The following is a 108,822-nucleotide window of genomic DNA, read 5'->3' on the forward strand; positions in this document are numbered from 1 at the left end:
CAAAAGCTTTGCAGAAGTCTATGTAGATTGCATCTATTGTTTTGCCTTGATCAAGATTTGTAGTCCATATGTTTTTACAGTGGTGAAGTTGTAAGTTACATGATAATTTTCCCCTGCTTAGGCAGGAAACCCTTCACCAATTCAGACAAATGGTTATCCAACATCTTCTTAAAAACTTCCAATGTTGGAGCATTCATAATTTCTGGAGGCAAGTTGTTCCACCGATTAATTGTTCTGCTGAGGAACTCTGGGAGTTGAAGTCCACAGGTTTTAAAGGGACCAAGGTTGGAGACCCCTGTTCTATAGCACGGCCTGAAGCCAAGCTGAGAAGCCCGAATCAGAGTTTTCTATCCTCCCTAAACTTCCAGCATCAGCTTCCCTACAGACCAGGAGTCTCCAACCTTGTGGACTTCAACTCCCAGAATTCCTCAGCCAGCTTTTGCCAAGGTTGGAGAGCCCTGCTTACAGACTATCAAGGAGAAGAGCCGTCACGCAGAAGACGACCGCTAGGGGCGATCGCGCGCAGAACTACCCCGAGGGCAGAAAGCGGAAGGAAAAGGACCAATGAAAGAAGAGAGGGGGGGCCTTCCGGAAATGCCTCTCACTTCCTGTTGTTTGCCGGAGCGGCTACTTTCTAGCCGGGAAGGAAATCGCCGAGCCAAGTCAGGATTCCCGGCCGTTCTCCCCATCTCCTGCGGGCCTTGCTGAGCAGACGATACGAGAGAAAGGCAGCGGCCTGGACTTCCGCCGGCCTTCTGGTTACTTCCGGTACGGTTGGGGTGTGTGTGTGGGGGGGGGAGAAGGACTCCCTTGTGTCCCTGAGTGGAGCACCTCAGGCGGGGTGGAGAGAAGGACGCCGTGCGAAAAGGGACGAGAGCGCCGGGCCTTTCCTTGGAGACCAAAAGGGCCTCTTGACAGGCTTGAGGGCCGCGCTGGGCCGGTGTGGTTCAGCTGAGGTGGGATGGAGCCAGAGGCGTTTTTTCCCCGGCTCGTTTAGTGACGGTTCAAAATGGCGGGGGAAAAAGTGACTCGTGACAATGTTTCACACTTACGACCGTTGCGGCAGTGTTGGAAAGAGGCTCCTTTCCTTACGCGGGACGTGCGGAGGAGCCACTCGGGGCTTTGAGCCAGAAGTCTCCTTGGTCCTCCTCCTTTCCTTCTCCATGGAATACAGGAACTCCTCGACTTACGACAGTTCGTCTAATGTTCAACGTTACATCTGCATTGTAAAAAAAAGTGACTCGTGACCGTTTTTCACACTTACGACCTTGATCACGTGATCAAAATTCAGCCACTCGGCAACTGACTCACATTTATGATGGTTGCGATGCCCTGGAGTCATTTGTGACCTTCTGGCTAGCAGAGTCAGCGGAGAAGCCAGAGTCACGTAAAAAAACAGGTTTACAACTTTTACGGCCACGGTTGAGCCCCAGATTTCTGTTGCTGAGGGAGACGTTTGTTAAGCGAGCTTTGCCCCCATTTTACAACCTTTCTTGCCACAGTCGTTAAGTGAATCATTGCAGCTGTTAAGTTAGTAACACGTTGGTGAAGTGAACCTGGCTTCCCCATTGACTTTGCTTGTCAAAAGGTCTCAAAATGATTTTGGGACGCTGTAACGGTCATAAGTATGAATCGGTGGACAAACATCTGAATTTTGAGCACGTGTGAAAAATGGTCACAAGTCACTTTTTTCAGTTGTAACTTTGATGTATGATGTAACTTTGAACGGTCACTAAATGTTGTAAGTGTTGTAAGTCAAGGACTGCCGGTACTAAGTTATCAATTGTACTGACTTACCAAGTTTGCCCTGTCAGGGTTCTGCGTGTACAGTGCTGCAATGGCACCTCACCCAGTTTTAAATACACGAGATACAAAAAATGAAAGAGTAGTGGGAATAAAATGGGTACGTTAGTTATAGGACCGGCTGTTAAAAAGGATTTAGTGATAACTTGGTTGCTCTATATTAAATTGTCTCATATCTTATTTTATATTTTGGAGAAAAAAAGGAGCTTCCTTTAAGCTTCTATTTTCATTTGTGGAAAGATTTCGCCCAGATTCTTCCATGGTTTAAATCTTTTCTTTCTTTGGATACGCATCATGCGATAAAAAGTAATTATTTCCGGATTGGAAAAATTTATTTATTTATTAGATTTTTATACCGCCCTTCTCCCGAAGGACTCAGGGCGGTTCACAGCCAAATAAAACAATAGAAAGTGTACAATGAAAAAAAAAAATCAAATATGTGACTTTATTTAAACATGAACAATTTTTTAAAAATTTTATAATCTAATAAAATTAGCTTACTAATTGGTACTCAGATCAAAAAGATCCATTGCATTTTATAATTGTACTTATAAATTCCCTCAGATATCTAATTGAAATATGATGTATTGAAAGACAAACCATTGCTGAGGAAGCAATGAATGAGCCAAGACCTGCTGGGACAGATCAGGAGCCAGGAGGAACAGAAAAAAACACTAGTGGAGTTCACCACCAACGTAAGGCAGAGCAGCTGAGATGGGGAGTGTCACAACATTACCAAAGGGAGACCTGTCACGGGATGCAGGAGCTCTGGGAAGCCCAGCTCCAGCAGTTCCTGAAATCTCTGCAGCCCATTTTAACAGGACGGGGAAACTCTGGGATGTCCGAGGCTTCTCCCTGGGAGGACACCAAAGAGTTTCTGGCCTCCTTTGAGCAAGTGGCCAAAGCTTGCCGATGGCCCCGGGACCGGTGGGCGGCCCATCTCCTGCCGGCCCTGAGCGGAGAAGCGGAAGAGGCCTTCCGAGGTCTGGAAGCCCGAGACCAGGAAAACTATGAGAAAGTGAAGGCCGCCATCTTGCGGGGGGAAGCCCTGAGAACGGAGAGGCAGCGGCAGCACTTTCGGCAGTTCTGCTGCCAAGTGGTAGAGGATCCCCGGAGGATCCACAGCCAACTCCAGGAGCTTTGCCGCCAGTGGCTGAAGCCGGAGAGACGCACCAAGGAGCAGATCCTGGAGCTGCTGATCCTGGAGCAGTTTCTGGCCAGCCTCCCACCAGAGCTCCGCAGTTGGATCCAAGCCAGGAGGCCGGAGTCGTGTTCCCAGGCGGTGGCCCTGGTGGAGGACTTCTTGATGAGTCAACAGGAGGCCAAAACCAGGACATCTCAGGTGGGTTTTAGTATCCAGATCCTCAGGTTTCTAACAGGTTGAATCACCTTCAGTTATTAATTGAAACCTGAGAGCACTGAATAATTTGAGATGTTATTTTTTTAAAGATTATTTTAAATAAGAATATGTCTGCAATGTCTCTGTTTGTACTCCCATCAGTATGGTGATAATTAGTTACAGCCTGCTCAATTCCATAATATTTTGAATAATGTTATATGTAAACAATTAATTTCGAGAATGGTTCAGTTACACTATGAGGGAAAAAATACAGGTATTCCTCGACTTACACCAGTTCGCTTAGTGACTGTTCAAAGTCACAGCTGTGTTACTAATTTAACAGCTGCAGTGATTCACAACTAATGTGGCAGGAAAAGTCGTAAAATGGGGCAAAACTCATAACAAATTTATCACTTAGCAACATAAATTTGGGGCTCAATTCTGCTCGTAACACACACACACACGTACACAAACACACACACTTTCTTTTATTATTTTTTTATGTGTCAAAGCATCAAAGCTTAAATGTTCCCAGAGCTGTGCAATGCAGTTCAAGGTTGCCTTTTCTGAATACTGAACAGAGATTGTGGGCAGAAATGATAAAGGGGTAGCTTTTGTCATTTATATAACCACATTCGTGAACAAGCCAAAATTAGTCACATATCATCCTAAGGCCCAGACTTTTCAGCTATGGAGGCTGAATTCTTAACAGCACAGGTAGTCCTCGATTTACAACTAAAACGGGGAGCAGAACATCCATTGCTAAGCAGTGCAGTCATTATGTGACTTGCACACAATTTTATGGGCATCTTTGCCACGGCCATTAAGTGACTTATGGTCGATAAGTGAATCTGGCTTCCCGCATTGACTTTCCTTGCCAGAAACCCCCCTTGGAAAAGTTGCAAATGGCGATCACATGACCCTGGGACCATCGCAAATACACGGTGGTCGCCAAGTGCCCAGATTTTGATCACATGACCAATAGAACTGCAACGGTTGCAGGTGTAAGGACCAATCGGAGGTCACTGTGTCTAACACTGTTGTAGCTTTGAGCAGTCATTAAATGAATGCTTGTAATTCAAGGACTACCTGTAAACCAGTGATCCAGAGTAGCTGTGGTGTCTTCCCTTGGACGATTCTCCAGATAACTCTCTTTAAGATTTCAGCTAGGGGGAGGACGAACCTGTTCTTCAGAAGCTGAGCTGGAGGATGAACCTGTTCTCCAGGAGCTGAGTTAATTGATGGCTCTGAGCAGCCTCTGGAAGGGATTTGCCTGAGGCTCCAGCTAGGGAAAGCATGCAGTTGCAGACTTCAATCAATCAATCAATCAATCAATCAATCAGACTAGAGCTGGAAGGGACCCTGGAGGTTTTCTAGCCCAGTCCCCTGCTCAAGCAGGAGATCCTATATACCATTTCAGACACATGACTGTCCAGTCTCATCTTAAAAACCTCCAGTGATGCAGCACCTACAAGCTGTTCCACTGGTTAATTGTCTTCACTGTTAGGAAGTTTCTCCTTAATTCCAGGTTGCTTCTTTCCTTGATTAATTTAATTTAATTTAATCAGCCTCTCGATTAAACTTGATTAGTTTAATGACCCCATGACTGTCAGGGAGGAGGAGGAGGACCTGCCTTTCATATCTGATCCAAGAACACATAAGGCAGAAAAAAGGCAGGAGCAGAAAAGCTCATCCAGACTACTCTTCTTGAGAAGGACTGTGCCGGAAGCTGGCTATTTAGCACTGCAGACAGAGGGAGGTGTTGCTGGAAAACAACGTGTTTGTTTCCTAGCTGTGTGTTGTCCAATTGTCTTGATTCCTGCCTCGCTTTGGATTGACACCATGCCTTGACTTTGATTGTCTTGGAAACTGTGGGCTTTTCTTGACTGGTTGTGGATTTAAGTTTGCCTGGCGGATTTATTCTGTTTGAGGAACTTCCAAGAGCTTTGAGGACTCTTATGCCATTGCTCTGGAGCAGTGGTTCTCAACCTTTATAGTACTTCGATCCCTTTAATACAATTCCCCACGATGTGGCGACCCCCAACTGTATCGCGGTGATAGGCTCAGCACGCCTCAGCAGAAGGGGGAAAAAAGCGGCAAACTGTTTTTTTGAATTTATCGCACCTGAAGCCAGATTAGGCTAGCGATTGGGAGTGATTGCAGCTGGCTTGAGAGGGAGACATCAGAGCAAAGATTTCTCTCTTTTTTAATTCATTGCGCCTGAAGCCGAATTCGGCTAGTATTTTGAAGAGCCTGCAGCTGGCTTGTGGAGTCAACCATTGGAGCACAATTCTTCGACTCGCAAGTATACTTCCCATATTTCCAATGGTCTTAGGCAACCCCTGGAAAATCGTCATTCGACCCCCAACGGGGTCGCGACCCACAGGTTGAGAACCGCTGCTCTGGAGGCTAACGTTGGTCTGCTCGTGGCTGGATTTTATTGGGACAGTTCTGGGGGTTTTTTTTTCGTGAAGGGAATTGCTGGGGAGTATTAATAAATTCACTACACCACAGTTAAGTGTGTGAGTGAGCAGGGCAGCACAGCAGCTAACAATCACATATTGAATAGGCAAAATTCAGCTGCGGGTGTTTGTAAGCTACCCAGGGTTATGGGGCGTAAGGTGGGCTACTATAGAGGACTTTTAAATAAATAAAAAGGGGTGTTAATACAGTAATTATTGGACTGCTGCACTTTGTCCCAAATATATCCTGGCACTGGTAGAAAGGACTTGGCAATCTCATCCTTATTATTAGACAGCTAGTTGACTTTTAAAGAGCCTGGTTTTTTTTTTTTTGTTTTTTAAAAAAGCTCCTGTGATCTCCTTTTTTGCTGAAAAATCAGAAACCGTGTTACCTTCTGAACTTCTCTCTCAAATTGCACCATTCTGTTTCCTGTTGCAAAGGTGCTTTTTCAGGAGGCAACTGGACTTTCGGGTTTTTCTTTGAAGACGTTTCGCTTCCCATCCAAGAAGCTTCTTCAGCTCTGACTGGATGGTGGGGAATGGAAGGATTTATACTCCTTGCAGACAGCTGGTCATTTGCATTCTTTTTAGGGAATCGTTGAGGCCACTTGGAGGTTTGTCTACATCCTCAGGGTTCATCTGAGTAGTGCAGATGGGTGTGGAGCCTCCATGGAACTGCTGAAAGGACTGTTACGAAGCTGTGATTTGTGTAGGATGTTTTCCGCCCTGTGTTTCTTCACTGTTGAAGACGGGCTCAGGCTGTTGGGGATGATTTTGGTTTTTGCATCTCAAACTGAAGTGCAAATGGTTCCTATTCTCTGTAAATCCTTTCATACTCTTGTCAGGGTAGTGATGATTTAAAGCTGACCAGCCCTTTAAGACTGAGGATGAGTCAGCAGGGTTATTGCCTTTTAAGAAGCTGCCTATATAAAAGAGGCCATTAGAGGGCGTATCTCTCTCCTCGCATATCACTCTCTCTCCTTGTGTATCTGCATTGTAGCACTCTGTGTAGAGGTGAAGAAGATTGATTGACTGCCTGGCTTTGCTTGGCACATGTATGTATATATACTGTATAGAACAATGATGGCTAACCTTTTTGCCATCATGTGCCAAAAGCGTGGGAGGGTTGCTCACATCCATAATTATATACACCATCAGTAATATAAACATTCCGGTCCCACTGGAAGTTGGCAAACGGGCCATTTCCGGCTTCTGGAGGGCCTCCAGGGTGGCCCTCTCCTAGAGAAGCTCTGGAGCCTGGGGAGAGCAAAAAACAGTCCTTCCAGTCCCACTGGAAGTTGGCAAACAGGCCGATACCAGCCTGGGAGGGCCTCCGGGGAGGTGGGGAAGGCTGTTTTTGCCCTCCCCAGGCTCCTAGAGAGGCTCTGTAGCCTGGGGAGAGCAAAAAACCAGTCTTCTCCCCCCCCCACTTGCAGGCCCTCCGGAGGCAGGAAACAGCATGTTTCCCTACTTCCGGGGGGGGGGGGGTCCGGAAGGCCCGAAAATCAGCCGGCCAAAGCATGCATGTGCGCCGGAGCTGAGCTTGCGTGCCTTCTGATATGGCTCCGCGTGCCACCTGTGGCACGCATGCCATAGGTTCGCCATCACGGGTATAGAGGCTTGTAGATAAACCACTGTTCGAAAAACCTCTGTGTACTGTATTCTGCTCCTGGATTGTCTCAAAATAGCAGTCACGCTGCGCACACTCTGACATAACTCCAGCACCATTTGAGTGCCACCAAGTGGCCTCAACAGCTCTCTAAAGAGAATGCAAATGACCAGCTGTCTGCAAGGAGTATAAATCCTTCCATTCTCCACCATCTGGTCAGAGCTGAAAAAGCTTCTCGGATGAGAAGCAAAATGTCTTCAAAGAAAAAAACCTGAAAGTCCAGTTGCCTCTTGAAAAAAAAGCACCTTTGGGACAACCCTGACCTGGGATGACTGAGAGTCCCCATGGACATTCTGTTTCCTGTTTCAGGGTCCATTAAAAGAAGAGCCGGTGGACTTCCTAGTAGCAGAGAACGAGGCCCTGAATGCCGCAAAGGGAGCAGCCTGTGATGAACCTGAGCCAGATGTGGATGCCAAATTGCTGGGTCAGAAATCAGAAGCTCTTAACTTTTCTTCTACTTTTCCTTTTGTGAGTTTTTATGGGTGACCCAATTTGGAATGGGCGGGGGAGGAGCCAGGGGCAAAATTCTTTCAACCTCTTCAACCTTGTGGAGGAGATAATTTGGGAGATGTTAGTCGATAGTCGAGGATCAGAAAAGTTGCACCAGCTGAGTTCTAGAAGAACTGAATGCACCCTAGGTTCTATCCTCGCACCTGGTCAGACCTGTAAAACTTTGGTAATGATGTATGTACCGTATTTTTCGGACTATAAGATGCACTTTTTTGTCTCCCAAAAGGGGGCGGAAATGTCTGTGCATCTTATAGACCAGGGGTCCCCAACCTTTTGGACCTCAGGGACCACCAAGTTCATAATTTTAAATCCTGCGGACCACTAATATGAATCCAGCACACCGCCTGGACTCCCAGTGACAGGATGGGGTCCTTCAGGCACTCTTCCCCCCTCCCCTCTCTCTCCCACTTTCTCATTCTCCCTTTCTCTCTCCCACTCATTTTCTCTCATTCGCTCTCATCTCTCTTTCCCCACCTCTCCCATTCTTTCTCTCTCTCTCTTTTTCATTCTGTCTCTTTCTCTCTCTCTCATTCTCTCTCTCTCTCCGATTTTCTCTCATCTCTTTCTCTCTCCACCCACTCTCTTTCTCTCTCGCCCCTCTCTCTCCCATTCTTTCTCTCTCTCTCTCTCTTTCTCCCCCCAGAGCTGTCGTAATCACACTCACAGGACTGGCCCATTGGTCATCCCGAAGCAGCTCCTCCACCAGAATGCACTGGCAAAAATACAAAGATTTCTCCACGGACCACCAAAATTTTCTTGCGGACCACCAGTGGTCCGTGGACCACCGGTTGGTGACCACTGTTATAGACCAAATATTGCTGAAGCCCCACCCACCCACCCGCCAGCCATTTTTTTTGTCTTTGCACGCCCTGTTTTGGGGGCTTTTTTCTGCCTTTTTCAGGACCTTTTTTGGCCATTTGGGGGGCTTTTTCAGCCTGTTTTCGGGGCTTTTTTCAGCCCGTTTTTTAGGCTTTTTTCTGCCCGTTTTTGGGGCTTTTTTTTTGGCCTGTTTTTAAAGAAAAAAACAGGCCGAAAAAGCCTTGAAAATGGCCTCAAAAAACTCTTGAAAGCGGCCCCCAAAACCCTAAAAAACGGGCCAGAAAAAGCCTCGAAAAAGGCCCGAAAAAAAGTAAGCCAAAAACTTTTGTTGTTGTTGTTTTCCTCTTCTAAATTTAGGTACATCTTATAGCCGGGTGCATTTTATAGTCCAAAAAATACGGTATGTATTTATCAATCCATTTTTTTAACCTCCCATCTCCTTCACAGAGGGGCTCTCTGTGAATCTTAGCAATAGCCAACTCTGTATCTATGCATGTCTTCATGGTCAGAATCTTTCTCAATATTTCATTCTTAGCTGGCCCGGTTCATCTTTCTGAAGGGTTTTCAGAAAGAGTGCAGGATCTAAGTTGATCGGTTAATCTTTGATATACAAAGAATTTTTGATCCTCGACTTAACGACCACAATTGAGCCCAAAATTTCCATTGCTAAGAAAGACAGTTGTTAAGTTGCCCCATTCTACGATCATCCTTGCCACTATTGTTAAATGAATCACTGCAGTCGTTGTGTTAGTAGCACAATAATTAAGTGAATCCGACTTCCTGTCGTGTCCCACTCCTCCGCTGACGGCCGGGTCAGGGAAATCCAAATCAGGCTGGCCTCTGCAGCTCTGCCCAAAGTCCTAGCAAAGTCCTCAGAGCAGGCAGGAGGCCAGGAAGTGACTTCAGCAATATAAGGTAGACTTTGCCTGACTCAGAGACTGCCAGAAAGCAGATCCTTTATATAGGCCATGGGGTGTGGCTCCATGACTCAGCACTCATTAAGGCCTGCCCCTCCCTTCCTTCTGTTGCCTCCGCCTATCCAGTCTTCTGATGCGAGGGTCACTCCAATCAGCTGTTGTTGGAAGTAAACTTTCCTCAGGCTCACATGCTGTGGAGGAGGGGGAGGGGTCTAGCTGCTCCGTTTGCCTGGGCATGGAGCCAGGGCTGGGACCGGGAGGTGCCCCCCTCCTCTGCAGCTTGTCTGGGCATGGAGCCAGGGCTGGGGCCGGGAGGCATACATTCCTCCGTGTTCGGGAGCAGGTAAGAAGGCCCCGGCTGCTCTGAGGGCGGGCAAGACACAACACTTCCCTGTTGCCACAAAGAAGAGGGAGTCGGGCTGTTCTCCAAAGCACCTGAGGGTAGAACAAGAAGCAACGGGTGGAAACTGATCAAAGAAAGAAGCAACTTAGAACTAAGGAGAAATTTCCTGACAGTTAGAACAATTAATAAGTGGAACGACTTGCCTTCAGAAGTTGTGAATGCTCCAACACTGGAAATTTTTAAGAAAATGTTGGATAACCATCTGACTGAGATGGTGTAGGGTTTCCTGCCTGGGCAGGGGGTTGGACTAGAAGGCCTCCAAGGTCCCTTCCAACTCTGTTGTTATGTTATGTTATGTTATGACTTTGCTTGTCAGAAGGTCACAAACGGGAATCACATGACCTCAGGATATTGCAAAGGTCATAAATACGAACCGCTTGCCAAGCGTCTGAATTTTGATCACGTGACCCTGGGGAGGCTGCAACGGTTGTGTGAAAACCGGTTGTCAACTTTTTCCAGTGATGATGTAACTTCGAACAGTCACTAAATGAATAGTTGTAAAGTTGAGGATTACCTATATACTAAGGGTACAGGCTAACTGCCCACTGCCATGAGTTCAATCCTAATCAACTGAAGGTTAACTCAGCCTTCCATCCTTCCGAGGTGGGTGAAATGAGAACCCATTGGGGGCAATAGGCTGACTCTGTAAACCACTTAGGACTGGAAAGCACTGTGAAGTGGTATATAAGTCTAAGTGATATTGCAACTTCACTACAAAGGGGGTTAATTGGTTAATTGGTTAGCTGCCTGATCAGAAAAGGCTAGTTAGGAACAAGAAAAACTAACCAACAAAGGATGGTAAACTTGCAAGATTCATTTTTCTCGCTAGGTAATGTATATATCCGAACTAGACTGTGTTGCTTCTCTGTGTCATATAATATATGTGGGTATGCACATAATTTTGTCTTTATTGTTTATTTTGTCATGTTTATGTAGCGTATTTAGGAGGCGGTGACCCTTTGAGAGCTGTACGCAATGAAATTTCATTTTATTTTTTGCAGATTAGTGTACATTCAAAGTGACAATAAAATTATTCTAAGTTCTCCTCAAAAGGGGTCTGTTAGCCCTGCAAGGTAGTCCAGATAAGAAGCAGATAACCATGAGTGTCAGCCCTGTCTTTATTGTAAGGTTACGTTAACAAAAGAAACATATTTCTTCCCTCCTTTCATTTTACTCTCTGGAAAACTAGGGAGGGTAGCTTCTGAAATGTTTCTCACCCCCGTTCTTCTCCTTCTCTGCGCTGAGATATCTTTTATCCGTGGGACTGCGGTTTTCTCTTCTTTCTCCCAAGGTTATTCACACATACAGTAGTGGCCAATTTTGGGGGAAATGGTGTTATTAGCTTTTATTAAAAGTGTATTTTCTAAAGCTAGATAATAACACTTTTTGGGGGAGTAGTGCCATAAAATTATATTATCAATGGAAAGATAATTTAATCAAGAATGTAATGCAATAACTTTTATGAAGGATTTGCTATTAGAATAGCAGTTATAAAGAAGAAAAGTGAAATGAGATACACAAAAATTATCACATAGAAAAAAACGAGACATACAAAAATTACTGTGTCAGTTAATATTTAGTTGGGTAACCTTTAGAATGAATTACGCCCTTACAACGTCTTCCCATGGAGTGATCCAAGTCTTTTAGTTCAGCAGCTGTTATAATGTGAAACCAAGATTGAATGATTGCTTCTATTAACTGCGTTTTATTGCTGGGTTGCTTCTGACTAACAAGTTTCTTTAGTCGGCTCCATAGATTTTCCATTGGGTGAAGGTCTGGGCTATTCCCAGGCCATTCCAGCAGTGGAATATGATTATCTTGAAACTCCAAAAAACAAAAGTGGTGTTATTAGCCATCAACCCTCAAAAATACACTTTTCCCAAAAGGTGTCCACAATTTTGGCCACTACTGTACCTTTATGGTTCCTCCTGAATCCTGAGCAACTTGAAGTTCTTCAGCAGAAATGTCCTTCTCCTGTCATTGATTTAGAAGCTCTTTCTCCTTAGAACTTTCCCCCTAGCCTCTTTTACAACATTTAAAAAAATAAATAAACAAATTCCCTATTTAAAAAAATCTCTTTTTTCGTTCTGCCTAGTCAATGGATTCAAACCTCCAGGTGTCTTGCTAACGCCTCCTAAAGAAGTGAGCCAGACTGATGGGAAAAAGGTATGTGCCGTGTTTATGGTGTACAGATAGTCCTCGACTTATGACCACATTTGAGTCCAAAATTACTGTCCCTGAGGGAGACAGTCGTTAAATGAGTTTTGTCCCATTTTACAACATTTTGCCACCATTGTTGACTAACAACTGCAGTTGTTAAGTTCGTAACATGGTGTTGTGTCTGCACCCCCCCGAGCTGGGCCTCCTGCCAGAAAGTGACTAGGAAAGTGAGGGGAAAGGGCCGTCAGGACTTACCTTGGGAGCACCGGCTTCCCAGGCTCAGCTCCAGGAGCCAGAGGCAGGCCAGGTGAAAGAGATAACGAGGCCTCCGTCCCCTGACTCTTCCCCCCCCCCCGCCACGCCTTCAGACCCAGCTGATGGCAATCAGGCTTGGTTGGACCCTAGGTTTTGTAGGTAGGAGAGGAGGGAACAACAGAAGCAGGGGTGGGGCAGGCCTAGGAAGTGCTGAGTCATGGAGCCACACCCCACAGGATATAAAGGCAGCAAGAACTGCTGTGCCTCTTCATAGCAGGCAAATCAACTGATTAACTAAGAGCTGAAGTTTGTTCCTGGGTGACTCATCGGCGTCGAGGGAGATAACAGAGACACTTGGCAGACGCTCGCTATTCTGCTTCCAGAGCTGATAGTGCCGGCTAATTAAGCCATCACTCGGACGGAGGCGAAGGAGGACATGGTTAATAAGTTAGTAACACGGTTGTTAAGTGAATCTGGCTTCCCCCATTGACTTTGCTTGTCAGAAAGTCGCAAAAGGAGATCACGTGACCCAGGGACACTGCAACTGTCATAAATATGTTAAGCGGCAACTGTAAGTGTGAAAAATAGTCACAAGTCACTTTTTTCAGTGCCCTTGTAATGTCGAACTGTCACTAAACGAACTGTTGTTAAGTCAAGGACTAGCAATAGCACTTAGACTTATATACCGCTTCACACTGCTTTACAACACTCTCTAAGTGGTTTTACAGAGTCAGCCTATTGCCCTCAACAATCTGAGTTATCTTACTCACCTCGGAAGGATGGAAGGCTGAGTCAAACCTGGTGAGATTTGAATTGCCGAATTGCAGGCAGCCGGCAGTCTGCAGAAATAGCCTGCAGTACTGTACTCTAATCACTGGGCCACCACGGCTCATATATATATAGACTACCTAAATATAGACAATTGTTTGTAGAGATCAGGGCAATTGTCTAGAGTAGGGGTGTCAAACACAAAGTGCTTAGATCTGGCCTGCGGGATCGTCCTGGAAATAGCAAAGGACCAGCCCGCAGTGCCTCTGCCAGCAAAAATGAAGCCCGTTTTTGCTAGCAGAGCGCTTGGGCCACCACAGGCGCCTCTGACACGAGTGACATTGAGCTGGCCATGCCCACCCCGTCTCCCCTGAGGTCAAACACAACCCTGATGCAGCCCTCAATGAAATCGAGTTTGACACCCCTGGTCCAGAGGAGAACAACATGTTCTGAGGAAGCCTGAAGTTTTGCCTTAACGCCATTTTTTTCAGTGGAATCTAAGAGGATGGTTAGTTTGTTAGCTGCACCATTGGCCTCAGGGAAGCGTGCGCATTGTTGCTGGCAGTCAAAATGCAAAGTATGAAAGGATTTGTTGTCTCTCTTGGTGTTTGCAGGACTCCAGGGATTTCAAGGAAACTGGAGGGTCTCTGCAAATCGTCAAGCAGGGCCTGACCCAACCAGGCCTACAACAGACAATGCTGTGGCAAGTCCTGCAGGAGGCCGACGACACCGCAAACAGAGATAATTTGGGTAAGACAGTCTTCTTCTTAGATGCAGTGCCTCCACCAAAGACAGGTATTCCTCGACTTACAACAGTTCATTGTCAGCGTTCCGAGTAACACATCCGCTGAAAGCAGAACTCCGAGGCAGGTATTCCTCCAAGAACATGTTTATTGGATACATCATATCGGCACAGCCGGTGAAAACTAACTCTAAACTCTAGGGCCTCTGTGGCTCAGACTGGTAAGACAGTCTGTTATTAACAGCAGCTGCTTGCAATTACTGCAGGTTCAAGTCCCACCAGGCCCAAGGTTGACTCAGCCTTCCATCCTTTATAAGGTAGGTAAAATGAGGACCCAGATTGTTGGGGGCAATAAGTTGACTTTGTATATAATATACAAATGGATGAAGACTATTGCTTAACACAATGTAAGCCGCCCTGAGTCTTCGGAGAAGGGCGGGATATAAATGCAAAAAAAAAAAGTCCCCCTGGGTTTTTGCCTAATTAAAAGAACACATGGTTCTCTCCCCAGCAGTGGTGGGTTTCTACTGGTTCGGCCCGGGTCGGGGGAGGCGGTAGTGACGATGGTGAGCTGAGAGCGAACCAGTTCTCTCTGACGGTTATGTTGGCCCTCCCTGTTGTGGTCCGCCAGCAGCCTGCGGAGCTGGCAACGGAGTCGGACAGCGATGAGGCTGAGGTGGGGCCGGGGCCATCAGGGAGTGAGGTGCGGACTCCAGAGACTGATAGTAGTGAGGTAGAGGAACAGGAGGAGCCTGTTCCTAATGCACGCATGAGAAGAGATGCCAGAAGGCAAGAGCAGCTCAAGCAAAGAAGACAACTCGGGAGTAGGGCCAAGAGATGATTGGCCCCTCCCATAAGGCTTAATAACAGACCAGCAACAATGTTTGGGCTCTTTGCTGGAAAACAATGTTGGTAGCTTCGTCTTCTTGCATTTATTTTTGTAACGGTGGCTTCTGAACGTTTGCCAAGAAAGGCCTTTGGCAATTTGCCTAATTGGACCAAGGTTGGTGATAGGACTGAGGAATTTGTTTTGGGAGGAATTTGCTTTAATTTAGTTGAACTACGCTGGGAATGAAGTAATTCTCAGCTATTTGAATAAAGTTTGTTTGTTTTTTACTGACTGAGTTTCCTACTACCTACTGGGGCCTGGGTCACAACACTCTCACCCGCCCTTGCATTACACATACCTTATATTTGGTCATTTTTAGCCTAGCTGAAAGGTGGTGGCAGAGCGGATTGCCGCTTCTCAGCTGTTCCGTAATACACTGCGCTTGCGCAGAGCGCAAATTTGGCGTGAGTGTGAGCGAAGCGCGTGCATGATGCGAACCGGTGGTAACACCGTTTAAAACCGACCACTGCTCCCCAGATGTCACCGGTCACATTGTCCAATGTAAGTAGCTGGCAGGCTGCTTGATCACTCCTCTCTTCCTCAAACTGCCACCTGTTACAATGACCTTGGTTTCCACAGGAAAGCCATCATGATTCAAAATTCAGATACTTGGCAACTGGTTTCTGTTTATGACGGTTGCAGTGTCCTGGGGTCATGGGATCCCCTTTTGTGACCACCTGACAAGCAAAGTCAATGGGGACTTTGGGTGGCTCAGGCTGTAAGACAATCTGTTATTAACAGCAGCTGCTTGCAATTACTGCAAGTTTGAGTCGCACCAGGCCCAAGGTTGACTCAGCCTTCTATCCTTTATAAGGTAGGTAAAATGAGGACCCAGATTTTTGGGGGGGCAATAAGTTGACTTTGTATATAAATATACAAATAGGATGAGACTATTGCCTTACACAATGTAAGCCGCCCTGAGTCTTCGGAGAAGGGCAGGATATAAATGTAAAAAAAATTTTAAAAAAAATGGAGAAGCCAGAGTCACTTTTAACAACCGTGTGACTAATTGAACAATTGCAGTGATTCACTTCACAAATATGGCAAGAGAAGTCATAAAATGGGGCAAAATTCACGTAACAGCTTTCTCACTTAGCAACATAAATGTTGGGCTCAATTGCGGTCGTACGTTGAGGACTACCTGTACTGCTTGTTTGCGGTTATTGTTGGTGTTTGTAAGTGTTGACAGCAAGCAAATTGAAACCTCAGCACCATATTTGTCCTTTAGCACAGTGTTCTCCAAGCTTTGCCGACCAGGGGGATGGGGGGAGAGGGGATGGTCCTCCATGAGTGGTGAGTGCATCTGTGCAGCTCCATTTGCACAAGCAGCGGGCATGCACACTTGTGCAAGTGAAGCTGCGCACGCACACGTTTTCAGTCCCATCCCCACCCCACTTCGGATAGGTTGCGGCCCAGGGGTTGGGACCCCCTGCTTTAGCAGCATGATTAACGTGCCTCTTTGTTTCCCCAGGGAATGAAATGGGAAATTACATCAAAGTTGAAATTTCTCAGGATGGAGAAACGGAAAGAGAAGATGCTTGCAGGATGGAGCCACAGACCAGCTACAACCACGTGCCTGTAAAAGGCAAGAGGCTGGGAGGAAGATCTGAGCCACAAGGAGCATCGCCACAAGGAGGAGCAGAAAAGGGATGTATTGAGCTGGCAGGAGTTCATCGGAAGAGGTACCAGAGAACTCCCCTTCTGCATTCCTTTCCTAGGGAGGGCGGTCATGGGGTCCCGAAACCCCCCTCGAGCAAACCCCCCTCCCTAAAGAAACCTCGCACCAGTCCGGAGCACAGCGTGGTGTGGAATCACTTTGAGTTGGATTCAGAGGACCCCTGCTACGGCATCTGCACTCATTGCAAGAGACGGATCAGCCGAGGCAAGAATTCAAAACGTTTTTCAACCTCGGGGCTGCTGAAACATCTGCAGCGGCATCACGCCAACTTTGTCCCGGCTGTCATTACCGCACCACAAACTGCGTTGCCGACTAGCAGAAAGGCGAAGGGACCAGTCCTGCCGCAGTGTTGGACGAAGAAGAAGTCGGCCGGTAAAAGGCAGGCCGGTCCAAAGCCTTCGGAAGTGACTCGTGCTGTTGATCAGATGGTGGCTTTGGACGACCAGCCCTTCCGCATGGTGGAGGATGCAGGTTTCCAGCACCTCCTGGAGTTGCTTGCCCCCAAATATAAAATCCCGTCTGGTGCCACCTTCAGCAGACAGATCGTGCCTTCCCTGTATCAGGCCTGCAGGGAGGAGGCCTTGGGGATGCTTCAAACCCCAGCACCTCCGGCCAGTGTGGACGTGAGCTCCGATGACTGAATGAGAGCCGGTTTTCTTCCTTCCTTTGATACACGGTTGCTCCTGTGAGCACTTGTAGGGGGCTTGTGTTGGTTGGTGGTATTTTAATTCACGATTTTAATTCACTGATTAAATCCATCACATCCCCGAAATTAAAGTAATAGGCAAATATATATACACAAGGTTATATATAAAAGGTTAGACCATAAAAAATGAACCAATTGCAGTGTCAGGACAGAAGAGTATTATTAATAAAAGAGCCATGGTGGCACAGTGGCTAGAATGCAGTATTGCAGGCAAACTCTGCCCACTGCCAGGAGTTCGACCCTGTCTGGTTGAAGGTGGACTTGGCCTTCCGTCCTTCCGAGGTTGATAAAATGAGGCCCCAGATTGTTGGGGGCGATATGCTGATTCTATAAACCACTTGCAGAGGGTTGTAAAAGCACTGTGAAGCAGTATATAAGTCTAATTGCTATTTGCTAATATGAATTAACCAATCAGTGGCGAACATAGAAGCTTACAAATCCCTAACTTTCTCCCGCTGTTTAACTAACTTCAGCATTCCGGGCAAACGGGTAACAAATCCCATTTGCCACTCCAATGGATAGATTCTTACCTCCTGTTCAGCAGAAGGCGGGGTGGGGGGAGGCATACGTATTAGAGATTTCCACATCACAGTTCAAAGGTAGAAAGGTGTAGCAAATATGGAAAACAGCAAAGCTACAGAAAAATTCTATAAAGTGGTCAGAAAAGAACCTATTGCCCATTTTATTTAAGAGGAAGGAAATGTATGAAATGCAGTAATCTGGTGCTATCGGCTTCCAGCTATCTAACTTAATACCTTGCACATCTGCGTTTTCTCACACAGACCCTTTCTAGAGGTCTCCAGAATACCCGTGTGATATTGCTTATGAGGTAAACAAATAAAACACATTTTTCCCAATTTATACACATTTTATACTAATTCCAAGATGGGGGAGGCGCGATGGCTCAGCAGTTTAAGATGCTCGGTAGCCTTGAAATGAATACCACCCCATATAGTCAGCTACGTCTAGCAGAGTAAAATCGTAAGGAGTCCTTTACTTACTTAGATGAAAAAGTTAATTTTCTTTAATTTAATTACCGCCTCCTTCTCTTGCCTTGAGATTTCTTCCTAGGAAGCAAAGAGTCATGTTCTTTGATTCCCCCTCCGCTTCTTGGCTGAGAAGGAAGTGATCTCTCAGCCCCTCGAGAGTTGACATTCTAGCCTTAACCAGAACTTGGAAGTGGCAAGAATGAAAATTGAGATAGTAAAGATGAATATAATCCTGAAGTGTAATATTGCACTAATTAAAAACATAACACAGATTCTGGTTGAACAGATGAACTAGTAAAATGAATGCTCATTCCCAAAGATATATAAACAAAACATTTATACATCTCTATTTACCCACTATCGAGATAAAAATTTTGGAAGAGTTTGGTAAAGAAAGTCCAAGTATCAACTGCCTAAAGCAAAAAGTACCGTATTTAAACTCAAACTGCTTAAAATCTTTTCTCAACTTTTGTCTACTTGTCTTTTTTTTCACACTCCACACTGTTTTGTAAAGATCAAGACAGGTCAGCTAAACTCTCCCATTTTCTTTTTAAGTGCTTGCCTTAGTTTAATTCAGGGATAGTCAGCCTTTTTATACCTACCGCCCACTTTTGTATCTCTGTTAGTAGTAAAATTTTCTAACCGCCCACCGGTTCCACAGTAATGTGCCATGTATCGTCGTCTGCGCATGCCTCTCGCGCATCGTGGATTGAATTTGGGGGGGGGCGGCTACCAGCTCTGCTTGTCTGTTACAGCTGGGTGGTGTGGGGGGAGATGCACAAGCTATTCTGGGACGAAGCTTTTTTGTTTGCGCCATATAGCGCCATTTAGTTTCACTTACGTAACGTGAACTGAATTTATACACGAGCAATACAAATATTATATTTTCAGAAATTTAAATTGTAATGGGGAATTTTATGAAAATCTAATTCCTCTTAAACTTCCTGCATTTAACTTCCTTATAGCCTTGATTTCTGGGTTCAAGCAGCTCTTAATGAATCCTTCCTGGAGTCAGATTGTGAGATTGGTGGGTAAGCAAATCTCAACCTTCAGCAATGATCTCTCTTCCGGTCTGCATCTTTAAGATGAAAGGGGGGGAAAAACCAACCCCAAATCCTTAAAGCAGGAGTTTGGTTCTGGCTACAACAACCCTTGATTCTTGTATCTTTGTTTTATTTAAATTTGTTTAGGTTTTCCTAACATAAAACAACTTGTAATTGCATAGTTGCCAACCTGTTCGAACATGAAGCAAGTAGTACCTGTATGAAAGACATAAATATCTCAGAATTTGACTTGCAGGATTTTAAGAGGCATATAAATAAATTAAGGCGTGATACAAATATGCCAGTGTCCCTGCATAGTAGAAGAAAAAACAATGTAATGCTGTAAATTAAGATGGGGACAAAGGCAATTAAGCAGCAGAAGTGGCCTACATTGGTTACGGTGTCCTAGGGCTGGGTAACATGGCTGCAGACATTGGAAAATATTGTTTATATACACAGTTGCCCCTTTTCCAATTTTGCATTAAAAAGCACATCAAAAATCTTGGACAAATGAGACTGTTCACCAAGAGGAGGTCTGTATTTTTAATGTGTATGGAAAAGTTTAGCAAGAATTTTGGCAGGTATCAGGATTCAGATTTGCTTGAGGAGTGCCCATAAAATTGTAGCCCTTTCCTTTCTGGATCCATAGTTCTGGATCCAAACCGGACCACTCAAATAAGCAAAGCCCCATCGGTAGGATAGCAGGCAGCACACACAAAATCAGGGCCCCTCTGGTCCATGGTAAAACCTTTACAGATTCGGTCCCTGGTGCCCAAAAGGTTGGGGTCCGTTACACTAAAGGGTTTCAGACAATAGGACAACATTGCCATTTCCTGATCCTGCCTGTTTTTTTTCTGAGATTGAATTGGTCCTCAAATTACTGTATATGGCCTCTGGTGGCTCAACAGGCTAATGCAGTCTGTTATTAACAGCAGCTGCTTGCAATTACTGCAGGTTCAAGTCCCACCAGGCCCAAGGTTGACTCAGCCTTCCATCCTTTATAAGGTAGGTAAAATGATGACCCAGATTGTTGGGGGCGATAAGTTGACTTTGTATATAATATACAAATGGATGAAGACTATTGCTTGACATAGTGTAAGCCGCCCTGAGTCTTCGGAGAAGGGCTGGATATAAATGCAAAAATAAATATTTGGGGGCAGTGTAGCTACATGGGCAAATAGGCCCTGTGTGTGACAGAATTTACAGTGGAATGTCATTGGGGTACAGCAGCCTAGATCACAAGGGCTTGCAGGGCCCTCTTTTTTTCTTTCTTTCAGATTCTGATTCTGATTCATGGATCACTCCAGTTTCATAGCTTGCCATTTTACTCTGGTTATATTCCCACATATTTTAATTCAGATAAAGACTTTGGATTTGCATAAACATTCAATGGCATTTGTCTACGGAGGTTCTCAGTCATCCAGGTCATGCTTGCCCCAAAGGTGCTATTTCAAGAGGCAACCGGACTTTCTCGTTATTCTTTGAAGATGTTTCGCTTCTCATCCAAGAAGCTTCTTCAGCTCTGGCTGGATGGTGGGGGAGCGGAAGGATTTATACAACTGGTCATTTGCATCCTTTTAGAGCAGCGGTTTCCAACCGGGGGTGTGTGAGACGATATTCCAAGGGTTGCGAAAACTTGGGTTTAGAAGTTTCAAAATTATAGCGTATACACATATATGCATATAATTATTTAATTTGTAAGGGTTGCTATAATATATCAGAAGCGTCCTAAGGGTGCAAGGTATAGAAAAGGTTGGTGTTGTGTCTTGTCCGCTCTCACCGCAGCCGGGGTCTGCTTATCTGCTCCCGAACACGGAGGAATGTATGCCTCCCGGCCCCAGCCCTGGCTCCATGCCCAGACAGGCTGAGGAGGGGGCACCTCCCGGTCCCAGCCCTGGCTCCATGCCCAAGCAGGCTGCAGAGGAGGGAGCACCCCCTGGCCCCAGCCCTGGCTCCATGCCCAGGCAAACGGAGCAGCTAGACCCCTCCCCCTCCTCCACAGCATGTGAGCCTGAGGAAAGTTTATTTCCAACAACAGCTGATTGGAGTGACCCTCGCATCAGAAGACTGGATAGGCGGAGGCAACAGAAGGAAGGGAGGGGCAGGCCTTAATGAGTGCTGAGTCATGGAGCCACACCCCATGGCCTATATAAAGGACCTGCTTTCTGGCATTCTCTGAGTCAGGCAAAGTATAAACATATCTTGCTGAAGTCACTTACTGGTCTCCTGCCTGCTCTGAGGACTTTGCTAGGACTTTGGGCAGAGCTGCAGAGGCACGCCTGATTCGGATTTCCCTGACCCGGCCGTCAGCGGAGGAGTGGGACACGACAGTTGGGAACCCTTGTTTTAGCGTCATTGAGGCCACCTGGAGGCCCTCAAATGATGCGGGAATATGAGTGGATTTACAGAGAAAAATTGCAGACTACAGGAATCATTTGCGCTTCAGTTTGAGATGCAGACACCACAGACTCATCCTACACCTGTCTTCAACAGTGAAGGTACACAGGGCGGAAACCTCTTGGCAGAAAGCACAGCTCCACAACACAGTCCTTCCAGCAGTTCCATGAAAGCTCCACACCCATTTGCGCTAAGGTGACCGCGAGGACACAGACAAACCTCCAAGTGGCCTCAACGACTCTAAAGAGAATGCAAATGACCAGCTGTCCGGAAGGAATAGAAATAAATCCAGTTTGGTTGGATCTGAAGCTGTGAAGAAAAAGTTCATAATAACTGGACTTATTGTGAACACAACTGAGCCGAATTTTTTTTATTGCTAAGTGTGATAGTTGTTGAGAGTTTTGCCCTTTTACGGCCAATCTTGTTAAGTGAATCACCGCAGTTGTTAGTCGCCCGGTTGTTAAGTGAATCTGGCTTCTCCATTGCCTTTGCTTGTCAGAAGGTTGCAAAAGGAGATCACACGACTCTGGGACGCTGCAACCATCGTAAATAGAGGAGTGTGGCCAAGCGTCTGAATTTTGATCATGTGACCCATGGGGATGCTGCGAGAGTTATGTGAACTTGGCCAAGTCACTTTTTTCAGCGCTGCCGTAACTTTGATCGGTCACTAATGAAGCTTTGTTAGTCAAGGACTACCTGTAGAATGCAGATAGGAACTTTGATCTCCCAAGATGAAGCAGGTTAAGGCAGACTAAAACATCAAGGCCATAACAGTTACAGCAATAGATTTTTAACAGAATAATAGAATAACAAGAGTTGGAAGGGACCTTGTAGGTCTTCTAGTCCAGGGGTCTCCAACCTTGGCAACTTTTAAGACTTGTGGACTTCAACTCCCAGAGTTCCTCAGCCAGCAAAGCTGGCTGAGGGATTCTGGGAGGTGGAGTCCACAAGTCTTAAAAGCTGCCAAGGTTGGAGACCCCTGATCTAGTCTAACCCCCCCCCAACCCCCCACCCAAGCAGGAGACTCTATACAATTTGAGGAGGGGCACCCGGAGGCTCCAGTTAGTTCAGAACGCGGCTGTGCGGGTGATAGAGGGAGCCCCTCGTGGCTCCAATTTGACACCTCCTGCGCAGACTGCACTGGCTACCTGTGGCCTTCCGGGTGCGCTTCAAGGTTTTGGTAACTATCTTCAAAGCGCTCCATGGCATAGGGCCGGGTTACTTACGGGACCGCCTGCTGCTACCGAATACCTCTCACCGACTCGTGCGCTCTCACAGAGAGGGATTCCTCAGGGTGCCGTCGGCCAGGGAGTGCCGGCTGGCAACGCCCAGGGGAAGGGCCTTTTCTGTGGGGGCTCCCACCCTCTGGAACGAGCTTCCCCCAGGACTCCGCCAACTTCCTGACCTTCGAACCTTTCGCCGCGAGCTTAAGACACATCTATTTATTTACGCAGGACTGGACTAGATTTTAAATTCGAATTGGTTTTAATGTGGATTTTATTATTTATATATTGTCATTTTTAATTATTCGGCCATTTGTAATAAGTTTTTTAATGGATGTTTTATGTTGTATTTATATGTATATTTTTATCTGGCTGTGAACCGCCCTGAGTCCTTAGGGAGATAGGGCGGTATACAAATACGAAAAATAAATAAATAAATAAATAAATTTCTGACAGGTGGCAGTCCAGTCTCTCTTCGAAAGCCTCCAGTGATGAAGCCCCCACCACTTCCGAAGGCAAAAGCTCTTCCATGGGTTGATTGCTCTCCCTGTCAGAAAGTTCCTCCTCACTTCTAGGTTGAATCTCTTCCTTGTTCAGTTTCCATCCATTATTCCTTCTCTGGCCTTCGGGTGCTTTGGAGAATTGCTTGACTCCCTCAAATATTGGAACATTCCTATCCTGTCTCCCCTGGTCCTTCTCTTCCCTAGACTAGCCATGCCCAGGTCCTGCAACCGCGTCCATCGCATGGATTTAGCTTCCAGCCCTCCTTGGGCCGAAAGACGCAAGCAGGTCAGGCTCGGTTCGAAGCGGCCTCTTTCGACCCTGCGATTTCCGCGTGGTCTCCCATCCCTCCGCGTGGCCTCCTCGGCAAGGGCGGGGCTGCCACGAAGGCGGCCGCGCGAGGCCTCCTCCTCCTCCTCCCTCGTCGCCGCTCCGCCCTCCGGCCCCCGCAGGAAGAAAAGAGGCGGAGGAGGCCGCGGGGAAGCCGCCACGCACGGCCAGAAGCGGCGGCGGGGGATAGAAGCAGCGGCAAAGGCCTCTTCCCTCCCTCCCTCCCTCCCTCCCTCCGCGGCCGGAGGGTCCCCGCGGCCTCGAGGCGTTTCCGGTACGGGGGTCGCGCGGCAGGAGCGTCACGTGACCGCGCGCGGGGACGCGCGTGGCGGGGTGGGGGAGGTGGTGGTGGGCCTCGCGCTGGGGAGGGAGGTGGGCCGTTGGTGGGCCTCGCGCGGGGAGGGAGGAGGGAGGAGGGAGGAGGAGGAGGAAGGGTGGAGGTGGCGGCGGGACCCCTCGCCCCGCTTCTCCTCAGGGGGGACTAAAGGCCTGGCGGGAAGCCGGATGGGGAGCCCCGTGGAGGGGGGGCCGCTTCAGGTCCCTGGGCGGAGGGGGGCTTCCCCGAAGTTTCGGCGCAGCTGTCACGGGGTGGGGGTGGGGGTGGGGGGGGAGACTCGCGATGCCCGCCTTCGCCCCGGCTCTCGGGGCACAGGCGGGGGTGTGTGTGTGTGTGTGTGTGTGTGTGAGTGTGAGGTGTGTGTGTGATGATGATGATGATGTCCCGACCCGCCTACGGGGCTTTGGCTGGCGGCCTCAGCCGACGCTCCCACGCCTTGAGCTGCTGCTACATGCAGTCCTCGGTTTACGGCCATTCATTTCGTGCCCTTTCCAAAGATAGCGTTGAATAAAGGGGGTTATGAGCTGCTGCTGCTGCTGCTGCATGCAGTCCTCGGCTTACGACCGTTCATTTAGTGACCTTTCCGAAGATAGCATTGAAAAAAGGGACTTACGAGCTGCTGCTGCTGCATGCAGTCCTTGGCTTACGACCGTTGATTTACTGACCCTTCCAAAGTTAGCATTGAAGAAAGGGACCTGTGAGCTGCTGCAGCATGCAGTCCTCGGGTTATGACCGTTCATTTACTGACCCTTCCAAAGATAGCATTGAAAAAAAGAACCTATGAGCTGCTGCAGCATGCAGTCCTCGGCTTACGACCATTCATTTAGTGACCCTTCCAAAGATAGCATTGAAAAAAAGAACCTATGAGCTGCTGCTACATACAGTCCTCGGCTTATGACCATTCATTTAGTGACCCTTCCAAAGATAGCATTGAAAAAAAGAACCTATGAGCTGCTGCTACATACAGTGCTCGGCTTATGACCATTCATTTAGTGACCCTTCCAAAGATAGCATTGAAAAAAAGAACCTATGAGCTGCTGTAGTCCTCGGCTTACGACCGTTGATTTACTGACCCTTCCAAAATTAGCATTGAAAAAAAGAGACTTATGAGCTCTTGCTACATGCACACCTTGGTTTATGGCCGTTCATTTAGTGACCCAAGTTAACATTGAAAAAAAAGACTGAAGTTGCTCCATACAGTCCTCAGCTTAACAACCGCTTATTTAGTGACCCGAGTTAACATTGAAAAAAGAGACTTATGAGCTGCTGCTACATGCAATCCTTGGTTTTACAACCATTCATTTAGTGACCCTTCCAAGTTAACATTGAAAAAAAAGATTTTTAAACTGCTCCGTGCCATCCTAAGCTTATGACCGTTTATTTAGTGACCCTTCCAAGCTAACATTGAAAAAAAGGGACTTAGGACTGTTTTTCGCACTCACGACCTTTGCAGCATTGCCCATGATCATGTGATCAAAATTCGGACACTTGCCAACTGCTTCACGTTTATGACCAGTTATTGTGTCCCAAAGGTCCTTGCGGGACCTCCTGATGAGCAAAGCCAATGGGGAAGCCAGATTCTCTTAACAACCAGGTTACTAACTTAACAACTGTGGTGATTCCCTTAACAACAGGGACAAGAAAAATGATAAAACGGGCTGAAATTCACGGTTTGCAATGTCCCGGGGGGGGGGTGTCACGTGATCCCCTTGTATATCCTTGTGATGAGCAAAATCAAGGGGAAAACCAGATTTGTTTAACAAGCGTGTTACTAAGTTAACAACTGCAGAGAAACCCTTAGCAACTGAGGCGAGAGAGTCATAAAATGGGGGCAAAACTCGCTTAGCAAAGGTCTCGCTTAGCAATAGGAATGTTGGGCTCGATTCTCGTCATAAGTCAAGGACTACCTATAATACCTGAACTGTCTCAGGACCGGGAGCTGTTCCACAGGCAGCTCTTTTCCCTTGGAGTGGCCAGTCCGGTCCGGCCTGGCAGGGGGCTGTGGGGGGGGGGGCGGTGTATGGTCCTTCTCTATGAGCCCCCACAGGAAACCAATATCCAGGTTGGCCAGTGGAAAAAGCCTCTGAGGGGATGGATCAACCTCTGGCTGAATGAAATTGAATGTTGCTTCTGCATTATCTGTGCCAGGAATTCCTGGGGTGAGATGGGCACAGATTTGGCCACTGAAAAAGCAAATAAATAAAAGCATCCGTAAATACAGGTAGTCCTCAACTTACAACAATTCATTTAGTGACCATTTGAAGTTACAATGGCACTGGAAAAAGTGACCTATGACCATTTTTCACACTTAACGACTGGTGCAGCATCCCTCACGGTCATCTGATTTACATTCAGATGCTCGACAATTGACTCATGTTTATGACAGTGGCAGTGTCCCCGGGATCATGCGATCAACTTTTTGCAACCTTCCGACTTAAGCAAAATCAATAGGGAAAAAGATTCACTTAACAACCATGTTGCTAATTTAACAACCGTTATGATTCACTTAAGAAATGTGGCAGGCAAAGTTATAAACGGGGCAAAATGGACTTAAGAAATTTCTCGCTTAGCAACATAAATTTTGGGCTCAACTGTGGTCAGTAAGGTGAGGATTACCTGTATATTTGTTCTTTGCTTTTGCAGAGATGGTTTGATTGAAGACTCCTGCCTCAGTTGTGCAAAGATTTGACCCAGAACTTTTTCAGTCAAGGGTGAGTCTTAACAGCCTCCCTTCCTTTTTTTGGGGGGGGGGGACCCATATAGAGAGACCCACAAAAATAGCCATTGAATGATATGATTGAAAAGCTTTTTTAAAAACCTATTTTTAAAAGAATTCCCTTTTTCTTCCTTCACGTCTTAAAAAAAAAAGGTTGTAATATCTGAATAGAAAATGTCAGGAATATTTCCTGTTACTGTTGAAATCCTTTTTTAGGCCTTTTACCTATAATGTGATCTGAAAGTCTTAATTCTGAATTTGGAAGGGTACGATCAGCTGTGAAAGCAATGAATGAGCCAAGAGCTGCTGGGACAGATCGGGAGCCAAAAGGAACAGAAAAAAACCCCGGTGCCACTCATCGCCAGCATAAGAAGGAGCGCCTGGGATGGGGAGCGTCACAACATTGCCGAAGGGAGACCTATCACGGGATGCAGGAGCTCTGGGAAGCCCAGCTCCAGCAGTTCCTGAAATCTCTGCAGCCCATTTTAACGGGACGGGGAAACTCTGGGATGTCCGAGGCTTCTCCCTGGGAGGACACCAAAGAGTTTCTGGCCTCCTTTGAGCAAGTGGCCAAAGCTTGCCGATGGCCCCGGGACCAGTGGGCGGCCCATCTCCTGCCGGCCCTGAGCGGAGAAGCGGAAGAGGCCTTCCGAGGTCTGGAAGCCCGAGACCAGGAAAACTATGAGAAAGTGAAGGCCGCCATCTTGCGGGGGGAAGCCCTGAGAACGGAGAGGCAGCGGCAGCACTTTCGGCAGTTCTGCTGCCAAGTGGTAGAGGATCCCCGGAGGATCCACAGCCAACTCCAGGAGCTTTGCCGCCAGTGGCTGAAGCCGGAGAGACGCACCAAGGAGCAGATCCTGGAGCTGCTGATCCTGGAGCAGTTCCTGGCCAGCCTCCCACCGGAGCTCCGGAGTTGGATCCAAGCCAGGAGGCCGGAGTCGTGTTCCCAGGCCGTGGCCCTGGTGGAGGACTTCTTAATGAGTCAACAGGAGGCCAAAACCAGGACATCTCAGGTGAGTTTTACTATCCAGATCCTCAAATTTATTTATTTAGCCAGTGTGATGTAGTGATTAAGGTGCTGGCCTAGAAACCAGGCACAAAAGCCAGCTGGATGATTTTGGGGCCAGTTACTCTCTCAGCTCAACCCACTTCATAGCAATGTTTTTGTGGAGAAAATAGGAGGAAGGTGGTGTATGTAAATTCGCCACTTTGGCTTACTTCTAAAGTAACAAAGGTGGGATAAAAATCAAATTAAGTATCAAATTTCTGCACCTCAATTTCTCCTCTAAGTGACTCTGGCCAATTCATAAACAATAGTATTATAAAACATGACTAAAAACAACAATGAAAACAAGGTTAAAATTTACAAGTGAAAAGTGGCAATCAGAGCGGAAAAATGTCAGAAAGCTCAAAGGTTAACAAGGCAGAGAGAGTGCTCTCAAGCCACCAACCACCCCCAGGATTGTGTAACATTTTTAGACAACCCCCCCATGCTAATTGGCAGAGCCAGCTCTTAACACTTCTCCAGAATACCAAAAATGAGGTCTTGTCTCTTCTCTAAAGTTTAGATGTTCCAGAGAGCAGAGAAAACTGCAGAGAAAACCATCTTCGTAGATCCTGGTAGTCAAAATTCATTACACAACGGGATTTGCAATACACTTACTCTGATTGTCTGGTGGGAGGGGTCCTTAGCAACTCTGTTCCTGTGCCATGAATGGCTCTAAAAGTGATAACCGGCACCTTGAATTGGACCTGGAAGCCAACTGGCACAGGTCATGCAGAGCTGGTATTGAATCATCCTCAACTATTAATTGAAAACCAATTTACAGTGATGAAATGCAGCTTTTCTTTTTAAGTTCATGGCCCGCTAGAACAGGGGTCTCCAACCTTGGTCCCTTTAAGACTTGTGGACTTCAACTCCCAGAGTTCCTCAGCCAGCTTTGCTTTGCTGGCTGAGGGACTCTGGGAGTTGAAGTCCACAAGTCTTAAAGGGATCAGGGTTGGAGACCTCTGCACCAGAATGTATTCACAGTGCCTAGAGAACCAGGTGCTGGCCTAGGGACCAAGAGACTCTGATTTCTAGGCCTGCTTTTAGTACGTGAAAGGGACAGGGTGACTTTAGGCCAGTCACTCTCTCACAGCCCTCCAATCTCACAGGGTTGTTGTTGTGAGGAAAATAGGAAGGAGTAGTATTAGGTGTGTTCACAGCCTTGAGCTGCATATTCAAAAGAGATAAATGTAATATTGAACTATACAATAACATGGTTACTATTAGCAGCAGTAAATTGTATTTTATATTTAAAATACAGTAAATTATATTTAAACTGTTAATTGTTACAAAGAGCCAATTACTTATTGGAATGCTCCTTTGGTCCTTTTAATTTCTGCCCAAGGTTTAGATCTGGTAGAGTTTAAATGCTCCAGATCTCGGCAGCAAAAGATTGATTGACATTTGATGAGACTTCACAAATGTGTTCCCCTTGTAGCTGGGTCAGCCCTGCGCAACAGCATTCTTCGTCTGGTCCAGAGAGTCCTGATCCTGCTGAGCCTTGGCAAAGCTTTAAAACTTAGTTCTTTTATCATGCCTTGGGGTAAGAGGCAGTGATTTGTTTCATTTAAATGATTCATGCGGCTCCCCAGCTGTGTACAAGGATTAAAACCAACCACAAGAAAAACAACAATCCACATGTCTGAGGTCAAAAGAAATCATTCCAATTATGGGGGGGGGGGAAACCCAAAAACAACTAGCAGAGTTTGCTCCATGGCCCCAACACCGGAGGCGGGTGGGAACAGCCTGGTCCTTCAAGCCTACTAGCAGGGCCATCTGAGCAGTGTTTCTCAACCTTGGGAGCTTTAAGACATGTGGGCTTCCACTCACAGAAATGCTGCCCAGCTGGGGAAGTCTGGGAGTTGAAGTCCACATGACTTAAAGTTGCCAAGTTAGGAAAAAACCTACTCTAGAGCAGGGGTCTCCAACCTTGGCAACTTTAAGCCTGGCGGACTTCAACTCCCAGAATTCCCCAGCCAGCTTTGCTGGCTGGGGGATTCTGGGAGTTGAAGTCCTCCAGGCTTAAAGTTACCAAAGTTGGAAACCCCTGCTCTAGAGCAGTGGTGGTATTCAGCCAGCTTGGGCTGGTTCTGGGAACCGGTAGTGGCGACCTGTGTGTGTGTGTGTGTGTGTGTGTGTGTGTGTGTGTGTGTGTGTGCCTGCCCTGCCCACCTGCCCTAGCGTTATGCCATCCTATTCAGCCACGTTTTCTAAACCGCATGCATGTGTGCAAGCCACGTGCGTGAGCAAAGTGTGCAAACCGCCCACCCGTGCTCACATTTTCGATGCACAGCAAACCGGTGGTTAAATTATGTGAAATCCACCTCTGCGAGAGATGCTGGTTCAGTGAAGGGATGTCATTCCTTCACTTCTATATTGTGTTGTAAATGTTGTACCTTGATGAATGTATCTTTTCTTTTATGTACACTGAGAGCATATGCACCAAGACAAATTCCTTGTGTGTCCAATCACACTTGGCCAATAAAATTCTATTCTATTCTATTCTATTCTATTCTATTCTATTCTATTCTATTCTATTCTATATTAGTCTTTTCAGTTTTTTTTATACTGAGATAAAGATGTGATCTTTTCCCAAATAGGTTGATTGTATGAAATTTCTATTGCTAAGTGAGACAGTTGTTAAATGAGTTTTGTCCCATTTTACGATCTTTCTTGCCCCAGTTGTTAAGTAGATCGCTGCAATTGTTAAGTTAGTAATCCGGTGGTTCAGAAGATCCACTTTCCCATTGACTGCTTGTCAGAAGGCAGCAAAGGGGGATCAAATGACCCCGGGACACTGCACTCGTCATAAATATGAATCGGTTGCCAAGCATCCGAATTTTAATCACATAACCGTGAGGATGCTGTAACGGTCGTGTGAAAAACAGTCACAAGTCTCTTTTTCATTGCCCCTGAAACTTAAGTCGCTAAACGAACTATTGTAAGTTTAGGACTAGCTGCATTGTTCTTTGATTTTTCTTTCCTGTATTTTTTAATTTTTTGCTACTTTTTAAAAATCCTAACATACAAACACCTGAAATTACTGTGCCATTTGATGCATCAAACAAACTGACAATGAAGTAAAAATATCGTGTTCTTTTACACGTTTCCTCAATTTGCTTCCCAAAGTAGCCTACAACGAAGACCTTTATTAAACATATTCTTAGCAGCCATTTTTAAACTATAGGTCTTCGATAATTTTCTCTCTAGACGTTTTCAGTTTATCAAATGCTTTGAAATAATGTGTTAACCTCTGCAGTGTAGGTTAAATCTGTCCCTTTGAATTTTGAGCAGAGGTGGTGGGTCCAAATGGTTAGGTGTAGCTTTTGTCAGTTGTGTAACTGGATTGTTGAACAGGTCTAATTCACTGGTTCCAAACAACCTCGTACGATAATAATTTTCCTAAGCACAGTGGCTGAGATCTTTTACCCTAAACCACATTTTCAGTTATTACCGGTACTATGTATAACTCCAAGCCAAAGGCAATATTTTTTTATTTATTTATAACATTTATATGCAGAGATGGTGAGTGTGCTCCAAATCATACGAAACATTTCTAACACATGTGTTAATGCCGGAGGTTGGCCTCTCCACTGAGTTTGGCTATCTGATATTGGAAGAACTGCTGGGGGCTCTCGTTTTTGGTAGAAAAATCAGAATACATTTTACCTGCCAAACCTCTTCCTCCCATTTTGAGATTATATTTCCCTGCTTCAGGGGCGTTTAAAGGAAAAACCCGTGGATTTCCTACCGGCAGTTGCAGAGATGGAGCCTCTAAATGCCACAAAGGGACCAATCTACGGTGAAACTGATCCAAATGTGGAGGCCAATTTGCTGGGTAAGAATTCATGGAATATTTAAATTTTCTTCTACATTTCCTTCTGTGGAGTTTATTTGGTTTGGTTTGGGTTTGGGTTTGGTTTGGTTTGGTTTGGTTTGGTTTGGTTTGGTTTGGTTTGGTTTGGTTTGGTTTGGCTGTGTGGTGGTGAGGGCAAAATTCCTTTAACCTCATTAGCCTTGTGGAGGAGATAATTTGGAAAACGTAGCTTGATGGTCAAGGATCAGGAAAGCTATAGCTGAGTTCTGGAAGAACTATATGCTATTCTTGCGCCAGTGTAGAACTTTGGTTTTTGGTGTATATCTTAATCACAGCCATCTTTGTATCTCTGTGAAAGAGATGGGTGGTTTCCAAATTTGATAAATATAGATAGTCCTCGACTTATAACAGTGTGTTTAGTAGCCGTTCAAAGTTACAATGGCCCTGAAAAAAAAGTGCTTTACGGCCATTTTTCACGCTTATGACCGTTGCAGCATCCCCATGGTCACGTGATTCATATTTGGATCACTGACTCACATTTACGACAGTGGCAGTGTCCCAGAGTCATACGATCCTGTTTTGCAACTTTCTTACAAGCAAAGTCAATAGGGAAACCAGATTCACTTAACAACCATATTAACTAATTTAACAACTGCAGTGATTGATTCACTTAACAAATGTGGCAAGAAAAGTTGTAAAATGGGGCAAAAGTCACTTAACAAATTTTGCACTTAACAACATACATTTTGACCTCAATTGTGGTCATAAGCTGAGGACTACCTGTAAATAGAAAATCTAAGCATGCCTTTATGATCTGAATCTTTGTGATCATAATCTGTCTCAACAGGGCTCAACAAAGACTATTAACAAAACACCTCCTTAGAAATAGGAGAGACAAAATTTCCTATTTTGAAATTCCATACTGAAATCTTTTATGTTCTTTGTAGGCAGTGGACCGAAATACCCAAGTCTCTCTCCTTTGCCGTTTCCTCCTGAAGGAGAAGAAGCAGGCCAGACTGGTGGGAAAGAGGTATGGGTCATCTTATATTTAGGGTGTACATGGATGGCTCATCAGGGCTACTACTGGTTAAAGAGAAGCAAGAATAGAATAGAATAGAATAGAATAGAATAGAATAGAATAGAATAGAATAGAATAGAATAGAATAGAATAGAATAGAATAGAATAGAATTCATTGGCCAAGTGTGATTGGACACGCTAGGAATGTGTCTTTGGTGCATATGCTCTCAGTGTTCATAAAAGAAAAGATACATTAATCAAGAATCATAAGGTACAACACGTAATGATAGTCATAGGGTACAAATAAGCAGTCAAATCATATTAGGAAACAGTTAATATAAATCGTAAGGATACCAGGAACAAAGCTAGTCATGCAGTCATAAGTGGGAGGAGATGGATGATAGGAACAATGAGAAGATTAATAGTAGTGTAAATTTAGTAAATAGTTTTGACAGTGTTGAGGGAATTATTTGTTTAGCAGAGTGATGGCGTTCAAGAAAAAACTGTTTTTGTGTCTAGTTGTTCTGGTATACAGTGCTCTATAGCATTGTTTTGAGGGTGGGAGTTGAAACAGTTTATGTCCAGGATGTGAGAACAGTGGTGGGTTGCTACTAGTTTGCCCCAGATTGGGCGAAATGGTAGTGGTGGCAGCAGGAGGCTCCGCCTGGATGCTTCTGCACATGTGCAGAAGTGCCGCGTGACCATGCACACGCCCACGAGCGAACCAGTAGCGACGGGATTTGGAACCCACTATTGTGTGAAGGGTCTGTAAATATTTTCACAGCCCTCTTTTTGACTCGTGCAGTATACAGGTCCTGAATGGAAGGCAGGTTGGTAGTAATTGTTTTTTCTGCAGTTCTAAGTATCCTCTGAAGTCTGTGTCTGTCTTGTTGGGTTGCAGAACCAAGATCCAATCTGGGTCCGTCACCGAGACCAGAGGTTTATTCTTAGCTTTCGGACTCGTGCACATCCTCTGGGAACTTTTCTCTACTGGAATATGTGCTTTGGGCTATTCTATGAGTTGTATTTATGTGGTGCCTTCCTACTGGTTGATTGGTGTGTTGATGGCTGGCGATTGGCTGTTGTTTATGCTGCCAGGCCCTAGGCTTCTAAGTATTTGATAAGCTAGTGGTAAATCAGCACTCCTGTTGACTGACAAGGGAGCCGTTTTCCAGGCTTCAATCATGTCCCTGGCTGTTTTTGCACCTGCTCGGCCAACAATCTTAATAGCTGCGGAATTGAATGCATTTCCTTGTTCATTGCAATGTGAGGCTAATAATGAAGTTGGGTCTCCTCACTTGATGGCTCCCTTGTGTTCTTGCAATCTAATGGTTAACTTCCTCCCTGACTGTCTTATATAGTCACAGTGCAGCCCATGCAGGAATCCGGTAGATTACATTAGAAGTGTCTCCCACCTCCAAGCGATCTTTGAAATGCATGATTTGTCCTCGTATGGTAGCCTCTGGGCGGCGTGCGATGGCCACATTGCAAGGCAATGTGCTTTAAGGAAACCTGCAGTTTTGCTTCAACACTGTTCCTTCTCTAGAATCTGATAGGAGAAGAGCTGTTAGTTTTGTTTAGTGTTCAGTGGACTTCAAGAAAAAGTAAACTATTCCCAGAAAATTTACTGAAGGAGGATTGTGGTCTCTTTCTCTTCGCAGGGATCCAAAGATGTCAAGGAACCTGGAGGGTCTCTGCAGATTGTGAAGCAGAGCATGACCCAGCCAGGCCAGCAGACTATGCTGTGGCACGTCCTGCAGGAGGAGGATGACTCAAATACGGATATTTTGGGTGAGAAAATGATCTTTTTGGCTCCAGAAACACAAGTTTGCAAATAGAATAACAGAGTTGGAAGGGACCGTGGAGGTCATCTAGTCCAACCCCCTGCTTAGGCAGGAAACCCTACACCACTTCAGAAAAAAATGGTTATCCAACATCTTCTTAAAAACTTCCAGTGTTAGAGCATTCACAACTTCTGGAGGCAAGTTGTTCCACTGATTAATTGTTCTAACTGTCAGGAAATTCCTCCATAGTTCTGAGTTGCTTCTCTCCTTGATTAGTTTCTACCCATTGCTTCTTGTCCTGCCCTCAAGTGTTTTGGAGAATGGCTTGACTCCTTCTTTGTGGCAACCCCTAATACATTGGAGTGAGCAATTTGTTAAGTGAGTTTTGCGCCATTTAAGACCTTTCTAGCCTCAGCTGTTAAGTGAATCACTGCACTTAGGAATGCAGCTGTTAAGTGGAATCTGGTTTCCCCATTGACTTTGCTTGTCAGAAGGTCGCAAAAGAAATTACATGACCCCGGGACACTGCAACGGTCATAGATATGAACCAGTTACCAAAAGAGTCAGAATTTTGATCACATGATCATGTAGATGTTGTAATGGTTGTAACTGAGGAAAATGGTCAGAAGTCACTTTTTTCAGTGTCCTTGTAACTTTGAACGGTCACTAAATGAACTGTTGTAAGTTGAATTCTACCTGTACCTGCAAAAGAGGCATGTGGTGGACATGAGAGGGAACTTCTACCCTGGCGTCCATGTCCCCTTCACTTATTATTGTGGTGTGATTTTTGTGCTTTGAGGCACGGGTCCCCAACCTTGGCAACTTTAAGCCTGGTGGACTTCAACTCCCAGAATTCCCCAGCCAGCTTTGCTGGCTGGGGTATTCTGGGAGTTGAAGTCCTCCAGGCTTAAAGTTGCCAAGGTTGGAGACCCTTGATTTGAGGAATAGCATCCAGTTGAAAGAGTGGCACTGCGTCCTCCAGAATGTTTCTGGAGGACATAAGGGTTCAGGAAATGTAGCCTTTGATGCTCAAATCTTTGTATAGTCATGGAGAAGGTTGGACGTTCCAGTGGTGGGTTGCTACCAGTTCGTCCCAGGTCAGGTGAATCGGTAGCGGCGGCAGCAGGAGGCTCCGCCCACCCAGCCAGATGTCTCTGCACATGTGTAGAAGCGTCACGCCTGTGTACCCACGAGCAAACCGGTAGCGAACGAAATTGAAACCCACTACTGGGACATTCCCGCATGCATATGATCAGTGCTGGGATTCAAATAATTTAACCACCGGTTCTTTGCCCTAATGACCAGCTGGATCTGCATTGATAGGGTGTGTGAAAGGCAGCATTTGGTGTCCCGCACCACCACCCCCAGGATCAAAAATGGACTATGGGGGACCACACTGCATCCACCCCGTACCCCATTTTGGGCCTAATAGGCCTCCTTGCAGCCTCCTGGGAGCGAAAACAGGCCGTGGGAGGCACGCCAACCCCTCCCCCCTGCACCCCATTTTGGGCCTAGGAGGCCTCCCTACACTTACCTGGGAGCCAAAAGGGGATGCGTGGGGACTCCTGGGAGGGGAGGGGAGGGGCCAGCCAGCAATTTAACTACCGGTTCTTTCAAACCGGCTGAATCCCACCACTGCATATGATGGGAAAGTTCAGTTCTTGGAGAAGGAGTGGCAGAATGCTGGGTGGAGTCAAAAGAGGAATCGGCCTAGAGTCTGTACGTAGCCACAAGGGACTAAATCCAACCCCTTTTAAATTCCATTGACCCTATCTAACCCCAAGATCTCGACTACTTTGGCCAACTCCCAGAGTGAGAAGTAGTGAGAAGGAAGGACTCCCTGGAGAAGAGCCTAATGCTGGGAAAGATTGAGGGCAAAAGAAGAAGGGGACGACAGAGAACGAGGTGGCTGGATGGAGTCACTGAAGCAGTCGGCATGAGTTTAAATGGACTCCAGAGGATGGTAGAGGACAGGAAGGCCTGGAGGAATGCTGTCCATGGGGTCGCGATGGGTCGGACACGACTTTGAAACTAACAACAGCAACAACCCCAAGATGGTGCTAATTGTCAGTTTAGCATAGGCATGATAAGTTGGTGTAATCAGAATTACTGGCCCCTTCACACCTGACAGTTCTCTTATTATTGATGGCTCAGAGCTTCTCCTTGAATCCTATAGAGCAGGAGTCTCCAACCTTGGTCACTTTAAGACTTGTGGACTTCAACTCCCAGAGTCCCTCAGCCAGCTTTGCTGGCTGAGGAACTCTGGGAGTTGAAGTCCACAAGTCTTAAAGTGACCAAGGTTGGAGACCCCTGCTATAGAGAAATTATTGTGCATAATCAATGGACATCTGGATCTGAAGGCTCCACTGTTTCTTCTCCTGTCCAAGGATGGCTGCTCCTTCACCCACCATTTTTTCCTCTTCACTAACTCCAGTGTGCAGAAACTCATTTCATTTCATTTCATTTCATTTCATTTTATTAGATTTTTATGCCGCCCTTCTCCCCAAGGACTCAGGGCGGTTCACAGCCAAATAAAACAGTAAAAAGTGCACAATAAAACAATAATTAAAAAACTTATTAAATATAAGGCCAAATTAAAATCCAAAGAGCCATCGCCCTTTGCAGTTTCTTCCACAAATAAATACAGATATGATCCAAAGGGTGTCTGGATTTCCATTGTCCTCTCCCTGGGCTCAGCCAGCTGGTTCCTGTCATCCAGGAGAGCATTTGGTCTGGCCAAGAGCTGGTCCATGGAGGTTTGGTGGGAATCTCAGCATCATTTGCCAAATGCCTTCAGAGGTTACGTTCTTGACTGAAGAGCTGAGGGGGAGCTGTTGGTGGAGACGTTGAATAGTCATCGCAGGCCCAAAGGATCATCTAGTTTTCTTCCCAGGGTGGATTTCTCTGTCTCTGTTTGGAAAGGCCATATTGTTCTTGGCGCAAAGGAGGCGATTGCAGGAATGCCATATGTCTCTCAGATCGAGCTGTTTTTGCCTCGGTACATCAAGTAATCGTTACTGGTGCCAGGTTCCTCTTTCTCAGAGGGAGCTTCAGAGGCATTCAGAGCCTGCCTCAAAACCAAGGAGAATTGAGCCATTTGATGGAGAAAATAAAGATTTCTTCCTACAGACGGCTGTCTTCCTAATCTTCCCCTAATGTGGGTTAATGAGAGTCTCAGGAAGAGACAAGGAAATTTTCCCCTGAGACATTTGAAGAAATTTGGTTGCCACAGTGTAAAAAAGATGTTGAGACTCTAGAAAGAGTACAGAGAAGAGCAACAAGGATGATTAGGGGACTGGAGGCTAAAACATGAAGAACGGTTGCAGGAACTGGGTATGTCTAGTTTAATAAAAAGAAGGACTAGGGGAGACATGATAGCAGTCTTCCAATATCTCAGGGGCTGCCACAAAGAAGAGGGAGTCGGGCTGTTCTCCAAAGCATCTGAGGGCAGGACCAGAAGCAACAGATGGAAACTAATCAGGGAGAGAAGCAACTTAGAACTAAGGAGAAATTTCCTGACAGTTAGAACAATTAATCAGTGGAACAACTTGCCACCAGAAGTTGTGAATGCTCCAACACTGGAAGTTTTTAACAATTTGTCTGAAATGATACAGGATTTCCTGCCTGAGCAGGGGGTTGGACTAGAAGACCTCCACGGTCCCTTCCAACTCTTTCTATGCTATTCTGAACAGACAGAGCAATTTCTTTTTCCTTCCTCTCTCTCTCCCTCCATCTTTCTTCTTATCCCTTTTCTCCTCCAGTTTTTTTCCTTCAGTTTCTAGTCTGGCCCACTCCAAACAACTTGATAGGGTTTCACAAAATGAAAGAAAAAAAGAAACGCAGTGAGAGCCAGTTTGATGTAGCCGTGAAGGCATCAGGTTAGAAACCAGGTGACTGTGAGTTCTGGTCCCACCTTAGGCACAAAGCCAGTTGGATGACCTGGGCCAGTCATTCTCTCTGAGCCCTATGAAGGAGGAGCCAATGACAAACCATTTCCGAAATCTTGCCAAGAAAACTGCAGGGACTTATCCAGGCAGTCACAGAAGTCAATACTGACTTACACACATCCTCACACACAAAACCCCACAAATTCATACAAACGACACCCAGCCCAGTCCCACACCAACTTGAGGTGCCCATCTAGCAGAAAGTGCTAACTTCATGTAACAAATTGGGATGGCCATTTCCGCCTGCCTATTTGCTTGTTTTTCAGTATCCTTTCTTTTCCTCAGATGCGAGCGAAACTCTGCAATTCCCATGTAATTTCAAGAAACATCTTACTGGGTTTCTAAAAAAAACCAAAACCCCAATTCATTAACTGATCACAGCAAAATAAAAATAGAGCGCTCAGAGGCCTGTAGTTTTTAAAACTTAGTCTGCATAAAAGACTTGAGATTAAGAGAGAGAGAGGGAGAGAGATGGACAGGGCAGGGAGAGAAATCACCCCCAACCTTTTGGGTACCAGGGAGGTTTTTTTCATGGACCGGAGGGGGCAGGGTTTCACGTGCTGCCTGCATCCTGTGGACGGGGCTTTGCCTGTTTGCATGGCCTGGTTTCTGGCAGGCCGCAGCCCGATTCCGATCCACGAATGAGGAGTTGGGGATCCCTGACCTAGAAGGGTTATGTTCTGACCTAGGCTTCCTTAAAAAGCATGAAGCAGAGTCTTGGTCCCAGCAAAACCCCTTTTATTTACACAATTGTGAATTCCTTTCATTCACAGTCAGCAAGGCTTGGCAAACAGTCTTTCAGAGGAATATTTATCAACACAGACCTTATCTTGCTTGAAAAGCTGCCAAATAACTAGTTTCCAAACGCAGGGCAAGGCAAAACTTGGCACAATCTCTCTTAAAGTCACGAACAGAACTTTCCACTCTTGAAATGACCGACCAACTGACCAAACTGTTTCCTGCAAAAACCCACTCCCGATTCGTTCCTCTTTTGTTTCCTATGGGAGGGGCCAATCACCTCCAAGGTGTGGCTTTACTCCCAAGTCGACCCTGCTTTCTGAATTGTTCTTGTCTTCTGGCAGCTCTGCGCATGCGCACACTAGGAACAGGCTCCAGCTGTTCCTCTGCCTCACTGCTGCCTAGCTCCCTTTCTACCTCCAATGCAGAGCCCTTGTCTGAGCTTTCCCCAGCCCCCAAGACTGTCCCAAGTTCCTCCCCAACCTCCTCACTGTCTGACTCTGCTGCCAACTCCACTGGCCACCAGCAGGCCACAACGGGTTAATAGGTTTATTATGTCCATGGAGATTCTCTAGGTCAGTGGTTCTCAATCTTTATAGTGCTGCGACCCCTTTAATACAATTTTTTTTTTGTTTACATTTATACCCCGCCCTTCTCCGAAGACTCAGGGCGGCTTACAATGTATAAGGCAATTCCCCACAATGTGGCGACCCCAACCGTAAAATTATTTTCGTTTTGAATTTATCACGCCTGAAGCAGTATTGGCTAGCGATCTGAACTGCTTGCGATTGCCTTGAGGATGGAGGCATTAAAGCGGAGACTCCTCCCCTATTAAGTTTATCGCACCTGAAGCCAGATTAGGCTAGCGATTGGGAGTGATTGCAGCTGGCTTGAGAGGGAGACATCAGAGCAAAGATTTCTCTCTTTTTTAATTCATCGCGCCTGAAGCCAAATTCGGCTAGCGATTTGAAGAGCCTGCAGCTGGCTTGTGGAGTCAACCATTGGAGCGCAATTCTTTGATTCGCAAATATAATTCCCATATTTCCGATGGTCTTAGGCGACCCCTGGCAAATCGTCATTCGACCCCCAACGGGGTCGCGACCCACAGGTTGAGAACCACTGCTCTAGGTCATGGTTATCTCAAAGGTGCTTTGAGTGAAAAGTCTTCAAAGAAAAACAAGAATGTCCAGTTCAGTGGTGGGATTTAAAATATAAGATATCTGATCCTACATATGGTAACAGCAGCAAGAATTGCGTTCGCACAATATTGGAAGGAACATAATTTACCACCAGAGGGATTGATTATCCAGAAAACATTTGAATGTGCCGAAATGAATAAACTAACCTTAGAATTAAAAGAAAAAGATGATTCAGAATATTATGTGGTTTGGGAAAAATGGTATAGGTGGATAGACAATGGAAACAAAAATAGGTAATAGTCATAAGGAAGTTGAGGGTGTATATAATGTAGATTTTACTTGAACTGTTAATCCAAAGTATATAAAGATGACACTATCTCTTTGACTATGTATTAGAATTATGGAAAAGAAAAACTACAATAAAAATTGTTTATAAAAATTTTTTATTATCGGTTCTGTGGATGTGGCTTGGTGGATGTGGCATTGCTTGGTGGGCGTGGCTTGGGCGTGGCAGAGGAAGGCTATTGTAAAAACTCCATTCCCACCCCACTTCAGGGGAAGGTTACTGCAAAATCCTCATTTCCTCCCGATCAGCTGGGACTCAGGAGACAGAGAATAGATGGAGGCGGGGCCAGTCAGAGGTGGTATTTACCAGTTCTCCGAATTTTCCGAATTTCCGCTACCGGTTCTCCAGAACCGGTCAGAACCTGCTGAAACCCACCTCTGGCCCAGTTGCCTCTTGCGAAAAGTACCTTTGGGTTAATAGGTTTGTTTCTTCCTGTGAAAAATGATTACCTTTTTGTTTCTTTAGGAGACGAAATGGGAAATTACATCAAGGTGGAGATTCCTCAGTGTGGAGAAGCTGAAACAGAGGATAACTCCAGGATGGGGCCACAGATCGGATACGACCAGGTGCCCGTCAAACATGAGAGGCTGGAAGGACGATCTGAATCACGAGAGACCCAGGATGGATCGCCAGTCGGGGCAGGAAAGGACTGTTTTGAGCTGGGAGAAGTTCATTGGAAGAGATACCAGAGAACGTCCCTTCCGAATTCCTCCCACTTTCCTAGAGAGGTTGGTCATGAGATCCCGGAAGTTTTCCCAAGCCACCCACCTCCCACAAAGAAGCCCCGGAGCGGTCCTGAGCACAGCGTGGTCTGGGACCACTTTGAGTTGGATTCGGAGGACCCCTGCTACGGCATCTGCACGCACTGCAAGAGACGGGTTAGCCGAGGCAAGAACTCAAAACATTTTTCAACATCTGGGTTGCTGAAACATCTGCAGAGGCATCACGGCAACATCGTTCTGGCTGCCATCGCCACGACGCAAGCCATGTTGCCGACTAGCAGTAAGTCGAATGGACCTGTTCTGATGCCCAATGCTTTGCCCCAGTGCTGGACGAAGCAGAAGTCACCCGGTAAAAGACAGGCCGGTCCAAAGCCATCGGAAGTGACCCGTGCTATTGCCCAGATGATGGCTTTGGATGACCAGCCCTTCAGCATGGTGGAAGAGGCAGGTTTCCAGCACCTCCTGAAGTTGCTTGCCCCCAACTATAAAATCCCATCCGGTACCACCTTCAGCAGACAGATCGTGCCTTCCCTGTATCAGGCCTGCAGGGAGGAGGCCTTGGGGATGTTTCAAACCCCAGCACCTCCGGCCAGTGTGAACTTGAGCTCCGATGAATGAATGAGAGCCGGTTTTCTTCCTTCCTTTGATACACGGTTGGTCCTGTGAGCATCTGTAGGTGGCCAGTGCTGGTCAGTGGTAGCGTAACCCATTTTAATTCACTGATTAAATCCATCCTACCCAGAAAACTGAAATAATTGACACGCATGTCAGCAAAACTTTAAAAAAAGCAATGAAAACACAGTGTGAAATAAACCATACAAAAATGGTTAAGCCGTTAGAAACGAATCCGTTACAGCACCAAAAATGAAGTCATGTGGACCAACTGGTGGCAAACACAGTAGAAGCATACCAAATCCTAACCACCTAACTCCTGCCCATATTCTGGGCAAACAGAGGTAACAAATCCCATCTGCTACTTCAATGGACAGATCAAGTATCTTCTATTCAATTGAGGCAAAAGCTCCCATCTCTTTTAAGAAGCTTCCTTACGGCAGAGTTCAAAAATGTAAAGAAAAATTGAGAATATTGGAGAAGTAGTGAGTGCCTAACTTAACACCTAAGACAGATGTCTCAAATTTCTCAGGCACCTTCTAGCACCTTCTGAGATGCCTTTCTGATATATCTTTAGTCAGAAACAATTGTCCAAATTAAATTATTCATCAGACTGTAATGCCAAATCATTTTTTTGATTTCCATTCTTCTTCATTGTCGTCTCTCATTGAGATTTCCAGACATTATTCATAACCGGGTATCCTAAATGTAGCCATCACATTTTGTCGTCTTCAAGGTAACTTCGTCCATTCCCCTGTGTTTGGTTTTCAAGCCTTCCTTACCCTAAAACATCGGAAGGTCTAAGAATTAAAATGGAACATGAAAATAATTCTGAAGCATAATGTTTTACTAAAAACAAAATAACCCTTAAGATTGGGTAATGGGTTGGCTGTAGCAAAGTAAATATCTTCTTAAGTGTTACAATTTAATATTGAAAGTTTATGTTTCTTATTAAAGGAGGGTTCTGAAGTGTTAACATTCAGAAAAATTTAGTGAAGAAAGTCAGAATCGTACAACTTGTTTGAAGCTTAGTAGATTTAATCTAAAACAATTGGAAACCTTTTCCAAACTTTCTCTAACTATCCTTTTTACTAGAAAAATATTCTTAGAATTTCTGCATTGTCTCATACACGAATCACCTAATTTTCACACCTTTTAATTAAGTTACTTATTTTAATTGTTCTGTACAATACTTATGATTTAAGCTTTAGGAAGTCCTTAATTAAATCTCTCTACATTTCAGTTTTTAGCATGGATTCTATTTTAACTCTTCATCTTTGAGGTGGAAAAAGAGAAATTCATCATGAATCCTTAATGTAAAAGTTCTGGCTATGGTAGGCTTGTTCCTCTTATATTTTAAAAAAATATATTTATATCTGTTAGAGATTTATAATATAAATAAGAACTTAAACTGTAGGATTTCATGATTTACAGATTTGCCAACCTATGCAGAAAACAATACAAATGTATGAACTATATTAAATACATCAGGTATTAACAATACAAATAAGCCTATACCCAAGTTCTTACACTTGCATAAAAAGAATTATAATTTAATGCTTTAAGTTAAAATATGAAAAATAAAACCCACAATTTAACATGCACTATGATTTTATGAGCCAAAATATAGAGAAGAAGTTAGGAACCTATAATGGCTCAGGTTTCGTTGAAAAGTGTCAATGAAACAATATTGCTAATGGGAATTTTTTGGATCGTTTTAAGAGAATTGCTATAAATCTTTATTTCTGAAACTAGCAATTTGAAGATGTGTGGACTCCAACTCCCAAAATTCCCCAGACAGCAGATGAAGTTCATACATGTTAAAGTTGCCTGAGAAACAGTGGTGTAAAAGTTATGTTGTAATAGCTTTTTACTGTTACTATTACAATAATACAACAGCTTTACACTTTCTCCCAAGAACCAACCTCCATGTTGCTCAGAAAGAGTTGCCTACGAAGTCAATGCAGGAATGCTTCAAGCTCTCCTTCTGAAATTCTGCTTGGAAAGTCGGTGGACTATGTACCAGTGCATCTCATATTTCTGTATTAAATAAAGAAGTATGGTATTATGTACTGGAGTGAAAGGCCGTTGGTTTCAGCCCTTAGTTTGTTCATTCATGCTGTGCGTGGGATTCTCCCAAATCTGTTTTCACTGGGCAAGATTCCTCATGGATTCCCCATGCTTTGCAGTCTCCGCACTTCTAGCTGCTTCCATTTGGAAATGTGCCAGATCCCTCCCTTAAGAATGATAATACAAATAATGCTGTGGTTCACTGCATTTTCTGATCTTTTTTCCTTGAGGTGAAAAAAAAATCACTCCTTGTTTCTCAGTTTGCTGTGTGTTCGGGGCCACCGTATAAGCAAGCCTGAATTCTTTTGTCTTTCACACCCTTCCAGAAGACGAAAGAAACGTACAATGAAGCTGCACAAAGTCACCTTGTAAGGGAAATGGGTGGCATAAAAAATTAATAAATAATAAATAAAAATGAAGGCATTTTCATGATGAAATGTCAACGCGGCCACCCTTCACAATGTGTATGCTTTCAGAATGCCTGTACAGATAGTTCTCAACTTACGACCACACTCAACTTATGCTAAGCAAGGCGGTTATCAAGTGATTTTATTCCCTTTCTTGCCATGGCTGATATACAAATCACTACAGTTGTTAAGGGAGCCCTGGCCGTTAAGTGAATCCAACTTCCTCCATTGTCTTTGTTTGTTGGAAACTGGCTGGGAAAGTTGCAAATGGTGACCTCGTGAACCCAGGACGCTACAGCTGTCGTAAATGATTAAAATAATTTCTCTTGAACCTGAAGGGTTTTTTTGAGAACCTGTCCTAGGCCATTTTTCCACTAATGTAGAGAGTAAGAAAGACGAACTTGATGGAATTAATCAAATCTTTATTACTGACAAACAAGGAAGATGGAACACAAACATTTTTTTAAAAAAAAACATAACTTACACAAAGACAAAAATATATTTTAAAAGCTTAAAATATATAAAAAATAAAAGTGTAAAGAATAGAAAAGATGTAAAAACAGAAAATATAAAAATATATAACCAAATATCACAATACTATATACATACATACATACATACATACATACATACATACATATATATATATATATATATATATATATATATATAGGTCTTTGGTTATTCGGGTTTTCTCCCGCATAAAATTGGAAGTGTCTTGACAACGTTTCGACGAAGTCTCATTCGTCATCTTCAGGCTTCAGCTTCGTGCTTCTGGGAGCAAGAAGCACGCTCCCAGAAGCACGAAGCTGAAGCCTGAAGATGACGTATGAGACTTCGTTGAAACGTCGCCAAGACACTTCCAATTTTACACGGGAGAAAACCCGAACAACCAAAGACATATATACATATATATATATATATATATAAAAGCGAACTACCACTCACGCATCACCACGAAATCTTGAGAACCGTAAACCTACAAACTTGAAATTTGCCACGTATTTTCCTCTTGGCTTCTAGGTGCTCGTTAAGAAAGGATTTTTCTAAATGACCATCAGATCATTAGTATTTCTTATATTATTATTAATACACTCTGATGCTAAGGAGTTGGACATTCTACTCCTCCTCCCCACCTGAAAAGAACTCTGTTCCAACTGTCACGTGGGCATGGCCAGTGCATGATTCATTCAGCCTGCAGGTTGGGAGTTTAGACATTCTATTCCCTCTCCCCACCTGAAAAACGCTCTGATGCTAAGTAGTTAGACTAAAGGAGAGAAGGGGATAAGGTAGGAGAGGCCTCTGTGGGGCAAGCCTGAGGGAGAGAAGGAGAAGAGAGGCCAATGGTAACTACTCATTAATTTTTAAGTTGTAAGTGTCGATTTATCAAGCCCAATCATAGTTTCGTAGCGGAGCACGAGTATCCAGCTAATATCTTATAATTTAAAGACGCTTCAGTTGTAAGTTAACAATATTTGTATTGTATTATGTGACTTCTCTCCAGGATGAGATTTGTAATGGGCATTTAAAATTGTCTTCAGCCTGAAGCATTTGCATCCTGATAACATTCATATAATATCTCCCCAGTGTAAATTCTTTCATGGTTTATTAAACTTCTTATGGTAACTTTTTCTCAGGAAGCAAACATACATTTTTTTCCAACATGAATTTTCAGATGAATATTCAAGGTTCCTCCTTCACTGAAGCATTTCCCACAGAGCAGGCCAAATTTTACGTGGTTTTCTCTACTCGTAAGTTACCTGGGGGGATCTTCAAAAACTGACTCAAATGTCCTGAAGGTGCTTTTTCCAAAAGCAACGAGTTTTTCTTGGTTTTTTTCTTTCTTTCTCTGAACCAAAGAAACTTCTTGGATGAGAAGTGAAACATTTTCTAAGAAAAAACCCCCAAGAATGTCCAGTTGCCTTTTGGAAAAAGCATCTTTGGGACAACCATGACCTGAATGTGACTCTCCATAGACACTGACTCAAAAGAGAACTTCTTTTATGAATAAAGGCAAATACACATGTCCCAGGATAATGATGTGAGATCACATCACATCACACGGTCAGTCACTAGGACCAGGGATTTATTCTTCTGATCTTTTGGACTCATGCTGGAGCCTGTCTTTAGGGAATTTCTCTCTTTCCACATAAAGGCACCACATAAACACAACTCGTAGAATAGCCCGAAGCACATATTTCAGTACAGAGAAATTCCTTGAAGATCGGCTCCAGCGTGAGTCCGAAAGCTTGGAAGAGTAGATCTCTGGTCTCAGTGACCGACCAAAATTTGATCTTGAAAGCTTTTTTGTACCGACTGAATGCACACAGTTCTTCAACTCTTCCCAGTTCATAAATGAGCCAATAGGGCTAATACAGGGGTGTCAAACTCAAGGCCCGGGGTCCAGATCCAGCCTGCGGGGTACTTAGATCTGTCCCACAGGGCCGGCCTGGAAACAGCGAAGGGCCCACCCACGTTGCATCTGCCAGTGAAAACGGAGCTCAGCAGAACCCTTGGACCACCACAGGCGCCCCCAATACAAGTGACGTTGAGCTGGCCATGCCCATCCTGGACCCCAGAGGTCAAACACAACCCTATGCAACATAGGTGGCTTTCAGCAGGTTCTGACCAGTTCTGGAGAACCGGTAGTGGAAATTTTGAGTAGTTCGGAGAACTGGTAGTAAAAATTCTGACTGGCCCCGCCCAGTGGTGAGATTCAGCCAGTTCGCACCACTTCGGGAGAACCGGTTGTTAACTTTCTGAGCAGTTTGGCAAACTGGTTGTTGGAAGAAATCATTAGGGCAGAGAACCAGTTGTTAAATTACATGAATCCCACCACTGGCCCCGCCCCATCTAATCTCTGCTTCCCAAGTCCCAGCTGATCGGGAGGAAATGGGAATTTTGCAGTATCCTTCCCCTGGAGTGGGGTGTGAATGGAGATTTTACAATATCCTTCCCCTGACATGCCCACCAAGCCACGCCCACCGAGCCATGCCACGCCCACCAAGCCACACCCACAGAACAGGTAGTAAAAAAATTTGAAACCCACCACTGCTGTGCAGCCCTCAATGAAATTGAGTTTGACACCCCTGGGTACAGAATCAAGATTAATAAACATAATGTACCGTATGTGTTTAAAACAATTCTTTGGGAGACCAAGCAAAAAATAGACAAAAGTTGGAGTAAAAGTTGGTTTTTCACTTTAAGTCTGAAAAGTGAACGTGGAATGAGACTCGGGTACTGAGACCTCACCTATTCTGGATCAGCGTCCCTCAACCTTGGCAGACTTCGACTTCAATTGTTCCAGTCTACCTATATTAAGAGCTTTTCAACCCTGGCACCTTGAGGATGTGTAGACTTCAACTCCCAGAATTCCTCAGCCAGCAGCATAGTCCATGCATCTTAAAAGTAACAGAGATTGAGAAAAGCTGCTCTTGAGAATACCAACCAAAGAGGGAGGGCCAACACTCAACTGGTCCTGAAACAGGACGAGGTCCCAGCATTCCCCGGATGGAGCTGGGAGAGGAATTCTGGGAAGAGGACTATCTGATCAAGTAGTAGGTTGTGGTCTACTTTGTCAAATGCCATTCTAGCATGGCGTTGGCTCTGTTCTGTTTCAGTTAGATTACTTGAGAAACCAAGAATTCATTAGCAACAGGGTTAATTCAGTAAATCACGGTTCGGCTCACAAGGTTGTATTGTATGAACAAAACAACCTTAAAAATCACAGCCTTAAATCATCTCAAAAGTTTTTTTTATAATTTCTTCGGAGGCTAATGCATAGTCAAGGCAGTGCTTAGACAACTTGAAGCATCTTTTTGGTGGCCAGTCTAATTTCTTAGCTAGTCTTCTGGGATATGGATTCTTGCTGTAGCTCTGTGGAAAAGATTCAGACCCAACTTTTGGCAAACTCAGATCCTCACACAAGAGATTTGTCCTTGTTGACTCACCAAGTTCTTGCAACACCCGTTTTGTTAATTGGGTAGTACAAAACATTCTGATCTCTCCCAGTTTTTGAACCGGGATTGGCTATTTTCATATTCAACCTTTCAATCGGTGTTTTCAAATTATGGGAAATCGTCATTATTCTGCTTGGCTGAGATGCTGCCCAGCTCATTCACAGGCAGGCTGTTTTCAACTCTGAGCTTCAGCTCTGAAGAATGATTAAGATCAGAACGCTTTGTGCTACTCAGTGCTCAAAATGGGTGTTGCAACGACTTGGCACCCGTTTCACAACCTTGGAACCTAAAGAAGTGTGGACTTCAACTCCCAGAATTCCCTAGCCAGCCTGGTTGTTGAAGCCTGGGAATTCTGGGAGTTGAAGTCCACACATCCTCAAGGTGCCAGGGTTGAAAAGCTCTTAATATAGGTAGACTGGAACAATTCAGAGACTGGTAACGGAAGATTACAGAAGAACTGGAAACAAATTCCCATCAAGAGTCAGAGTGGTGAGACGGCTTATATATTACAGCTTAGGTTTCCAGGTAAGTGTGAAAGAAGTTGGACAGTCACTTTTTTCCGTGCAGTTGTAACTTTGAACAGTCGTTAAGAGAACTGTTCTAAGTCAAGGACTATCTGTACAATTGCAGCAGGAGCAGGTTCCAAATCCCGTCACTACCGGTTTGTTTGTGCTTGTGCGTGCGACGGGTGGGCAGAGCCTCCTGCCGCAGCCGCTACCGGTTCGCCAGAGGTGGGTTTCAGCAGGTTCTGACCAGTTCTGGAGAACTGGTAGCAGAAATTTTGAATAGTTCAGAGAACCGGTAGTAAAAATTCTGACTGGCCCCGCCCCCATCTATTCTCTGCCTCTGGAGTCCCAGCTGATCAGGAGGAAATGGGGATTTTGCAGTAACCTTCCCCTGGAGTGGGGAGGGAATGGAGATGTCAGCTTTGGAAGCCATACTAGGCCGAAGGCTTCCATACGCTGCCACAATTCTCCTCTGTGGGAAAGGAGGGGAGGAGGGTGATGTCGTGTCCCACCCCCCACTCCGACGAACGAGTCAAGGAAGTCCGTGGCAAACTTGGCAACGAAACCTCTGCAGCTTGCCAAGTCCCTTCGAGGTTTATCAGGGCAGGCAGGAGTCCAAGTTGTGACTTCAGCGATAGGGTTCGGTATCAGCAAACTCAATAAGACTTTGCTTGACTCAAGGTTGGAATGCCACAAGCAGGTCCTTTATATAGGTTGTGGGGTGTTGCTCCATGACTCAGCATTTATCCAGGCCTGCCCCTCCCTTCCTTCTGCTGGTGTCGCCTCTCAGATCTCCAGAAGCGAGGATCCTCCCACTTTGAATTGTCTTCTGCTGTTTGGGAAAGGGAGGGGTCAGAAGGAGTAGGACGGCTGAGCCAAAGGAACACACGCTGTATGAGTGAGGTTTATCGGGCTTGTTTGTTCATGGGAGGGCCTGGCTAAGGAGAGAAGGGAGGACGAGTCACAACAGGTGGTAGTGCAAGGGATGATTAGACAAAACATTTTTTTCCTGCCGGTCAAGGTCAGGCTGGGTTCGCATCTGGAGAAGGAGTGGCTGGAGTGATGTTTCGACATGGGATGGTTGAGGATTGGAGCATGTGACCGGCAGAGGGGCCATGAGGGTGGAGATTTGGGGGGTTGCATTACTGAGAGACTAACCGGAATCCTTAGTTTCGGTTTTCCTCCAACTGTGCCAGTTTACCTATGCTAGTAAAAGAACTTTGAAAGATGTTGGGTTTCGGAGTCTTTTCTGCAGGAGGGGTTTTTTGGAACGTTGACAGGAGATTTTACAGGATCCTTCCCCCTGCTATGCCCAAGCCACACCCAGCAAGTCATGCCACACCCAACAAGCCACACCCACAGAACCAGTAGTAAAAAAAATTGAAACCCACTATACGGTTCGCCCAATCCAGTGTGAACCAGTAGCAACCCACTACTGAATTGCAGACCAAGTGCCTATCCAATCTCATCTTAAAAACCCTCCAGTGATGGAGCACCAGTGAAATCCAGCAGGTTCTGACAGGTTCTGGAGAACCGGTAGCAGAAATTTTGAGCAGTTCAGAGAACCGGTAGTGGAAATTTTGAGTAGGTCGGAGAACCGGCAAATACCACTTCTTTTTGGTCCCTGAGTGGGGAGGGAATAGGGATTTTGCAGTATCCTTCTCCTGCCACGCCCACCAAGCCACGTCCACAGAACCGGTAGTAAAAAAAATTTGGAGGGAGGCTTCCGGTGGCTCCGCTTCATTAATGGCGGGCTATTTCAGACCGCCAATTCTGTGTGATTCTGTAGAGCTGTTTAGACAGTGTTAATCTGCTGTCAGCAGCTTGTAAATCTCTACCCTCGGGCAAAGAGGGGGAGGTGAGCATTCGGGCTGAAGTAGAGCCCCCAAGGAAAGCCCCAGGAAGATTTCTGGTGGTTTGTTGGGAACGCTCCTTCTATAGCTCGAAAAAAGCTCCAGAATCCAGAACGCTTCTGCAAATGGCAGAACAAAACGCAGCGTCCATCTCCGTGACTGAAATGGATTACTGAAGGATTGCTAACACGGAAAGAGCTGAAAACAGGAGTGCTGGCATTTGATTGTAAGATTATTTTAACTCCCTGACAGAGAAGGTATTCGTATTAAAGAGTGGAGATGATGAAAGATGGCGTTTTGTGTATTGAAAGTGAAAGCTAAGCTAAGCGAAAGCTAAGGAAATGCTTATTACAATTGCTGGCGTGGAATCTTTAAGAAGAATATAACAAGATATTTTTTTTAAAATGGATTTTTTAAAAATCTCTTTTTTTATTATCTTTTTCTTACAGTGTTTAAGAAGAAAAGCTTATTGAAATTTATTTTTTTCTTTTTTTCCCTTTTTTTTCTTCTTCTTGCTATTACTTAGTTTAAAAATGGCCTTTAAGCAAAGAGATTTAACCACTTCTAAAATATTGGAAATTTCTTCACTTCAGGTACGGAAATTGAGAGAGGATATTAAAGAAAGTCTAAGGAATTTTTTACAGGAGTTTATGGAGGCTCATCTTTCAGAAATAGATCAAAAATTTAATGAAATGGAGAAAGAAATACTGGATTTTAAAGATATGGTGGAAGAGCAGAGGAGGGAGATGAAAAAATTAAAGGAATCAATTACCCCATTATTGTTATCTAGTACTCAGACAGAAGAAAGACTGGATGAACTTAACCAAATTAATTTAGATTTGCAAAGGAAAATAGATGAAGTTCAAATTAATTTGAATTTAGAAAATAAAATAGATGATATTCAGGTTAAGGTAGATAAGGCAGATGAAGAAAGGGTTATATTACAATATAAATTAATGGAATATGCTATAAGGGTAAGGGGTTTAAGAGAATGTAAAGAGGAAAATTTGAAAGAGATTTTTATTCAGGCCTTTGCTCAGATAGAGGGAGTGGAACCAGAAGATTTTGAAGTTAATATTGAAAAAATTTATCGTGTTAATTCTTGGTTGGCAAGGCAGAAGTGTTTACCGAGAGATGTGGTTATTTATTTTACAAATAAGAAGATTAGGTATGGAATTTTGCAAGCATTTTATAAAAATAAATTTCAAATATTAGGACAAGATATAATAATGATGAAGGAAATTCCTCCTAAAATGTTAAGAAAGAGAAAAGAATTTGCCTTTCTAGTGGTTGAGCTTAAGAAACATCAGATATATTTTAGATGGGAGGTTCCAGCTGGTTTAACAGCGAATTATAAAGGAAGAAAGTATTTTCTCAATACAGTTTGTAAAGCACGAGATTTCTACATTAATGTATTAAAGATTGGGAATTCTTTATTAATAGATGTTAAGTTGAATGGTGAATAGATGGTGGAAAATGTGTAAGATAGAAGAAGGGGAGGGAGAATGTTTAATTCTATTATATATGATTACGGTTAATTTTTGTAAATGGTTTATTTTGGATATAAATGTGTAATTTTAGGGGTATTATTTGATATATTTGAGGTATAAAGGAATAGGAAGATGGAATATTGTTTAACTTTGGAGGATAGATAGTAAAAGGCGAGCTGTATTCTAGAATTGGTCTAGCAAATGTTTTGTATGCTCTGGTTAGTAGTGTAGTAGTGTATAGAACAAATATAAATATATATAAAGGACACGGAAAGTTTGCTCCTCCCATTCAACGCGGATCAACTCCCGAGCGCAACGCGCGGCGATCCAGCAACCTGCGGGATCGCCTGATCCAACCCGATCTCATCCGGCCGCTTCCTCCTCGGCTCCTTCGCTTCGCAACGGGCCGGCGCGGAGGGCCGGCGGTGCCCAGGAGGGGGCGAGCCAGACCCCGGCAGTAAAAAAAGCCTCAGCGCGTCCGCCCCGGAACCCGAGGAAAACAAGGGCGAAGCGAAGCGTCGCGATCCGCCCGGAGAGGAGCCGAGCAGCGGATGCTTCCCGCAGCTCTTCCCCCTGGCAGGAGACTTCCGAGGCGGCCGGCGATCGTCCTCCCCGCCCAGCCCTGAACCGCCTGCTCGGAAGCCCGGAGGGCCAAGCCGGCTTCTCGATCGCTCGGTGTTGGCTGCGGCTGGAGAAGGAGGCACATCCCGGAGCCCTCTTGAGCCGGTGCCCGCGGGTCAGTGCTGGGCACCAGACAGGTTCGGGTTGGAGACTGGGGGCGGGATTGCCCATAAGCCACGGTCCGATCGCCTGTGGGGATGATGGGTTGGGGAGTGGTTGGAGCCTCTCTGCTCTTCTTCTCCCAAGATGTGGGGGGGGGCAGGTTTACAATCCTGCTCAGGTTGTCCCTGGGGGCTTTCCGGGCTGAGAGTGGAGGGTGGGGTGGTTCTGTTGGAAAGCTAAGCAGGACCCAGGTGGGTTTGGACTTGGATGGGAAGTCTGAGTTATAATAATAATAATAATAAAAGAGTTGGAAGGGACCTCGGAGGTCTTCTAGTCCAACTTCCCAGTTATATGCTGGGGAGTTGAGAGACCTCCTGGAAGAAACAAAAGTACAGGTAGTCCTTGACTTGCAGCGGTTCATTTAGTGACTGGTTCCAAAGTTACAACAAAAGTGACTTCTGACTGTTGTGGCCTTTGTAGTCTCCCCATGATCATTTGATCAAAATTCAGATGCAATTCATATTTATGAACCAGCTGAGTGCCAAGTTCCTTAAAGGATCTTCAGTTTATTTTATTATTTATTTATTGATTGATTTACATTTATATCCCGCCCTTCTCCGAAGACTCAGGGCGGCTTACAGTGTATAAGGCAATAGTCTCATTCTATTTGTATATTTACAAAGTCAACTCATTGCCCCCCCAACAATCTGGGTCCTCATTTTACCTACCTTATAAAGGATGGAAGGCTGAGTCAACCTCGGGCCGGGCTTGAACCTGCAGTAATTGCAGGCTACTGTGTTCTAATAACAGGCTACTAACAGCCTGAGCTATTACAGTGATCGAAGAGGGATCAGAACCTGGATCTCTGTGGTGCCTGTCTAACACTGTCACCCCTAGAACTACAGATGGCCCTTGACTTACAACAGTTCACTTAGTGACTGCCCGAAGTCGCAACAGCACTGAAAAATGTGACTTATGACCATTTTTTTGTACCCTATGACTATCATTAAGTGTTGTACCTTATGATTCTTGATGAACGTATCTTTTCTTTTATGTACGCTGAGAGCGTATGCACCAGGACAAATTCCTTGTGTGTCCAATCTTACTTGGCCAATTAAAAATTCTATTCTATTCTATTTTTCACTCTTATGACCATTTCAGACATCCCTGTGGTCATGTGATTTACATTCAGATTTTTGACGACTGACTCTTATTTAGGACGGTTACAGTGTTCCAGGGACATATGATCCCCTTTTACGACCTGGTGACAAGCCAAGTCGAGTGGGAAACCAGATTCGCTTAAAAACCGTGTGACTACTTTAACAACTGCAGTGATTCGCTTAACAAACGTGGCAATAAAAGCCGCAAAAACGGGGGGGTGGGGGATGGGACTCACTTCGCAAATTTCTCACAGCTACATAAATTTTGGGCTCAATTGCGGTCATAAGATGAGGACTACCTATATAATGATTGAGAGACTAAAATCCCATGAAATTGCAAATGGACAACTGTGCATATTCTATTTTCTCTTAGGTCTGCCCTGAAGTCTTCCATCGGGAATGAAAGCAATGAAGGAGGGCGTTTCGGTAGAGCCCAGATTGGAAGTGGGACCAGACGGATCTGGAAAAGCCACCATCCCTCTTATGTCGGAAGGCAGGATCAAGCCGCCGGGATGGGGAGCATCACGCAAGAACAAAGGGGAATCTCGCAAAGCGAGGCAACAGTGCTGGGAGGCCCAGTGGCAGGAGTTCCTCAGGACCCTCCAGCCCGGAAGAGGACAAAACCCCCTGATGATGTCAGAGGCTTCCCCCTGGGAAGACCCCAAGGCCTTCCTGGCCTCCTTCGAACAGGTGGCCACAGCCTGCCGGTGGCCCAGAGGAGAATGGACGGCCTGTCTGCGGCCAGCTCTGAGCGGAGGAGTGGAAGAGGCCTTCCGGACCCTGGACACCAGAGACCAAGAGGATTATGAGAAGGTCAAGGCGGCCATCTTGCGAGGGGAAGCCTTGAGGACGGAGATGCAACGCCAGCATTTTCGGCAGTTCTGCTGCCAGGAGGTGGGAGACCCCAGGAGGCTCTACGGACAGCTCCACCAGCTGTGTCTCCGGTGGTTGAGGCCGGAGAGACGCACCAAGGAGCAGATCCTGGAGCTGCTGATCTTGGAGCAGTTCCTGGCCAGTCTCCCACCTGATCTCCAGAGCTGGATTCAAGCCAGGAGGCCAGACACGTGTCCCCAGGCGGTGGCCCTGGTGGAGGACTTCCTTCGGAGTCAGGAACAGATCAGATCAGGGTCATGGCAGGTGAAGTTTTAAGAATTAATTCGGGGGGTTTCTATTAAGGCAGGGGTCTCCAACCTTGGCAACTTTAAGACTTGTGGACTTCAACTCCCAGAATACCTCAGCCAGCAAAGCTGGCTGAGGAATTCTGGGAGTTGAAGTCCACAAGTCTTAAAGTTGCCAAGGTTGTTCTTGACACAAGTTTTTATTGTTTTTTAATTTTCCCCCCTTCCCACACACGCACAATTCATGAACAGAGTATTAACATTTTCTTATCATAAACATTTCAAAATATTCAAATAATTTTTTTTTTCATAATTACAATTTTAGCCAGAATGTTTCTTTTTTTTTTACCCCAGTTTTTTATTCCTTTTCTAATATTTCTTGGCATATTTCATTAGATCGCTTCTATTTTCGCCCTTCGTTTTCTAATTTCTTCATTCTTATTCATATTTACTCCCTTTCATTCAGTGGTGGGATTCATTATTATTATTATTATTATTATTATTATTATTATTATTATTATTATTATTATTATTATTATTATTATTATTATTATTATTATTTACATTTATACCCCGCCCTTCTCCGAAGACTCAGGGCGGCTTACACTATGTTAAACAATAGTCTTCATCCTATTTGTATATTATATACAAAGTCAACTTATTGCCCCCAACAATCTGGGTCCTCATTTTACCTACCTTATAAAGGATGGAAGGCTGAGTCAACCTTGGGCCTGGTGGGACTTGAACCTGCAATAATTGCAGGCAGCTGTTGTTAATAACAGACTGTTTTAGCAGTCTGCGCCACTCAAGGACCCCTTGAGTAATTTAACTCAAGTAATTTAACAACCGGTTCTCTGCCCTAATTAATTCTTCCAACAACCAGTTTGCCAAACTGCTCAGAAAGTTAACAACCGGTTCTCCCGAAGTGGTGCGAACTGGCTGAATCCCACCACTGCTTTCATTCTATTTTTTATTTAACTCTTTTAATTTTTATACTTAACATATTTCCAGGGTAAGTTGCCAAGGTTGGAAACCCCTGTATTAAGGAACCTTATGGAGGTGGCTACTGTATAGGCATGCCCCATTTTTAGTTGTCAACTTACTGCCTTTTGTACTATAGAAAGGTAGTCCTCGGCTTACAACAGTTCGTTTAGTGACCGTCCGAAGTTACAATGGCACTGAAAAAAGGGACTTATTTTTCACACTTACGACCGTTGCAGCGTCCCCAGGGTCATGCGATCAAAATTCAGAAGCTTGGGAACTGATTCACATTTATGACGATGGCAGTATCCTGGAGTCACGTGATCGATCCCCTTTTGCGACCTTCTGACAAGCCAAGTCAATGGGGAAGCCGGATTCACTGAACAAACCGTGTTACTCATTGAACAACTGCAATGAGCCGCGGTGTGGCTCAGGCTGTAAGAAGCCTGTTATTAAAACACAGCAGCCTGCAATTATTGCAGGTTCTAGTCCCACCAGGCCCAAGGTTGACTCAGCCTTCCATCCTTTATAAGGTAGGTAAAATGAAGACCCAGATTGTTGGGGGGGCAATAAGTTGACTTTGTAAATATACAAATAGAATGAGACTATTGCCTTACACACTGTAAGCCGCCCTGAGTCTTCGGAGAAGGGCAGGATATAAATGTAAATTAAAAAAAATTAAAAAATGATTCCCTTAACGAATGTGGCAAGGACGGTTGTAAAATGGGGCAAAACTCACCTCACAAATTTCTCACTTAGCGACATGAATGTTGGACTCAATTGTGGTTCTAAGTTGAGTTACAATAATTCATGCTGGCTGAGGAATTCTAGGAGTTGAAGTCCGCCTGTCTTAGAGCTTCTGAGAGTCACTAATTTATAGCCTACCCCAATCCAGCAGACTTTTCAAAATGCCTGCAGAAAAACCAGTTTGTACCTCCAGGGTGACATGGTTGGATCACATGGGGGCCACCCCACCACAGTTACATAACTTAATTGTTATTGGGCTTGTGTAATAGAGAACGGCTGAGATTTTTTTATTTTTGTGTGTGTAAAATGAATCCTTGTACTCTGAATTACAGCATCCTCATTTTTTTCAGGCTTCCTTAAAGGAAGAGCGGATGGATTTCTTGCACGTGGAGGAAAAACCTCTGGAAGCTATGAAGACAGAAAATGGTGAGATAGGGAAGGGTAAAATTCTCCTGAAAAAATTCCTGTCCTTTTCTTTTTCCATTCCTTTCCTTTTCTTTTCTGTTCCTTTCCTTTCCTCTCCTCTCCTTCTTTTTTGTCTGTTTGCATTTGTGACATACTTAGGCTGTGGAATCAAATGACTTGGGTCAGCTTTCTAGAAAAAAGCATTTTGAGTAAATGCAATTTAGCCTGCAGAGCATCGGAATGGATGCCTCAATTCTGTCCTTGTGCTTGCTCTGTCTTAGAAATTTGACAACTTTAAAATATGTGCACTTCAACTCCCAGAGTTCCGCAGACAGCAGAAGTTTACATTTCTCAAAATTGCCAAGTTGTAAATCAAGAGCTTGGTGCAGATCCCAGGATCTCATTCTTATTGGAATCAACTCTGCTTCTCAGGAAAGTGCTGAATGAAGAAATGCTGATTTCCTCTTGTAAGATAAAGGCTCCCCTCCCACATATGTGCTAGTCGTTCCCGACTCTAGGGGGCGGTGCTCATCTCCGTTTCAAAGCCGAAGAGCCAGCGCTGTCCGAAGACGTCTCCGTGGTCATGTGGCCGGCATGACTAAATGCCAAAGGTGCACGGAACGCTGTTACCTTCCCACCAGAGGTGGTTCCTATTTTACTACTTGCATTTTTTACATGCTTTCGAGCTGCTAGGTTAACAGAAACTGGGACAAGTAACAGGAGCTCTTCCCATTACGTGGCATTAGGGATTCGAACCGCTGAACTACCGACCTTTTGATCTTGTATGCAACTCTAAAAATGAAGCCCTTCCACCCTTCTTTTCTTCTGCCCCTGCAAATCAGAAGGGATGGACCTTGTCTCTCCCCCCCTCCCCTTGTCTCTCCCCCCATCCCCCACCCTGCATCATGGGGATTTAGTTCTCAAATCTTCTCCATTTGTAGATCTAAGAGAGGCAGTGCCAATCTGGTGAGACACAAATTATTGTTTAGAGATCTACCGGATCCTTTGAAATGAAAGCTCAAATTTCAGGGCCATTAATTTGTGCTTGTAAGCGGTTCCCCTTAACAAATGTTGCAGGAAGCAACTTGGAGCTGCGTTAATGCCTTGGAGAAGGAAATTTCCTGATAGCGAGAACAATTAACCAGTGGAATGGTGTTGTGCCTCGTCCGCTTTCACCGCAGCTGGGGCCCTCTTATCTGCTTCCGAACGCTGAGGAATGTCCTAGCATGCCTCCCGGCCCCAGCCCTGGCTCCATGCCCAGACAGGCTGAGGAAGAAGAAGCGCCTCCAGCCCCCAGCCCTGGCTCCATGCCCAGGCAAACGGAGCAACTAGACCCTTCCCCCTCCCCTACAGCATGTGAGCCTGAGGAAGGTCAATTACCAACAGCTGCAGACTGGAGTGACCCTCGCTTCAGGAGAATTGATAGGCGGCGGCGACAGAAGGAAGGGAGGGGCAGGCCTGGATAAGTGCTGAGTCATGGAGCCACACCCCATGGCCTATATAAAGGATCTGCTTTCTGGCATTCTCTGAGTCAGGCAAAGTCTAACATATCTTGCTGAAGTCACTTTCTGGTCTCCTGCCTGCCTTGAGAACTTTGCTAGGACTTTGGCAGAGCTGCAGAGGCATGCCTGATTCGGATTTCCCTGACCCGGTCGTCAGCGGAGGAGTGGGACACGACAAATGGCTTGCCTTCAGAAGTTGTGGGCTGCTCCGTCACTGGAGGCTTTTAAGAAGAGACTGGACAGCCACCTGTCTGAAATGGTACAGGGCAGTGATGGTTAACCTTTTTCACATGCCAGTGGGGGGGACGGGGGAGTCGCGCACGCGCTCACACCCATAATTCTATACATCCCCCCTGCTCCTGGCATGCGATGGCCCGGTAGGCTCATTTTTCTCTCTCACCTGGCTCCAGAGCCTCTCTATGAGTCTGGGGAGGGCGAAAACAGCCTTCTTCACCCCACCCCACTCCGGAGGCCAGAAACAGTCCACTTACCAACTTCTGGTTGGACAGGAAGTGATGTTTTTTTGCTGTTCCCCAGCCTCCAGAGACTCCTAGAGAAGCACTACAACCCAGGCCCTCCGAAGGCAGGAAACAGCCTGTTTCCCTACTTCTGATGGGTCTAGAAGGCCCGAAAATCAGCTGGCCAGGGTGCGCATGCACGCTGGAGCTGAGCTCGCATGCCCACTGATATGGCTATATCAGTGCCATAGGTTCACCATCACAGGTATAGGGTCTCCTGCTTGAGCAGGGGGTTAGACTAGATGACCTCTAAGGTCCCTTCCAACTCTGTTATGCTGTTATTCCTCAATCCTTTCTTCTTTTCTGTGCAGACCACGAAGCGGGGACTGAGCCAGCCCTCCCAACAGACCAGGAGCAGGGTGGAAACCTAGATTTTTCGGGTAAGGAAGGTTCTTCAAGTCCTACATATAAAAATCGGCCAATGTGATTGGCTACTTGCAGAATAAGAAAAAAAAAAAGCTGATTTTTCGGAGTTCATATCCACCATCCTTATCTCTGGCAAAGCAAGATGTTTGAGTTTGAATCCATTTGAATCCAGTTTTAATCCATTCCTAGCAACTGAAATAGCAATCGCACTGACTAGGCCAGGGCTCAGCAACCCACGGCTCTTTCATCCCTCTGCTGTGGCTCCCTGTTGCTGGTAGGCTCCACAATTGATAGGCTTTTGGTTAGGACAGGTAGAGGAAAAAGGATACTGTGTGTTGTGTCTCGCCCGCTTTCACCGCAGCCGGGGTCTTCTTATCTACTTCCGAACGCTGAGGAATGTCCTAGTATGCCTCCCGGCCTCAGCCCTGGCTCCATGCCCAGACAGGCTGAGGAGGAAGAAGTACCTCCAGCCCCCAGCTCTGGCTCCATGCCCAGGCAAACGGAGCAACTAGACCCCTCCCCCTCCCCCACAGCATGTGAGCCTGAGGGAGGTCAATTACCAACAGCTGCAGACTGGAGTGACACTCGCTTCAGAAGAATTGATAGAAGGAAGGGAGGGGCAGGCCCGGATAAGTGCTGAGTCATGGAGCCACACCCCATGGCCTATATAAAGGATCTGCTTTCTGGCATTCTCTGAGTCAGGCAAAGTCTAAACATATCTTGCTGAAGTCACTTTCTGGTCTCCTGCCTGCCTTGAGAACTTTGCTAGGACTTTGGCAGAGCTGCAGAGGCACGCCTGATTCGGATTTCCCTGACCCGTTCGTCAGCAGAGGAATGGGACACGACATTGTGCTAGGAGGAGACTGTGGGGGAACCGGACTTCCAGTTGGCTCTAGAATTGAATGGGAACTTCTGGTTAGGATCTTTGTGGCTCTTTGAGTGTTTAAGGTTGCCGACCCCTGGACTAGCCCTTAAACTTATATACCACTTCATAGTGCTTTATAGCCCGTTCTAAGCGGTTTACAGAGTCAGCCAACAGTCTGGGTCCTCATTTTACCAACCTCGGAAGGGCGGAAGGCTGAGTCAACTTTGAGCCGGTCAGCATCGAACTGCTGGCAGTGGGTAGAGTCAGCCTGCAATACCGCATTCTAACCACGGCGCCACCCGGAAATAAGGAACAAATGCTGAGCAAACATTAAGAAAGAAGCTACATCAACCGTAGGTCAGAATGCTGATTTCCAATTACTCGTGAAGTTACCCCTTCCTTTCTCCTCCCTCCTGCCTCTTCTTATAGTCAGGTTTAAGCTGCCCCTCCTGACCTTGAAGGACCCACGAAAATCAGTCTTTATTGTAATACAGGAAGTCCTCAACGTGCGACCTCAGCTGGGATGAGAATTTCTGTTTTGAAGTAAGGCGGTTGTTTTTAGCGAGTCATGCCGGATTTTACAATCAGGGTTTTTGGCCACTGTTGGAAAGCGAATTACCGCAGCCATTAGGTGAATTATATGTTTGTTAAATGACTCTTGGCTTCTCTCGTTGACGTTGCTTGTCAGAAGCCAGGTGGGAAGGACGCAAACGGTGATCACGTGATTCAAGGATGCTGCAACCTTTGTAAACACATTGCCAAGTTGCTGAGAATCTGAATTTTGATCGGGTGACTGGTGATGGTGGCGAATGTGAGGACAGTTGTAAGTCGCTTTGTTTAGTGACTTTGTAACTTTAAATGGTCACCAAGCAAACGGCTGTAAGCTGAGAGCTGTCCGTAATACATCTTTGGAATGCCACGGTAATGGAATGCTCCTGGTTCGGACCGGATCACGCGATCCGGTAGCGATGGGAACCGGTAGCAAAAATCCCTGCCCCGCCCCACAGCCCACACCTCGCTGTTCCTCATCTCTGTCCCTGAAGCTCTCGGTGGTGATATAGCTGCAAACAGCCTTAAATGACTGCCGCGGCACTTCAAAGGGCCGCACTACAGCTGATCAGCGCTGTAGGCGGCTAGGAGACCAGTGTCTCTATTTTTAAAGAAGGTGGACCGGTGCATTCCCAAAAAAAGGCAATTAGTAGACCGGTGCCTCTATTTTTAAAGAAGGTAGACCGGTGCGCTCCCCAAAAAGGCAAGTAGACCGGTATGGCTCTGTTAGACTAAAGCAAGCCTTGGTTTTTGGTACCATTTTATTGGTTTTTGGTTTATTATTTTTATTATTTATTGTTATTGGCTATGCCCACCCAGTCATCTGACTACCAAGCCACACTAACCAATTAACCACGCCCACAGAACCGGTAGGGAAAATTTTTAGATTTCACCCCTGGTTTCTAGCCTTTATTATCTGGATTTTTATTCTTTGCAGCATTCTCTGGGTGGTTTACAAGGTAGAAGCATTATTTCCATATTGCCCCCAACAATCTGGGTCCTCATTTTACAGACCTCGGAAGGATGAGGAAGGCCAAGTAAACCTTGAACCCTGTCAGGATTGGTTTTTCCCACATTGTAACAGGCGACAGTCATGCGATCAAAATTTGGAAGCTTGGCAACTGACTTGTGTTTATGACACAAGTTGAAGGGTCCCATGGTTGTGATCACCTTTGGCGACCTTCTTATCAGCAAACTCTATGGGGAAGGCAGTGTCAACTAGCCTTAGATCAGTACTTAAGAAAATAAAGACCCAACTCCATCATTTTGAAGAAATTGGTAATTTTTACTAAATAAGTCTGAAATGCAGGACAGGCAAAGCCAGAACTGGAAGTAAATCAAAACCACAGAGTCATATTGTCTCCTGATCCCTCCCCCTCCTAGAGGTCATACAGTAATGATCCAATGTCGTCTTCCTCCTTGGCCACGTGTAGTTTCACTTCCGATATTCTCTCTCTGTCAATCATCTGAATGGAATGTGGGGCAGGCAGCTGCCGTTACATTCACGCGCCAAAATAATAATAATAAATAATAATAATAATTTAATTTTTATACCGCCCTTCTCCCGAAGGACTCAGGGCGGCAGGCAGATAAAATAATACAATACATTTCAATAAAAACACTATTTAAAAAAACTTATTCAATAAAGCCTAAATTTAAAATACAATACAAAATATAAAATAAACCCCAATAAAATCCATGTTTAAAAACCCTATTAAGCCAGTCCTGCTCGGAAGAATAGATATGTTTTAAGCTCGCGGCAAAAGGTCCGGAGGTCAGGAAGTTGTCGAAGTCCTGGGGGAAGCTCATTCCAGAGGGTAGGTGCCGCCACAGAGAAGGCTCTCCCCCTGGGGGTCGCCAGCCTACACTGTTTGGCTGACGGCACTCTGAGGAGGCCCTCTCTATGGGAGCGTACCGACCGGTGGGAGGCATGTGGTAACAGAAGGCGGTCCCGAAGATATCCCGGTCCTATGCCATGGAGCGCTTTAAAGGTGGTAACCAACACCTTGAAGTGCACTCGGAAAACCACAGGTAGCCAGTGCAGCCTGCGCAGGATTGGTGTTATATGGGAGCCACGAGGGGCTCCCTCTATCACCCGCGCGGCTGCATTCTGAACTAACTGAAGTCTCCAGGTGCACCTCAAGGGGAGCCCCATGTAGAGAGCGTTACTGTAGTCCAGGCGAGAAGTGACAAGAGCGTGAGTGACCGTGCATAAGGCATCCCGGTCTAGAAAGGGGCGCAACTGGCGGACCAGGCGGACCTGGTAAAAAGCTCTCCTGGAGACGGTTGCCAAGTTCAAAACAGTTCAAATGAACTGTATCTCCATCTCCCACACATGCAATGTCAGCCGAACGCTGGGAACAGTAAAAACCTCCCCCCTCCTGTATTAATCATGTAAGACACTCAGTCGAGCAAACTTTTAACAAAGTCATAAACAGTAAAACAATCTAGTAGGAGAAATGCACTTAATTAAAGCGGAGGCTGACAGGTAGATTCACTTAACAATTGTGTTATTAACTTAACGACTGCAGTCAGGGGTGGGCTCCTGGGGGTTCAGCAGGGTTCGGGTGATCTCTAGCCAAGGATCACCGGGGTTCAGCGAACCCCAAATGCCACCCCTAGCTGGCCACACCCACCCCTCCCCTCTCCTCCCAGGAGTCTCCACGCGGCCCATTCATCATTCTAGGTAAGTGCGCGGGCCGCACAGAGGGTCTGGGAGGGCAAAAAGTGGGCCTACCGGAGGTTCCGGAAATCTGGAAACGGGTCTGTTACTGGCCTCCGGAGGGCCTCTGGACTCCAGGGGAAGTTGTTTTCGCCCTCCTGGAGGCTCAAGGAAAGCCTCTGGAGCCTGGGGAGGGGGAAAAGTGCCCCCGCCCATGGTGCAGGTGGCCGATTGGGCCACCATGGCCACGCCCACCCAGCAACAGGGCAGCGAACCCATTGCTAAAGGATCTGAAGCCCACCACTGACTGCAGTGATTCACTTAACAACTGCAGCAAGGAAGGATGTAAAATGGGCCAAAACTCACTTAACAAATCTTTCACTAAGCAACAGAACTGTTGGGCTCAATTAGGGCCGTAGGCTGAGGTCTACCTATCCTACACTTTAACCATTGTGCTACCTGAGCTCATGGATGTTGCAGGAGAAACCAGATACTGAAAGAAAAAGTAAAGGAGTCAGGACTGGTTAAAATTCCTCTTTCTTTCTCTGCAGATGATGTAAGAGAGTCTGAGGTTAACGAAGAGAATTTGTATTATGGACAAAATGCATTGGAGGAAAAATACAGAATAACTCCACAGATAAACTACAGGAATAAGGAAGAGATTGCAGAAATGCAGGGGGAAGGAGCCGGGTCTGAAAACCAGGAGAGAACAGAAAGAGAGGGGAGAAAGAATGAAAGTATGGAATCCCTTATCCAAAATACCAGTAAGTCCAGTAAGGAAGAAATGCCCGTGTTCTCCAAATACGGTAGAAGGTACCGCTATAGAGTAGAACGCGACGTGCTCCATTCCAGCGAGGATTATGAAGCACGTCCCAATTCAGAAGAGAACACCCAGCCTAATTCCTCTGTTAGGCTGCTGGAGGAAGCCAAAATAAGTGAGAAAACGCACACATTCTTTGAACGTGGGAAAGAAAGTCGCTATCAGAATGAAGAACTTCGCCCGTCTCCTGAAGATGAGGAAAACGTGACTCGCGCAGACTCGCCGAGGAGAATTCTGACAGGCCCGACAGAAAATAGACAGTACGAATGCTCTCAGTGTGGGAAGCGCTTAAGTACAAGAAGAAACCTGAAATTACACCAGAGAAGTCACACCGGAGAAAAGCCGTACGAATGTTTCCAGTGCGGGAAGTGCTTCAGCCAGGCTGGATGTCTGAAGACCCACCAAAGATTTCACACCGGAGAGAAACCTTACAAATGTTCCCAGTGTGGAAAATATTTCAGGCAGGCAGGATATTTGAAGACCCACCAAAGGTTTCACACCGGAGAGAAACCTTACAAATGTTCTCACTGCGATAAATACTTCAGTCAGTCAGGATATCTGAAGACCCACCAAAGATTTCACACTGGAGAGAAACCCTATGAATGTTCACAGTGTGGGAAGTGCTTCAGTACGGGAATTAACTTGAAGAGGCATCAGATGATTCACACCGGAGAGAAACCCTACGAATGTTCACAGTGCGGGAAGTGTTTTCGGCAAGCAGGAAATCTGAAGAGCCATCAAAGAACTCATACCGGAGAGAGACCCTATCAATGTTCTTAGTATGAGAGGTAACTCAACTGAGAACACAAGTCTTATCATAGTCCTTTCAGGACTTCCACACCAATTTGCACTATTCAGGGCACAAATAAACCTCCAAGTGGCCTCAACAACTCTCAGAAAGAGCGCTAGTGACCAGATGACTTCAAGGAATATAAATCCTTCCATCTTCCACCATTTGGTCAGAACTGAAGAAGCTTCTTGGATGAGAAGCGAAACGTCTTCAAGGAAAAACTTGCTTTTTGAAAAAGCACCTTTGCGACAACCATGAGCTGGATGACTGAGAATCTCCACAGGCAAACTCAACTGACATGTATGATTAAGAAAATATGAGAAACTTCGTTGTGCACAGATGGAAATATCTGGAAGTAACCAAAACGAGAGAACAATCATCAGAGATTCCATACAAGATTTGACGAACTGTAGATAAGTGTACTTATGGTAATTTGAAATTAAAAGAATGTTGTCAGTATTATATACATTCTTTCATCAATCAGGCAGGGTTTTTTCAAAGCTTCCAAAAAAAAAAGTTTGGGAAGGTTTGGGAAGGATTTGGGAAGGATTTAAACTTGATTATTTGCTTAGGACATTTGCTTGATCATTTGCTTAGGACATTTCCTGACACAGAATTCCTTTTTAATTCAGGACTTTAAATTTAATTGATTCAGAAAATTACTGCTTATTAAGATACATTTTCTAGAATCTAGACAGCCTTGGAAATGTTAAATTTTTAAAATGTTAATACCACTTGGTAAGGCCACAGTTGGAATATTGCATTCAGTTTTTGGTTGTCACGATGTAAAAAAGATGTGGAGACTCTAGAAAGAGTGCAGAGAAGAGCAACCAAGATGATTAGGGGACTCAAGGATAAAACATATCAAGAACGGTTGCCGGAACAGGGTATGTCTAGTTTAATAAAAAGAAGGACTAGGTGAGACATGATAGCAGTCTTCCAATATCTCAGGGGCTGCCACAAAGAAGAGGGAGTCAAACTATTCTCCGAAGCATCTGAGGGCAGGACAAGAAGCAACAGATGGAAACTAATCAGGGAGAGAAGCAACTTAGAACTAAGGAGAAATTTCCTGACAGTTAGAACAATTAATCAGTGGAACAACTTGTCTCCTCCAGAAGTTGTGAATGCTCCAACACTGGAATATTTTAAGAAAATGTTGGATAACCATCTGTCTGAAATGCTATGGGCAGGGATGAAATGTAAAATTTGTTACTACCGGTTCTGTGGGTGTGGCTTGGGGGGGGTGTAATGTGATTGGGTGAGTGTGGCCAACTTTTTTTTTTTACTTTTAAAAGCATTTTTTCTACAACCGCTTCCAACGAAGAGGTTGTAAAAAATGCTTTTAAAAGCCTGTGATGATCAGGCAACTCAGCTGGGATCGCCAGAGGAAAAAAAGGTTTTTTCCGGCTCGTCATCGACGGCAGCTCGGGAGTTCATGGCTTCCATGACGGCCTTGGACCTGACCCAAGTAGTTGATGGCCCTACTCACATTGGGGGTGGCACTCTGGACCTGATTTTTCTCTCTGGTCAGTGGCTGAGAGATCTGGACTTAAAGGAAATAGTCACTGAACCTTTGTCATGGTCAGATCACTCTCTTCTTCGCCTAGACTTTCTGACCGCCATTCACCACCGCAGGGAGACGGAGCCGATACGGTTGGGTTCCGGCCCCAGGCGCCTGATGGACCCGGATGGGTTCCGGACGGAGCTTGGGCCATTTCCTGAGGGTCTGGCTCACGGCTCGGTTGAGGAACTTGTTGCGGCCTGGGAACGGGCCGCGCGGGGCCTTAGACCGTGTCGTGCCTTTGCCTCTGACCCGGCGCAGGTCCCAACCGCCCTTGGTTCTCCGAGGAGCTGAGAGGGATGAAGCGCCGGAGAAGACGCCTAGAGAGTTCCTGGAGGTTCAGCCGCTCGAAGCTGATCGACACTAGTGAAGTCCTATACTAGGACTTACCTAGTGGCATTGAGGGAAGCGAGGCGAGCTACGCCTCCCTCATTGCATCGGCAGATAACCGCCCAGCCGCCCTGTTCCGGGTGACTCGCTCCCTCCTACATCAGGGGAGCGGATGACCCGCTGCAGGGACGTGCTGAGGAGTTTAACGGTTATCTATACGATAAAATCGCTCAGCTTCGGGATGGTCTGGACCAAGATTGCGTGACGCGGGTGAGATGCTCGAGGGTGGTCTTGGCGATATTGTTTGGGATGAGTTTGACCCTGTGGCTCCGAGGACATGGACAGGTTGTTGGGTAGGCTGAATGCCACCACGTGTTTACTGGACCCGTGCCCTCCTGGCTGGTGCTGGCCACTCGGGAGGTGACACGAGGCTGGCTCCAGGCGATTACGATCGCTTCTTTGGTGGAGGGTGTCTTCCGCCGCCTTGAAAGAGGCGGTGGTGAGGCCCTCCTCAAGAAGCCTTCCTGACCCGCTGTTTTAGGTAATTATCGTCTGTCTCCAACCCGCCGCGCTAAGGTTGTAGAGAGTATGGTGGCATATCAGTTTCCTTACACCTGGATGAAACTGTCTATCTAGACCTGCTCCAGTCCGGTTTCCGCCCGGTTACAGCACGGAGACGGCTTTGGTCGCGTTGGTGGATGATCTCTGGAGGGCCAGGATAGGGGTTGTTCCTCTGCCCTGGTCCTATTAGACCTCTCAGCGGCTTTCGATACCATCGACTATGGTATCCTGCTGCGCGGTTGGAGGGATTGGGAGTGGAGGCACCGCTTATCGGTGGTTCTCCTCCTATCTCTCCGACCGTCGCAGTCGGTGTTGACAGGGGCAGAGGTCGGCCCCGAGGCGCCTCACTTGTGGGGTGCCGCAGGGTCGATCCTCTCGCCTACTGTTTAACATCTACATGAAGCCGCTGGGTGAGATCATCAGTGGTTTCGTGTGAAGTACCAGCTGTATGCGGATGACACCCAGCTGTATTTTTCACACCGGACCACCCCAACGGTTATCAAGTGCTGTCCCGTGTCTGGAGGCCGACGGGTCTGGATGGGGAGAAACAGGCTCAAGCTCAATCCTCCAAGACAGAGTGGCTGTGGATGCCGGCATCCCGCACAGTCAGCTAACCGCGCTGACCATCGGTGGCGAGTCAGTGGCCCCGATGGAGAGGGTTCGCAACTTAGGCGCCCTCCTGGATGAACGGCTGTCTCTAGAAGATCATTTGACGGCCGCTCCAGGAGAGCGTTCTACCAGGTTCGCCTGGTACGCCAGTTGCGCCTTTCTGGACCGGGATGCCCTATGCACGGTCACCCACGCACTCGTGACGCCTCGCCTGGATTACTGCAATGCTCTACATGGGGCTCCTTGAAGGGCATCCGGAGGCTGCAGTTAGTCCAGAATGCGGCTGCGCTGGTGATAGATGGAGCCCTCGTGGCTCCCGTGATAACACCCATCCTGCGCAGACTGCACTGGCTGCCTGTGGCCTTCCGGTGCGCTTCAAGGTTTTGGTGACCACCTTTAAAGCGCCCATGGCATAGGGCCGGGTTATCTACGGGACCGCCTGCTGCTACCGAATACCTCTCACCGACCCGTGCGCCTCACAGAGAGGGACTCCTCAGGGTGCCGCCAGCGAGGCAATGTCGTCTGGCGACGCCCAGGGGAAGGGCCTTCTCTGTGGGGGCTCCCACCCTCTGGAATGAACTGCCCCCAGGACTTCGACAGCTTTCGGACCTTCGGACCTTCCGCCGCGAGCTTAAAACATATCTATTTAATTGCGCAGGACTGAGTTAGATTTTAGTTTGTGGGTTTTATCTTGGGTTTTAATTTTTATATTTTTAATTAAGGCTTTTGAATAAGTTTTTTAATTGTTTTTAGAATTGTATTTATTGTATTTTTTGTTTTTTAAATGCCTGTAAACCGCCCTGAGTCCTTTGGGAGATAGGGCGGTATATAAATATAAACAATAAATAAATAAATAAATAAATAAAGGGTTCTGACGATCCCAGCTGAGCCGCGCGATCATCAGAGGCTTTTTTTTAAACTTTTAAAAGCATTTTTTCGGCCGAAGAATGCTTTTAAAATGCTTTTAAAAGTAAAAAACAAACAAACCTCTGATGATCGCACAGCTCAGCTGGGGCAGGGGAGGGGCAGGGATTTTTGCTACCGGTTCTCCAAACCACCCGCTGCCATCGCTACCAGATAGGGCGATCTGGTCCAAACCGGGAGCATTTTACCCCTGGGTGCAGGGTTTCCTGCCAAAACAGGGAGTTGGACTAGGACCTCCAAGGTCCCTTCCAATTCTGTTATTCTAAATTATGTGGGGGCAGGGTTCAACAGTTTTCTGTAATTAATATAACTATTTGGTCTATATTTTATTTTCCCTAACTTAAACATTGGTGCAAAGTGACTGTTATTGTTAGATATGTTATCACAAAAAGTTTGGAAATCAAAGGCTTTAGGTTTTAAAGGGTGGTGGATGAAATTGGCAATATTTAGAAGGGTGGGAAATTGCCACAGCTGAATGAATGCAACAGTAAAGAGTTTTGAAGATCTCTATATCTGTTTATTCAGAATCTTTAGCTATATTAACATTTTTTTCTAATAAGTAAAAAAAACAGTTCCATATAGAAATATCTTTTGGCTAAAAATATTGACTTTTTAAAATGATTTTAAAATGTTTAAATGTTCAAATGTTTAAAAAGTGTTTAAAATGTTTGTATTTATATTTTATCCTTTAGATATTCACAAATAGATGTTTTTATATCTTAAAAGCGTATCCATTTATCTGTTAAGCTTTGGTTTTCCGTTGCATTTATTTTCTATCTTTTAGTCAATTCAGTGCCTCTGTGTGCGAGTATTTTAATTTTTGTTGGTTGTTTCAATAAAAAAAAAAAGGCGGAAAGAATTATTCCAAAGAGGACAAGTTTCAAACGTGCAAAAATAAATCCTCACATCACCCCACTCCATCCTGAACTGGTCCTAAAGACATTATGATTCTCCCCAGGATAGGAAGTTTTTTGTTAATTAAAATGTGATATTGGAGAATATTCCAATGAATACAGATAGCCCTCAAGTTACAACTGTCCATTTATTGACTGAAGATACAACAGACTCAGAAAAGGGCCGGAATAGCTCAGGCTGTTACAGCCTGTTATTAGAACACAGTAGCCTGCAATTACTGCAGGTTCAAGCCCGGCCCAAGGTTGACTCAGCCTTCCATCCTTTATAAGGTAGGTAAAATGAGGACCCAGATTGTTGGGGGGAGGCAATAAAAGTTGACTTTGTAAAAATATACAAATAGAATGAGACTATTGCCTTACACACTGTAAGCCGCCCTGAGTCTTCGGAGAAGGGCGGGATATAAATGTAAACAAAAAAAAAATTAAAAAATTATGTAACCTGTTCTTGCACTTTGGATTATCGCACTACCCTTACAATGATACATGCAATTAAGACAACTGGCAACCTGCTCATATTTACAACTGGTGCAGAGTGCTGTGACCATGTGATATAAGAAGAATAGAATGGAATGGAATAGGAATAGGAATAGGAATAGGAATAGGAATAGGAATAGAATAGAATAGAATAGAATAGAATAGAATAGAATAGAATAGAAAAGAAATTTTTATTGGCCAAGTGTGATTGGACACACAAGGAATTTGTCTTGGTGCATATGCTCTCAGAGTACATAAAAGAAAAGATACCTTCATCAAGGTACAACACTTAATGCTAGTCATAGGCTACAAATAAGCAATCAGGAAACAATATTGGTATAAATCGTAAGGATACAAGCAACAAAGTTACAGTCATACAGTCATAAGTGGAAGGAGATGGGTGGTGGGAACCATGAAAAGATTAATAGTAGTGCAGATTTAGTAATTAGTTTGACTGTTGAGGGAATTATTTGTTTAGCAGAGTGATGGCGTTCGGAATAGCAATAAAGAATAAGAACAGAACAGAACAGCAAGGGACCTTGGAGGTCTTCTAGTCCAGCCCCCTGCTCAAGTAGGAGGTCCTATACCCATGATGGCGAACCTATGCCATGTGTGCATTTTTTTGCCTTTAAAAGAAAAAAAAAAGCCTCTGATGATCAGGCAACTCAGCTGGGATCGTCAGAACCTTTTAAAAGCATTTTTAAAAACCTCTTTGGCCAAAGAGGTGATGGAAAAATGCTTTTAAAAGGCTCTGACGATCCCAGGTGAGCCGCGCGATCATCAGAGGCTTTTTTTTTACTTTTAAAAGCATTTTTTCGGCCTAAGAAAAAATGCTTTTAAAAGTAAAAAAAACACCTGATAATCGTGTGGCTCAGCTGGGCCGGGGGGGCCTGGGATTTTTGCTACCGGTTCTCCGAACCACCCGCTGCCATTGCTACCGGATTGGGCGATCCAGTCAGAACTGGGAGCATTTCACCCCTGATGTGACGCCATATTCTGTGAGAAAGGGTCTTTCTGAGAGAGAATAAATTGGAATAATGACTTTCCAACCAGCTGAAGCTACTTTTCGACCTGTAAACTGCCCATAGTCATTTGGTGGTGATGAGAAATTAAACTGATCAACTTAATCCATCAAAGTGGCTGCTGAAGAAACTATGGACCAAGAGTGCGGATTCAACCACGTCTCCCAGCCCCAATGCCTGAGAAAATAGCCAGGTCTTCAAAAGGTGAGCAAAATTAGGTCTGTCTAACCTTGGGTGGCAAGTATCTATGGAGATTCTCAGTCATCCAGGTCATGGTTGTCCTGAAGGTGCTTTTTTTCAAGAGGCAACTTCCTGGTTTTTCTTTGAAGATATTTCACTTCTCATCCAAGAAGTTTCTTCAGCTCTGACTGGATGGTGGGGAATGAAAGGATTCAGACAGCTGCTCACTTGCTTTCTTTTTAGAGTCATCATGCAGTGGTGGGATTCAGAATTTTTTACTACCGTTTCTGTGGGTGTGGCTTGGTGGGCGTGGCATGACTTGGTGGGCGTGGCTTGGTGGGTGTGGCAGGAGAAGGAAACTGTAAAATCTCCATTCCCTCCCCACTCCAGGGGAAGGTTACTACAAAATCCCCATTTCCTCCCGATCAGCTGGGACTCGGGAGGCAGAGAATAGATGTGGGTGGGGCCAGTCAGAGGTGGTATTTACCGGTTCTCTGAACTACTCAAAATTTCCGCTACCGGTTCTCCAGAACTCGTCAGAACCTGCTGAAACCCACCTCTGTCGTTGAGGCTACTTGGAAATTTATTATTGGTGTCATCAGGGTCTCCTGAGTCATTGAGAAGTCGGAGCTGTGATTTTTGCAGGATGTTTCCGCCTTGTGTCCCTTCCCTGTTGAAGAAGGGAGCAGGCTTTTGGGGATGAGTCTGGGTTTGTCTGCATCTCAGACTGAAGTGCAACTGGTTCCTGTAGTCTGCAATTTTTTTTTTCTGGAAATCTGTTCATACTCCCACGCCATTCAAAAGGTGTTCAACGCAAAGTGCATCGCTAAATGTCTATAGATTGCCTCTTGAAAAAAGCAGCTTTGGGACTTGAGTGGCAAGGTGTTCCAGAGGGCAACAGAAAAGGCCCATTTCCTGGGTCCCTCTGAGAGATTGAGACCCAGATTATGGCCCTCCTACCCCACCTAATGGACAGGTAGAATCAGTACAAGTAGGATAATCCTTCAAATACCTGCCACATAAGGTTTCATAGACAACAACCAGCACTTTCAATTCTACCTGAAACTTGTACTTAACTGAAAATTATTTTAAGATTTTAAATTTATTGGTTTTAAATGGGTTTTATTTTTTATATTGTTTTTTAAACATTCGGCTTTTTAGAATAAGTTTTTTAACTGTTATTTTACTCTGTATTTATGTGTTTTTATTTGCCTGTTAACCGCCCTGAGTCCTTCGGGAGATAGGGCGGTATATAAATACGATTAATAAATAAATAATAAATAAAAAAATAAAAAAATAATGGTTTTTGATTCAATGGAATTTTTTGGGGACGTAACAAAGATTCAGTCCTGCAGTCTATAATTTTTGATTTTTTTAAAAATCAATGACTTTGATGAAGAAGAGGATGAAATGATCATCAAATTTGCAGATGACGTAAAACAATTGGAAGGTGTCTTAAGGTAGAAGTAAAAATTCAGAGCACTTATGGTAAGTTAAAGAAATGAGCTGGAAATAATAGAACAAAATGTACAATTTATCAGTTTGATTCCTAAGCAAGTTATCAGCCTATTCCCTAAGAAAGTTTAATTAAGAAACAGAAATGGACATATGAAAGAACGGGGAATATCTGGTTTGCTAACATTACTTCTGAAATGTATCTCAGAATAGCACTGAGTGTAAATAAGGCAACAGTGTAGGATGGCTACACAATAGGAAAATGTAACTTTAGGCTCCATCAACAGAAGCAGAGTTTCTAAATTATGGGAAGTAATTGTTGTATTTTATTTCATTTTGGTCAAACCACAGATGAAGTATTGTGTCCGGTTGTGGGTGCCACACCTTAAGAAGGATTCAACAAAAGAGGAAGCCTCTCTGTTCTTCTACACATTTTCTTAAATTGCTGAGTAGAGAAGCTATTTTGAAATATTTCTAGGACTGGAGATGAGAGGCAACTGGCAGTTTTGTATGCAAATAATGCTGTTCTGCAGGGATGCTATCTGATAGTAGCCATACTCTCGCGATTACTAGTAACAAATGCATTGATCACGAACCGGTAACTAAATCTACAGTTAAATATAACAATTTAATAGCTTTACTGTTTCTATGCGTTTTTCAGTTTTTTGTCTGGCCCAGGGTCCACTGGAGTTGGGTGGAAACTAAATCTGGATGAATGAGGCAATATGATAGATAGATAGATAGATAGACAGATAGATAGATAAGTGAGAGGAAAGGAGGAAAAAGGAGAGGAGGGAGGGAGGAAGAAAGGGAAAGAAAGGGGAGAGGAAGAAGGAAGGAAAGGAGGAAAAGAGGGAAGGAGGGAGGCAGGAAAGAAGGAAGGAAAAGGGTGGGAGAGAGAAAAGGAAGGAAGGAAAGAAGGAAGGAAATGCAGAAAGGAAAGGAGGAAAAGAGGGAAGGAGGAGGCAGGAAAGAAGGAAGGAAAGACAGAAAGAAAAGGAGGAAAAGAAGGGCGAGAGGAAGGCAGGAAAGAAGGAAGGAAAGGCAGAAAGGAAAGGAGGAAAAGGAGGGAAGGAGGGAGGCAGGAAAGAAGGAAGGAAAGACAGAAAGAAAAGGAGGAAAAGAAGGGCGAGAGGAAGGCAGGAAAGAAGGAAGGAAAGACAGAAAGAAAAGGAGGAAAAGGAGGAAAAGAGGGAGGCAGGAAGAAGGAAGGAAATGCAGAAAGGAAAGGAGGAAAAGGAGGAAAGAGGAAGCAGGAAAGAAGGAAGAAAAGGGGGGGGAGAGAGAAAAGGAAGGAAGGAAAGAAGGAAGGAAATGCAGAAAGGAAAGGAGGAAAAGAGGGAAGGAGGGAGGCAGGAAAGAAGGAAGGAAAGACAGAAAGAAAAGGAGGAAAAGAAGGGCGAGAGGAAGGCAGGAAAGAAGGAAGGAAAGGCAGAAAGGAAAGGAGGAAAAGGAGGGAAAGAGGGAGGCAGAAAAGAAGGAAGGAAAGACAGAAAGGAAAGGAAGAAAAGGAGGAAAAGAAGGGCGAGAGGAAGGCAGGAAAGAAGGAAGGAAAGACAGAAAGAAAAGGAGGAAAGGAGGGAAAGAGGGAGGCAGGAAAGAAGGAAGGAAATGCAGAAAGGAAAGGAGGAAAAGGAGGGAAAGAGGGAAGCAGGAAAGAAGGAAGGAAAAGGGTGGGAGAGAGAAAAGGAAGGAAAGAAGGAAGGAAAGGCAGAAAGGAAAGGAGGAAAAGGAGGGAAGGAGGGAGGCAGGAAAGAAGGAAGGAAAGACAGAAAGAAAAGGAGGAAAAGAAGGGCGAGAGGAAGGCAGGAAAGAAGGAAGGAAATGCAGAAAGAAAAGGAGGAAAAGGAGGAAGGAGGAGGCAGGAAAGAAGGAAGGAAAGACAGAAAGAAAAGGAGGAAGAAAGGGAGAGGAAGGCAGGAAAGAAGGAAGGAAATGCAGAAAGAAAAGGAGGAAAAGGAGGAAAAGAGGAGGCAGGAAAGAAGGAAGGAAAAGGGTGGGAGAAAGAAAGGAAGGAAGGAAAGAAGGAAGGAAAGGCAGAAAGGAAAGGAGGAAAAGGAGGGAAGGAGGGAGGCAGGAAAGAAGGAAGGAAAAGGGTGGGAGAAAGAAAAGGAAGGAAGGAAAGAAGGAAGGAAAGGCAGAAAGGAAAGGAAGAAAAGAAGGGAAAGAGGGAGGCAGGAAAGAAGGAAGGAAAGACAGAAAGAAAAGGAGGAAAAGAAGGGCGAGAGGAAGGCAGGAAAGAAGGAAGGAAATGCAGAAAGGAAAGGAGGAAAAGGAGGGAAGGAGGGAGGCAGGAAAGAAGGAAGGAAAAGGGTGGGAGAAAGAAAAGGAAGGAAGGAAAAAAGGAAAGACTGAAGGCCTTCAGAGCTGCACTTGAGGCTCAGCCCAACTACGGGAGACCCTCCATGAAGCCCCTCAGAAGCCGAGGGGAGCCCAGCGGGGACGGGCGCGTCGGGCAACCTGCTTCCTTCCGAGCTCAAAGCGCTGCCCGCCGCGCCTCCTTTCCGCCTGGAGCCGCCGGCCGGTCCCGGCTCCCCTCCGCTCCGTCCCGCCGGCCAGGAGAGGGCGGCCGCGCATCGTCTCCTCGCCGCCGCCGCCGCCGCCATTGAAGCGCTGAGGGAGCGGAGCCGCCGAGCCTGGCCGTCCGGCCTCTCCCACCCGCCCTCGCTCCCTCCCTTCCCCGCAGAGCAGCCGGGTAGCCTCCTCCGCGCCCGCCGGCCTCCCCTCCGACGCTTCCGGTACGGTCGGTGGGCTCCCCGGGGCCGCTCGAAACCCCGCGTGGCTGATCGGGGCCGTCAACCGCCCGTCCTCCGGCCGCCTCTCCTGGGCGCTGCGGCCGGGGCGGTGGCCCAACTTTTTGCCCCGTTGCTGCCTTGTTGAGTTCTCTGCGTTCTTCCGTTTCGTGTGTGGCCTCAAAGTCCACGGGAGTTGTTGGGCTGGTCCAAAAATCTGAATGAATGAGCCAATAAACATATAATGCATTGAACAGTAAGATGATAATGGTGATGATGATGATGATAGATAGAGAGAGAGAGAGATGATGAAGATAGATACAGGTAGGTAGGTAGGTAGGTAGGTCGAGAGAGACAGACAGATGATGAAGATAGATACGGTAGGTAAGTATGGGGAGAGGAAGACAGACAAACAGAGAGATGATGAAGATAGATATGGTAAGTAGGTAGGTAGGGAGAGACAGACAGAGAGATGATGATGAAGATAGATTTATTTATTTATTTATTTATTTTATTAGATTTATAGAGCGCCTTTCTCCCGAAGGACTCAGGGCGGTGTACAGCCAAGGTAAAAAAGAAACAATGTACAATTAAAAGTAAATTAAAAAACTTATTATACAATTTGGCCGAAAATTAAAATGGTTAAAAATCTAAAAAACCCCAATTTAAAACTTAAATAAAATTTAAAATTCGAAATCTAGACAATTTAAGAAAGCCCCGTGCGAACAAACAAATACGTTTTCAGTTCGCGGCGAAAGGTCCGAAGGTCAGGTATTTGGCGTAAACCAGGGGGAAGTTCATTTCAAAGAGTAGGAGCCCCCACAGAGAAGGATCTTCCCCTGGGGGCCGCCAGCCGACACTGCCCGGCGGACAGCACCCTGAGAAGTCCCTCTCTGTGTGAGCGTACGGGTCGGTGGGAGGCATGAGGTAACAGCAGGCGGTCCCGTAAGTACCCAGGCCCCAAGCCATGGAGCGCTTTAAAGGTGGTAACCAGATACGGTAAGTAAGTAGGTAAGTACGGGGAGAGGAAGACAGATAGACAGAGAGATGATGAAGATAGATACGGTAAGTAAGTAGGTAGGTAGGGACAGACAGACAGACAGACAGACAGAGAGATGATGAAGATAGATACCAGTAAGTAGGTAATGAGAGACAGACAGAGAGATGATGAAGATAGATACGGTAAGTAAGTAGGTAGGTAGGGAGAGACAGACAGACAGACAGAGAGATGATGAAGATAGATACCAGTAAGTAGGTAATGAGAGACAGACAGAGAGATGATGAAGATAGATACGGTAAGTAAGTAGGTAGGTATGGGGAGAGAAAGAGAGAGAGAGAGACAGACAGACAGATGATGAAGATAGATACTGGTAAGGAGGTAGGGAGAGAGAGAGATGAGGAAAGGAACAAAAGGAGGAAGGAAGGAAGGAAAAAGGAAAGGAAGAGAAAGAAAGAAGAAGGAAAAGGGGTCCGATGAACATGCTGCAAACCTTTTGGCCAACCATGGTTTGAGGACTGCGATGGCAAAGCCGAAGCCAGATGGTGTTCCATCTTAGTTGCTTGACGTGAGCTATACTGGTACCAAACCATCATGGGTTGTGTATAGCAAGTATTGTGGGCCCAATTGGCAAAAGAAGAGGTCAGGACCGTATAGATTGGAAACATACGGAAGAGGCCTTCATCCTGCAATGGATAGACAGTGGTTAGAATGATGATGATGATATAGGTTAGCATAAGGTATGGTGTGTCTCTGGCTACTGTGGCCATATAAACCAGATTTTGTGGCTTCATATAAGCCATGTATAAACCATGATTTAACATGGTTTGCTATACAGGTAGTCCTCAACTTACGACCACCATTGAGCCCAAAATTTATGTTGCTAAGTGAGGCATGTGTTAAGTCAGTTTTTGCCCCATTTTACGACATTTCCTGCCACCGTTGTTAAGTGAATCGTTGCAGTTGTTAAGTTCGTATCACGGTTGTTAAGTGAATCTGGCTTCCCCAATGATTTTGCTTATCAGAAGGTCACAAAAGGGGATCGCATGACCCCGGGACACCGCTACCGTCATAAATATGAATCAGTTGCCGCACATCGGAATTTTGATCATTTGATCATTGCAGAATGGTTAATGGTGATAAGTATGAAAAGCTGTCAAAGTCCCTTTTCTCAGTTCGGATGTAACTTTTCACCGTCCCTAAACAAATGAACTACCTGTTCGTGCCATCAGGTTTGCAAACACGATGTCCTCGGCGTTCAACAGTTTGTTTAGTGACCGTTGCAGCCTCCCCATGGTCACATGATCAAAAATGGAGGCAAAACTCACTTAACAACTGGCTAGCATAGCGATGGAAATTTTGAGCTCGATTTGTGGTTGAAAGTCGAGGATGACCTCTAGGCAGTGGTGGTATTCAGCCGGTCCAATCCAGTTCGGGTGAACCGGTAGCGGTGGCTGCAGGAGGCTCCGCCCACCCGCCTGGATGACATCATGTCCCGTTTTTGATGCTCTGCGCATGTGCGAAAGGCCCTGCGCATGCACGGAGGTGGGCGCGCTCACATTTGCGAACCGGTAACAAAGTTAAGTGAATAGCACCCCTGCCTCTAGGCCTAGCTAGATCTCCGGCACCATTCGGAAGATCAAAACTGAATCCCTCTGCCTACCATCTTGTTTTCCAGAAGACCTGTGGCTAAATCTCGGTTGGCCAGGATTGACCAAAGCAGAAAAGACATGAAACAAGGAAGGCAAAGAACCGCCAGGTCCCATCACGAAGGACCAAAAGATGTCGAAAACTTGAGCTGTGCTGTTCGGCTGGAATATACGGCAGACGGTTTACAAGGGGCCGGATCTCAAGAGGGCCAAAGGGAGACTTGCAAGACGATGCATCAGCGCTGGGAAACCCAGTGGCAAGAGTTCCTCAGGACACTTCAGCCCAGTCAACCCGGGGCAGGAAATCCTATTCCGTCAGAGGCCTCCCCCTGGGAAGACCCCAAGGCCTTCTTGGCCTCCTTTGAGCAGGTGGCCCAAGCCTGCCATTGGCCCAGTGGAGAGTGGGTGGCCCATCTCCTTCCCGCTTTGAGTGGAGAAGCTAAGGAGGCTTTCCAAAGCTTGGAACCCAGAGACCGGGAAGACTACGCCAAAGTGAAGACCGCCATCTTGAGAGAGGAAGCCATCAAGACAGACGCGCAACGCCAATACTTCAGGCAATTCTGCTGCCGGGAGGTAGAAGATCCCCGAAGGATCCACAGCCAACTCCAGGAGCTTTGCCACCAGTGGTTGAGGCCGGAGAGACGCACCAAGGAGCAGATTCTGGAGCTGCTGATCCTGGAGCAGTTCCTGGCCAGCCTCCCATCAGATCTCCAGAGCTGGATCCGAGCTAGAGGACCGGACACGTGTTCCCAGGCGGTGGCTCTGATGGAGGACTTCCTGTTGAACCAGCAGGAGGACACAACCAGGAAATGGCAGGTCAGTTTTCATTTCTGGAGTTGTTTTTATGATGCGGAGTTGGATTCATAATCAGTCCTCGACTTAGGCCTGCAATTGAGGCCAAATTTTCCGTTGCTGAACGAGTTTTCCATTGCTAGACAAACCCATTGTTACAGTAACTGAGTCGTGTCCCATTTTACAGCCTTTTTTGACATGGTTGTTAAGTGAATCATTACAGTTGTTAAGAGAAGCCTGCAGTTGTTAAGCCAATCCGGCTTCTCCCATGGATTTTGCTTGTCAGAAACTCCCAAGGAAGGTTGTAGATGGCGATCACGTTAACCTAGAAGGCTGTAACCATTGTAAATACATGTCGGTTGCCCGGCACCCAAAGTTTGCTCACGTGACTGGGGAACGCTGCAACGGTCATAAGTGTGAGAACTTGTCATTAGTCACTTTCAGTGCTGTTGTATGGTTGGACAACCATTAAACAAATGTCGTGTCCCACTCCTCCGCTGACGGCCGGGTCAGGGAAATCCGAATCAGGCTTGCCTCTGCAGCTCTGCCCAAAGTCCTAGCAAAGTCCTCAGAGCAGGCAGGAGACCAGTAAGTGACTTCAGCAAGATAAGTTCGACTTTGCCTGACTCAGAGACTGCCAGAAAGTAGATCCTTTATATAGGCCATGGGGTGTGGCTCCATGACTCAGCACTCATTAAGGCCTGCCCCTCCCTTCCTTCTGTTGCCTCCGCCTATCCAATCTTCTGATGCGAGGGTCACTCCAATCAGCTGTTGGTAATAAACCCTCCTCAGGCTCACATGCTGTGGAGGAGGGGGAGGGGTCTAGCTGCTCCGTTTGCCTGGGCATGGAGTCAGGGCTGGGGCCGGGAGATGCTCCTTCTTCTGCAGTTTGTCTGGGCATGGAGCCAGAACTGGGGCCGGGAGGCATACATTCCTCCGTGTTCGGGAGCAGATAAGAAGGCCCCGGCTGCTCTGAGGACGGGCAAGACACAACAACAAATGACTGTAAATCAAGGATTATTTGTACACATCACTTCTCAAAGGTGCTTTTTCAACAGGCAACTGGACTTCCTTTGTTTTGCTTGAAGACATTTGAAACTGTGGTTTGAAAGAGGACTCAAAAGAGGCCATCTAGAGCCCTGGTTGCGTAGTGGTTAGAGGGCAGTACTGCAGGCTAGTTCTGCTGCCTGCCGGCTGCCTGCAGTTTGGTAGTTCGAATCTCACCAGGCTCAAGGTTGACTCAGCCTTTCATCTTTCCGAAGTTGGTAAAATGAGGACCCAGTTTGTTGACTCTGTAAACCGCTTAGAGAGGGCTGGAAAACACTGTGAAGTGGTGTATAAGACTTAAGTGCTATTGAGGGGTGAAATTCAGCTGGTTCACTTGAATCGGATTTATTATTTTATTTATTTTACTTAATCAAATTTTTATACCGTCCTATCTCCCGAAGGACTCAGGGCGGTTTACAGCCCGATAAAAATACAAATATAATATAAGATAAAAACTAATTAAGAAACTTATTTAAATAGGCCAAAAATTTAAAATTACAATTAAAACAGTAAAACCCCATTAAAATTAAATTTAAAATTAAAATTCTAGTCCAGTCCTGCACAAATAAATAGATGTGTTTTAAGCTCGCGGCGGAAGGTTCGAAGGTCCGGAAGTTGATGAAGTCCTGGGGGAAGCTCATTCCAGAGGGTGGGAGCCCCCACAGAGAAGGCCCTTCCCCTGGGCGTCGCCAGTTGGCACTGCCTGGCAGACGGCACCCTAAGGAGACCCTCCCTGTGAGAGCGTACGGGTCGGTGGGAGGCAGTCGGTGGCAGCAGACGGTCCCGCAAGTAGCCCGGCCCTAAGCCGGATGCTAATTTTACATCTGGTTCACTGAACCGGTAGTTGCAAGGAGTTCCAGGAGTCTCCACAGGGCCCGTTTTGTATCCCAGGTTAAGTGCAGTGGAGGCTCTGGGAGGGCGAAAAACGGGCCTCCTGGAAGTTCCGGGAGTCTGAAAATGGGTCCATTTCCGGCCTCTGGAGGGCCTCAGGAGCCCGGTGGAGGCCATTGTCATCCTCCCGGAGGCTCAAGAAAAGCCTCCGGAGCCTGGAGAGGGCGAAAAATGGGCCTCCTGGAAGTTCCAGAAGTCTGGGAACAGGTCTGTTTCCGGCCTCTAGAGCCCGGTGGAGGCCATTTTTGCTCTCCAAGAGGCTTGAGGAAAGCCTCCGGAGCCTGGGGAGGGTGAAAAATAGGCCCATTTCCGGCCTCCAGAAGGCCACCATGGCCACACACACACACACACACACACATCCAGCAACCAAGCAGAAAACCGGTTGCTAAAATTTTTGAATCCCACCCCTGGTGCTATTGCTATGTCAGAATTGAAAATTGAACAGCCCTCTCTCAATGGAGGGGGAGGGATACAACAACATCTATCTCCTGTTTACAAAAAAGTCCTTTCAGCAGTTCCAAGAAGCTTCCAACAGCCATTTGCTCTATTCAGGTGACCCTGAGGGCACAGATAAACCTCCAAGTGGCCTCAACGGCTCTCTAAAAGAATGCAAATGACCAGCTGCCTGCAAGGAGTATGAATCCTCTCCACCATTCGGTCAGAACTGAAGAAGCTTCTTGGATGAGAAGCAAAACAGCTTTAAGGAAAAACTCGCCTTTTGAAAAAGCACCTTTGGGACAACCATGACCTGGATGATTGAGAATCTCCGTAGACAATTGGCAAAGGATTGTGAGCATCTGGCCAGTGTGTTTTATGGCTTAGTCAGTGGCTTGCATGATCGTCCGACAATAAGTTTCCCGAACCAAGCATGGTGTTCTCTGCGAACCCAGCCAGAAGTTAGGTTTTTTTTTTTTATAAAAAAGTTTTATTTTTACAATTATATCCAACAGCTCATCCAATGTACAGTTATATACAATTAGTCGGGCTTGCCCAGTCACCCCCCCCCCTTTTAACTCTCTTCCCTCTTCTACCTTCTTCTACTTTCCAGACCTTCCTCTCCTTCTCTTATCTACATCCTCTCCTCCCTCCACCCTCCACCTTCCTTCTCCCTCTTCTACCTCTCTTCCTTCCTCTTCTCCCTCTTCTCCCCCTCTTCTCCTCTTTCCTACCTCCTACTCTCTCCTTTTTTCTCCATCCCCACTGTTCTAAAATGGTAACTGGGCAGACCCGACCCTACATTAATTATATTTATACATCTTCAATAATCCCTGTACATTAACCATCACTCCATCCTCTACCCTCAACCCCCCCAATTCCCTCCCTTACCCCCACCCCCACCCCGACTTCCCAGAACAAAATGCAGGGTATCAAAACTAACAATCATAATCCAAAATAAATCCTAAATTATAATCTCTAGTCACTCCACACATAATCTCAATTCCCCTCTCCTTCAGAAATATATCTAATACAAAATATTTCCTAAATTTACTCATATGCTATTCGATATTTTTTTATCTGATACTTATTTTGAATATAATCAATCCACATTTTCCATTCTGAAATATATTTTTCTTGTGTATAGTCTTTCAAGTAAACAGAAATTTTTGCCATTTCTGCCAGATTTGATACTTTGAGTGTCCATTCTTCAATTGTAGGTAATTCTTCTTTCTTCCAATATTGAGCAATCAAAAGTCTTGCGGCTGTTATTAAATTCAAAATCAATTTAGTCTCTATAGCTGTACAATTCATAATTATTCCTAGTAGAAAGAACTGTGGGGTAAACTTAATCTTCTATTTCAGAATGTTCTGCATGATCCACCATACTTTAATCCAAAATGCTTTAACTTTTTTACAAGTCCACCATATATGGTAATAAGTGGCATCTTCACAATCACATCTCCAACATTTAGCCTGTACATTAGGATACATACACGACAACTTTTGGGGTCTAAATGCCATCTTTAAAACATCTTATAAAATTTTCTCTCATATTTTGCGCTTGTGTAAATTTAACATTCCTCACCCAAATTCTTTCCCAAGTTTCCAACATTATTGGTTGCTGAAAATTTTGTGCCCACTTAATCATACAATCCTTAACCAGTTCAGTCTCTGAGTCTATTTCTACTAATACATTATACAACCTCTTAATATGCTGTTGACCTTGATCTCTCATTTGTTTTAACAAATTATCCTCAGTTTGCTTAACATCTATTTTTTGATCTAATTTCCATCTAGCTTGTAATTGTCCATATTGGAACCATGTATAATTTTTCCCTTCTTCCCCCATCTTTTCTCTGGATTTTAATTGTAATTCCCCCTTTTCCATACAAAGAAGTTCTTTATAGGTAACTACCTCCATCTTTTGATATATATTTATATTTTCTATCATGTGTCTCAGGATTGCCCATATTGGAATCTTTCCATCTAATTTATATTGATATTTCCTCCAAACCCTCAATAATGCATTTCTAATTATATTATTTTTAAATATTTTATCTACTTTCTTATCATATAATAAATAGGCATGCCACCCATATAACAAACCATAACCTTCTATATTCAAAACTCTTTCCTCAGTTAAATTAATCCAATCAGTAATTAATGATAAGACAACTGCTTCATAATACAATTTTAAATTAGGCATTTTAAGACCCCCCCCTTTCCCTTATGTCCTGCATTATTTTTAATTTTATTCTTGGTTTTTTGCCCATCCATACAAAGTTATTAACCCCCTGTTGCCATTCCTGTAATTTGATATCATTCTTAAGTACCGGTATCATTTGAAATAAAAATAGAAACCTGGGCAAAACATTCATTTTTATAGCCGCTATTCTTCCCAGTAAGGATAGTTGTAACTTCTTCCAATTCTCCAATTCTTTCCATACCTTCTGCCACAATACCTCATAATTATTTTTGTATAATTTGACATTTGAAGCTGTAATATATATTCCTAAATATTTAACCTTTTTAACGATTTCAAAACCCGTAGTTCTTTCTAACTCTTCTTTTTGTTGTATATTCATATTTTTAGTTATCATCTTTGTCTTTTGCTGATTCACCTTAAATCCAGATACTTTACCATACTGACCAATAATTGGCCAGAAATTAGTTTTTTTGGCATTATATTTTAGGGATGGATGGAATGTGTAAAATCCCTGCTGAAACTCTCCAACCCAGTCTTGGAAGTGCCAAATGCAACTTCTCCACCCTCCAGATGCGACGGGACAATTTCTCTCAACGTTCCTTGCCAACATAACATTCCTTCATTGTCTCTCAGCAGCCCTGCAAGCTGGCTTTTGTGCTTCCAGTTATGCCTCTCAAAAATTTTTTTTTAAAAAATAAAGTAGTCTGCTCTTGTTAAAAGCAATCCTAATACATACCAGATGTAAAATGAAAGGCAGCCACTAGATCTTGGTTGTATATTTCTTTCTAGGCAGCTCCAGGCCCCACTTCTAAATCTGATAGAAGTTTCCAACTTTTGACTTTGGATGAGGCAGATGAGTCTTAACACCTTCAGGATAGTTAAGAAATGCATAGGATAGGGTGATGAGCCGTGATTAGAATGCACTATTGTAGGCTGATTCTGCCCATTGCCAGCAGTTCAATTCTGACCGGCTCAGCCTTCTATCCAATATAATAAAAGGATGTTGAGACTCTAGAAAGAGTGCAGAGAAGAGCAACGAAGATGATTAGGGGACTGGAGGCTAAAACATATGAAGAACGGTTGCAGGAACTGGATATGTCTAGTTTAATGAAAAGAAGGACTAGGGGAGACATGATAGCAGTGTTCCAATATCTCAGGGGTTGCCACAAAGAAGAGGGAGTCAAACTATTCTCCAAAGCACCTGAGGTTAGAACAAGAAGCAATGGGTGGAAACTAATCAAGGAGAGAAGCAACTTAGAACTAAGGAGAAATTTCCTGACAGTTAGAACAATTAATCAGTGGAACGACTTGCCTGCAGAAGTTGTGAATGCTCCAACACTGGAATTTTTTAAGAAAATGTTGGATAACCATCTGACTGAAATGGTGTATAGTTTCCTGCCTGGGCAGGGGGTTGGACTAGAAGGCCTCCAAGATCCCTTCCAACTCTGATATAATAATAATAATAATAATAATAATAATAATAATAATAATAATAATAATAATAATAATAATAATAATAATATACAAAGTTGACTTTGTATATAAATATACAAATAGAATGAGACTATTGCCTTACACAATGTAAGCCGCCCTGAGTCTTCGGAGAAGGGCGGGATATAAATGTAAATAAAATAAATTAAAATAAATAAATAAATAAATAAAAATAAAAATAAAAATAAAAATAATAATAATAATAATAATAATAATAATAATAATAATAATAATAATAATAATAATAATAATAATAAAAAAAAAATGAGGGCCCAGATTGTTGTTGGGGCAATAGGTTGACTCTGTAAACCACTTAGAGGGGGCTGCAAAGCATTATGAAGCGGTATACAGGTAGTCCTCGACTTATGACAAGAATTGAGCCCAAAATTTATGTTGTTAAGTGAGAAATTTGTTAATGCATTTTGCCCCATTTTTATATTACTTTTTTTGACACATTTTTTAAGTGAATCTGATTTCCTCATTGACTTTTGCTCGTGAGAAGGTCCCAAAAGGGGGGGTCACATGACTCCGGGACACTGCAACTGAGTCATAAATGTGAATCAGTTGTTAAGCATCCAAATGTAAATCATGTGACCTTGGTCATAAATCACTTTTTCAGTGCTTTTGTAACTTTGAGCGTTGACTAAGCAAAGTGTTGTAAGTCGGGGACTACCTGTATAGCTTGTTTGGCATCATAGAATGTCATGAGGACTAGTGAGATACTCAGAATTTTTGTAAAAGGGAATACTAGAAATAACGATATGAGGATAGACCACTGATTCTAGAGTCTAGAGTCCTCTGGTGGTGGGTGAAGGTACTGCTATTTATAAGTAGTCTTATCTTATCAATGGTAGGATTGGGAAATCATCATTTAGCCACATGGTCATAAAGCGGAAAATCATGTGACCATGCTGACTTACAACAGCAGGTCTAGCAATTCCGGTTGCTGTTGTTAAGTGAATTCCTTGCAGTCAGTAAGTGAGAGTCATCGCGATTGTGATTTACGAATTCCTTCCAGCTTTTCCATTTACTTTGCATGTGGGAAATAGAACAGAATAGAATAGAATTCTTTATTGGCCAAGCGTGATTGGACACACAAGGAATTTGCCTTCGGTGCATAAGCTCTTGGTCTACGCAACAGCTATAAGTGATAAATCATGATCCTAGTCATCATAAAAATACATTCATCATAAATCACAAGATACAACACTTAAGCAGTCAACATACATCATACTTGGAAACTAAATAAAACAATATAAATCGTAAAGATACAAGCAACAAAGTTATAGTCATAACTAGCGAAGGAGGTAATAGGAAATGAGGATAATAATAATAATAATAATAATAATAATAATACAGCCTTTCTAAATGGTCTTGACAGTGCTGTGGGAATTAGTTGTTTAGCAGTGATGGCATGGGGGAAAAAAACTGTCCTTGTGTCTAGTTGTTCTGACATGCAGTGCCCTATAGCAGGAGTCTCCAACCTTGGCAACTTTAAGCCTGGCGGACTTCAACTCCCAGAATTCCCCAGCCAGCTTTGCTTTGCTGGCTGGGGAATTCTGGGAGTTGAAGTCCGCCAGGCTTAAAGTTGCCAAGGTTGGAGACCCCTGCCTTATAGTGCCGTTTTGAGGGTAAAAGTTGAGACTGTTCATGTCCAGGATGCAAGGGGTCTGTAGATATTTTCAGAGCCCTCTTTCTGACTCTGCAAATGGCAAACTGCAAACTCTGCAGATGATACAACAGTGATTGGTCTCATTCGAGACAATGACGAATCCGCATATAGAGAGGTCGAACGACTAGCCTTGTGGTGCAACCAAAACAATCTGGAACTGAACACACTCAAAACCGTAGAAATGGTGGTAGACTTTAGGAGAAACCCTTCCATACTTCCACCTCTCACAATACTTGACAACACAGTATCAACAGTAGAAACCTTCAAATTTCTGGGTTCTATCATATCGCAAGATCTCAAATGGACAGCTAACATCAAAAACATCATTAAAAAAGGACAACAAAGACTGTTCTTTCTGTGCCAACTCAGTAAGCTCAAACTGCCCAAGGAGCTGCTGATCCAATTCTACAGAGGAATTATTGAGTCTGTCATTTGCACCTCTATAACTGTCTGGTTCGGTTCTGCAACCCAACAAGAAAAACACAGACTTCAGAGGATAATTAGAACTGCAGAAAAAATAATTGCTACCAACCTGCCTTCCATTGAGGACCTGTATACTGCACGAATCAAGAAGAGGGCCGTGAAAATATTTGCAGATCCCTCGCATCCTGGACATAAACTGTTTCAACTCCTACCCTCAAAATGACGCTATAGAGCACTGCACACCAGAACAACTAGACAGAAGAACAGTTTTTTCCCGAAGGCCATCACTCTGCTAAACAAATAATTCCCTCAACTCTGTCAGACTATTTACTGAATCTGCACTACTATTAATCGTTTCATAGTTTCCATCACCAATCTCTTTCCACTTATGACTGTTTGACTATAACTTGTTGCTGGCAATCCTTATGATTTATATTGATATATTGACCATCAATTGTGTTGTAAATGTTGTACCTTGATGAACGTATCTTTTCTTTTATGTACACTGAGAGCATGTGCACCAAGACAAATTCCTTGTGTGTCCAATCACACTTGGCCAATAAAATTCTATTCTATTCAATCACATGACTGTGGGGATGGTGCAATGGCAAGAACTTTGAGGACCGGTCATCGGTTCCATAGGTTCGTTCAGCTCTGTCACAACTTCAAAGCATCATCATCATCATCATCATCATCATCATCATCATCATCATCATCATCATCATTATTATTATTATTATTATTATTATTATTATTATTATTATTATTATTTAATTTTTATACCGCCCTTCTCCCGAAGGACTCAGGGCGGTGCACAGCCAGATAAAATCAACAATCAACAATCAACGGTCCGGGTACAGCATGGAGACAGCTTTGGTCGCGTTGGTGGATGACCTCTGGAGGGCCAGGGATAGGGGTTGTTCCTCTGCCCTGGTCCTGTTGGATCTTTCATCGGCTTTTGATACCATCGACCATGGTATCCTGCTGCGCCGGTTGGAGGGGTTGGGAGTGGGAGGCACCGTTTATCGGTGGTTCTCCTCCTATCTTTCTGACCGGTCGCAGACGGTGTTGACAGGGGGGCAGAGATTGACCGCGAGGCACCTTACTTGTGGGGGCCGCAGGGGTCGATTCTCTCGCCTCTCCTGTTCAACATCTACATGAAGCCGTTGTGCGAGGTCATCAGTGGCTTCGGGGTGAGTTATCAGCTGTACGCTGATGACACTCAGCTGTACTTTTCCACCCCGGGCCACCCCAATGAAGCTGTCGAACTGCTGTCTCGTTGCCTGGAGGCCGTACGGGTCTGGATGGGGAGAAACAGACTCAGACTCAATCCATCCAAGACGGAGTGGCTGTGGATGCCGGCACCCCGGTACAGTCAGCTGCAACCGCGGCTGTCTGTTGGGGGCGAGTCACTGGCCCCAACAGAGAGGGTACGCAACTTAGGCGTTCTCCTGGATGGACGGCTGTCGTTTACAGATCATTTGGCGGCCGTCTCCAGGAGAGCCTTTTACCAGGTTCGCCTGGTCCGTCAGTTGCGTCCCTTTCTGGACCGGGATGCCTTATGCACGGTCACTCATGCTCTCGTCACTTCCCGTCTGGATTATTGCAATGCTCTCTACATGGGGCTACCCCTGAAGTGCACCCGGGGACTCCAGTTAGTCCAGAATGCAGCTGCGCGGGTGATCGAGGGAGCTCCTCGTTGCTCCCGGGTAACACCGCTCCTGCGCAGTCTGCACTGGCTACCTGTGGTCTTTCGGGTGCGCTTCAAGGTTTTGGTTACCACCTTTAAAGCGCTCCATGGCTTAGGGCCCGGGTACTTACGGGACCGCCTGCTGTTACCGTATGCCTCCCATCGACCTGCACGCTCTCACAGAGAGGGTCTCTCAGGGTGCCGTCCGCCAAGCAATGCCGGCTGGCGGCCCCAGGGTAGGGCCTTCTGTTGGAGCACCTACTCTGGAACGACCTTCCCCCCGGTTTGCGTTTAATATCTGACCTTCGGACCTTCTGCCGGGAATTAAAAACTCATTTATTTGTTCAAGCGGGACTGGACTGATTTTTAAATTTTTAAATTTTAAATTTTAAATTTTTTTAATCTTTTGTAATTTTATATGGGGTATTTTAGGTTGGTCAATCTGACGGTTTTAATTCGGCCACTATTGAATAGGTATTTTAAATTGATATTTTAACTTTGTATATTTACTGTTTTTTATTCTGGCTGTACACCACCCTGAGTCCTTCGGGAGAAGGGCGGTATAAAAATTTAAATAAATAAATAAATAAATAAATAAACAATCAATGGATACAATACAAATAAAAACAGTGCTAAAAAACTTATTAAATTTGGCCCCTAAATTAAAATACATAAAACCATAAAACCCCATTTAAAATTACAAATACTAATACTAATTCTATGCCAGTCCTGCGTGGAAGAATAAATACGTTTTCAGCTCGCGGCGGAAGGTCCGGAGATCAGGAAGTTGACGAAGTCCTGGGGGAAGGTCGTTCCAGAGGGTAGGGGCCCCCACAGAGAAGGACAAGTGGTCATTGACCGAGGACTACATGTAAAATTAATTCGTTCCAAACAGCCTAAATCTCGTCACATCCCCAAAGCCTCAACAGATATCAGGGATAATCAAAACTGGTGAGATTTGATGATAGTTGGAGGTCAGCTAATATTTTTTTTTAAAAAAAGTGTGAATAATGTTGCGGTTCCATAAACAGCCGTAGGAGTTGTGCAAAAGCCAAGTTGCAGGGCGCATTTGCTAGAGCAGCCAGCCTCAACTTTTGGGGCGCCAGAGACTAATTCTGGGGAGAGAGGTGTTTCTGCGGACCAGAGGGGGCGTGATTTCACATGTCGCTGCATCCCGCAGATCTGATTTTTCGCTTGTTTCCGCAGCCCTGTTTCTGGTATGCCGTGGCCCGGTGCCGATCCATGGACTGGGTGTTGGAGACCCCTGTGCTAGGGGACCCACAGATCCTGTTCATTCCTGGCTTTTCTAACAGGCCTCGATAGTTTTCAATAAAGCGGTGATTTTCTTAAAATAGGAGTGTCCAACTCAAGGCCCGGGGCCCAGATCCGGACCATGGGGTGCTTAGATCTGGCCCGCGGAGCCACCCTGGAAACAAGGACCAGAGAGCGATGACTCTGCCAATGGAAACGGAGCTCGAGCTCCGTTTTCACTGGCAGAGGGTTGCAGAAGGTTCTAGCAGCTGAAAACAGAGTTTGGGAGCCTGTTTTCTCTGGCAGAGCGCTCGGGCCACTACAGGCGCCCCCAACAAGAGTGACGTTGAGCTGGCTACACCTACCCTGGCCAGACCCACTCTGCCCCCCCCCCAGGTCAAACCCAACCTTGATGCGGCCCTCAATGAAATCAACTTTGACATAGGGGTGAAATCTAAATTTTTTTGCTACTGGTGGGCATGTGGGCGTGGCTATATAACCACGTGACTGGGTGGGCGTGGCTATATAACCATGTGACTGGGTGGGCGTGGCTATATAACCATGTGACTGGGGGATCAAAAGACAGAAACTCATTAACAATGTCCTGCTGGAGCAGGCTTGGACTAGATGGCCTCCAGGTCCCTTTCAGCCCTGGATTACTCTCTGAAGCTGCGTCTAGTGCCAGGTTTGTACTCCTTCCTTCCTCTCCTTCCTTCCTTCCCTGCCTCCCTCCTTTCTTTCTCTCTCTCTCTCTCTCTCTCTCAAAAAGGCCCCCCTCCCGTTTTTTGGCTAGTGGGCTTCAGGAAAGCCTCCTGGGAGCAAAAATGGACTCCCCCTGCCCCCCCACCCCCCGTTTTTTGGCTAGCACCCAGCTGAGCCACGCGATCATCAGAGGCTTTTTTTTTTTAACTTTTAAAACCATTGTTTCGGCCGAAGAAAAAATGCATTTAAAAGTAAAAAAAAAAAAAACAACAACTCACGGCTCAGCTGGGCCTGGTGGGGGAGCAGGGATTTTTGCTACCAGTTCTCCTAACCACCCGCCGCCATCACTACCGGATCGGGCGATCCGGTCCGAACCAGGAGCATTTCACCCCTGCTTTGACACCCCTGCCTTAAAAGGTTGGGAGCGAAAAAATATAGGATTCAGTGGTGTAGAAACCTCAAGTCCGTTGCCTTTTCTTTTCTTTTTTTTAATGTATGTGTGTGTGGTTTTTTTTTGTTGTTGTTGCTTGTTTCTCTGATCGCTGCAGGAGGTGTGCCTGGGTTCTCTGGAAGTGGAGGAGGAAGAGAATTTGGACCCTGGAAATGGGCAAATCTACAAAGACGGCGAGCTGAACAGTAGTGGGGAGACCAGTTTGCTAGGTAAAGATCCCTTAAGTGGAGGTCTGTGGACGAGTGTTGCTCAACCTTGGCAACTTGAAGATGGGTGGACTTCAATTCCCAGAATTCCCCAGACAGAAATGCTCAGAGGCTGGGTGGGGGGGGGACATAGAGATGGCCAGTTGCATAGGCGACGGTTCTTGGTTGCGTATATAGCTAACGTGCAGCTGTACAGGCTGTGTGCAGCTCAAGTAGCCGTGCTTCCGATCTAGTCAACCAAGGATTGAATAGAATGTCTGATTTTGCTTTCTAAAATCCCCTCCCGCCCTTTGCAGAGAGTGGAATTAAATGCCCAAGTCATGCTAGTTCGTTGCTTTCTCTGGAAGTACCAGAAATGAGTGAAGCTGAACAAAATGAGGTAGGTGATATTTTTCTGCCCGCCTGTCTTTCTCTCTCCCTCTCCCTCTCTCTCTCATCTATCAATCCCTTTCTCTCTCTGTCTATCTCTACTTGTCTATATTTATCTATCATCTATCTCTTTATGTTTATATAAAGATAAAGATAATAATTCCCTCAACACTGTCAAACTATTTACTAAATCTGCACTACTATTTATCTTCTCATCGTTCCCATCACCAATCTCTTTCCACTTATGACTGTAACTTTGTTGCTGGTAATCCTTATGATTTATATTGATATTGATTGTTCCCGATTGCTTATTTGTACCCTATGCTTATCATTAAGTGTTTTATCATTAAGTGTTAAATTGTACCCTATTTATTTTTTTATTTTTTTATTTTTATTTATTCAATTTTTATACCGCCCTTCTCCCGAAGGACTCAGGGCGGTGTACAGCCAAGTAAAACAAACAATATAATATACAATTAAAATACGAATTAAAAAACTTATTACATAATTGGCCTAAAACTTTGGAACATAAACTAAAACCCACTAAAAATTACTAGTAAAAAATTTAAAACCAATAAAATTTAAAACCAATAAAATTTAAGCCAGCCCCGCATAAATAAGTATGTTTTTAATTCGCGGCGGAAGGTCCGAAGGTCAGGTATTTGGCGTAAACCCGGGGGAAGCTCGTTCCAGAGGGTAGGTGCCCCCACAGAGAAGGATCTACCCCTGGGGGCCGCCAGCCGACATTGCTTGGCGGACGGCACCCTGAGAAGTCCCTCTCTGTGTGAGCGTACGGGTCGGTGGGAGGCATGAGGTAACAGCAGGCGGTCCCATAAGTACCCAGGCCCTAAGCCATGGAGCGCTTTAAAGGTAGTAACCAACACCTTAAAGTGCACCCGGGAGACCACAGGTAGCCAGTGCAGTCTGTGCAGGAGTGGTGTTACGTGGGAGCTACGTGAAGCTCCCTCTATCACCCGCGCAGCTGCATTCTGAACTAACTGAAGCCTCCGGGTGCACCTCAAGGGGAGCCCCATGTAGAGAGCATTACAATAATCCAAGCGGGAGGTAACGAGCGCATGAGTGACTGTGCACAAGGCATCCCGATCAAGGAAGGGGCGCAACTGACGAACCAGGCGAACCTGGTGAAAGGCCCTCCTGGAGACGGCCGTCAAATGATCTTCAAACGACAGCCGTCCATCCAGGAGGACACCCAAGTTGCGCACCCTATCCTTTGGGGCCAATAACTCGCCTCCAACAGTCAGCCGCGGCTGCAGCTGACTGAATCGGGGTGCCGGCATCCACAGCCACTCCGTCTTGGAGGGATTAAGCTTGAGCCTGTTCCTCCCCATCCAGACCCGTACGGCTTCCAAACATCGGGACAGCACTTCAACAGCTTCGTTGGGTTGGCCTGGGGTGGAAAAGTACAGCTGAGTGTCGTCAGCGTACAGCTGGTATCTCACCCCAAAGCCACTGATGATCTCACCCAGCGGCTTCATATAGATGTTGAACAGAAGGGGCGAGAGAATCGACCATCTATGGGACTATGACGATCATTTCTGTTGTAAATGTTGTACCTTGATGAAGGTATCTTTTCTTTTATGTACACTGAGAGCATATGCACCAAGACAAATTCCTTGTGTGTCCAATCACACTTGGCCAATAAAAATTCTATTCTATTCTATTCTATTCTATTCTATTCTATTCTATTCTATTCTATTCTATTCTATTCTATTCTATTCTATTCTATTCTATTCTATTCTATTCTATTCTCTTTATGTTTATGTTTGTCTGTCTGTCTGTCTGTCTATCTATCATTATCTATCTATCTATCTATCTATCTATCTATCTATCTATCTATCTATCTATCTATCTATCTATCTATCCAGGGGTGAAATCTAAAAATTTTCCCTACCAGTTCTGTGGGCATGGCTTAATTGGTGGGCATGGCTTGGTGGTCAGGTGATTGGGTAGGCGTGGCCAATAACAATCAATAATAAAAATAATAAAGTATGCAAAACAATAAGAGGTACCAAAAATCAACTTTCACACTTTACACACACACAACACAACACAACACAACTGACTTAACACACAATATAAAAGCAGCTGCACTTCACCCAAAATGGCCCCTGCAACAAGCAGGAACCTTACAAGCCACAAAAAGCTCCAAAATCAACTTTCACACTTTACACACACACACAACACAACACAACACAACACAACTGACTCACACACAATGTAGCCAAAGCAAAGCAAGGCAGGAGCGAGCCTGAAAGCAGCAGCAAGTAGACAAGTGGAGACCGGGCAATTGGGGGGGGGGCATGGGCGGGGGTGGGGGAAAGGATTTTTGCTACTGATTCTCGCATGATCCGGTCCGAACTGGGAGCATTTCACCCCTCTATCTATCTATCTATGTCTCTGCGTCTCTCTCCCTCTCTCTCTCATCAAGCTTTATATCAGTGGTATCTATCTTTCTATCACTTTATCTCTATCTATCTGAAAATATTTGCAGATCCCTCGCATCCTGGACATAAACTGTTTCAACTCCTACCCTCAAAACGACGCTATAGAGCACTGCACACCAGAACAACTAGACACAAGAACAGTTTTTTCCCGAAGGCCATCACTCTGCTAAACAAATAATTTCCTCAACACTGTCAGACTATTTACTGAATCTGCACTACTATTAATCGTTTCATAGTTCCCATCACCAATCTCTTTCCACTTATGTATGACTATAACTTGTTGCTGGCAATCCTTATGATTTATATTGATATATTGACCATCAATTGTGTTGTAAATGTTGTACCTTGATGAAGGTATCTTTTCTTTTATGTACACTGAGAGCATATGCACCAAGACAAATTCCCTGTGTGTCCAATCACACTTGGCCAATAAAATTCTATTCTATTCTATCTCTGTCTATATTTGTCTATCATCTATCAGTCTCTTTGCCTCTGTCTCCGTCTCTCTTATCTCTCTCTCTCTCTGCCTCTCTTTCTCTCATCAAATTTATTGGCCGCCTATCTTACCGCAGGATAACTTTGAGCGGCTTACATGTTTTGTTACATTAATTGCTAAACGACCTCGTCATTCTCTTAACAACTGTGATGCTTTGCTTACCAACTATGGCAGAAAAGATAAAAGGGGGCATGACAATGTGACTCATTTAACAACCACCTTGCTTAGCAATGGAAATGCTGGTCTCCATTGCAGCCATAAGTCGAGGACTTCCTGTAGTCCTTTCACAACGTAAGAGCCGTGGTGGCACAGTGGTCAGATTGCAATACTGCAGCCTACTTCTAGTGACTGCCGGCTGCCAGCAGTCCGGCAGTTCAATTCCTGACCGGCTCAAGGTTGATTCAGCCTTCCATCCTTCCAAGGTCGGTAAAATGAGGACCCAGATCATTGGGGAAAATATGCTGACTCTGTAAACCAGTGGTCACCAACTGGCGGTCCGTGGACCACCGGTGGCCCGTGAGAAAATTTTGGTGGTCCCCAGAAAAATTATTTGCATTTTTTTTATATTGCACTAAATCGGGGGTCCTCAAACTACGGCCCCTGGGACGGATACGTGCAATGAACGTTTGTATTGCTGCAGAGAGTCTCCCCCTTCGGGATCTTATTGTGTGGGTCAGAGGAGGGGCAGAAATTCTGACTTGGGGTCTGCTTCAGCCTCCTGGTGTGGGGCTTTGGGCAAAGGCTGGAGGGAAGGGCTGCTGGTGGCGAAGAGCCGGAGGGCCTTGTTCCAGTGGGACTGCATCATGGCCTGGAACTGGCTGACCATCTCAGCTCACTGAACCGCCAGGCGCCGGTACCTGGCCTTGCACTCCCGCAGGTCTTCCCTCTGCTTGGAAAGCCTATGCTTGTAGTCCTCAGTGAGGTGCTTCTGCTGAGCCTCCTTCTTGGTCAGATCCAATTTGAACTGAGCTGTTTTGCCAACTCTTTCTCATGATGGCTGCTTAGCGCCAACAACTGCTTCCCATTGGGGCCCTAAAGAGCCCGGGCGAATAGGCAAGTAGTAGCGAGTAGAGGCTGGCAAGATGCCCCTTGACGTGAGTGACATTGAGTTGGCCATGCCTACCCCGTCACATGACACCTTGCCATGCCCACCCAGCTGGTCATTAGGCAGATCGTATTAGTGGTCCATGGGATTTAAAATTATAAATTTAGTGGTTCCTGAGATCCGAAAGGTTGGTGACCCCTGACGTAGAGAGGGCTGTAAATCACTGTGAAGCAGTATATAAGTCTAATAGCTATTGCTACTGCTATCCCATTTTGATGGCTCACTCATACCTTCCCCATTCTCAAGGTTAGCATGACATCCCTTCACCGATGTCATCAAGTTAAGTGATGGCTGCATCCTTGTTTGTAGGGATCGATGAGTCTCCAAGAGACAGGAGCTCCTCTGCAGACAATGGAGCAGAGTCTGATCCAGCCGGGTCAACGGACCATATTTTGGCAAGTCCTGCAGGAGGAGAATGGCAACACGGATTGTTTCGGTAGGTGCTTGTGAGCGCACTGATCGTCAAGACAAGTGACTGCATTCTTGCAACCAAGGAAGTATTGTTCGGACCTATGCTTCCTTAGAAAGTATAAAGCACAATCTTAGTCCCGCAAAACCTCTTTTATTTATACGACCGTAAATTACTTTCATTTACAGTCCGCAAGGCTTTATAAACAGTCTTTCAGAGGAAGGTTATCAACACCCACCTATCTCACGTGGAAGGCTGCCAGAGAGCTAATTTCCACACGCAGGGCAAGGCCAAACTTGGCACAGAGTTACAAACAGAATTTTCAAATCTTGAATCAGCCGGATGAACTAATTGCTTCCTGCAAAAGCTCATGTCCTGTTTGCTCTTCTTTTATATCTTACGGGAAGGGCCAATCATCTCCAGGCCTTACTCCCAAGTCGACCCTGTTTTCTTAGTTGTTCTTGTCGTCTGGCAGCTCTGTGCATGCGCACACTGGGAACAGGCTCCCGCTGTTCTTCTGCCTCCCTGCTGTCAGACTCCGGAGGCTGCATATAAGTATCAGATGGCCTTGGCCCCCTCTCTGCCTCTGATGCAGAACCCTCATCCGAGCATTCCCCAACCCCCAGGACTGGCCCAAGTTCCTCCCTAACCTCCACACTGTCTGACTCTGCTGCCAGCTTCATTGGTTGCCGCTGGTCCACAACAAGCGCAAACGAAGCGATGGAATTCACAAAAGTGTTCAAAACCGAACTTAAAACTATCCCTTTTTTTGGTTCCTTCAGGTGTCAAGAACAGAAACTGGATCAAAATGGAAACTTCTTTGTACGGAGGAAACGATGCAGAGGAGACCACCAGGACAACAGCCCAGATAAATACAGGGAATGTGTCAATGGAGGATGACGTGCAGAAGGAGGGATGTGAGTCAAACAGCGGGTAGGGAGGGGAACTTCTAGAAATTCAGGATAAAGCCAGAAAACCTTGAAGCTGTTCGTACAGGTAGTCCTCAACTTACAACCGACCCAGTGGTGGGATTCAGCCAGTTCTGTCCTGATCGCGCGAATCGGTAGGGGCGACTGCGGGAGGCTCCGCCCACCTGCCTGGACATAATGCATGACTACTGCACATGCGCCGAAGGCAGTGCCCATGCGCAGAGGTGGCACATGCGCTCAGATTTGGGAACTGGTAAGGGAAGGTCAGTGAATCCCACCTCTGGATGGACCCTCAAAGAATAGAACAGTGATGGCGAACTTTTTTTTCCTCCGGTGCCAAAAGCGCACATGTGAGCGACAGCGCACACGTGTGTGTCGACACCCATAATGCAGTGCCCCTCTGCAGGCCCTTCCCCCGTGCATATGCATGTGTGACCCCCCCTCCGCACTCCCCCTGCCACCTGCGCATGTGCGCGCAACCCATTTGGGTGCTAGCCGGCCACACCCTGTTTTTGGTCCCTGGAGGCTTCAGGGAGGCCTGCTAGCACAAAAACAGTGAGTAGGGGGCGCCACACACACACCCCATACACGCACACGACCCACCCCAACCCCCGTGCATGTACATGCGTCTCCCGGCAGAGACCCAAAAATCAGCTGGCCAGAGGGGAGGTGCGCAGGCATGTGCGGTGGAGCTGACCTGGCTGTTGGCTTGCGTGCCCGCAGAGATGGCTCCACGTGCCACATGCGGCACGCGTGCCATAGATTCACCATCATGGGGATAGAATAATCAGAATCAGAATTTCTTGTCCCAAAGATGCTGTTGTGTCCCCTCCACCTCACCTAAGAAAACACACGTGTCGAAGAACGTCTGCCAGCAATTTATTTACAAGTTGGCCTGGTTTCCTTTGGCAGAGGAAAGTTCTGGCAGCGATTCCCCAAGTGCCTGCCAAGTTCTTATCAAGAGTCAGCATGTTTACAGTCCGTCGTCGGAGCAACCAGGAGTCTAAAGAATCATGAAAATCCAAGCCTTAAATCCAAAAACTGTCTGAAGCTCACACGATGCAGTTCACCCTTAGTAGCTTTTGTCCGTCACAAGGGCCAGATGGCAACCCCACCCGCTTTTATCCCCTGTGGGGTGTGGCTCAGTGAGTCAGCACTTTCTGGGCCTGCCACACCTCTTCCTCTGCTGCACACGCCTCTCTTGCCAACGGTGCCTAGGGTCAATCTAGGATTGATTCTCCTCGTCCTCTATCTGTGGAGGCTCTGACACGCCTTCTTCCTGGCCTTCTGCCGGTACTTGAGGCGTTGCCAGGAAGGAGGGACCTGGAGAGGGAGGCCTTGTCGGCTCCTCTCCCTCACTCTCCGAGTCCTCCTCCTCCATGAGGACAGGCTCGGGGGCCGGAGTCACAACAGATGCTTTTCAAAAGACAACTGGACTTTTATGTTGTTTTTTAACCTTGAAAATGTTTCCAAACATTTCCCTTTTTTTCTTCTTTTTTTTTAGTTTAAATTTTTTTAAAATTTTAAACACATTAAAACAAAACACAAAATATACAACATTTATATACATATCACTGTTTCTTATCAGCTCATTCAAAGCGGCCCTTTCTTAATATACATATGTTTTAACTTTATCTTAGTTTACTTTTATTATTTATCATCCTTTATTTCATCTACATTTACCATGTTAATCATTTGTCTTAACTTTCCTATTTTCCAACCATTCGTACCATCTACACCACACTTTACATACTTTATAATATTCTGTGTCCTCTTTTTCCTTGAGTTCTTTTGTTAGTTTGTCCATCGAACCGTTTTCAGAGACAAATAAAACCACGAAAAGTCCTTTGGGAAAAAAGCACCTTTGGGACAGCCGTGACCTGGACGGTTGAGAATCTCTAAAGACATTCCTTTCTTCTTTTTTCAGGTGACAGCCGAGGTTGGATCAAGATGGAAAATTCTCAGCGGGGAGAGATTGTGCTGGAGGAAACACCCAGGATTTTAGCAGACAATGCCCCGTGGACGTTTTCTGCCCCCTCTAATATTCACGGACTGAGGTGGGAATTCCAAGTGGATAAGACGTCAACAAAAGGGAAGGATGAATGGTGTGATCTCTCAGATGATCTTACAACAGCCGCTGAGAAGATCCCCACCGCGCAGACAGAAGGGGGAAAGGGCCTGCCGCCGAAGCAGGGACGAAAATGCTGTTATAAATCAGGATTTGTGGAACTGCAAGGGAAACCCTGCCTACGTCCCTCTTTGGAGGAAACGATCCAGCAGGAATGTTACTTGGATAAACATCAGGGGGTCCATTCAGCTGAGCAAGAAGCGGAACCCGTGGAGGTGAGGAAAGACTTCCACCTGGGAGACGATTTGACGGGGTACCCGAAAAGTCACCCAGAGGAGGAACCTCGCAAACGCCCGAAGGATGAGAAAGACGGTAAAAACCGGAAGGCTGTAAAGAGAGATCAAGGCATTCAGACGGAAGGGAGGCGGTATCGGTGTGCCCAGTGTGGGAAATCCTTCCGGCACAGACAGACGTTGACCAAACACCAGAAGATCCACACGGGCGAGAAGCTGCACGAATGCCTGGCTTGCGGGAAGAGCTTCACGTCGCGAGAACCTCTGCTGAGGCATCAGCGGATTCACACGGGAGAGAAACCCTACGAATGTCCCCAGTGCGGGAAATGCTTTCGGCAGAGAGCCCACTTAATGGGTCATCAAAAAACTCACACGGGAGAAAAACCCTTCAAGTGTCCCGAATGTGGGAGAAATTTCTCTCGGAGGGATAAATTGACCAGGCACCAGCGCACCCACCGAGGCCAACGGTCTTATGCGCTTACAGAACATGGGAAGAGTTTCGATCCCATCACCCTCAGCCAGCCTTTCCCGCGTTGGACGTTGGGATCCAGCCCCCTCTGAAGGATGAGGGAGGGATGGGAGAGGAAAGGAAAATAATAAAAGCCATTTGAATTCTGTAAATGACAACAGAGCCTTTTTCCCATCTCTACGATAGGAGGGATGGGTGTTCTGTTTCCCTCCCCCTAATACTCCCAGCAAAGAGTCAGTCAGAGGCCTTCTTTTCTCCTTTTATTTACATAGATACATGTCCTGGCCACGTCTACCCACGGGCCTGCCAAGTTTCTGGAGATAACGAGGAAATTATAGATAAGGCCAGAATTACTCACAAATATATTCTTCCCTCCATTGAGACAGTTAGCTCGCGCCAATTCATTGCTTTGTCCAAGACAAAAAACCAGGAAGTCCCGCCTCCTATTTATAGTCTCTGCAGATGTCACTGCATGACAATTATGACTTGGCTTTGTCCCAACTCTTCCGCTGCTGCGCACGCCGGTCACGTCTGCGTAATCTTGCATCACTCCAAAACTGTTCTTGGGGCGTTGCCAAATCAGGAGGCTCCAGGGAATCAGGCTTTGCCGGCCCCTCCTCCTCCCTTTGAGTGGGTGCCAGGGAGGGAGAGGGCTCAAGAGAAGCAGGGCTGGCCAGGTCTTCTCCCTCACTTTCTGAATCATCCGAGTCCAGGAGTCCGGGTCCAGGAACCTGGGTCACAACAATGGGGTTAAAGACGTGGAGCGTGCCCAGGAAAAGCTTGTGCAAGAAAGGGAGAAGTGCAAAAATAAAAAAGGGTTTGACGGGGCCGAGGGCACGCTCTTTTCAAAAGGCGTGCCAAGATTGAAGACACGGGTGAAGGCAGAATTTAGCAAAAAGCAAAACAAAGTGTATTTATTATTCTTATTTATTTATTATTCACACTTTTATACCGCCCTATCTCCCTAGGGACTCAGGGCGGTTTACAGCCATATAAAAACATATATATATATATATATATACAGAGTAAAACATTAATTTAAAAAACTTATTACATAGGCCAAATATTTAAAATAGAGATATAAATAATAAAACCCCATTAAAACCAGATTTAAAATTTAAACATTTAAAAATTTAAAAATCCTAGTCCAGTCCTGCGCAGATAAATAGATGTGTCTTAAGCTCGCGGCGGAAGGTTCGAAGGTCAGGAAGTTGGCGAAGTCCTGGGGGAAGCTCGTTCCAGAGGGTGGGAGCCCCCACAGAAAAGGCCTTCCCCCTGGGTGTCGCCAGTCGGCACTGCCTGGCCGACGGCACCCTGAGGAGTCCCTCTCTGTGAGAGCGCACGGGTCGGTGAGAGGCATTCGGTGGCAGCAGACGGTCCCGTAAGTACACTTGGGAAATGTACAATTTCAGTCCGATGGTTGCAGCAGTTGGACTTGAATAACTTAACCGGATCTCTGGCTGGGTAGGTGTGGCCGGTTGGTCATGGGACTGGGTGGGTGACATCACTCATCACACCCAGCTCTGCCTCCTGGCCACTCGCCTCAAAGGCTGAGGTAGGATTAGCCGGTTGGGGCTAATCCCGCTGGCTGGCTGGCCCCGCCCCAATCCATTTTTTGGCCCGAAAAACTGGCCAAAATGGTCTGGAAAACAGCCCGGAAAACAAGCGGGGCGGGGCCAGCCATTGGTGGGATTTGCCGGTTCACCAAACTGCGCAGAATTTTAACTACTGGTTCGCCCGTAGCAGCAGCCCACCTCTGGATGGTTGATAAACCTTTGTCTGCTAACTGATGCTTTTTTTTTTGAATTTTTTTTTACTTTTTAAAGACAAAGATAAAACTATCTTCAATCCAAGTACAGTGTGTCCGTGGGTTGGTTACAAACCTTTTGTGCAATTTCACCACATAACATATCATTAATTTATCTAAACTTATATTTTCTCAATCTAGTATATATCCAAACATTTTAATCAGTTAATCCTTTAGTTGACTGTAACATTTCATCCTCTCATTTCATATAGGCTTTCCTAAATTCATATTATACATCATCCATTACATCCTCTAAAATAACTAACATATTTTCCTGTTGGAAGAAATATCCATCTGGGTTCAGTTCCAAGCGGGGACAAAGACACTGGAAACATGGAGGCTGCTTGGAAAGATGGTTTAAGGGTGGCCAGGATCACATGGCTTGAGATCCTGAACAGAAAAGGGATGAGATCCTGTGCGCTCCCTGGCTTTATGCTTTCTCTGAGCTTTGAACTTCCTGGGGCACAGGAAGAGTATCCTGATTGGTTGTCAGACTCCCAGGGGGTGGGGGTCTTAGCTAGCCTTGCTGGCTGATGTAATCCTCCCAGGTGTCATGTGGTGAGTTTCAGTTGCTAGATGGGTCCTATTGTGTTGCAGATGATGGCCCATTGACAAAGGTGGGGAGAATGAGTTTCTGTCTCTGACCCATTGACAAAGGTGGGGGTAGTCCGGAAGCTGCTTTGTCTTTAAAATAAGTTTCTCCATTTCTCATCCAGGGAAATATATTCTGCCTTTTTAAATGTTTTCTAAAATATTTCATTCTTCTAGGAGGGGGGTGGGTGCTAACTTCCTACATTCCCTTCTAGCCATTGATTAAAAAAAAGATCCCATATCTTATAGTATTGCTTATCTTCCTGTTCTCTTAATTTCAAACGTCAAGATGAAATTATTAGGAAAATAATGGAATGTGCAGAAATGAGTAAACTGATATTTGACACCAACTGATGCTTTTGAAAGCCAACCAGTGGAAAGATTATTTTATCCGGTTTCTTAATTTGGACAACGTTGAGATACGTGGGCTTCAATTCCCAGAGTCTGGGAGCTGAAGTCCACATATTTTAAAGTCGCCAAACATGAGAAATACCGCTCTAATCCCTGGACAAAATGAGCCAATTTAATCCTTTGTGTTATACTGTTTTCCAGTGGTGAAATCCAATTTTTTTTACTACTTCTGTGGGTGTGGCTTGGTGGGTGTTGTGTGGCTTGGTGGGCGTGGCAGGGGAAGGATACTGTAAAATCTCCATTCCCTCCCCACTCCTGGGGGAAGGATACCCCACTCTGGGGCGAGCCAGGGGTGGTATTTGCCGGTTCTCCGAACTGCTCAAAATTTCCGCTAATTTTTCTCCAGAACCTGCTGGATTTCACCCCTGCTATTTTCCTTGTTGCAATAGGATAGAAGTGCTTTGCTTTGTATTGTCCGGATGGGAAGTGGGGTTTGACATCCCAGCCTGGCTTAAGAACTCTACGATTTCCTTTTGGTCTCCCATCCAAGTGCTCACCATGATTGACCGAGAGGGGAGAATTCTTCAAAGAAATAAAAGGGACACAAATACTCCTAGCAAGATTTTGGTTTTTAATCTATCTTTAAGGTGGTGTTTTTTTTGAAAACTGGCATCTTTGGGAGACGGGCAGTATTCTGTCCCCCCTCGCCTCCATCCAAGCGATGGCTTAATTACCTGGCACTATCAGCTCTGGCAGCAAACTAGCGAGCGTCTGCCAAGTGACTCTGTTATCTCCCTTGATGCCGATGAGTCACCCAGGAACAAACAGTACTTCAGCTCTAGTTAAGCAGTTGATTTGCCTGCTTAAGAGGCATAGCAGCCCTCACTGGTTTTATACCCTGTGGGGTGTGGCTCCATGACTCAGCACTTCTTAGGCCTGCCCTACCCCTGCTTCTGTTGTTCCCTCCTCTCCTGCCTATGAAACCTAGGGTCCAGCCAGGCCTGATTGCCATCAGCTGGGTCTGGAGGCATGGCCTGGGGGTGGAGAAAGAATCAGGGGACAGAGGCCTCATTATCTCTTCTACCTGGCCTGCCTCTGGCTTCTGGAGCTGAGCCAGGGAAGCCGGTGCTCCCCAGGTAAGTCCTGATGGCCTTTCCCCCTCACTTTCCAAGTCACTTTCTGGCAGGGGGCCCAGCTCGGGGGGCGCAGACACAACAGGCAGACTCCAGTTCCCAGAATTCTCCAGCCAAGCATGCTCTTAAGGCTGTGATGGCGAACCTATGGCATGCGTGCCACAGATGGCACACGGAGCCATCTCTGCGGGCACGCAAGCTGACGTCCAGATCAGCTCCACCACACATGCCTGCTTGCCTCCCCCTGGCTAGACCTAATTTTTGGATCTCTACCGGGAGACGCATGTGCATGTGTGGGGGATGGGGCGGTTGTGCGCGCATGCGCAGAGGGTGGGTGTGTGTGGCACCCCACCACCACCATTTTTGTGCTAGCAGGCCCCCCTGAAGCCTCTTGGGACCAAAAACAGGGCATGTGCGGGGGGGTATTTATTTTATTTATTTACTAATTAGATTTCTAGACCGCCCTTCTCCCGAAGGACTCAGGGTGGTGTACAGCCTTATTTAAAACACATAGGTACACAATACAAATCCCAAATTTAAAACACATTTAAAATGAAATATTTAACAGGCCAATTTAAACTAAAATGGTCATAGACCGATATAAAACCCTTAGAATTTAAAAGTTATAAATAGATTAATATAATTAAAATTCAATTAAAATTCAATTAAACTAAATATTAAATTAAAATAAATATTTAGGCTAGTCCCGCACGATGAAATAGTAGAGTCTTCAGTTCATGTTTGAAGGCCCGGAGGTCGGGGAGTTGGCGTAACCCCGGAGGCAGCTCATTCCATAGGACCGGTACTGCCACAGAGAAGGCTCTCCTCCTGGGGGCTGCCAACCGACATTGTTTGGACTACAGCACCCGGAGCAGGCCCACTCTGTGGGAGCGCACAGGTCATTGGGAGGCTATCGGTGGCAGAAGGCGGTCTCGTAAATAGCCCGGTCCTAAGCCATGGAGCGCTTTAAAGGTGAGCACTAGCACCTTGAATTGAACCCGTTTTTGGTCCTGGGAGGGTTCAGGGAGGCCTGGTAGCACCAAAATGGGTCGCACGCACATGCATGGGTGGCGGGGGAGTGCGGGGGGGTGTTGCGTGTGCATGCACGAGGGGGCAGGGCCTGCGGGGGGGGCATTGCATTATGGGTGTGGGCTCACGCATGTGCGCTGTTGCTCGCATGCGTGTGCTTGCAGCACCTGAGGAAAAAATGGTTTCGCCATCACTGCTCTAAGGCAGCGTCCCCAACCTGTGGGTCACAGCCCACTAGTGGCCCATGAGGAGTTTGCAAGTAGGCTGTGGAAACGGCTGGTGAGTGCACATGCTCACACGTGCATCCTCACTTGCACGATCAGCGAGTGCTTGCTGGCCACTTGCGCAAACCATCCCCTCTCCCACCATCCCCCGGGTCCACAAAGCCAGAAACATTGGAGAACTTGGCTGTGCTAAGGCAACGGGGGAAAGGTGGTTCATTGGTTTGGGCAACTGAACTTCACCAGGAAAAAAGAAATTGGTCGTAAATCAAGGACTAAGTGTATATCATTATTCTTGAAAAGTCTGGTGCTCCTTTGAGTCTCTTCCCATTAGTTTTTTATGTGACAGATGTGCTCTTGTGAGCTAAAGAGCCTCTTCCTTCCTTCCTTCCTTCCTTCTTCTTTCTCTCCTTTATTCTTTCTTTTTCTCTTTCCCTATTTCTTTCTCTTCTCTCTCCATTTCTTTTTCTTTCTCTGTCCCTCTTTCCTTCCTCCCTTCCCTCTCCTTCCTTCCTTCCTTCCTCCTTCCCTCTCCTTCCTTCCTTCCTTCCTTCCTTCCTTCTTCTTTTCTCTCCTTTATTCTTTCTTTTTTCTCTTTCTTTCTCTCTCTCTCTCTCTCCTTCCCCCTTTCCTATCCTTTCCTTTCCTTTCCTTTCCTTTCCTTTCCTTTCCTTTCCTGTCCTGTCCTGTCCTGTCCTGTCCTGTCCTGTCCTGTCCTGTCCTATAAAGAATATTCTATTCTGTATTTTCTATCTCAGTGTCAACTCAAATACTTTGGCCACCTAATGAGAAGGAAGGACTCACTGGAGAAGAGCCTAATGCTGGGAAAGATTGAGGGCAAAAGAAAAAGGAGACGATAGAGAACGAGGTGGCTGGATGGAGTCACTGAAGCAGTCGGCGTGAGCTTAAATGGACTCCAGAGGATGATAGAGGACAGGAAGGCCTGACACAACTTCGCAACTAACAACAACAACAATCTCAGGGTCACAGTGAGAATCCAGAGATGGAAGTAGTGTAAGGAAGTTCCACCAAGATCTCAAGATGTTGACAATGTAGGAGCCCCGCTTTCACAGGAGAAGGCCTCCTTATCTTTGTGTGGCCAAACCTTAGAGACAGGTAGGGAGTGAGAGAGATAACCAGCACATAACCAGCCAAAACATGGCATTCTTCAAAGGCACGAAGGAGAACCTAGGGAACTGATTCTCTCCAATCTCTTGAGAACTTCAGGGACAAAGTTTGAAAACAAAAACAGACTCGGCAGGCAAACTAAGAACTCAAAAAGTCAGCCTGTGGCTCAGGCTGTAAGAAGCCTGTTATTAAAACACAGCTGCCTGCAATTACTGCAGGTTCTAGTCCCACCAGGTCCAAGGTTGACTCAGCCTTCCATCCTTTATAAGGTAGGTAAAATGTGGACCCAGATTGTTGGGGGGGGCAATAAGTTGACTTTGTAAATATACAAATAGGATGAGACTATTGCCTTACACACTGTAAGCCGCCCTGAGTCTTCGGAGAACCTGCAGTAATTGCAAGCAGCTGCTGTTAATAACAGACTGTCTTAGCAGTCTGAGCCACCAGAGGCCCTTGACCTGCTTTCGCATCTAAAGTAGGTTCCTTGACCTTAGCAACTTTTAAGATGCCTGGATTTCAATCTCCAGAATTTGTCTGTGGAGCTTCTCAGTCATCCAGGTCAGGGTTATCCCAAAAGTGCTTTTTCAAAAGGCAACTGGACTTCCTTTCGCTTCCCACTGAAGAAGCTTCTATCAATCAATCAGAATAGAGCTGGAAGGGACCTTGGAGGTCTTCTAGTCCAACCCATTTGCTCTAGTAGAAGACCCTATACAATTGGAGACAAATGTGTTCTAGAAAAATAAAAAAAAGTCCAGTTTGGATAAAAAGCACCCTTGGGGCAAATGACATCATGGACAACTGAAAATCTTCGTAGAAGTTCAACTCCTGGTCAATTTCTCCCGCTTTTATTTTGAAAAGAGATCCAACTTTCACTCTTTCACCAATTGAACTCAGCTTTCCCTGGGCTTGCCCGGGTGTGGAAGGCCAGCATTGAGCCAACAGGTGTGCAAAAGCCCAGCAGGTGAGCTGGACCAAGCCAGACCCCACACACAAAAAGCCCTCTTTTTAAGTTTTGGATGCTCCATCACTGGAAGTTTTCAAGAAGAGATTGGACAACCAAGGGGGTGGGGTTGGACTAGAAAACCTCCAAGGTCCCTTCCAACTCTTGTGATTCTAATTCTAATTCTCCTTTTGACACTCGGAGAAAATAAAGAGCAGGAAAAATAAAGTAAAATGACTGGGCTGAAGAGGGTAAAGCATCATGTGGCATTCTTTCATTCTTTAATCCATCCACCCATCTATCCATTTATGCATGCTTGCATCCATCTATACAGTCATTCATCTATCCATCTATGCATGCAGGCATCCATCTATACATTCATCCGTGCATCCATCTAGAATAGAATAGAATAGAATAGAATAGAATTTTATTGGCCAAGTGTGATTGGACATTCAAGGAATTTGTCTTGGTGCAGATGCTCTCAGCGTACATAAAAGAAAAGATACCTTCATAAAGGTACAAGACTTACAACACTTAATGATGGTCATAGGGTACAAATTTAACATTTAATGATACAACTCTTAATAAGTCATAGGCTACAAATAAGCAATCAGGAAACAATATCAATATAAATCATAAGGGCATCCGGAGGCTGCAGTTGGTTCAGAATGCAGCTGCATGGGTGATTGAGGGAGCCCCTCGTGGCTCCCATGTTACACCAATCCTGTGCAGACTGCACTGGCTACCTGTGGCCTTTCGGGTGCGCTTCAAGGTTTTGGTTACCATCTTTAAAGCGCTCCATGGCACAGGGCCGGGTTATTTACGGGACCGCCTACTGCCACCGATTGCCTCCCACCGACCCGTATGCTCTCACAGAGAGGGACTCCTTAGGGTGCCGTCCGCCAGGCAGTGCCGACTGGCAACACCCAGAGGAAGGGCCTTCTCTGTGGGGGCTCCCACCCTCTGGAACGAACTTCCACCAGGGCTGTGCCAACTTCCCGACCTCCGAACCTTCCGCCGCGAGCTTAAGACA

The 108,822-nt window shown here is 45.6% G+C and overlaps 3 protein-coding genes across 8 annotated transcripts; all 3 read left to right on the plus strand.

Moving 5' to 3' along the window:
- Positions 1-619: 619 nt before the first annotated feature.
- Positions 620-18,816, plus strand: LOC131192729 (zinc finger and SCAN domain-containing protein 21-like). 3 transcript variants are annotated; one of them, XM_058172175.1, is made up of 6 exons: positions 620-768; positions 2,368-3,145; positions 7,583-7,697; positions 12,018-12,088; positions 13,720-13,855; positions 16,208-18,815. In XM_058172175.1, the coding sequence occupies exons 2-6, from the start codon at positions 2,420-2,422 to the stop codon at positions 17,053-17,055; spliced, it is 1,896 nt and encodes a 631-aa protein (XP_058028158.1). In that variant the 5' UTR covers positions 620-768; positions 2,368-2,419; the 3' UTR covers positions 17,056-18,815. The 3 variants fall into 3 exon arrangements, with proteins under 3 accessions (XP_058028158.1, XP_058028159.1, XP_058028160.1); XM_058172176.1 differs by lacking the exon at positions 12,018-12,088 and having other exon boundaries at positions 7,583-7,741; positions 16,208-18,816; XM_058172177.1 differs by lacking the exons at positions 7,583-7,697; positions 12,018-12,088 and having other exon boundaries at positions 16,208-18,816.
- A 4,839-nt stretch (positions 18,817-23,655) lies between these two features.
- On the plus strand, positions 23,656-66,625 carry LOC131189531 (uncharacterized). Its single transcript, XM_058165659.1, has 12 exons — positions 23,656-23,877; positions 26,584-26,651; positions 26,922-27,669; positions 31,422-31,542; positions 32,469-32,551; positions 34,201-34,330; positions 40,959-41,830; positions 52,693-52,838; positions 54,382-55,132; positions 57,192-57,267; positions 59,578-59,646; positions 64,260-66,625. The coding sequence occupies exons 3-12, from the start codon at positions 26,944-26,946 to the stop codon at positions 65,306-65,308; spliced, it is 4,023 nt and encodes a 1,340-aa protein (XP_058021642.1). The 5' UTR covers positions 23,656-23,877; positions 26,584-26,651; positions 26,922-26,943; the 3' UTR covers positions 65,309-66,625.
- Positions 66,626-75,973: 9,348 nt separating this feature from the next.
- On the plus strand, positions 75,974-100,737 carry LOC131192702 (zinc finger and SCAN domain-containing protein 31-like). Of its 4 annotated transcripts, none has more exons than XM_058172118.1 (7): positions 75,974-76,086; positions 78,756-79,542; positions 91,878-91,989; positions 92,283-92,365; positions 96,731-96,857; positions 97,613-97,747; positions 99,687-100,737. In XM_058172118.1, exons 2-7 carry the CDS (start codon positions 78,808-78,810, stop codon positions 100,679-100,681), a joined length of 2,187 nt encoding a protein of 728 aa, XP_058028101.1. In that variant the 5' UTR covers positions 75,974-76,086; positions 78,756-78,807; the 3' UTR covers positions 100,682-100,737. The 4 variants fall into 4 exon arrangements, with proteins under 4 accessions (XP_058028101.1, XP_058028102.1, XP_058028103.1 ...); XM_058172119.1 differs by lacking the exon at positions 75,974-76,086 and adding an exon at positions 76,153-76,336; XM_058172120.1 differs by lacking the exon at positions 75,974-76,086 and adding an exon at positions 76,465-76,648.
- The last annotated feature ends 8,085 nt before the right edge of the window (positions 100,738-108,822 follow it).

The sequence above is a fragment of the Ahaetulla prasina genome, chromosome 2, assembly GCF_028640845.1.
Source record: "Ahaetulla prasina isolate Xishuangbanna chromosome 2, ASM2864084v1, whole genome shotgun sequence".
Lineage (NCBI taxonomy): Eukaryota > Metazoa > Chordata > Lepidosauria > Squamata > Colubridae > Ahaetulla > Ahaetulla prasina.

Excerpts from the sequence above, each read along its gene's own strand:
- LOC131192729 (XM_058172175.1), top strand. The coding sequence starts at position 2,420 with ATGAATGAGCCAAGACCTGCTGGGACAGATCAGGAGCCAGGAGGAACA. Across the intron at positions 7,698-12,017 it reads TGTGGATGCCAAATTGCTGG|TCAATGGATTCAAACCTCCA; the intron begins GTCAGAAATCAG and ends CGTTCTGCCTAG. Across the intron at positions 13,856-16,207 it reads CGCAAACAGAGATAATTTGG|GGAATGAAATGGGAAATTAC; the intron begins GTAAGACAGTCT and ends TTGTTTCCCCAG.
- LOC131189531 (XM_058165659.1), top strand. The coding sequence starts at position 26,944 with ATGAATGAGCCAAGAGCTGCTGGGACAGATCGGGAGCCAAAAGGAACA. Across the intron at positions 32,552-34,200 it reads GCCAGACTGGTGGGAAAGAG|GGATCCAAAGATGTCAAGGA; the intron begins GTATGGGTCATC and ends TTCTCTTCGCAG. Across the intron at positions 57,268-59,577 it reads AGCTATGAAGACAGAAAATG|ACCACGAAGCGGGGACTGAG; the intron begins GTGAGATAGGGA and ends TTTTCTGTGCAG.
- LOC131192702 (XM_058172118.1), top strand. The coding sequence starts at position 78,808 with ATGAAACAAGGAAGGCAAAGAACCGCCAGGTCCCATCACGAAGGACCA. Across the intron at positions 79,543-91,877 it reads ACACAACCAGGAAATGGCAG|GAGGTGTGCCTGGGTTCTCT; the intron begins GTCAGTTTTCAT and ends TGATCGCTGCAG. Across the intron at positions 97,748-99,686 it reads TGACGTGCAGAAGGAGGGAT|GTGACAGCCGAGGTTGGATC; the intron begins GTGAGTCAAACA and ends TTCTTTTTTCAG.